General features: G+C 37.4%; 14 protein-coding genes and 2 long non-coding RNA genes across 18 annotated transcripts in view; 10 read left to right on the forward strand and 6 right to left on the reverse strand.

Moving 5' to 3' along the window:
• Positions 1–2,685: 2,685 nt before the first annotated feature.
• On the reverse strand, positions 2,686–69,647 carry LOC128855867 (ubiquitin carboxyl-terminal hydrolase 46). The gene is made up of 3 exons (XM_054091083.1): positions 68,359–69,647; positions 24,823–25,124; positions 2,686–6,484 (listed from the first exon to the last, which is right to left on the reverse strand). The coding sequence occupies exon 3, from the start codon at positions 6,195–6,197 to the stop codon at positions 4,956–4,958; it is 1,242 nt and encodes a 413-aa protein (XP_053947058.1). The 5' UTR covers positions 6,198–6,484; positions 24,823–25,124; positions 68,359–69,647; the 3' UTR covers positions 2,686–4,955.
• On the forward strand, positions 13,707–14,596 carry LOC128855871 (uncharacterized). 2 transcript variants are annotated; one of them, XM_054091087.1, is made up of 3 exons: positions 13,707–13,919; positions 13,981–14,075; positions 14,167–14,596. In XM_054091087.1, exons 1-3 carry the CDS (start codon positions 13,905–13,907, stop codon positions 14,420–14,422), a joined length of 366 nt encoding a protein of 121 aa, XP_053947062.1. In that variant the 5' UTR covers positions 13,707–13,904; the 3' UTR covers positions 14,423–14,596. The 2 variants fall into 2 exon arrangements, with proteins under 2 accessions (XP_053947062.1, XP_053947063.1); XM_054091088.1 differs by having other exon boundaries at positions 13,984–14,075.
• Positions 27,969–36,271, forward strand: LOC128855831 (uncharacterized). The gene is made up of 3 exons (XM_054091038.1): positions 27,969–30,126; positions 31,429–31,489; positions 34,023–36,271. Exons 1-3 carry the CDS (start codon positions 28,052–28,054, stop codon positions 36,156–36,158), a joined length of 4,272 nt encoding a protein of 1,423 aa, XP_053947013.1. The 5' UTR covers positions 27,969–28,051; the 3' UTR covers positions 36,159–36,271.
• On the forward strand, positions 55,812–66,826 carry LOC128855873 (uncharacterized). The gene is made up of 4 exons (XR_008453769.1): positions 55,812–56,364; positions 56,478–56,682; positions 56,747–57,640; positions 66,602–66,826. It is a non-coding gene; the product is annotated as an uncharacterized LOC128855873 (long non-coding RNA).
• A 10,258-nt stretch (positions 69,648–79,905) lies between the features above and the next one.
• Positions 79,906–81,155, forward strand: LOC128855874 (uncharacterized). Of its 2 annotated transcripts, none has more exons than XR_008453770.1 (3): positions 79,906–79,992; positions 80,073–80,335; positions 80,448–81,155. It is a non-coding gene; the product is annotated as an uncharacterized LOC128855874 (long non-coding RNA). The 2 variants fall into 2 exon arrangements; XR_008453771.1 differs by having other exon boundaries at positions 79,944–80,335; positions 80,448–80,728; positions 81,030–81,155.
• Positions 81,156–86,617: 5,462 nt separating this feature from the next.
• LOC128855865 (endoribonuclease Dcr-1) lies at positions 86,618–103,406 on the forward strand. The gene is made up of 14 exons (XM_054091077.1): positions 86,618–87,037; positions 94,463–95,132; positions 95,194–95,363; positions 95,434–97,148; positions 98,075–98,371; positions 98,432–98,671; positions 98,752–99,990; positions 100,062–100,194; positions 100,266–101,524; positions 101,700–101,813; positions 101,870–101,975; positions 102,037–102,674; positions 102,738–102,979; positions 103,044–103,406. The coding sequence occupies exons 1-14, from the start codon at positions 86,995–86,997 to the stop codon at positions 103,207–103,209; spliced, it is 7,032 nt and encodes a 2,343-aa protein (XP_053947052.1). The 5' UTR covers positions 86,618–86,994; the 3' UTR covers positions 103,210–103,406.
• On the forward strand, positions 90,492–91,956 carry LOC128855868 (O-glucosyltransferase rumi-like). Its single transcript, XM_054091084.1, has 2 exons — positions 90,492–90,742; positions 90,797–91,956. The coding sequence occupies exons 1-2, from the start codon at positions 90,598–90,600 to the stop codon at positions 91,888–91,890; spliced, it is 1,239 nt and encodes a 412-aa protein (XP_053947059.1). The 5' UTR covers positions 90,492–90,597; the 3' UTR covers positions 91,891–91,956.
• LOC128855869 (mitochondrial GTPase 1) lies at positions 92,084–93,190 on the forward strand. The gene has a single exon (XM_054091085.1). It carries the CDS (start codon positions 92,179–92,181, stop codon positions 93,109–93,111), a length of 933 nt encoding a protein of 310 aa, XP_053947060.1. The 5' UTR covers positions 92,084–92,178; the 3' UTR covers positions 93,112–93,190.
• LOC128855870 (chromobox protein homolog 3) lies at positions 93,161–94,131 on the reverse strand. The gene is made up of 2 exons (XM_054091086.1): positions 93,903–94,131; positions 93,161–93,845 (listed from the first exon to the last, which is right to left on the reverse strand). Exons 1-2 carry the CDS (start codon positions 94,010–94,012, stop codon positions 93,254–93,256), a joined length of 702 nt encoding a protein of 233 aa, XP_053947061.1. The 5' UTR covers positions 94,013–94,131; the 3' UTR covers positions 93,161–93,253.
• LOC128855872 (signal recognition particle 14 kDa protein) lies at positions 103,386–104,232 on the reverse strand. Its single transcript, XM_054091089.1, has 4 exons — positions 104,127–104,232; positions 103,983–104,055; positions 103,761–103,861; positions 103,386–103,691 (listed from the first exon to the last, which is right to left on the reverse strand). The coding sequence occupies exons 1-4, from the start codon at positions 104,148–104,150 to the stop codon at positions 103,560–103,562; spliced, it is 330 nt and encodes a 109-aa protein (XP_053947064.1). The 5' UTR covers positions 104,151–104,232; the 3' UTR covers positions 103,386–103,559.
• Positions 104,233–105,127: 895 nt separating this feature from the next.
• LOC128855876 (26S proteasome regulatory subunit 4) lies at positions 105,128–106,940 on the forward strand. The gene is made up of 3 exons (XM_054091090.1): positions 105,128–105,238; positions 105,315–106,286; positions 106,364–106,940. The coding sequence occupies exons 1-3, from the start codon at positions 105,236–105,238 to the stop codon at positions 106,706–106,708; spliced, it is 1,320 nt and encodes a 439-aa protein (XP_053947065.1). The 5' UTR covers positions 105,128–105,235; the 3' UTR covers positions 106,709–106,940.
• LOC128855880 (uncharacterized) lies at positions 106,708–107,292 on the reverse strand. The gene is made up of 2 exons (XM_054091095.1): positions 107,200–107,292; positions 106,708–107,096 (listed from the first exon to the last, which is right to left on the reverse strand). The coding sequence occupies exons 1-2, from the start codon at positions 107,290–107,292 to the stop codon at positions 106,749–106,751; spliced, it is 441 nt and encodes a 146-aa protein (XP_053947070.1). The 3' UTR covers positions 106,708–106,748.
• Positions 107,158–108,550, forward strand: LOC128855879 (probable DNA-directed RNA polymerase III subunit RPC6). The gene is made up of 4 exons (XM_054091094.1): positions 107,158–107,376; positions 107,440–107,888; positions 107,952–108,203; positions 108,266–108,550. The coding sequence occupies exons 2-4, from the start codon at positions 107,496–107,498 to the stop codon at positions 108,500–108,502; spliced, it is 882 nt and encodes a 293-aa protein (XP_053947069.1). The 5' UTR covers positions 107,158–107,376; positions 107,440–107,495; the 3' UTR covers positions 108,503–108,550.
• Positions 108,551–108,733: 183 nt separating this feature from the next.
• On the forward strand, positions 108,734–110,514 carry LOC128855878 (zinc finger protein-like 1 homolog). The gene is made up of 5 exons (XM_054091092.1): positions 108,734–109,090; positions 109,157–109,268; positions 109,345–109,538; positions 109,600–109,813; positions 109,877–110,514. The coding sequence occupies exons 1-5, from the start codon at positions 108,989–108,991 to the stop codon at positions 110,176–110,178; spliced, it is 924 nt and encodes a 307-aa protein (XP_053947067.1). The 5' UTR covers positions 108,734–108,988; the 3' UTR covers positions 110,179–110,514.
• A 56-nt stretch (positions 110,515–110,570) lies between these two features.
• On the reverse strand, positions 110,571–118,066 carry LOC128855877 (D-beta-hydroxybutyrate dehydrogenase, mitochondrial). Its single transcript, XM_054091091.1, has 4 exons — positions 117,565–118,066; positions 114,409–114,805; positions 113,931–114,292; positions 110,571–110,703 (listed from the first exon to the last, which is right to left on the reverse strand). Exons 1-4 carry the CDS (start codon positions 117,672–117,674, stop codon positions 110,571–110,573), a joined length of 1,002 nt encoding a protein of 333 aa, XP_053947066.1. The 5' UTR covers positions 117,675–118,066.
• An 11,719-nt stretch (positions 118,067–129,785) lies between these two features.
• Positions 129,786–143,052, reverse strand: part of LOC128855881 (transcription factor kayak) — a 14,744-nt gene continuing 1,477 nt past the window's right edge. Inside the window, exons 1-3 of the mRNA XM_054091096.1 lie at positions 139,504–143,052; positions 131,957–132,251; positions 129,786–131,885 (exon numbers count right to left, since the gene is read on the reverse strand). The exon at positions 139,504–143,052 is cut by the window's right edge and continues 1,477 nt beyond it. Of these exons, the coding sequence (XP_053947071.1) occupies positions 130,624–131,885; positions 131,957–132,251; positions 139,504–140,721 (2,775 nt within the window). The 5' untranslated portion in view covers positions 140,722–143,052 and the 3' untranslated portion in view covers positions 129,786–130,623. The remainder of the gene's footprint in view (positions 131,886–131,956; positions 132,252–139,503) is intronic.

The raw sequence follows: 143,052 nt of genomic DNA on the forward strand, positions 1-143,052 counted from the left end.
CAAATGCTCCGGCCCTGAAAGTATTCGATGCGGTACCAGCTGGTGGTAGCAGAGGAAGAGGAAAGCCTCCTCTGCGTTGGAAAGATCAGAGAATGAAACGACTGGCGCGCTTTGTTAAACTCGACTAAAATCGCGTCGCGTAAGCGGTTATCGCGCCAATTAAGAAGAGAGAAGAGATATCAACGATTCAGGACTGGGAAGCCAACATTTTAACAAAAAGGAAGTGGAAAATGATATCGATTTGATTTCTATAGGACTTAAAAATTGGTTTGAATAGGAAATTTTAGTACTCAATAAATATTTGGCTGCCTAAAAACCGTTTTTCTATTATTTTTATTTTACCATCGGAAGATAATAAAGGGGTTTCCAATAAATGGTGTTAGTTTGAATAGAATAAAGATGATTAATGATTTTTTTATGGCCAGAATTGGATTGTAACGTTTTTTTTTCACCCAAGACTGCGCTACGTGCCACACAAGCAACACAACCATTGATATTTTACGGGAAAAGTTTCCGCACCGTGTTATCTCTCGAAGAGGTGATCACAGTTGGCCACCGAGATCTTGTGATTTAACCACCGCCACCTTGTGACTTTTTTCTTTGGGACCACGTGAAAGAGAAGGTCTACGCCAACAGCCCCGGGTCGATTCAAGACCTCAAAGATGGGATTCGTGAGGCTATCGAGGACATAGGGCAGCCACTTTGCAATTCGGTTATGGAAAATTTCATGAAAAGGATATTGTCCTGTAAGTGTGGATGTGATGGTCATTTGCCTGATGTTATTTTCCACTATTAACAGCATACCTTCCTCTTTATAATGAAATAAACATCCGATCATTTGTATTAAAATATATCATTTTTCTTTGAATATCAAAATAACACCTCTTTTTGGAAAACCCTTTACATATGTATTTATTTTAAAATTTTTTTTATATTTTTTTTTTTAATTTTTTTTTTAATTTATTTTTAATTTTTTAATTTTTTTTTTTTTTTTAATTTTTTTATTTTTTTTTTAATTTTTTAATTTTTTTTATATATTTTTTTATATTTTTAATTTTTTTATTTTTTTGTAAAGCAGTCAAATATTTCAGATGTAGTAAACTAACTGTTTTCTGTTTAGCATATAAATGCAGTTTTTCCTCTTCTTCTTTTTTTTGTAAAAAAAACCCAAAAACACAATTCAAATTTATTTTATTCCACTTTTCCGCTCCCTGATAGTAGGTCAACTTATTGCATCAACTGCAAGCACTTAATAGATAAATTTTGTGACACCCAATGAAACCCAATAAAAGCGATAATTGATCTACGATCGCTTGCACAATTCCATAGTTACTGATTGTGATCTCAAAATACATACATAAATATGTATCACTTATGCATGCATCCAGTATAGGCATATGTATATGTGTATATGTACCAATTTACACAATTGCAATTGTAACAAATTCAACTTCAAAATAACTGTAACCTTATTTGTAGTGTAATTATCATATAAGAGCACGTAAACAAAAATATTGGAGAGCAACTATAAAAACAATTCAAGTAGTTCGATTTACCAACAAATGAATGTATGCATGCATGTACAGTTGTACTCGTATGCAGGTATGTTGGTGTTAATGTGCGCCTGAGTGTGCTTGTTTATCAAAGAGAAGGAAGAGCAAGCACTTAATTTCATACACGTAATGAGAAATTATTTAGCAATAAAAACAACAAGCATTGAACAAATTGCTTATCACTCAATTGAAGGTGCAATTGCACTTACAACAAAGAAGCAAAGAAATACTTGTAATGTAAGTGAAAAAAAAAACAATTTAAATTTAAAGATATAAGAAATTGAAGAAATAAAAAATTATCGCTAACGAGATTTACGTAATGTAATAGGTACAAATGACAAATGCAGCAACAACACATCGCAAATTTACCACAAGTGAATTATATATCAAGTAGACTGACTGTCTATCGATCACCTTGCATGACATTCGTTTATCCAATTGAAAGGAAAGAATTTCTGTTTATTTATTTTCAACGACATTTTATTGTTTTTAAGCTATGTATATACTAAGCATGTATGTATGTATGTATATAATTGCTATCAATAGTCATACGCAACTACATACTATAATAGGATTAAATTTAGGTATACATATTTATAGTGAAAATTTTTTTTGTAATTTTTTTCGTTTTTTTTTGCATCTAAAAAAAACATGATTGGCAATAATTTGTGTATATATAATATAACGTTATGCATAGACATTAGGGTGGGCCAATATGTATGGAACGATTTTTCGCGACTTCGTTCCTGGCCGTTACGCATTCTACATGAAATTCTAAGAAAAACACCACAGAATATAGCGCTAAAGTCAATTTCGAGCGCCTGAAAATTTTGAGAGAAACTAACTTGAATAATTGCGAAAAGTGAGAGGGAGTTGCAATGCAGATGGAAAGTACAAAAAATACACTTCCTATTGCAAATAAACACATAATAATTTATTGTAAATGCAAAAAAAAGATTAATGATTAGCAACATTTTTTTTTTTTAATTAATTAAATAAATAAATAAATACCATATTCAAAAATTATATGTAATTTGCTTGGTAGCGCCATTACGGGCTTCATTAAATAAAAAATAGATATCAAAAATAAATTCTGCGTATCAAAAAATTTCCAAATACAAGTTTGTATTAAAAAAAAAAAAAAAACATTTTCGATACAATGAACATTATTCTTCATATTAACTGCGTTCATTAAAGGCAGCTGCTTTAAAATTTGGGGATCTTGTGAATTTGACTTTAGTGGACTTAGCTCTGGCGGACTTTTTTTCTTAGCTCTCGCAGACTTTTTTTCTTACCTCTAGTGGCCTTTTTTTCTAAGAATTTCAAGTAGATTCCGAATCTGCTAAAAAATGGTGTTGGTAAATAAAAATCACCCACCCTAATGCGCATATTTGGGTAAGTGCATAGTAGTTTGGACTATGAAACAGTTATTTCATTTGAAGAAAAATAATTAATTTGCTAAAATAAGTGAACATAGTGAAACTGCAAATCAAACTAACTAAACGTAATTAATCGAAAACGATTACAATTAGCTCATAATTATACAATAATTGGTAACAGAAATATTTCAGCACGAGTGTAGCCTTATAAGCGCCTCCGACCCGCTATGTAGTAAATGCTAGCGTAAATTTTTCTAAATTAGGGAGTGAACCTTCCATAAAATACAATTTGTTTGGGATATTCCCAATAGGTCTCATAACCATATCGAACATTGTTGAGTGCAGCAGCGCAAGTGTCTAATAAAAAAAAAACATTCAATAATAGTGTTGCATACTTTTATGATGTGTGATGAAAAAAAAGGATTTCTACTGTAGTGGAACAGCTTAAAAATCGCCTAGTGGCTTGAATGCTGTTATTTCATATGCGAATAATGCATATTTCTTTCAGAGACTGTCTGCAAAGTTCGGAAAATGTACACTGGTTATTTTGAGGTGGATATTCTAGCGCTTGGAATTAAATTTGATTCGGCTGTAGTTAAAAAATTAATTTGAAATGATTTTTTTTTTAATTTCTGACACATCTGAAATTTGAGGGATATTATTTTAGCTTGGAATTTATTTAATTCCGCTAAAATTAAAAAAAAAAACATATTTTTCTATGCCTTCTATCTCTGACATATTTGACACATCTTAGCTGTTAAAATGAGAAAAAAATCGCTATATGAGCCATCCTTTAATTATCTGTAGACTTTTTACAAAACAACTTAATTCCGATTTAGCTGGTTTTGCTTTTGAATCAATTAATCTAAGTCTTTCATAAAAAAATTTAACACTTTTGATTAATTTTGGATTCTTAAACCACAGAAATGTTTAATTAATAAACTAAAAATCGCTTTGAGGCTTGACAATTAAAAAGTGTTAAGTCGACTTAAGTTGTTTTGCCAAAATCTCAGCTGTCAAAATTAAAAAAAAATCGCTATACGAACCACCTTGTGCATATCTGTAGACTTTTTAAAAAACAACTTAATTCCAGTTTAACTGGTTTTGCTTTTGAATGAATGAATCTGGATTTTTCATAGAAATATTTAACAGTTTTAATTATTTTTCTTACACTGGATTCTTACGAAACAGAAATGTTTAATTAATAAACCAAATATTGCTTTAAAGCGCTGCAATTTGAGGCTTCAGAGCTAAAAGTTTTAAGCCGACTTAAGTTGTTTTGCCAAAATTCCACAAATGCAGTTTGTTTTTAAACCAAAAAAGTCGGATTGGAACTGTAAACTTTTTATTTGAATATTCTCAACATTCACCTCCTAAAAGTATGCTACAATCTAGCCTGATTTCAAAAAATTTTATTGACAGCTTGACGGCTAAAAAGTGTTAAGTCCACTTAAGTTGTTTTGTCAAAATACCACAAATGCGGTTTGCTGATAAGCCAAAAAAGTCAGATTGTAACTGTAAACTTTTTATTTGAATATCAGTAACATTCACCCCTAAAAGTATGCAACAAAATAACCTGATTTCAACCAATCTTCTTGACAGCTAAAAAGTGTAAGTCGACTTAAGTTGTTTTATGAAAATTCCACAAATGCAGTTTGCTGATAAACCAAAAAAGTCAGATTGTAACTGTAAACTTTTTATTTGAATATCCTCAACATTCACCTCCTGAAAGTATGCCACAAAACAGCCCGATTTCAACAAATTTCCTGAATCTACTTATTCTGTAATTAAAAGTTAGGATGTTCGCCTCGCCTGCGAAAATTTCCTAGCCTGGTCTCACTTTACTTTACTAACTTGTTCGTACTTTCTTTTACTAACTGGTTCTTCCTTTCGTTAAACCATCTTTCCTCTACGGAAAATTTTCGCCAACAAACAATAATTTTTTTTTAATCTAAAAATTCATGAAATGTTCTTCTTCTTCTTCTTAACTTCTTCTTAACCTCCTCTTATTCCTATTCGCGCTCTATGAGGACGCGCAGTCTCGTGACTGGTAGAACAATATGTAACCCGTCTCTGAAGACTTTTGTATATCCGATGTTAGCCCATAGAAGTCCTCAATGGTTGATGCTTCAATTTTGTCCACCATATCGTCGTCGAACAACAGCCAAAGTCCATGACTCTTAACAATGCTAATATAGTGTCCACGATTCGGTCCCGATCCACAGTGTATTACCACGGCCATTAGATCGTACAGCCGATCTGGATTGACTGCATCGTCGGAGGTGTTGAATAGTCGCAGCTCAAGCGGGAATACGACGCGGTGCGACACTTTGATGTGCCGATTGAATTGTTCCATATACTTGAAACGTTTCAGATGCAGCGCCAATATCATTGGCAACTTCTTGACACGCATACGCTTCTGCGCCTCCTGATAGCTGCAACAGTTGTCGCATTTGAATTTGTTGTCGGAACAAAGTGTCTCGGTGTTGCTGAAGCAACGCAAGCAATGCGTTATGGAGGTGTTCTGATCGACATCGACTTGTAGATCAAAGAAATTCTCATCCTTGCTACTGACCGTTTCGCAATTCAGGCAACGCGTCTCGGACGTCAATATACCCTGAAAAATTTCATGCACCCAAGTGGGTTCGGTGTTGGCGGCATTCGCTTGGGTCGGTGTCGAAGCATTGTCGCTGATCCCAATGCCGACGCCCACACCATTCAGCGAACCCGACGAATTGGTGCAAGTGCCGTTGGACGTTGAATTCGAGGCAGTTGTCGATGTGCTAGTGGACGAAGAAGATTTGCTGGCAGTGGAGGTGCCGCCAACGCCGCCGGCGCTGCCACCATTTATATTGTTGCCATTCTTGGTGGCATGTCGTTCGGCCAAAATGATCTCATTGATATGGTTGATGAGGAAATTGAGGAACTCATGCGCATCCTGCTGCATATAATTGTCGAATTCTTCTTTCTCCTTGCGCAAACGTGCAATGAACTTCTTTGGCGCAATCGAACCGACCTTTTTCTTTTGCGTGGCGATATTGTAGAATAGATCGGCCAGACAAGAGAGCAACGTCTCTTTCGGTCGCTTGTTCTTCGCCTTGTATTCGAGCACTTTTTCTCGGAAGGGTTTGCAAAAGTAGAGCGCCTGCAGCACAGAGTTGCTGTAGCAGGTGTTGCCGAAGTTGACCAAACCAAAGTAATGTTCGTTGGGTGGAAACAAGTCCGAGCCGATCTCGCGCTCCAGCTGCGATACATTGGCACCCATTGCGTGGTGAGCTTGCGTGCGCGCTCGATCCGAAAGTGACAGCAATAGGCTCTAAATGGCTAATTGGGGACTCTCGTTTTTTCTTTCTTTCTTTCTTTCGTTCTTTCTCGCTTTGTTTTCAGTTAAAATGCACTAACACGTACGAAAGCACCATCACCATCACCACCACCAACAATATTAATTATCACATTTATGAGCGTTTCTGTGTGTGCGTGTGACTCTAGACTATTTGTTATATTTTGTTTGCATACATTTAGGCGCGCAGACTTACAATACAATTTGCTCGTCTGAAAATATACAAAATTTTGAAGAGGGGATACACGTCAGTATGCAATATTTTCGGTTTTTTTTTTGTAATTTTTTTTGTTTAATATAAAACACAAACAATATTCTAGCGCATAAACAACTAATTAGTTTAGTGAAAGAAATTCAAAAATAAAAATAACGAAAGCGATTAAGTAACGAACAAACGAACAAATAAACGCAAGGAAAATGCAAAAACAAACAAGAATGTAGTGGGAAATGTTATGAAATTAAAACAAAAAAAAATGATTATAAAACCCTTAAATGTAAGCAAATCAAGTCTGGTGTGCTGCAAAAATATCTAACGGTATGTAGATGTACGTAAAATATATTTGTCCCTCTCCTCTCTGTGAATATGGACTAAAACATAAACCTTTTAACGCAGCAGAAAAATAATTATAAATGAAAATACGTTATTATCCCCTCTCCAAAATGTTTACGCGTCTCTTTTTTCTTCACCAACATTTCAACAATTACACTTTGGCAAATACAATAAAAATTTATTTCAGTTTATTTATAGTAATTTTGTTATAGAAATATTTATATATTTGGAACAATTTATATGCATGTACGTATGTTTTCAAAAATAAGGAGAAGGAAGAATAAGTTTGAATAGTTTGTATGTTTTTAACAAAGAGTTGATGTATGTAAATGTGCCTGTCTGTATGTACACTTGAGCTCAGATAATTAAGACACTTTTTCTTTTTTTAAAAAATTCGCAATTTGTTGCATGCCAAATTTGTATCGCTCATATTTCATAAAAATACAATTTATGGCATCACAAAAACCTGGTAAGTCAAAGTTCCAAACTTTGTACAAAATTCACAAAAATTCAACAAATCTAATCAGCCTTCTTCAAGCTGAAAAAAATTTGGTACCCCAATGTTGTATCTCGAAACACCAAAATATGTCCTTCTGTACGGCTCAGACACTAACGCGATCTGCAATAATTGGCTTGTTTTTATTAACAAATGTCTGCGCATAGGTAGGTAGGTAGGCTGGGTGGCTGTCGCAACTGCACACTTAGACCTTTCGCAGGTCCATTGTGATACCACTGGAGCTTATCCTTACCCTATGGGTTACTTTCCAAACCATCCGGTAGCTTTAATAAACGAGCAAAGCTTCGTTAGTTTGAGATGCGCTATGTCCGCTACATCAGTTAAAAATGCCATATAAAGAGTGCGCAGCCGCCTCATAGCTAAGCTTTCACACTCACATAAAAGGTGTCTCACTGTTTCCTCTTCTTCTGTATTAAAACTGCTTCTACAGAAATCTAAGTACGGGAGTCCTAATCTTCTAGCGTGGCTGCCTATTAAACAATGATCAGTTAATACCCCTATAATTTTTCAATAGCTTCTCTGTTAAATCTTAGCAGGATCTTCGATCGACCGCTGTTCCATTTCGGACATGTCTGTCTGCTTAGTTCGCATGTTGAGCGGTTTTGCCAATTTGTACTTACCTTTTTGATGGTTTCCCTATCTATAAGTAGCTTACAAGTGGCTATAGGCATAGGTATCAGCGTTTTATCCGGTTGGAGATCCGAGTGTTATACCGGTTCGAGTAAGTTCATCTGCCTTGTACTTCCCAACTGTATTCCTGTGGCCTGGCACCCAAATAAGGTGTATTTTGTAACAATTAGATACGTCATTTAGAAGTTTAAAACATTCTATGACTGTTTTTGAAGAGTGTGTTTTAGATTCTTGCCGCTTGACTATCCGAGTATATGAAGACTTCATTTGTGGATAATACCCTGGTTTTTATTGACTTCTTTTATGGCAGTGGCTTCTGCCTGAAATACACTGCAATGATCTGGTAGGCGAAATGATAGGCTAACTCCGAGTTTATCGGAGTAAACCCCCCACCTACTCTGTTGTCTAGTTTTGAGCCATCTGTATAGATGTTTATATCATTTTTCTTAACAATATGCCCGCTATCCCATTCCTCTTAGGAAATAAATACTGTGACGAAGGATTTATTTAAGTTGATATCCTTGGTTTTACAGAAATCCGAAGACCGATTTTTCTTAATATGAGAGCTGCTTTAGCAGCTGTTTGCTTACCGAATTGCTCTATTGTCTGCGCATAATCTGCCGAGTTTTCTGGCCAAACACCAGTTCAAATAAAGGCCTCTACGTGGTCACAAACAAAAAACGATGCCCATCAACTCAGAAATCAAAAGGAGAAAATGGAGCTGGATTGGCCATACGCTTCACAAAGACAACACCGACATTGCGCAAGTGGCGTTCGAGTAGAATTCACAAGGGAAAAGAGTGTGTGGTCGACCAGAGATGATGTGGGAGCGAACGGTGCGTACTGAAAGCGAGCGTTTTGGTTACTGTAGTCAAATAAGGAGTTCTTCATATGACGGAAGACATTAGAAAAGGCTAGTCTCCGCCCTATGCCCTGACTCAGAGCGGAACATTTTTCAATTTGTACTCGTAAATGTAAATACTGTAAATGTATTACTCTGTATTGCTCCAAGGAGTAAATAATAATAAAAAAATGTCATCAAAATTTTCAACTTTTTAATCAGAAATTTTAGTAAATTTCCGGATGTGTAGCTTTATAGTTCATTCAATTTGTGTCCACTGAAGTGCGAGTTTGAAGCCGCTCAAAAAGCGCGTTAATTTTTAACAATTTTTTTAGAAGATATGTTGAGCATTTATGGGACTCTGGGGGCACTTCTTTTGAAACACGGATTAAATTTTTTTTTTTTATTTCTTGATAGCTTATGCCGTCAAAAATTTACAATAAATTGATTTAAACAAGGGTTGCTACACAAATTTTGAGATATGGCTCACTCAACAAACACATGGCACTTCTCAACAAACAAGAAATTTCAAAATTTGCGTAGTATGAAAAATGTCATCTTCAGATATTTTACTAAAAACCCAATTGATTTTTCTCTATCCGGCATTGAAAATTTGCACACTGGATGGTAAAAGGTTGTTGGCAACGAGGATGATTAGATAATTTACTAAAACGAATTTTTTGAATTTACTGTAAAAAACGGCATTATTTTCCGGTGCCCCCAATACTTTATTAGTATAGGCCAACGAGTTGGCATACCCAACAATCCTTTTTGGACATTTCAAGGATATTTTACGCTATACAGATTTCGTCATAAAGTCTAGTTCCGCTTGCGCTCAACACTGAGAACGGCAACATTGAATTCATTTTTAATTCAGAAAATTTATAAACCAGCGATTCAGCCACACCACAAACAGTGGCGTTTTCTGTATGCAAGGGACCATCATTGGCTCCGTAGCGGTTAAGCTCACTTCAAACACAACAATTTTTCATTTTCACACAGCCATTAAGGCAATAAAATGATTTCATGGCAAAACCTTCATTCTTTCCAAATGAAATTTTTATTTCCGCCATAGTTTATATATTCTTTATTGATTTACACACATACACATGTATGTGTGTGTGTGTGTGTGTGTATTTATTTATTTCACATGTGTGCATTGCCAATTGGCCCTGCCGAAATATGCAAAGTCACACACTGCAGCATGCATTTTTCCCTATGTACATATGTATGTATGTATGTATGTATGCATGCATGTATGTATGGATTTGAAGAGTGCAAAGCTCAAATAAAACATTATTTGTTATTAACTATGGCGCAAAAACGTTAGCACTTAATTTTGTGTTGCAATTAAACAATTATGTGTTGTGAATGAGTGTGTGTGCGTGTGCATGTACGTTTTTTTGTATTCACTGAAAAAAAAATTTCATAAATCCGCCATAGTCAAGTGGGTTTGTGCTTAACTAGCATTCGATAAATTCCGATTTCAGTACACACAGATATTCACATTTTTTCCGATAGTCAAGCTGCGATCAAGGCTCTGGCGACGCTATGGTGCAGATCCAAACTAGTCAACTCCTGTAAGGAGCAAATCAAATCTCTTAGGTGTGAAGGGAACATCTGATTTGGATTCCAGGACATAGAAACATTGAGAGAAATGAAATTGCTGATGTGCTTGCCAGGAAGGGGTCGCAGAAGTATCCCACCCGATCATCGGCATCCCCCTGTCCACCGTTGTTAAAGGAGGAATTGCATAACTATTTCTCAGAAAAGCGCAGAACAGATGGATCTTCATTTCTTCTTGTGCTATTTCCAAAACCCTTTGGCTGCAGTATAACTATTTCTCAGAAAAGCGCAGAACAGATGGATCTTCATTTCTTCTTGTGCTATTTCCAAAACCCTTTGGCTGCAGTAGGCAATACATGTACGACGCAGAAAGTTCTAAGAACTCCATGCCATTCCATTTCCAAACTCAGAGCTGTGTTTTCCGATTACTGGGCCAACGGCACACATGCGGAAAAGCTAGATTTACTATTTAACCCCATTGCAGAAGCTGTAGGGACCTTTCAGAGAAGGTGACTGTTGAATACTTTGCCTGTAAATGCCTGCTAAACCCAGCTAAACGGTTAAGGTCACTGGGCCCGTTGGAGGTCTCAAAATGGTATAAAAAGGGCCCTTTGGGTCTACTTGGAGAGTGCCAAGTTCGTGCTTCAATCATTTCACCTCCCTACCTATCCACACTAGTCAAGAAGCAGCAGAAAATGATAGAAAATGCGTTTTCTAGAAACGGTAGCTCCTCCATTTCTGGTAATATGGACGTTGAAGATGAGGTACACTTTGATAGGTCAATCGTTGAATACCATCATGTCGATAAAATCATGGAAATCGTGGAGTCGGATGAGCATGAAAGCTCATCCTTCCTCCTTTGGTATTCAGAAAGTGAAGATTAGACAGAAACCATTTGTCCAAGACTAGTTTCAAGAAGCTCGGTGTATGGCTGCCACACTCATTGACACATACGAATCTTTTGCTGAAATGTAACGAAGATAACCCATTTTTGGAACAAATAATAATGGCTATGAAAAATTAATCACATACGAGAACAAATTGCGCCCATACAAATGGCCGAGAAGGTTTTTCTATGTGTTTGGTGGCATCGGAAAGGACTCATCCGTTATGAACTACTCCCACCAGACCAAACATTCATAGCGGAGCTCTACTGTCAACAATTGACAAGATTGAAGCTGCGATCGAGCAAAAGCGGCTTGAACAATCGGCGAATAGATTGTCGAAATAAAACGCAAAAAATGCTCTAAATTTTTTACTTGACCTAGTCAGGCGCATTTAAGACACCCAAAACATGCATACTCGTTTAATGGCATACCCAAATACAGTATGCGAGAAAAATATCACCTCAACCAGATGAGACTAGTTGACTATATGAAATTTTTTTTAAGTACCATAATTTTTTGAAAAAATTTTTTTTATAATTAACTTTTTTTATTAAATTATTAATTAAAAAAATTAGAAAAATTGAGTAAAATTAGGAAAAAATTTCAAACTTTTTAACAGAATTAAGAAAAAAAAATGGCAATTTTATAACCAATTCAATCTTTTTAAGCAGTCTTTTTTTTAAGTGATTTTTTTGATTAAAGTTTTTTTAAGTATTTTTTTTAAGTCATTTTTCTCAAATTAATTTTTTTGAAGTAATTTCTTTTTTTTAAATTAATTTTTTTATAGTAATTTTTTTTTTTTTGAAGTTATTTTAATTAATTCATTTTTCTTTTAATTACAATATTATTGTTTTTTTTTCGAGTCATTATTTTTTTATAAAAGTATATAAAATCAAATTTCAAACTTCATGAAAAAATTAGAAAAATTGGGTAAATTTAAGAAAAAATGTCAAACTTTTTAATGAGAATTATGAAAAAATGGGAATTTTATAGCCAATTAAATTTTTTTAAGTAATTTTTTTAAAGTAAGTTTTTTTTAAGTAATATTTTTAAGAAAGAATTTCAATTTTTTTAATCAGAATTAATAAAAAAAATGGCAATTTTATAGCCAATTCAATTTTTTAAATTATTTTCTTTTTTACTTAATTTTTTTAACTAATTTTTTTAAGTATTTTTTTACGTAGTTTCTTTTTATTAATTTTTTTAAGTAATTGTTTTTTTAATTAATTTTTTTTATTTTTATTATTATTATTTTTTTTAAGTCATTATTTTTTTATAAAAGTATAGCTCAGTATATAACAAAAAACCATATAAAACCAGATTTTAATATTCATAAAAAAGTTGTTAAAAGTAAAAATTTCAAACTTTTTAATCAGAATTACGAAAAAAATGGCATATAGCCAATTCAGTTAAGTATTTTTAAAGTATATTTAAAAAATAACGTTCTTCAGTCAATTTTTTTAAATTAATTAGTAATTATTAGTAATTTTTTTTTTTAAATAATTTTTTTATATTTTTTTAAGGCATGTTTTTATAAAAGTATAACTCATTTTATAACAAAAACCACAAGGGGAAAATAGACAGCACTGTCAGCTGGAAAAATTATCAAAAATCAACGAGAACGAGAGAGAATGTAATGAACCATTAAAATGTGTACTCAATTTTTGTTTCTTAGTTCTAATTAAAAAGTTTGAAATATTGATGAAAATTTGTCGAATTTTTATGAATTTTATACAAAGTTTGAAACATGGATTAACACAGTATTCATTATCGAAAACACTATATACACTTATAAATAAACCCTACACAACCCTTATAAAAAAATTATTTAAATTAAAGAAATACATAGTCAAAACTCGTTAAAATATGGAGGTGTCATATTTTTTTCGCGAACTGTAGTTATATACAGCATATATGTATGTAAATGCACTACGAATAATATTAAAACAAGTTTTTTTGTTAATTTAATGAGCACAATTTTTATGCGAATCTTCGATCAGAATTCTGATAATCCATGGCCAAGTTTAGTGTACAGAACTCGTGCCTGCTGATTGCACTTTGCTTGAGCCATCCAACCTTCAGAACTCCATTCATTAATAATCAGCAGCGGCCACAGTCATCCGGATGCCAGTGCAACTCACAGAATGAGTGCATAATTATTTATATTTTCAGTTTTATGTTGGTTACTGCTCAGCCAGTTATTAAGAATTTTAATGTTTTTTTTTTCTTTCATTTTTTGCCAAACCTTTGTTAAATCATCTAAACATTCGGTTTTTTTGTTTCAGTTGATTTGCTAATATTTGCTAATGCAAATGAACAAAAGGAGAAGCAAACTTATATTTTCATGTCTTAACAAAATATTTGTGCAAATGTGCAATGCTAACAAATAACGCCACCAGATTGAATTGGGTTTATTTCTGGATCTTACTGGCCAGTATAGAAATAGAACTTGCAAGCGCAGCAGCCAGTCACTAGCGACGAAACGCGTAATTGAAAAACATGTTCCAGCGCGGATGAGTAGAATTAGTGAAGACGTTCTAGTGCCAAGAGTAAAAGTGAGCTTAGTCAAAGTAAAAACCAATACAAAAAAGAATCTATTTAAAAAAAGTGTATAAGAATTATAATTTTTGCTAAGAGAAAAATGTCATCAGTCGCTGTGAGTGCATGCAGAGAAAAAAAATTTTGTTTTTCATTTCTCAACTTCACTCTTATTTCAGAAGCACCTCGAACTACTACTCATTTCCTTAATTTTATGCGCCATTATTCAGTGTGTAACTGTCAACGCTGATACAAAAGTGCTCAACGTACTCAGGTGATTTCGGTTTGGTGTTAAAAAATAAATGAATTAAATTCTATTTGCTATAAATATAATTTAAAGAAAAAAATTACTTTATCACACGCAGCTTAAATCAACCAGGATACAATAGCCGCGATGAGGTCATCTCACTCGAAAATGCAGGCACCGTTAATGAGGAATTGGTCTTCAAAGGTAACCGCACCACTGAATTTGGTCCTGCCAACAAATTTGGGCTAATCTTTATGGAGACAACCGAGTACATCGCTGATAACAATGGTTACCGTGTGCATTACCGCATCGTCGCACTTCCGCTGGCACAGACAAGATTGAGCGCGGGTGTATTACAGTCAGCGGCCGGTTAGAATATTAAGTAATAGCACATTTCGATGTTTTAAAGAGAGAAGTATCCGGTTTTAGATAAATTAATTCTTTTTAAAATAAAATATTTTTTTTTAGTTCTTTATTAAAGTAATTTGACAACAAAGAAAAAACCAAAAACAACTTCAACAAGCGCAAATAAAATGTGAGGTACAGTGGTTTTGTTGTTGCATTGCGTTTCTTAATTAATTGACGGCAAGTATGCTCAAAGTTGTATTCGCGAATTTCTTAAGCCACTCAAAGTAAGGTGCTGAGAATTTCGCGGTTTTAGGATAACAGATTAACATATAACAAACCCTAAGAGATAACAGCAGAGTTAACAGTATTAAGAAGGATACCAGATAACAGCCCTTAAGAGAAAAAGAGAGAACAGCAGAGCTAAGGGGGCGTCCATAAATTACGTGAGGTGTTTTTTCAATTTTTTGAACCTCCCTCCCCCCCTGGTGAGATGTCGTGAGATTTTATTCAACCCCCTCCCCCATCCCCCTATCTCACGTGAGATTTTTCCAAATGTGGGTTTCTTATGTAAACGCGTTGGATTGTTATTGTAAAAAGAAAAAAAATTTGCTTCGTGCTTTTATTTACGACTAGTTAAGACTAGTAATCAATATGGCTGAGAGTTATAAGTGTAATAAAAATTTAACAATAGAAGACTTAAATCGTAACTACTGCGATTAAAAAAAGAATACATATATACTCTAATTCAGTCCATGGAGAATCATGCGCGGTTTCAAGAGAGACTATTGGGACCAACATGTCCACATGATTTTCAGTAAAATCATGTGCTCCTTCAACTTCGTTCTAATCTAGCCACTCTAAGCCGTTGACGCTTGCGCACAGTAACTCATTATCTCGTCTTGTGACAATCCGTGAGGGTCGCACTTTGCGGAACATACGCGCTTGTTTAGCTGGTGCAATGTGAGCTGCTCTCCTGTGCTCTGCAGCTCTTGTGATAGATGCGAAGTAAATGCCGCATGTACTGCAGTATATTTTCTCTAAATCATCACGTATACTTGGGCAATAGAGATCAATAGGCGTGCTGATGAAGGCATTCAGCGGTTGAATCGGTATGCGTATTAGAAATGGAGCAAATGATTTTCCGTCATGTTCTTTAAAGTCCGGAATTGTCAAACGTCAACCTGAGTGATAGGGCGTTCGGCTCATAGTGGCGCGAAAACAACCGACGGGCTACACTGTACCGCAAATTCAGATTAAATTGAGCTATTTGGTATAAAACAAATATGGTGGTTTGACAGTAGTAATGTATAACGTCGAAGTATGAATGAAATTATTTTCTTTCGAACGAATTAGTGAATGATCTTAATTATACTACGATTACGCTTGAGATTAAATCTTAAGCATGTACAATTTTTTTGTTTCAATCAGAAAAAAAATTGCGTGATATTTGCCGAGACCCCCCCTCTCTCCAACGTAAGATTAGATGAGATTTGACTCGACCCCCTCCCCCCCTTAAACATCTCACGTAATTTATGGACGCCCCCTTAACAGAATACACCTTTACATGATTGAACATTTTTAACTTGTTAATTTCGTTTAGAGGGTGGTACAAAAAGTGTGTAGGAAGAAAAACAAAAAGTTTTTTTTATAATTTTTTTATTTTTTATGTTTTTTGTATTTATTTATTATTATTTTTTTTTTTTTTGGTTTTCTTTATTATTATTTTTTTTTGTGTATTTATTTATTATTATAATTTTTTTTTTTTGTATTTATGTATTATTATTCTTTTGTTTTTTGTATTTCTTTATTTATATTTTGTTATTATTTATTTATTATTATTTATATTGTTTTTCTTTTTATTTTTTTATTTTTCTCTATTTTTTTTAATTTTTTTCTGTTTTTTTATTTATTTTTGTATTTATTTATTATTATTATTATTTTTGTTTTTTGTATTTATTTATTATTATTTTATTTTTATATTTATTTATTATTTATATTTTTGTTTTTTTTTTATATTCATTTATTATTATTATTTTTTTTTCTATTTATTTATTTACATTTTTTTATTAATTTTTTGTTTTGTAATAAGATATGGGGTGATAGAACAAGTATCATTCTAGAAAATTAAAACAAATTGTGTTGCCACCCACACATTTACACATAAAAACGCATCTTTAAAAAGAATGCACCAGAATTTTCTGACTGATCTGTCAAACATTTTTGTTGACAACCATTTGAAACAGACGCCTAAGAAGAATTGCGCAAAAATAGGCAACGAATGAAATCAGCATTTTTTATATAATATTTTTTGCCCCAAAAAGACTTCCCGCTGGCCAAATAAAACTTGAAAAATACATATATTCCCACTATTGATAATCGGGTGGCACCATCCCATCACTGGTTTGCTCAATTTCGGTGCAGTCGTGCAAAGAATCTTCTGTTTTGCTTCACAGGGGATTTCGATTTCCAATGTCCTTATTTTCATTTTGACGATTTTTAGTTTTGTATTTTTTGGTTTTAATTTTCGTTTCATTTGAAATTCAGGTATATCGCTTCGTTTCTAACAGAGATATCACTTATTATACATTTTTTATATGGTGCGAGGGCATGCTCATCCCCCCATTTTGCCCATTTTCAAAAATATATTATATAATATTAAAATATATAAATTTTTGTTCGAGTTATCGTACACATCGGAGCTCTGTATACTTGCGGTACAAAAGTGGGAGTCGAACGAAGTTTCGCGGACTTGAGCGAAAAAGCTGAAATTGCAAATATTACATTTGTGCAAGAATTTGCAAAAATTGATATCAGCAATGAAATTTTCGGACACAAAATTATTAAAAACTACATTTTTCGAAAGAAGTATTTAAGTAATATAATCCATAAATCATCAAAAATATGTCGGCCAGGAAGGTTATGCCGACGGCTTTTTCGGGTATACGCGCAGCGTCATTTACTTCGATTGCCTACAGATATTAAGTAGAACTGTTGGATGGATTCGAGGCCTACAAATTTGAAGCAAAACCGAACGGATTTGGGGAGGAAAAAAGTTTTTTTCTGGCACAAAAGCATGCAATGGCAAATTACAAATTCAGTATAAAATCCAAATTTAGCCTTTCTCGGATGTTAATTGTTTCATAATATGAAGAAGTTTGAGTGTGGTAGGAAATTTTAGTCGGATTAAGAAGTCCTCAGCTGCGTGGGACATCACAGAAGCGCTGAGTTACACTCATCTCTCCACCTTCAAAAAAAATTCAAAGTCTGCCGTCAATTAATCTGGCTGAGACAAATTTTGTAGTTAAATCCTTAGTCAGATTGGACAAGTCCAAGCACTCAGTCAGTAGACCATTGTACTAGGAAAGAAAAAAAGTCAATGGTAAAACGGATAAATTAGTTTGAGGTTACTCTTCCACAAATCTCTTGGATTCATTTATGAATTTTAAGAGATCCGGAAGAGGAAGAGTATGAACTTTGTCCATACTCTGTATATCACAGCCAAATATCCTAAGTCTGATTCTGGAAGTGTCGTCATTCTCAAGACAAGATAGGCAATTCGTTCTGTCTGCGACCCCATACGCTGACCACAGACGTTGTGCCCTGTGATTACACCCACCAGTACTTTCAGGTCCTTTCTGTTGAGTTTTAGGAGGAAGGTCGCTGTTTTCCTGTTTGGTTCTTTCACAAGGCACTTGGCTACTCTGCACGAGTTCAACTCAGACCAACAATTTCTGTGGGTAGACCTCATGAAGTCGTCAATCCATAGTTCAATCGATGAGAAATTGACACCTGGAAAGGGTTCAGGGCCTAGTGGCATACTTGCAGAGCCTTCATTTGCCAATTTATCAGCTAACTCCTTCCCTTTAATACCACAATGTACAGGCACCCAAATAAGACTAACTTTGTTGTGTTTTGCATTACTGTTCAGCTTTGTCTTGCATTAACCGACTACCTTCGAAGAGCAGCGTGGGTTAGCAAGGGCTTTGAGCGCAGCTTGACTGTCACTACAAATTCCAATACTGTTGCCCCGCCACTTTTTCTCAATTAGCCAGTACGCCACATTCTAGATGGCATAGACTTCTGTAAGGAAACCGTGGCCATATGTCCTCTGGGTGCCCCCCTACAAGGGAATAAACGAAAACGGAGCGGCAGATGAGATTCCCAAACAAAAGAACTAATGCGCCTCCAAAACACTTATACAATGAAATAAACGAGCGGAAAGACTGGTTACAGCAAGATGAAACGGTTTAGTCACCAACAAAACTACGAAGGTTATTTCAACGTTGTCCTGGACTGCCAAAAACTTGATTTATCTGGTGAGGGTACTGTCAATTAGGAAAGCTGCATGACATCTCAAAAGTAGAGCTGAAATTCGCGAAGACCATTGATATACTAAATTTTGCCTACTTCAAATCATAAAGAATCGAACTCCATCTGGTATCACCAGAGACCAGCCGGTTCATGTGTGATTTCAAACGAGCCAGATTAACCTAACATGAACTAAGAGGCACTCGACCCATTAAAGACCTCTGTAAATGCTATTTTTTTGTATTCCGACATTGTCAAAAAATTTGAGAAATATTAGACAAGGTGTATCGAGTAAATAAAATATTTGCTTACTGCTCATCCCCCCAACTGTATACACAAATTTGTATTACAAGAAAATGTTAAGCTAGAACAATTACGACTGCGACGCTTTTGTAACATTTAACCAGTTTTCGGACACAATTAATCTTAATATGAATGGAAATATAATCATTATTTCAGTTAATTTCAAACTTGCCCTTGAATGCTGTAATTTATACACGAGTACATACAAACCTACACAAATTGAGACTTAACGTTGTTCGCGTAACAAAGCAAAACATCAACAAAAATATGGTATGTAATTGCATGGCCAGCAACATGAAAAATTTCTTAGTTCACGAAGTTCGCAACAACAATGCGGCAGTAGTGCAACATCAGTGGAACAAAGCTCTATCGTTGATATGCACACACATACATGCATGCTTCTAAGAGAGCTGTTTATAAAATGAGAAGGAATATGTACAACTTCACATACATACACACGCATATTAAGTATAAGAGCTGTAATTAGCACATGCATGCACATATACAAATGTGTGTATATTTGCTTGAATATTCTTAATGACAGCTGAGCACGAAAGCGTCAGTCAACTAATGAAGAAATCGCAAGTAATTTTGATAAATACGAAAAACCGTATAGGTAAGGAGTTAATAGTGACAAGCACAGTAAACATAAGAAAATCTTAAAACATAGCTATATGAAAACTAGCTATAATGTTTAAGTACATATGTATTGGCGGTATTAAAAATTAGTGTGTGCCAAATAATGAAAAGAACGTAAAATACAGCAAACCTAAAAAACATGGCTGAAACGAAGCTTGGAGCTGTCATTTGCTTTCAAGCAAATGCTGTATGTGTTGGCGGTTTGTTATGCTATGCCATGTTTTGATATGTTACACTATTTAGTGTTATGTTATGCTATGCTGCGTTATGTTATGCCATGTTTTGATATGTTACACTATGCAGTGTTATGCTATGCTATGCTATGTGCTGATATGCTATGCCATGCTATGCTATGCCTTGTTATATTCTGCTATGCTGTGGTATGTGCTGATATGCTAGCATGTTTGGTATGTTGCGCTATGCAATGTTATGCCATGTTTTGATATGTTACACTATGCTGTGTTATGTTATGCTATGATATGTGTTGATATGCCATGCCATGCAATGCTATGCTAAGTTTTATTCTGCTATGATATGCTACGTATTGATATGCTATGCTAAGTTTTGTTGTTGTATAATATTCCAATCATATGCTATGCTATGCTATGCCATGCAATGCTATGCTAAGTTATGTCCTGCTATGTGCTGATATGCTATGCCATGTAATGCTATGCTAAGTTCTATTCTGTTATGCTATGCTATGTGCTGATACGCTAAGCTATGTTTTATGTTATGTTTTAAGTTATGTTCTGCTATGCTATCCTATGCTATATTTTGATAAGCTTTGCTCGGTTCAGCTATTTTATGCACTCTGCTATGCTGATAAACCCCAAACCAGTATCTCCTCTGCATAACGCCATCTCCTCTGTACACCCTTAAAGAATTGTACAAAATACAGGTGTATAAATTTGCTGCTGTTACAATTGTTTTTATATTTTTTTTTATATAAAAAGCGTAAAGAAGGTAATCGATAGCATACGTACCTACAACTGCGTTAGAATACTTTTTATATTAGCTTTTCAAAGGAACCCAGCGTATACGAGTACATAGAATGCATAGCAAATGTGGAATTTTTCGTAATTAAAAATGTTATTTTCAAAATAAAAAAATAAAAACAAAACACATTAATCAATAATCGCAATTAAGTGCGGATGTTTGTATTGTCGTTAGTGAAGCAGCAAAAGTGAGTGAAATCAGCTTTCGACGCACTTGTCGATGTGTTGAGGGAATACTCGTCGTATGTGTGTATGTGTATGGCGAAATCAATGAACTAAAGTTTAAAGGTAAACAAAATTCATCGTAGTGGGAGTAAGGGAATAACATAATGACAAGTAAGAAAATCCAATAAGGAGGGACTTATAACCCAATTCATTCAGAAAAACCTTCAAGTAGCTGAAATGGACTTAGGTCAGCTCGACTCAGTATAAAACAGTCAAAAAAACTTTGAATTAAAAATAATTTTATACAAAACTACTATTTAAATGACTGATTGATTTTCTGGGAGGTTCCCAAGTTACAGTCATCTTCTTTGTATCGGGTGGTTTTTTTAGCAGCATGACAGCTATCGATATCTATAGCTTTGATTTAACTATTGAGAATGACAAACTGTGTTGCCATTTCTGTTCAGTAAGGTTTGGCCAGTCATCAGGAATCGCTTAACATTCAGATTGTAATAAAAAAAAGCACCGGAACCACCATATTCTTCCCGGTTTACATCTTCGTCTTCGACGTCCTCCCGGCCTTCCTTGAACGATCATTTTCCCCCACCAGCCGATTCGGTTGATCGCTTGGCAGACGCTCCGCGCGGGAAGGCTCATTACTTTTCACTCAAACCCTGTATGTAGAATTAATCATCGGTAGATTTGATTGATATTCAGGAACAGAATCACACAATCAACCAGTAGTCCGGTGGTAATAACCCGATACGTAAACAGAGTACCTGGATATCGAGCAATGCAAGTAGTAGTTCGATACTCGCACGCAATTAGTTAATTACCGAGCTGCCAAATTTTTATTTATTTATTCAAATATAAAGCCTATGAACAACAAATTTTTACAGTCTACTAACACAAATTATATTAAGTTTCTATACAAGAATTCATAAGGTTAATGAAGACATCAGTAAACAAAGAACAATCAAGCTCGATAAGAGATGAGAACTGTTTAAACTGATTAAGAGCGCGAGCAATTGGCGAATTTCGGGCATAATTTGTTTGTTCGAAATTTACGAACTTTTGAACATTTTTCAATTTTATTTATCAGCATTTCCTTAGTTTTCCAACGACATTCGCACCGAGGCACTTTCATTAAAGCTGATGGAACTAGACCAACAACACTGTTCTGTACGTTTGAAGTACTGCTCAAATTACTCGAAAAAGTTCGATATACTCGCGCACACGCTCGAAATTTTTCTAATAATGAGCATCGCAGAGATGTGCGGACACGCATTGCTAATTTTCCCTGGCTGTTCGAAAATGTGTGAACAAAATCGAGAACTCTAGTATATTTTTATATGTAATGTAGTAGTGGTGACAGAATAGTGAAATAATGAGAAAACTATGTCCAGTCAAGACTCGTGACCTTCAGAAGTATACTCAGTGTCAACCCAAACAAAGGGAAGCTGATGCTGCTATTGTTGTAGATGTTTATCAATTCCTGCCAGGAACATCGAAGGCAATTGAGCCAAGATGACGAGCGTCGCAGCCGGTTCTACGTACCGGTGTGACTCGGGTTTTTCTCGCCCGTGGACTGTCGCTCCAGCAAACTAGCTCTACATAGTTCGCCAAAACTCACCCTTCGAAGCTGATGTTCTTTATTCAAATGCAAGAAGATCTTCATCAGAAACTAATCAGATTATATCGTTCGTTATGCTTCAGAAATAATTTTAGGTACACTTCTTTCTACTGCCATCTACCCCGCTGATTTCAAAATTGTACCATCTGAAGTACCAGATGTGTCTCTCTTTCATTTCATCTACAGAACTTAAGGAAAGACACTTCGACGAACAAAAGGCGCATACATCACTCAGCACTCTTGTCACGAAAATTTCCATTACAGAGAATGCAAGTCGATGTTGAACTTGAGAGCCGATTTAATAGCTATCTCACTCGACTGGGTTCCCGGTCATCATAACAGCATGTACGGTAATGAGAGAACTGCCGAATTAGTTGGTAATTTTCTTTCGTAATGCAATTACACTACGCTGTCCACTTGGAGTTCCTTAATTAAAGCGCACTGTAAATGAAAGTTAAAACGAACTTCTGAATCAAGTTGGGAAGAAAATTTGTTCCAACTACAATTCAAAAACCTTCTAAGAAGATTAAGAAGATATATTTTTAGACCAACAGCAACGAATAAAAGAGAGTGTGGCCCTTTGGAGGAAACGTGGCAATAATGGCCCCTCCCACAAAACTTGGCACCATGGCTGCAAATTTGAAGACAGTAAGGAATGGGTTCTTAAATACAGATACCTGCGAGTACCCAGCCTTGGTACATAATAAGTACTAGAAACTGGGCAGCTTCTCAAAGCAAAATCTAATGGAGTTTCTCAAGTAGCATAAGTAGTTCCAGATTAATGTAAGTATTTGCATTATCATGGGGAAATGATTTCAGAGGTGGAGCGAAGATCAGATCGTTAACCGGCTCTCAGCGAATTTGAAAGAAATCGACTGATTGGCTGACATAACAGTGGTCATGACGGCGGGAGAGGCCCACAGGAGAGGCACCTGGACGCAGGTACCTCTATGTCTGCAGACCAAAACGTGGCTCCACTCTGATGAAATACCTTTAGATACCGGAGTGGAATTTAGCCATGTTGGAGGGTTTTTATGCTATTAGTGGGAGCGTGCCCTACATACCACTAGTGCGACGGCGCTTTTGATGATGTTTCTGACATTTTGATTTAAATCTCCTTCAAAACAAAAAAAATACAGCGGCTTGTTAGATTAACAGCTATGGTGAAAAACGAAACTGAGCGAGTAACTTCAGGTGTGGCGTCACCGGAGATTCGGCAGCAGAATTCTACCCGCTCATTTCAGACGTATTCATTCACTGATTGGACGAAGTCGTTATTAAGACGGTAACAGAGTAACATGAGGGAAGGCTGCGTTGATTTTTCTTGAGTATACGCAATCTGAGTTTTTTCGTAAAAAAATCTATTGCGATGACCCTTATTTCATTAGCTGATTCCTTAAAACTCGTTGAGAGCCGGCGGAGAACGGTCTGATGTTGGCCACACCTCTGCATTCATCCTAGGTTATAACTACCCAATTGGGAGCATTTACAGGAATGAGTTCCTACGGACTGTTAATCGGTATATATTTAACCCTTTGAGATCCAACGGAAACTATTCTGTGAAGTTCTTTTCCACAAAAATTCTAGAAACTTACAAAAACTTTTTTTAAATTCTTCTGTATCGTCTTACAGAATGTGAATTATTAAAAATTTTGTTATTCTATTAAATAATTTTTTTTTATAAATTTTTTTTGTGAATTATTAAAGATTTTGTTATTCTATTAAATACATTTTTCCTTACTTCACAAATACACTCGAAAAAAGTTTGACTTTCATAATACGTCAGCTGTTAGGGTTTCTGAAAATTTAGCTTTTCCATGCTTTTTGCCCCTTTTAATCAACAACGCTTGGCGCACATTTGCTTCAAGGACAAATTGCAATGCATTTTATTTTCTCTTTTTAAACTTGCCAACATTTATGCCCGTACATCATGCAACCCAAGCGGAGAGTACTCGAAATGCAGTGGCGGCAGCAGCTAGAAAATGGGAATTGGCACAAAAAACAACTTTTAAACTTTTTGGCAAACAACTTTCGTGCTAATGCATTTACAGTCAGAAGTTGAATTGGGCGATCGAAAATCACAATCTCCAAATTATGAGGAAGCCAAATCTATAAAAGCCCATTAACTTTATTTTGTGTAAAAAAATAGGCGCAAAGTTTCATGGTAAATATCTTTCGATTTATTTATACTCGCAAATTTTTGGGAATGTTTTGGCATTTTTTTCGCAATACGAGTAATAATGCACTCACATCTCTACATATACACTGTACGCGCACATGTTTGTATGAGTGTGTGTGAAGTGAAAGTGATTAAAATGTTAAACGATGATAAATAAGTTGATTGCTTTTTTGTTTTATTTTATTTCTATTATTTTGTACCTACCGTGTTCAAGAGTTCCTTTCTTCCCTTCACCAACACTTCAATGTTGCGGTGATTTGCTGTGCGAAAGGTGTTTGTGGATCTGCGGGGATACGCGTCCGTATGCGCTGTTAGTAGGCCGTCATCAATACTATGAATCTCTATAATTACTTCACTTTAGTTTTGGTGTTGTTGTTATTGATGTTATCTCGCTCAGTTTCTCTTGAAGTAAATTTAATGCGCGCTGATGCATTAAATCGATATGAAAAACTTAGCTTATCCGTTAATGAGTTTGGATTTTATAGAAATTTAGTTTGAAGGATGACCTGAAAAAGGGGGGAAGAAAAGTGTTATTGAAGCAGAGCTTTTGAAATTCAATCATTTATGGTAAAATAAAGATCTACACATGACTGACCGCAATTCGGCGTATGGGAACTAAAATAAAAGGTTACTTAAAAATTAAATTTCTTTTTTTTGTTTTGAGTTAAGTGACTTTTTAGGCTGTCATCGTAAATGTTTGAATTACAATTATTTTATAAAAATAAATAAATATTTTTTTTTTTTAATTTTACTTATTCAGGGTGCATATGGCAGTTGCGGACAAGCCGGGCAGACACAGGGGGCTACAACTTAACAAGTGAAGAGACATGCAGTTATTGTCGCTTTATGTGCAAATCACATCGACTTAGAAATTTCTAATTTTCTTAAGTTGCTCCGATCATTCATAAGGTTTACCGTGAATTACAAGCATTAAACGTCGTTGCAGAACCTGTTGCAAAATACAAAAAACATGAGGAAGCGAGCGCGGATCGTTTTCATATGTTGTTGTTGTAGGTATCCATTACCGGTAGCCGTCGCTGTTGTTATTGCATTGAGTATGTCGGGGTCGTTTAACCTGCTACAATATCCAGAATGTAATTGAGCCAAAGTTACGCGAGTCTCGCGAGACATCTAACGCTTTTCATTGCCATGGGTGGTGATTAGACTCCTATCAGGGCGTTCGTATTGTCTGACCCAATAGTTGTAGTCGTGTTTGATCCTGGATCTCATCAGTATCGTCGAATAGATGTCTCCTGACTCGAATGAGAAGTAGCTCAGACTCTAGAAAGCTCCTGCAGTGTACTACCTACGGTAGCAACTTCGCAGGAATTGCTTGCTGAGCATCTTACTGCGCTCCTCAGCCTGGAGGCAGCCCATGGCAGTCCTGATATTAGTATTTTGATAGCTCTGAAACTATGTCAGATTTGGGGGCCTTGTTGCGGTTTTGTGCCTAAGCGGCAATGCGGTTGTTGGCACCAAGAAGGAGAGGAACTATCAAAGATTACCACCAAAATTATGAGACATCATCGACTTTCACCGGCAATTTGATCCCTTCGACCTGGTGGTAAAGATAGTCACCGTGGATTGAGTGGGGGAAAGTTGTAGATTCCTCACAGTGAAAAAGCAAGAAAGGCTGGCAAGATAATCGTCCACTTTGGAACACAAGGCATTGATGTCATTGCCGGACGAAAAATCGTCAGCATAGGAGGCCAGTGAAACTGCCTCTGGTGGTTGGGGGGAGCTTCGGACACCAGGCTGCAGCACTCCTTACTTTATACTCCTCTTTTTTTTAGCTTTGGTCTCGAAAGATTGCCGACTACACAAGTAGTTCCCGCAGACCACACCTCTTCAGTCCCAGTGAAAACGTCGACTTTTGGATATCACCCAGCAGACTGAATGGACCGAAACTCTTCGACAGGTTCAACGTTATTAGGACACTCCTCTCGCAGGGGCACTTTTGGTTAAGCCCTGAATGCTGTGGTGGTACTGTGCACTCGCCGGAATCTATGCCGCTGTGTAACTAGGATCACGTGTTTCGTAAAGAGCGGAGTAAAAGTGCTTCAAGTGCTTTCACTATCGGGGATAGGACTCCCCTTGATTGGCGGGTTTTCCAGGTTTTAATATTGAGACCACTCTCCCAGTTTTCCACTTGTCAGGAACTTTGAGAGCGGTCAAAGATAAATTGAAGACCCTTATGAGATATTCTACTCACAACGGACTGAAGTTTTTCAGCATCAGAAGCTTGGACGATGACAACATCCGCTGAAACGTTCTTGGAGTATTTGAGAGAAAAATTCTGCGGAAGATTTTTGTTCCTTTACACGTTGGCGACGGCGAATATCGCAGGCGATGGAACGGACTTTGGAACCTTTTACTTTTCTGATGGCTACCTGCATTTCAAAGAGAAAGCAAACCGTTGACTGGTTTAAAATTTTAACATTTTTGGTCATAGATTAGGTCAAGTTAGCCAGGTTTCTTGTCTAAGACAAGAAGGTCCATTATGATACCTGCATTTGATTTCCATCCCTTAACTAAGTAGCTTAAACCACTTAGATCTTTTTGAAAAGGTAACTACTCAATCCAGTGAGACATTTTGCAAATTTCTCAGGTCTTCAGAGAAATAATCGCCAAGATATTTGGCACAGCTTCTTTGAAGTGCAGGACATTCACAGAATAGGTATTGTACTGACTCAATTTGCATCTCCACAACTCCTGCAGAAGTCATTGGGAGGTGCACCCACTCTACTGGCTAGGGAGCCAATACTGCAGTGCTCCTTATAAAATCTGTGGGGAGGGTTGTAGTTGATTTGTTGAATCCAAGCAGACTATTTGTCCTTTTAAGATGCAGTTTCGGCCAGAGGGCTTTGGAGACCCTGCAGTTTCTGGTCATGCCATATTTACAATTTTGCTTACTTTCTTACAATGAAAACTCACTGGGCGCTTTTTTAAGTTCTATACCAATTTTGCAGCAGCTTTCTCCAATCAGCTCTTCGACACAAGATTTTTTTATATATAAAAAGTGGGAGCAATGATATATTAAAAAATTCTGGTGCTGAATTAATTTATTTGCATGTGAAAACTGTGCCTTACACTATTTATAATCAGTGATTCTCCTCGCCTTCCCACACTACTCACAATCCCACTAGAATGCCCCCTCACTTATGTCTGTATGTATGTATGCGCGCGTATATATTATATGAGCTTAGCGGTATTTCGAATAAATCTTACAGAATTAGCATACATTCGCTTGAGATAACCTCTAGCACTCAGGAGTATTAGAATCGCATAACACCCAGCATTCATTCAAACAATTCGAACTTATCAATTTTTCATATACGCAGCCGAGCCAAACAACTGCCGATGCCAGCCTCAACATTTAGTGCGCTCCGGGGCTTAGTACGTAAACTTACATCGTAAAACAAAGTGAGCAAATATGCTGAAAGCTGCACTATCGATCTGCACACTGTTGATGCTTTGGAGTGCGAACGCTGCAGAGGGTGAACGTAATAGGAAACGTAACGAGGTGTCCAGGTACATGAATTTGCACGCTCATCCATGTCTTGACTTCTACGAATTCGCCTGTGGCAGTTGGGAGCAGCCCTACATCGACACGAAATACATGCAGCCGGTCATGGAAAATCCGGAAATCTATTTGCGCACCAAAATCGATCACGACTTGCGTAATTTGCTGCAGGAGCAAACGAAATTAGAGGATGGCGTAAATGGGCGCAAATTGAAGGACTTTTACAAGTCCTGTATAACTGTCGAACGTAATAATTTAATACAACAGGAATACTTTAGTCAAATCATAGAAGCACATGGCGGCTTTCCGGCAGTACCGGGTTCCAAATGGCAAAGTCACAACTATAATTGGCCAGATATGGTAGGCACTTTACGCTTCCAATATGGAATGAATATATTGGTGGGTGTGAAAATCGATCTCAACTATTTGTATCCATACGAAGATAGCATATATTTGGTGGAGCCCGACACTTTCATACCGCCCGAGTTGTGCAGCGAGGAGGCCACCAATAGGACAACTTTACGCGCCGAAGAGTATGCGATAATCGAAAACGAAGTAGCCGAGAACCTCAACATGTGGCTGTCGCTCGATATGGAGAAATCGCAAAAGATAGCGACCGAACTGGTGGCGTTTGAGTATCAACTTTGTGCTGGTGTAAAACGCAAGCACGCAAATCAACCGACAATAGCTGTGTGGCAGAGTTACGACAGCGACATACGCAAGACACTCTACGATTTTACACATCACTTTGAAAATAAAATTGATTTCATTGCGGCCACTTTTGGCACACCGATCCATAAACCCGTTTACATGGCCGCCGAACCGTATTTCAGACAATTAATCAAACTCATTGCGGCCTCCAATAAATCAACTATCGCCAATTATATTATGTACCAGACATTGTTGGGACTGAGTTTGCCGCACAACGATCAGCCCAACATACGCGCATTGCACTGCGTTGAAAAGGCCAAACGCTACTTTCCGCAGGTGCTCGGCGAGATGTTCTATAGAAATCATGTGAATGTCGCCGCTAGAGATGATGTGCTCAACATGTTCGACAAGCTGAAAGAGTCCTTCCGCATGAGCTTGCAAAAGCCGTGGATCAAGGACTACACACGCCGCATAGCTGAGAGCAAGCTCGCGGAGATGCATCTGGCCTTCCCCGTCTATGGCAAAATGGAAATAAGTCATATAAACATAAATCGCAGTAGTTACTGGCAAAATTTGAATAGCCTCATGAAAGATAGACAACAGGCACAGTTTCAACGCATTTTTCCACCAAAGCGCACAAACCTCTACGATCAAGTGGAGTCGTACGAAACGCACATCTTCTACAGTCCACAACAGACACGCTTCGAAATGGGCTGGGGACTGCTGCAAGCGCCACTCTATCATACAGAATATCCGAATTCTATGCGTTACGCAGTGATCGGTCACAAACTGGCCAGTTTGTTAGCCAGCGCATTCGATGACATTTCCTGGTCTACGTCGACTAATGGTTTACTAAATTGGGATCACACAACTGAGTTCGAGTATAGAAATCGTAGTGAATGCTTTCGTCAGCAAGTCAGTAATTATCTTTACAACGATCCGTTGTCATTTTCAAATTCAACACTACTGCGCGAAATAGTGGCACAGAGTGCCGGTCTAAATGTGGCTTTCAATGCATACCTGAATTGGTTGGCCTTCCTGCAACCAACTGACGATTTCGAAGTGCTGTCGAAAGAAACGCTGCCCGAATTCAATTTTACCAACACGCAACTATTTTTCATTGCCTTTGCACAAATGCATTGTAACGCCGCTGGTTCAGGGACAAGGAAATCCGGTACAGCAGGACCAGCACGCACACTCAGCTCGCTTGAAAGGCACTCGATAGAGCGTTTTGCAGTTAACGGGCCGCTGAGAAATTTCATCGAGTTCGCTAGAGACTTTGGCTGTGCGATGGGAGTGGATATGAATCCGCCGGATAAATGCGTTATTTATTAGTTCTTAGAATTATTTTAGTTTTGAATTACTTTTAGAAAAATATATACATATATCTATGTAAAATAAATAATTCCCAATTAATAAAATTAAAAAAAAAAAAACAACAACCAAGAGCTACATGAAAACTATGGGGTTGGGCGAGGCACGTAAGAAAGCACCAATGTTGCAGCACTTATAAACGTTGGTAACCCTGTTGCAAATGCTAAGCTGATACCTTTTTAATGTAAGTAGCAGCAGGCTAATCTCCTACCCTGCCAGAAAGCAAAATAAATTAACGACACCTACGCAAGACTGAGTCTTGTCGAGGTCTATGCTCCCGAGTGGAGTGAACAAAGAAAAAAAACCTTTCTGATGTACGGCACTAATTTTACATAAATTGACAAAATATAAAATTTTCTCGAGATGTCTTTCGGTGCACCTATTTGGCTTTTCGAAAGAACAAGCATTCCCATTATTTATGGCACACCTTTTCGTTCATGTGACTGCCCCGGCAATTTTCACAATTTTACGGATAGCTTCAGGATCGAGCACGGCTCCGGCTCTGAAAGAGCCCTCCAACCACTTCAAGGGTAGTTGAGTCCTCTTAATCAAGGCTGAACTATGTCGGTAGACACAATATCCTGATGCTTAGATGGATCGCGGGACACGTGGTTCTCGCGGGTAACTCGACGCCTGACTCTTTAGCTAGGATGTGCCCTGAGGCCAACTTCTTTGGTCCGGAACTGCCACTCCCTTCTGCAACCATCAAAGCTACGGTTAACGAACGGGTTGCTTCAACCCACAAGCGAGCTTGGCAGGCTGAGAGAGTGTGCGATGGACAAAACTGATGTTACCTGTCATGTCCGACCGACTGTCACAGATCCTCCTGTCATTAAGCAGAAGGGGCTGAAGGCAGCTGGTTGGACTGAAGACGGTTCCACTTTCTATGCACGAAGCACATGGAAAAGGTAGGCATCTCAGACAGTGCACTCTGCCCAGCGTGTGGAAAGGAGGATGAGACGGCGGACCAGTTTGTGTACGTCTTTCCGACCTTCGTTCGAATCAGGCTTGAGGTCTTTGGCTCTTAGGTGTTAAGAAGCGACCGCCTTGGCTCCTTGGCACCACAACATCTACACAGATTTTTCAGAGGTCGGATAGATTTAAAGAAAGTTTAAAAAAAGAGAACCCGAGTGCAACACAATGGACTTAATGTTTCTGCTGCACATGCCGCCAGTTGTCCTTTCAAAAACCAAGATCGCCTCGGCTGACTTCGCAGTAGCTCCTCCTATTAACCCAGTTTTCCAAAACCTTGGTTGTTGTAGTTGTAGCAGCATAATGCACGGCAATGTTGCTAGAACGACAGTCTTTGGTCGTTCCGTCAATGTAGAGTCGACTGTCATGGGAACATCCAAGACCTTGATGAGTTTCTTGCTCTAACTCACGAATGATTTGCTTGATATTCGCCATAACGGCCTGAATCGTTAAAGGATTATTCGCAAAGAATCGGCTCCTCCCGGCAGCCTTGGAAGAAGTCTGGCATGGTCAAATCGTAGCGCCGAGATGGCCAATTGACATCACCGAAGCGACTGATAAATACTGACTTAATCGAAGCGGAATACGAGGTTTTAGAATGCCGAATTTCGCATGACTGAGCCTGACGGAGCCCATACGAACTGAAGCGGGCGTGAGGAAGGGCATTACCTCATCCCCGCTTCTTTTCCTGGTCGTCATTGATGAAATTCTAACCCCTATTGATAACATAGAAGGACCCCTTCCTTGTTATGGTACGTTATTTTAATAGAGCATCTTGAATAGTACTGGTTTCTCAGCGCTGATCGGCCGTGAACTTCTTCAATATTGGAGAGAACAGCATTGACAAAGTAAGCGAATTTCAATATCTCGGAAGCCAATTTGCGGCAGGTGGACGATGCAAAAGTGATGTTTTCACAAGGCTGCAGAAAGCAAGAAACGCATTTGCAAGTGTCCGACCAGTGTGGCTCTCCAAACAAATCAGCGGGCATTCCAAATTTCGAATCTTTAATTCAAATGTTAAGTCTGCCCTTCTCTACGTTTGTGAAACATGGTACCTATCAACAAAAGCCGTTAGAAAACTGCAAGTGTTTGTAAACCGCAGCCTTAGGTACATCCTGCGCATTTGGTGGTCAGACAATTGGACATCGAACGCCGAATTACACCGATGATGTTACACTGACGAACAAAAACCACTCGCGCAAGATATCAGAGAGCGCAAGTGAAGGTGGCTCGGCCGTACACTGCACAAGGGACGCATGGAGATCAGCAGGCAAGCACTAGACTGGAATCCCCAGGGTCAGCGCAACTAAGGCAGGCCTAGGGACGATGTTGACTGACGACTTACACTGACGAACAAAAGCCAATCGCGCAAGATATCAGAGGGCGCAAGTAAAGGTGTCTCGGTCATACACTACGCAAGCGAGGCACGGAGATCAGCAGGCAAGCACTAGACTGGAAACTCCAGAGTCAGCGCAACCGAGGCAGACCAAGGGACTCATGGCAAGTAAAAGCACAAGCAGGGAACAGATCGGAATGGAAAAATTTCGCTTTGACTCTAGGTTTCGCAACGGAGCTCGAGAAACTATGAAGACCAGAATACTCGATAAGGGCTAAATCTGTTACTATTTCCAATCATTTTGATGAATAATTTTTGATTGGAAATTTTTGTTTCATATTTTTGCATAATTCAGAGTTATTTTTTCATTTGTGCAAATGTAAACAAAAATATCGTGAATACTGTGACCTTTGCTTCCTGAAGCACGTACGCGATTAATTTAGACCTTGGGTGTATGTATAGGGGGATTGGTAAAGGGTGATCAATTTAGAGGTATCGGATTTTAAATTGATATAAAAAAATGAAAATTGATTGGGCAATTTTTAATATTTTTGTGTAGAACCGTTCATGATATTTATTTCTTAAAGATAATCCCGTTCAAATGCTGGCCCCCAACTGCGCCGTAATTCAGCCATCCGTCAACACACATTTTGAAAGTCTCGCTCGAGGACTTCGGTCGACATCACGTGAATAACTTTAGTAGTATTCGCTTCCAATGCCACAATCGAAGCTGGTTTATCCACAAATCATTTACACTTTGCATATCCCCACAAATAAAAGTCCAAAGGTGTGATATCACACGAACTTGGCGGGCAATTCACTGATCCGAAACGAGAGATAAATTGCTCACCGAAGCAACGACGCAGTAAATCTATTCTTTCAAGGGCTGTATGACAAGCAGCGCCGTCTTGTTGGGAACCAAATGTTGTGGAGATCATGGACTTCAATTTCCGGCACCCGGCATCCTGCATCAAAAAGTTGCTTTTCGTGGCGCGATAGACTTCGCCATTCACTGTTACATTGGCGCCTGCCTCGTCTTTGAAGAAATATGCGCCGCTGATTCCTCCAGCCTATAGGCCACACCAAACTATCTTTTTCGATGGATGTAATGGCTGTTCTTAAATAGCTACGGGCTGCCCTTCAGTCCACATACAGCAATTTTGCTTATAAGACTTAGCCGTTGAGCCGAAAATGAGCCTCATTGCTGAGCACCATAAATTGGCCTGCATGCGCGATGAACACTTTTCACAGCGCCTCGATTTTCGTAATAGAATTCGTACGATTTGTAAACGTTGTTGAGGCGTAAATCTTTCCATGATGAAATGCCAAAGAGTACTGAAAAAAGCTATGTATATAGTTTGGCTGTAGTCACGCGTGATCTGTCAAACGAACCCTATTGGAAAAGCACCTCCAATCTGATCACCCTTTGTAAGGCGTGCAAATGCTTATCGCCGAACGAGGTGATGCTTGCGTTAGAAGAAAACGATGTACAAAGCAAAATTCTAAAAGCAATATTTGATTTTCCAACCAATTCAGTACTGATTTTAGTTTCGCTACGTCAAAATGCCGAGATTTGTGCGGTTATCGCTACATTTGTGTGTCGCTCTAAGCAGCGCAATCGCTTTGAGTTGTTTCGCATTTCAAGTTGCGGCTCAACGTGACGCGAGCAACCGCGATATTGAAGGAAAAATCATACGCAATGCTAAGGCAACCGAGGTACTCAAATACATGAATCCCTTAGCCGATCCATGCAATAACTTTTACGAATTTGCATGCGGCAAATGGCCAGAACATCAGCCACAACTTGAAGAGGGCGACGCGCTAATCTCAGTCCAGACACAGCTGATTCAACGTGTACAAACAGATGTACAACGGCTGCTCGATGCAATCAATGCTAAGACCAACAGTAAACGCAATGTAGACATTCGCAAAATTAAAGAATTCTACATGTCCTGTTTGACAGTTGCTCGTTCGTCCGATATGCAGAAGAATTTCCTAATGAATTTTGTTAAAGAATACAACGGCATGCCACTGCTTTCGATCACCAACTGGAATATCAATTACGATTGGGTGCAAGTAATCGCGCGCTTACGCCTCAACTACGGTTTCGACTTTCTAATTGGAATGGAGGTTGAAAAAAAGGGCCGAGCTGTCATATCTTTGACTGAACCGAAAACGTCATTGATTCCGCGCAATTTGTGTAGCGCTGGTTCCGCTCTGGATGCGGACAAACGCGATGCAATCTCCGAACAATTGCAGACGGAGGTGTCGAAGAATTTACAAGCTTGGTTGGCGCTAAGAGCCGACGAAACGGATCGCGTAGCTGGCGATATTATACGTTTCGAGTTCGAGTTGTGCAGGTTTATGAGGGAAGAAGAATCGTTGCCACCGTCGAAAGATAGCAAGCCCGAGCGAATTGTCTACGAGGGGCGAGATTTGTCAGATCTGTCGAAACAATTTGGTAATATAATCAATTTCGGAAAGTATTTGGATATAAGTCTGAATACGAGCACTGCAAACGTGAAGATTGTTATGCAGTCGCCGAGATATTTTCAACATTTGGCGCGTGTTGCACGCAACAATCCCAAACCAACGCTGACCAATTACATAATGTATCGCGCCCTCTCCGCCATCAACTTTCCTCGCGATGAGGCCAAATACCCGCCTGCGCCGTATTGCACAGAGCTCATCATGCGCTACTTCCCTAAATTTATTGGTCAACTGTATTATTCGAGCACAAACATTTCATATCACCGTAGCGCAATTCGAGCCGATTTAGAGCAACTTTTTGGCACAATCAAGGAGGCATTGAGGGAGACTTTGAATGTAGATGGTTTGCCCGAGAATGCGCGTCGAATCTTTCAAAATAAACTTATGCTCTACGAAACGCTGTCTTTCCCCAAATATAAGAACGCCAATCTGCGTGATCTGCCATCGCTGGAACGTAGAAATTTCTGGCTCATGCAAGATATCGTCATGAAATACCGGGGCTACAAGGAGCAACAACGTTTTTATGGTGGCGATGCTGAGGTAGATGAAAATAGCGTCGAATACATGGATATACAAATGAAGCTAGAGGAGAATGGCATCGTTACCGGTTGGGGTATTTTACATCCACCTTTCTATGATTATTTCTATGCGAAATCTCTAAAGTATGCCATAATCGGTCAACGCATTGCACGTGAGCTGGTTGGCGCTATGATACCCGATGCGGAAGAAACTGAGATTACACGTGACGAATCGGTTATGGAAGCATTCAATAACATATCCGAGTGCTATCGCATGCAGTACAGCAACTTTTTATACAACATACCAAACGAATTCTACAATACCAGCAAATTGCGTGAACTAATGACGGATAGTGCGGGCTTAAATGTGGCCTTCAAAGCCTATCTCGCATGGCTGGAGTCGGTGGATCCGAGCAATCGCGAAATTTTAAGACGTGAAACTTTGCCCGGTGTGGACTTTACAAATACACAATTATTTTTCATCAGTTTTGCGCAATCCCGTTGCTATGCCAAATACATGAGTGAGCCGCCGCCGACGTTCTTGCCCTTGGGCACACACACCGAAGAACTCTTCGACGTAAATGGAGTGTTGGCAAATAATGTGGAGTTTGCGCGCGAATTTGGATGTACGCCAGGTGCGGAGATGAATCCTGATGAAAAATGTATGGTGTATTAAAGTGAAAATAAATAAAACGTATTGGTATTTGAAAATATTGAAAAATAATGAAAAAAATTGTGTTGCATTTATCATAGAAAAAAAATATATAAAAAATCTTAATTTAAAAACTTAACTTTCTAATTCCTATTCCTATTTAATAAAGCGTTTTTCAGTAAGATCGCTTCAACTTTTTTTTTGAATAAAACACAAACTGTTTGACTTTTTTAACTAATTTTTTTTTATTATCGAGTTTCAACATATACATTTAAGTATGAAATTCGATTTCTTTTGCATGACCACCGCGTGCACGTTTTACGAAGTCCAATCGTTGAACCCAATTTTCGACCACTCTTTTGCATAAATCGGCCGAAATTCCAGCAATTTCGCGTTCAATATTGGCTCTGAGCTCACAAATCGTCGCCGGCTTGTTACTGTTGACCAATGACCTCACATAACCTCAAAGAAAATAGTCTAGAGGCGTCAAATCACACGAGCGCGGCGGCCATTCGACCGGTCCATTTCTGGAAATAATGCGCTCATCGAACTTACTCTTCAACAAATCAATTGTAGCGTGTGCTGTGTGGCTTGTGGCCCCGTCCTGTTGAAACCACATGTCGTCTAAGTCCATACCATTCAATTGCGGCCAAAAATAATCGTTTATCATGTCGCGGTGTCGATTTCCATTCACAGTAACGTGGCGATAGTTCTCGTCAACGAAAAGATATGGGCCAATTACGCCGCCGGCATGTAAACCGCACCAAACAGTGATTTTTTCGGGATGCAACGGTGCCTCATGAATCACGTGTGGATTGCTTTCTGCCCAGTAACGCATATTTTGCTTGTTGACAAAGCCATTGAGCCAAAAGTGAGTTTCATCACTGACGATGATTTTGCGACTTTAAACTTTCTTAACAGAACACGCATTTTTATAATAAAATTCAATGATTTGCAATCGTTGCTCAAGTGTGTAGCGTTCCATGATGAAATGTATACTAATGAAGTTTACAAATGACAAGCGAAAAATAAAAAATATTGCGTCGTTCGCCCTCCCTATCGGAAAAAAGTTGAAGCGCACCTATTGAAAAACGCCTTATTTACTAATAATTCGTCATTTTATTGAAACTAATTTATTTGAGCAAATGGGATGCAACGTCGATTGGGTTACAATATAGATATTTAAATTATTTTAAAAAATGGCAACATCAATATGAAGACGTCTAAACTGACAGTTACCACTTTCGATTCAGCACTGCTCTGCTCGCTAGAGAATTCCGCTGCTAGTCAAGCGAAACATTTATATTTGACAGCAACAACAATCGCTAAGCGATTATCGAGCGACTTGGTTGATTGCCACTTAGATCACAAGCGACATGCTTAGGCCAGTGCTACCAAGTATAATATAGACATTTTTTTAGTATAAAATATTTTGCGGAGTTTCAGGCGAATTGCTTTGAAAAGCTAAGTAATAACATAGGATTGGAGTTGTGGTTAGGAGCAGGACGCTTGTCTTTTGACGGTCCTACGACGAAATCAAACCATTTGGCTTACAGGCGGAACACTTTGAAAAGCAATGGAATTACGTAACAGTTTGTCAAAACGCAATTAATACAGTGCTGCCAAATCATGATGAAAACAATTCAGAAAGTGTGGCCAAAATCAAACCGTTAACCGGCTCTCAGCGAATTTGAAGAAATCAGCTGTTATTACCGGGGTCATGACTGCGGTTTGTTTACGAAAAAACTGAGGTCAATTGGTGATATACGAAAAAAAATAAACACAGCCTTCGTTTATGTTACTTCGTTGCCGTCTGTACAACGACTAATTGGGCGAGTGTGTGAAATGAGCGGGTAGAATTATGCTGCCGAGTCCCCGGTCACATGGCAGCCAAAGTTACTCGCTCAATTTCGTTTTTTACCATAGCTAAAGACCAAACCTAGTAATCTACCATCCTTGCTGCCAATCATATGCAACATTGGAAGGATTTTTTTAGTTTTATTCACTACTTGTTAGGTAGTTGGTGAATCGCTGCAAGACGAGTGTCGTGAAGCTCGTCCAAAATCGGTTGTTGTGCCAGAAAAGTTCGATGCTATGAATGAACTAATATTGCATGACCGAGAAAAACGATGTATAGTAATCACTTTTTAGGCGCCTGAAGAAAGCGATTGATGCATTCGAAACGAATCCCTTGGCGTTACCTTCAATGGAAGAAAGTGTTTCGAAAATTGGTGCAAGCACGAACAAAATAGTCATCAATTAAAGAGTTGCTGGGATCTTTCATGTCAGGCCAGCTGCGGCCATAGCTGTCATCGGGTACTGTTGTTATTGTAGTAATACATTAGCGGTAATCGTTGTTGTTGCAATAAAAGTTCACCAAGCCCTACCAGTACGATGTAGTCACCGAGCGTCATCGTGTATTTCATCTAACGGTAGGCACAGGAAACATGCTGTTTCGACGGGTTTGGTGCAATGAGTGAGATTTGTTAGTTAGGTGAGTGGTTTTAAAGGGCCAAGGAAATCAGTGGTTAGTATCGTGCGGGGTGCCGGACATACATTGAGTATTTGGCGGAAAAAAAATACATCTCTGCTTCCTACATACTTAGGCCCACGATAGGTACGAGCGGACCTTTTTCCACTCATAGTCCCTCAAGAGATGAGTGGGCGGGAGTAACATTTGGCGGCAAGGCGTGGCAAACATGTTCACGGATGGCTCAAAGTTCGACAGAAGGGCTGGTGGGGGAGTATTCTGTGAGGAGCTCTCCCATCAAGCTCAAATTCAGGCTTCCGTGACACTGTAGTCTTTTCCCAGCGGAGGTAGCCGCTGGCTAGGAGCTGGCTAGACAGGGAACTTTGGAAACGGTTTCGCCGCAAAATGAGGGGATTAGGGTTCCTTGAAGAAGCTGTGGCCTGCTTCTGGAAAGATGGGCCTCGAATCAACTCAGCGAGCGCTGGGCTAGTAGGTCGCGATATCCTTCTGGCCACGGGTCGATCGGGGACGCTCGAGGAAGCTCCTAAGGCTAACAAAGCCCCAGATCTCGAGTTTGGTGGGTATCCTTACCGGACAGTGTCATTAGGGGAGTCTTGGGATTGCTTTAAGTCCGTTCTACAGAAGCTGTCTTGTGGACGAGGAGGAATAATCTCAACACTTTCTCCTCAGCTGCGTTGCTCTCATCTGGCAAAGATTTCGACATCTGGGCTCTCACTTTTTCGCTAAACCTGCGGGTATGGCGGGTTTAAATATTATACATCTGGTGAAGTTCATCAGTAGCTAGTAGCTAGATGCAGCTAATTACGAACGTAATTAACCTAACCTAACCTAGAAGGTTTTGGGTAGGCGAAATGTGTCGATCCCTCACATCTTTTCGCCCTCAAGACAAAGCCTAAGTAGAGAGACAGATCTGGTGTATATGGAAACGATGGAAAGGCAGTAGATTGTGGCCCATCAGTTAATCAGAGAGTCAATCTGAAAATGCTACCACAACAGCGAAGAAAGAACAGCCCTTGGGGGCATCCTTACTTGGCCCTATTGCTAATTAGTTCGTCACTGTTCTCACCAGCGGTTAGTAGCCTCTCAGAGAGCATGGAATATATCCATTTACCTACCCACCTACGCTTACAATAGTCGTTTAAAGCTCATCAATATTCCAACTCTTGCTAGTCTTAGAAAATTGTTTGGAATGAGATTTATGATTGAACTGCTCACACTGCCCATTCCTAGCCCCTTATTTTCCATTCTCAAATATCAAGTAACTTTAAGCTTCTATTTAAAACGATGTAAAATAAAGTACGAACTAAATGGAAAATGCGTGATTTTAATTCTCATTTCAGCGCCATTTTTTAGGGTTGTTTGAAAAGTTCGTGCACAGTCATAAAATTTGCACTACTGGCGCGCATCGAGGTTATGCTTAGTTAGTAGCATCTCTGGGAAGAACACACACCAAGCTTCAGCCAGATAGGTATATTTCTTCGTGTTTGGCATTCCTCTAAATCGAGGAAGTCGAGTGGTTTTCTTTTTCAATCACGACAACTTATCAGCTCACGTCACAGCAGTTGGGGTCGCAAAATTAATGGAAATAGGGTTCCAACTCATTTCACATCCCACCTAATTTCCCGACTTGGCTACCTCGGATCCCTCGGTTTATTATTTGTTCCACCATTTTAAGAAATGCCTGGCAGGAAACAGATTTCATTCAAGCGAGGAGGTGATTGCAGAAACGAATGGCTATTTTGCAGATTTGGACAAATTCTATTACTCGGAAGGGACCAACAAACTAGAAAAGCGTTGGATAAAGTGTATAAGCCTAAAAGAGAATATGCCGAAAATACAAAAAAAAGGTTTACCCCAAACAAGTAGTTTTTGTTTTTCCATGGACTTTCTAAAAGGCTTCCGTATATTGGCCGTTAAAAGAACGATGCTCTCTCCATAAATGATTGACGATGGTATTCCACTAACTTTTTATATGGCCGATGATTTTTTTCAATAGCTGAACAATTTTAAAGCTAATTGTTTAAAAAACTCTTGCCCTTCATGATCGCAAGTCATGCGGACTGCAATAATTCCGCGTGGGTTGGACGAAAAAAGTGCAGTCGTTTAATTTGTTATTATTATTATTTATGTTATTGAACGCATAATCAAACAACTTCGCCTATCTGTGAGCTGCTGCCACACCTCAGTATCTACTGCGCTCTGAGTAGTTTACGCACTCGATTATTAAACCTACCCAAGATGACCATCTCCGGCCATAAAATCACTGAAGTAAAGAAAAACCATTGGGGTTTTGTTATCTTTAAAGTTTATTGAACGGAAGTTCACGCAATTTAGAATAGTTAACGGTTATAAAGCATATAATTTTAACTGATCTCTATCAGCAAAACAACAAAAACAACAACAAAAAACAAACAGACGTAATTAAATACTATAAAAAAGAGTGAAACAGTAAATTTAAAAAAATATAATTAAAATAAAAAGTAAAAAAGAAAACAACGGGAGGAGTCTATGTATGGCAAATGAAAAACAAAACTTAAAAAAATTAAATCCGCATTTAATTGATCACTCACGCATAGCCGACAAGCTTAGTAGTCACAAGCAACTCACCTGCAAACAAACAAGAAAAAATGCTTTAGTAAGAAATTTGAGGCAAAAAAAGTGTAAGACAAGTTTAAACACTACTCAAGGTTAAATGCAAGACAAGGTTTATATATATTATATATATTATATATATTTTTTTATTTTATACTTATAATAAAATGTATGTAGAAAGTTCAACGCCACTGAACTGGCGCCCATTCTCAGCCAAAGAAACAACAAATACGTGGCATTTGTAGCACGCAACGGACATCAAAAAACATCTTATAGCCCACATTGCAGCACTCCAAAAGCAATTATGGCCCAAGTTCACAAATAATGTTTAAATAATGTTAAGCATTTATCAAATTTTTTAAGCCCGTGTAGGAATATATGTAAGTAAACGCTCAATGTCAATCATACGAGTGTTACGCGTTAGACACCCAAGAGAGGCAATTTTTTTTTTTTTTAATTTTTTATTGATATTGTTCAATTTATTTTTTTTATTTTTTTTTATTTAATTATTTTTATTTATATTTAAATTTTTTACATTTATTTTATTTTATTTATTTTTTTTTTTTTTTTTTGTTTTAATTTTTTTTAATTTATACTTAGGTTAGGTCGTCGGTTCGTATGACTTAGACCTTGCAGGTCCGTTGTGATACCACTGAACCTTGGGACACGGGACATTTGTGGCTCTTATGACATTTTGTGGCTCTTATGAAGCGCAGGATTGGTATAATCCCCGCGCCAGACGGTTCTGTAATATAATTGAAAAAATGTTTACCTAGACAACCTGCTCTGATTTTAGCTAAGGCTGGACCATTGCAAAGGAAGTGTTCAACTGCTTCTTCCTCTTCCTAATCTCTACAACTTTTGCAATGTTCATGGGAGAATACTCCTAGTCTCAAGGAATGCCTGCCAAATAGCCAATGACAGGTGACACAAGTCACGACCTTCGAAATATCATCTCTTGAGAGGCTAAGCAATTCTTTTGTCCTTTTCTTGTTTATTTGCGGCCATAGTAGCCTAGCTGTTACGCATGTATCTTCATCTTCCCATGGCCTATTGACCTCTTGGGTAATGTTGTTTTTTATTATTAGTTTACTCGTGGCCAAAGGTATTCCAATGGTACCTACTTTTGTCACTGAGCAGTTGTAGAACAGGACCTTTCCTAACTAGCTCATCGGCTTAACAGTTTCTCTCAATATCCCCGTGCCCCGGAACCCAAATAAGGCTGACCTTGAATACGACGCTAATATCATTTAGCGCTGCCCGGCATTCCTGTGCAACCTTCGATCTTAGTAAAGCCGCATTCATTGATTTGATGGCCGCCTGGATAATATATTTATAGTCGTTTTTGTTACCGCGTGCGTATTTAGATATGTAGTCACTTCTTTTACAGCTAGAACCTCTGCCTGATAAACGCTGCAGTAGTCTGGTAGTCGAACGCATAGTTCCCCAGTACTAATTCCTTGGAACCATCTATATAAAAATGTAATTTCCCCCTTCTCCATGGCCTTGGTTTCTGCCACTCTCTTCTTGACGGTATACTTGTCTTGAAGAGTTTGTCGAAGGTAAGTCTAGGAATAGAATAGTATATTTCTTGTTTCTGACTGTTGAGAGTGTGCAAAATAGAGACGTGGTCAAACCACCGTTCTTTCCATAGCGCCATACTTTTGACTCTAAGGGCCGAGGCGGCGGCCACGTTTATTAATATTTTTATATACAGATCTTTTTTTATTTTATTTATATTTGTTTTTTTTTTTAATTTTTGTTTAAATTTTTTTTTTTTTATTTATTAATTTTTTTTATTTTGGTTAATTTTTGAATTTTTTATTTATTTATTATTATTTTTATTTGGTGATATATTTTATTTTATTTATATTTTTTAATTTTATTTATATATTTTTTAAATTTTATTTTTTGCTTTTATTATTTTGTTATTATATTTATTCATTACTATAATATTTTTTTTTTGTTTTGTTGACTCCGACTTCACAGCTTGAGTTTGCACGCATCGTCGGAAGTATTCGCAGACATGGTAAAACATCAACCAAAAAAACAAAAGACAAAAAAAAAAAAAAGACAAAAAAAAAAACAAAACGCAAAAAAAATTCACCGCATGAAAAACGAGAAAATAACTAATTTGTAGTTAAAGCATAAATAGTAGAACTTAAATTTAAGTCGCTCAGGCGATTTAATTATAAAATGTAAACGTTTAGTCGCAGTGAAAGTAAAGGAATATAAAACGCACGCATCTCTACTGATTTACGAGTATGTTTGTATTTTTAAGGTATTAGAAAGGGAAATTCGTTTATGGTTGTTATCAGCCACTTTTTTATGGCATTCGTCTTTCGTTTCAGTTTTTTTTTTAATTTTAACTACTTTCCACAGCGCTTCTACCAACGGATATAATTAGCCATAAGGAAAGTGAAACTAAGGCTAATACAGTAAGAAAAGAAATAAATAAAAAGGCTTACTAAGTGCGTAAACACCAACCAAATACGATAAAAATGTGGGTAAGAGATTACAAATTAACACTTTGTGATCTGAAAAATTGTTCAATATTGTGAAATATTTCAGAATTTTATTACTGGACTACCTTTGTTTGAGGAGTTATCTCTAGTTTTAACTTTCATCAAATCGATTTTTTTGTTTCTGCATTTTCTTGAAGTACAATTTTCTGAAAAAGTATGACCAAAAATTTTCAAATTCAACATTTTTCAAATTGAAATATTGAATGAGATATATGAACTAAAGGATCGGCGCGTAACGGTACACACTTATGCACAAAATATGAGAAATTTGATATTTTTTTATTAATTATTTGTAGATTTTTTTTCTTGTTATTTTTTATTTTCATAAACTTTTTAATTGGGTTTTTAAAAATTTTTTTTTTGTGTTTTTTTTTATTTTCACAAATTTTTTACAGAAATTATTCGTATTTTTTTAATTTTCTTAATTTTTTTAAAGAGTTTTTTTTTTTGTTAATTTTATAAAGAATTTTTATTTTTTGTTTGTTTTTTAATCTTCTTTAATATTTTATAGAATTTTTTTTGTTTTGTAATTTTTATTAATTTTATAAAGAAAGTTTTTATTTTTTTTTTTGGTTTGTTGTTTTACTTTTAATGGATCTTTTTGTTTTTTACTAATTTTTTTTATTTTCATTTGTTATAGATTTTTTCTTATTTTCATTCACTTTTTATAGATTTTTTAGTTTCTTTCATTAAAGAATTTTTTTTTTAATTTTACTACCTTTATACGGACTTTTTTTTAATCTTCCTTAATTTTTTATATATTTTTTTCTTTTTTAAATTTCATTAATTTTATAAAGAAAGTTTATATTTTTTTTTTTTTTTGTTAAGTTTTTTTACTTTTCATGAATTTTTTTGTTTCTCTTTCATAAATTTTTTTGTTTTTTTTACAAATTTTTTTTATTTTCATTAATTTGTTATAGATTTTTTATTTTCTCTCATTAATTTTTCAAAGAAATTGTTTTAATTTTTTTTATTTTCTTAATTTTTTAAAGACATTTTTTTTGTTTTTTTTTTGTTTTTTTTTTTTGTTTTTTCAAACTTCCCTAATTTTTTATATATGTATATTTTTTTCTTTTTTAATTTTCATTAATTTTATAAAGCAAGTTTTTATTTTTTCCATTTTTTTAATTGTCATTAATGTTTTGTAGAACTTTTTGTTTTTGTTTTTGTTTTTAATTTGCATTAGTTTTTTATAGAAATATATGTATGTAACTCATTCTACCCCAAATATCATATAAACCAATGTTTAAAACTTTGTACAAAACTCATAAAAAATCTACTTCACTTATTAATCGGAATTTAAAAAATTTGTCCACTCAAATAACTGAACTGCCCATTAAATTTTAGAATGTAAATGAACAAAGCGCCAGCTTGAAGTGCTTTAAAATTGTCATTGCGTTTTGATACATCTTTTCCCTGGCGATGTTGCGCATTTTCTTCACAAGCCGCAAAAAATCCAACATCATTTTCGCCCGGCCAACAATGAAGACCTCAGAGCTCATTTTAGAGCTAACAAAGATGATGTAAATATTAGAAAATTTATTGAGAATGCATTCTTGTGAAACACCCTGTAGGTGTAATGCGTACATATGTACATATGCACATATTTTACATTTTATGATTATTTATGGATATAATGTCATAGGCTTACAAAAGTACGTGCTAAGCGAACAAAGAAGCAGCCGCAGCAGCAGCACTTACATACACAAATAAATTCTTTGCAAAGTTTTATGGCACAGCGTATTTCAGTTGCCACATAACCATTCTGTCCCCCGTATCAAAAAGAAGTCTTTATTTACTTTTATTTTCCTACACGGCGCGCAAGTGTCAACGAGGGGTGCGGCCCACCAGCTAGCAAACGATAATTTCTTCTTTGGCTCTGCCATTAATTTTGCTGCTGATCCTTTGCTTTGTACGCGTACACGCAGCGAAAAGGCATTCTTGACAAAAAGTGACACAAATGTAAATACACGCACGTACATATGTATGTACAAATATGCATACATACATACTAGGGATGTCAATCCCGCTGCGATTTGCAGCAACTGAGAAGCTGCGGGTTCCCGAAAAATTTGAAATATATTAAGAAAACACAAAATTTTAAGAAATAGTGGGAAAATTTATTAAATCGATGTACGCAAACTTCCTTAGATCCGCGAACAAAAAAAACGCAATAATCAGCAATAAATTATTTTTTGTAGATTTTTTTTTCTTGTTTTTTATTTATTTTCATTAATTAAAAAAAAAAAAATTTTTAATTTTCATACATTTTTGTATAAAATTTTTTTTGCTTTTTTTTTATTTTCATAAATTTTTTAAAGACTTGTTTTCTTGTTTTTTTATTTATTTCCATTGATTTTTTATAGAATATTTTTTATGTTTTTAAAGAAATTTAGAATTAAAAGAAAAGATTTTTTTTTTTTTGTTAAAATTTGAAGATAATAAATAATTTTGGTATTCTTTTAACATTCTAATTCTTTTAATATTCAAATAACTTATTTGTTATTTAGAACAAACAGTAAAAGTCTTGCCGACGCAAAGTATTTTGAGCGATGATTGCAAAGAATTAATAGCAAGAAATCGCGGCGGGCACGGATTTCTCGCCGTCAGTTATTTTTATGGCGGCAAAATAATTAGATTCATTTCCATTTTCTCCATTTTCTTTTCCATATAAAAAGTTGAAACATTTTTTAAATGTGAAGAAACGGATTATTATCGTCAAATGGCTTATGAATACCTTTAGACGGTTTAGCCGGCAAGTGTTGAGGCCGAAAGATGTTTTTGATCAGGAGGTTTTGTATGTAAAAAAAAAGTAAATAATTGGCGTGGATCTTGATGTGGTTCCATGAGTGGATGGGGCCTGGATCGGAGGTTTGCCATTGCCTACCAAAAAGCGATCGCTATTATCTCTGAATTCCGAATGGTAGTCACGCACCAACCATTTTTGTTAACTTTTATTTAATGATTTTATGCAGTACAAAAGGTCTAAAATTTGCGTTAAATACAAATCGATCCGCCCAAATACTCCTAAGTGTAAGTGTTTACAATGTATCTATACCAAATGTTACTGATTTATTAGCTTAAACTAAGCTTTCTTACGCACTTATCTTAAGCCATACGAGTCTTTCATCTTCGGCGACGCCCCCTTAAAATTGGCTGCTTAAAATTTTCTTTGAACATTTCAACCCTCTAATTATCTTTTTTAAGGACCTGGCATTATAACTGTTCTGAGAACGAGTGAAAAATACCAACTTATGTAGGAGTGTGAGGATTAGAATCTACTACATAAAAATATCTTTAAATTCTCCCATAGAAGCCTGAGGACAGAAATTTTATTTGAAATCGATTTATTCGTTTAATTTTTGATACTTTAGTAGTGCCAAATGAAAAAGCCGACCCCCAAGGCTAGTATTGCCTTCGGGAAAATTGGTCTGAGAGACATCGTATTTTTATAATTATAGGCATTTGTGCGTGCCAATTCGACATATTAAACTCCCCCAGCGAAAAACTTATGAAATGTTAGTCGAAAATTGAGGAACCGACGAGGAAGACATTGCCCATGGGGAGTTAGAGAACCTAATTGTAGATCACGACAGTCGCTTCTATGTTACCGGAATGGCCCGGACTTATATCCGGCAAAGAACTTGCCACTCCAGCATCATTTCCTGTTCATATAGGGGGAATGTGTATGATGCTATAACTACAACAACAACCTAATTGTAGAAATAAGGTCCTTTATGAAGTCCAAATGAATCGCCAATTGCCGAAACATCGTTTATTGCACCTCACAGATCGCGACTACCGAAAATTTCGCTACTTAAATTTAAAGAGGAATATTCCGAATTTAAAAATTTTATAAATCTATTTGAGAGAGCGGATAAAGAAATCACTTAGTGTCCTGTCTATTTCTTTCTCTTTTCAAAAACTCCATGTATTGCCACTGTTATTTGTAATGTTCCTAAATCATCCGATTTTTCAGTTTATCAAAAATTGTAAATTGTTTTATTTCAAGTTACTTCAGCCATTCAATTTTGGCTCATTAAAAAAGTTATATCCCAGGTTTTTTTTTTTTACAATTGTATTTATAGTTAACTATAAAATACAAAAAGCTTATAGCTATGGCTACTGTGGCCTTAAGCTAATCCCAAGTTTTATTACGAAATTTCGGGATTACATCAAAATTATCTCAGAATATAAATTGTCCACCAATGTTGGCATCCCTAATATATGTATATTTATGCACATATGTCAGGCATATAAAGCAAGAAAAATGTGGAGAAATATGTATGTATGTATGTATGACAAACGATTTTTTATGATTTCAACGTCATTACTTCTCCAACAAAGACTGCGTAAACATATCTACATACATACTTACAATTGGTTGCATACAAATACAAAAGGGTATTTCGAAAAGGACGCTCGAGTTTAAATGTAAATAAAACAAATTGGACCCACATCGTTCACGGTTTATAGGCTTAAGCATACCAAGGATTATAGATTACACGATTTGGCTATCCGAAGCGAAATTGTGACACTAACTTTGGCTGTTACGTCAGAGAGAGGCGAATGGAAAGAAAACAAAATGTGTAAAGTGAGATTAGTTGAATACAATTAGTCTTCCAATCAGTCGTTGTTCAGACGGTCACGAAGTAAAAAAGGGCTTTCACATCCCTTGGTAGGTCAGCAAATCAGCTGATTCATTCAAAACCGCTGAGAGGCTTTTAACGATCTGATGTTGATCACACCGGTCTGTATTCTATCCACCATGTAAATCTCAAGTCAAGGCATACGCCAAAAATTTCTCGTACAGAATGTTTATGTTTCATGCCATATAACGGCGTTCTGTTCTGAAGCCACATAACTTTTTTAGACCACAAGAAATTGCTTATCCTCGATCTGTAGGCGGCCGACCGTCGTAAGAAGTAGGACTCATCTTTGAGCAGTGCACTAGCGCAATTCCCCAAACCATTTTTCTTGTTCACACAGTGATTCATTCACTGCAAAATTTGCTTAATAATTTTTTAGTAAAATTTGAGACAACCCATAATTATTATTAATTACTATAATCGGCGGTTACACCCTTTTTGGGTATTTGGACGAGCTCCTTCTCCTGTTTGTGGCGTACGTCTTGATGTTGTTCCACAAGTGGGGGACTTACAGTTTTAAGCCGACTCCGAACGGCAGATATATTTTATGAGGAGTTTTTTCATAGCAGAAATACACTCGGAGGTTTGCCATGGCCTGCCGAGGGTGACCGCTATTAGAAAAAAACTTTTTCTTCATTTTGGTGTTTCACCGAGATTCGAATCTACGTGCTCCGAATAATAGTCCCGTACCAACCCATTCGGCTACGGCTTCGGCTAGTGTCGAACAGAATTTGTAAAGATGTTTACCTCTAGTTTTTGGATCAAATCAATTACTACAACAACAACAGTTTAGAACAACAGCAGTCTACAACAACAACTGTTTACAACAATAATATTTTACAACAACAACAAACACCGTTTGCAACAACAAGAACAAGAACAACGGTTTACTACTACTGCAACGTCAACATTTTACAACAACAACAACAACAACAACAACAACAACAACAGTTTACTGATTTTATAACAACAACAAAAACAGCAATAGTTGGCTACTACTTCTACAACAACAACAACCACAACCACAACAGTTTGCTACTACTTCTACAACAACAACCACAACAGTTTGCTGCTACTTCTACAACAACAACAGCAACAGTTTGCTACTACTTCTACAACAACAACAGCAACAGTTTGCTACTACTTCTACAACAACTACAACAACAGTTTGCTACTACTTCTACAACAACAACAACTTAATTCGGCAAATTGAAGTCGCAGGAAAAAGTTAAAGAACTTTCGGTTAACATTGAGGAATTTACTGCCTCGAGCTCTCCCATATATTCCCACGCACAGCAGCAGGACTTCAGCAGGTATTGTAGAATGCAGGCGCTAATTGCTTCTTTATCGAACCGGTTCACTCAATATAAATATAAATATAATTTAATAAGGGGACCGTTTCCCTCTTTTAATAAACTTTGAGGATTTCCACAAGGTGTTCGATGCTATAATATTGCGTAGGGATTTGCCATGCACCACTGAAAAATTTACAACAAAATCTTCATAACTGTTGCCTAATTAAAGAGGCAACTATTTTTCAACAACGTACCGTCCGTTTGATGAAACGTCGCTTTGATGAAACGTATAACAAAGCGCAGCGGTTAATATGGCTGGGTCACATTACAAGAATGGTACGAGGGCGCAGAAGAAAATCGTAGAAGCCAGAGCGTTCAACATTAGAGCAAGAGGAAGGCCGAGAACAAGATGGACCGACGAACTAGAGGAAGACATTAAGAAACTTAGGATAACGAACTGGAACAAAGTCGCAAGCGTTCGAGACGTATGGAGGTCCCACGTGCAGCAGGTCAAAGCTCACAAAGAGCTGTAGAGCCAAAAGATGATGCTTCAACAAATTTCGAGTGTTCCTTCTGAAAGACCCTTTACACATGAATGTGGCACCAAATGTACTTGAAAATGCATTCAACAGCGTCTTAAATCTTGAGCCGTAAAATATGCGAGTATGAGCAGGGGAGCTGTACCTTTTTCACATTTATATGCATTTTTTTCGTGCACTTGCCTCTATATGTATATACATATACACACATACATATATACGAGTACATATGCACTTAAAGCTCGACAGTTATTACAGATCTCGCGATATGTTTGAATAGTAGTGAAGCAGATAATGTTGACATACATTTTTATTTTGATAGCAGCATATCAAAAAACGAAAATAAAAATATATAAAAAAGCGAGAATGAGTAATCGAAAAAAGACATCGCTACACTCAGCTACAAAGGCAAGTTGGGCAAACATTTTCATTTATTTTTGTGAGCCGGTATTTTTAATGTCATATTTACATAAGAAAACTCTCGGCCACTTTGACACATTTTTGAATTTCTATAATTCACATCAACAAAAGTGATAGAAAATAATGGGATTTGTGTGCTCAATAAAGAGACACATAAATATTATCTACATACAGATATGTATATATATGCACATGTATATATTTGCAAACAAATTCAGTTAAACCATATATAGCATCCCAACAAACAAAAAATGGAGCTACTGTGGAATTTTGTAGCCTCGAATTGTAAACTAACATCTTCACTCTCCAATTGGTCTGAAAGCAAAGGGTGCTTTCTTTGCAAATATATTTTTTGTTATATGATATTTGCGTATTCGGAATATGATCTGCAACTACGATTTTTATAAATAGCTCGACTCGAGCGCCACCGGGCCGACCGAAACAAAGATTTATGGGCATACGCACAACTCACCAAAAACTACATCAAAATTGGTTCAGTGGAGTCGGTGCAATTTTATATGTACGAGTATATACGCTGTTGTCCCCTTCAAGGTTTTCCGCCAAGCGGCCAAAGATCTGTTTAAGTTTGCGGCCTCTCTCAACAGACACAAATTCTACACTAGAGTGGCTGGCCCAAACAAATCCTTCAATATTTTCTTTACATTTTAAATTTATGCCACTTCTAAATTTGCGTGAAATAAATATAATTTATCAAATATCGTAAATGTAAAAGAGGTGAGCAAGACATAGCTCAAAATTCACTACAAGAAGTGGATTTTCCCGCAGGGTGTATTAATAAGTGTGTGCATGTACAAGTATACCCATTCATTTATCTAAATACGCAAATATTAAAGACTCCTCATCCATTACCACTATTCTACATACGTATTTTTTATTTGTATACTTACTTTAACTGCTGCAAAAGCACCCATTTATTACAAAACAAAAAAAGCAAAAAAAAACAAATAAAATAAAACACTTTAGGTATACTTTTCTGCTCTTTTATCGATCTACCATAAACAAATTAGGTCATTCTCATTAAGAAATGGAAGATGGCGGTAAGTAAGTAGAAGCAGGGCTTTCAAAAAGTTATTTAACACGTATGATGAGACACTCACATTTGTCCATTCCAACGACGACTTTAGAAACTAAAAGATGAATATATTAAAGAAATTGTTCAATTTGTTACATTTTTTAGAATGGACTGATATATGATTACATATGTTTGTACTTATGTTTGTACTTATGTATGTATCCAGCAGTCAACAAAAAGTAATGGCGTAAAGTGAATAAAGAATAGAATCACGAAAATATTATGCATATCTACTAGGCTGTTTAATAAGTATAGCGGTTCGATAAGAGAAGGCATTGCTACTAGTCTACATTTTTTTATGTTGGTACACTCTTCATATGAACGTTAGTGAAGTTTCATTTCAATCTGTCAATTAATTATATATATGTATATATATGAAATGTGTATATTTAATACATATATGTAAGTGTTGCACTTATATATATATTTTTAAATGTGTATGACACCCATTTCTGCGAATTGCAATGCAATTACATTTGTGAATTACTCATACCGCCCGCCACTGTGATATTTGATATCTTACAATTGCTTTACTTTACCGATTGAAAACGAAACCCATTTTATAGCATGACGTTAGAGGAAATTTGCGCCTTGTATTAGTAGATATGCATACATATATAAGTACATAAGTATGTACATTTTTACCCTCATTCCAAGAAAAACGGAACTTCTTGACAAATAGAAGCAAGAAGAAGCATTTTTGTACTTTTTTTTTATTTATCAATGCAATTCGTTGACAAATATAAATTTTGGTCGGAAGAGTGTCTTAACGTCATTTTTTGTAATGAGAAAAGGTTCAATTTGGACAGACCAGATGGAAAGATGAAGTAGGCAGCTTTTGGCATCATTGACATCCACCTATTTACTTCATTTCAAATCGCATGAACTCCCAAATGTACACAGCGGTTATTGATAATGTTTTACTCGCATATGGAAAAAGGTTTTGGGGAGAAAATTGGATATATCAACAAAATAATGCTGCAATTTACGAGTTTCAACTGACTCTTTCTCGGTTTTTTCGAAGAGAAAAAAATCGACCGTTGGCCAGCATGTAGCCCGGACTTAAACGCCATTGAGAATGTTTGGGGAGTAGCAAATTTGAATGGGACAAAATTGAAGTTACGTTACTCCAACGTATTTCAACAATGCCCGATCGATAAAATGAAGTTATTTCTGTGACAGTGGGGGCAGCACACACTATTAAATATTTTTTTGTATTTTTTTTTTCTTTTATCAACTTTTACGAGTATTTATTATACTATTAATTAGATATATTGTTTGGTTATGTTTCATTTAGGAGACAACAAATGAATTTTCCTTTCTTTTTAATGTATTATATATTGGAATTAAAAAAAGTACGTATTTTGATTTCTTAAAAAAACTTTCATTATTTATTTCACTGAGGTACATAGTTTAAATGCGGTATGAACATCGTTCAAAAACTGAAAAAAATTCGAGACAAAAGGTACAAAAATTCGAGAAAAAAGGCTACAATATAAAGAAGAGCTGGTGGTAATTTCTGTGAACTTATCTTAAGGGGGCAGATACCTGTAGTAGGCCATATTTTCCCTGATTTTCATTACAATTATTTAAAATGAATTAACTTCAATATATTCAATATTTCAAAATTGTTTTGTTTATTAATGTCATAATTTCCATATGAATTAAAAAAATGGAAAAATAAATCGCGGAATAAAATGCTTTAAAAAAATGAATTTTCCTACTATTTTTGCTTCGAAAAATTATTTTTTCGAAAAATTTTCGAAAACTCGTAAATTCACATAGAAAGTAATATCATAAAAAAGACGTGTGATTACAGGGAGATCGGTCAATAACTTTTCGAGTTATCGTGAACGCGAATACGAAAAATATAGTTTTGAAAAAAACGCGTCTAAAGTTGGAATACAACGTAACTATACCTCTCCCAGCGCTCGAACGCAAAGAATAGAGTCGTCACGGTTGACGATCTATAACAAAGGGTGGTTAAATTTCAAGGGCCGATGTTGAATGTGAACCACACCTAAACGTCAAGCTTTTCGGCATTTCATTAGACATTTTTTTAATTTCAGACTAACTTAATTTGAACCAAGGAAAGGTACACAATCGAGCAACGCGTTAAAGTTATTCAGGCTTATTATGAAAACGGGCGTTCGAATTTCGAAGAAAATCATCTTAAGTGATGAGGCACATTTTCACCTCAGTGGATTCATCAATAAGCAGAATTGCCGCATTTGGGCGAATGATAATCCAAGAGTGATTGCCGAAAAACCAATGCACCCACAAAGAGTGACTGTTTGGGCCGTATTTTTTCCAAAATGAGGCCGGTCAGGCAGTTATTGTGAATAGTGTTCGCTATCATGAGATGATAACGAACTTTTTATGGCCCGAATTGGAAGATATGGATGTGGACGATATGTGGTTTCAACAGAACGGTGCCACTTATCACACAGCTAACGAAAAAATGGCTCTTTTGCGCGAAAAATTTGATGGCTGAATAATCTCACGTCGCGGCGATGTCAATTGGCCGCCAAGATCATGTGACTTGACAGAAAAGGTGTTTCGGGTTATTTGAAAGAAAAGGTGTACGTTGATAAGCCAACAACAATTTAAGAGCAAAATGATGAGATAATTCGGCACATTAACGGCATAGAACCCCAATTATGCCTCAGCGTCATCGAAAATTTGGACCATCGGATGGAGGTGTGATGCCATTGAGCCATACCAATATTATCATAATAAGAAATGACAATAATTTCCTAAAAAAATTGTATTTTATTCAAAATCAACACAGGCCCTTGAAACTTAACCACCCTTTTTAAGAAATACTTAAATTTACGTTCTAACAATTTTTTGACATATTCTTAAAGGATTATATTTACGTTTTATGAAAAAAAAAATGTTTTTTTTCGAAATTTTACAGGTATCTGTCCCCTTAAAAAAAGGTTTTAAAGCTCTACGAGCAAACAAGCAATATCAACTCTGAGCTCAACCTGTAGGTAGGCATGGCTTACAACTACGGCCGAAACCAAATTAGGTGGTCATACAAAAATTGTGATAGAACTGAAATAGTAATATTGCATGACCCCCGGATGTATGTAAATGTGCGCATGACAGACCATATTACTTGAATATTTTGACATGAGGAAACAGGCCGTGGGATGCTTGCCAAACTTGCTCACAATAACGGAAGGCATCAGCTGACACATACATACATCATTCACATGCCCATCTTAGATAATATATTGAAATACCTCAAGAAACCTCTTCCAACCATCGTAACAGCGTATTTAATATGATTATGTGAGCACAAAAGCACATAAAACATTAAGTTTTTAATACTTCATATTTCCGTCACAAATCAGCGCTCCTTTAAGCTGTCAAATATTGCACTTAAATTATTGGTTTCTTTTTTGAAAAAAAAAAATGCTCAACAAATCAAAGCTTACGCCATTATTACCAAGTAAGTCTATTTGTTGCATGCAAACTTGAAACATAAAAAGCTATTGCATCAGCGGCAGAGCCATAGGGAAAATAGGCAAGAAATATTTATACATTTTTATAATTATTTTCACACCATCTCCCATCGCACAGCAGCACATTTTCAGATGCAAGGAAAGGCGAAAAACGTCAAGTATGAATTAAATGGGCATTGGCCAAATGCAAACGAAAGTTGGCAACAAAAACAATTATGTCAAAAATAATAAAAGTCAAACATAAATCATAGGACGAAGACAAAACCAAACGAGCCACCAAAAAGACTTAAAAAGACGTACAAAATAACAAATCACATAAAACCATAAAGCGCGTTTATGGAAAAAATGCAGTTACCGCCCTGCTCAACGCACCACCTGCTACACAAAAACTGTCCAAGAGACATAGCATAAAATCACGATGCTCTTTTTAGTGCGCATTTCCATTTCGGCGCCATCAAATAAGCCAAAGTGGTAAGAGTTGCTTATGTGACGTTGCCTATAATTAGAAGTGGAATTGAAATTGGAATTAGGAATTGCGAAAGTGTGGACTCAAAGGCAAACGAAAACAAAAAAAAAAAAAAAAAAGAAATGACAATACAACATTCGCTGCTCGCTGTTGGCTGGCAAGTTGGCTGTTTGACTGCAAGCAAAACAAAGTAAAACTCGTTTGTTGCAAGCGAAACTGGAAGAATGCGGTTGCGTTGAAAAATCACAAGAAACAGGCGAAATAATAAAATACTCGAACTCACAATGCCGCCGTTGTTGAGCAGCGATCGAGTTGGGAAACTGAAAGCGATTATAATTACATAGAAGAGGGTCGCTCATCGCATAGGCGGCGGTGCGCGTTTCACTGTGTATCACATGGGAGTTACTACTGTCTGGCATTGACGTTAGCATTAAAAAGCTAGGTGGCTGTCTCGACAATTGGATAACTGGCGGCATACGCTTGAATCGTTAAGTAGTCAACTGAAGCGCTAGTGGCCCACTAGATAAAAGATCGCTCTACTCAAAGCAACAAAAGTCCAAAACAAGTTGTCGCAGTAACGCCTGTGTTGTCGTTGGTACCACGCCACATTTTGTAATTACTGCTATTGTGGTTTTGGGCTTCGGGTCTCTGTCCAGCAAGCACTTTGTCATTTTTGTGACAAAAAAGGTAAATGGCAAGCGCCAGATACATATGTTGCGAAACATTGTTTAGAAGTAAAATGTTGCTTATTCTAACGGACGAGTTCTTGTTCTTCTTCATTGTTCTTGTTTTTTGTCTAGTTACAGTTAAAGCACTTGCAGTACAATTACAACGCTAGCGCCAGATATGTTGCAGAACATTGTTTAGATACAAACTGTTGCTTATTCTAACGGACGAGTAATTCTTCTTCATTGGTGTTGTTATTTGTATAGTTACGGTTCAAGCACTTGCAGTACAATTACAATAAAGCATAAAATTAGAAATGCAGTTAAGACGGTAATAAAGGTAAGCGCCTTACTGCAAATTCCTTTATGTTTATTTTACTATTATGTTTATATTTATTTTTCAGCTTCACATTCGCGCTGTGAAAGTATCAAATAACAAAAAATGGCAAAGTGTTGCAGTTATGTTTGTAGTTTTTTTGTATATAAGTACCTACATATATATTTTTTTGTTTTTTTATTTCTTCTTCTTTGTGTTGGTTTGCATTATTGTTATTATACTTAATTTTAAGCTGCTCTATTCTTATTACTCTGTTTAACGTCATTACTCACCTTTGTTTGTTCGTTTGGTCGCTGTTGTGTCACTCACTCAACTCAAAAAGGTAAGCGCAGCAGCAGCGCTTGAATTGCAAATGGTGCGTCTGTCATTTTTCAGCTGCTTTTTCGCATTATTTGCTTTTTTCTCCCTAGTCGTGGGTGTCAGATTGCGCAAATCGGAGGGTATCTCCGCGCCTATTGGAGTGAGCCTACTCTCAAAAATATTTACTTGCAAGTTCTCTTTTATTTATTTATTTTCGAGCAATTCTTGAATGCTAAAGGTGGCGCACCTTTTATGGTTCGAACGCTAAGTTATTATTCAAAGTGGTTTTGCAATTGAATTATGCGAAGCTGTATTTCTTTATTTTCTTATTTAGCGAAGAATGCAATGAGAGTGCCTACATACATATATTTCAGTGTAGGTGGTGGCTGAGTATGGTTGTGAAAAGTTATTTAAATTTAAAAGAAACAAATTGCGCGTAGATGTTGGAGGAAGTAATAGCAGTAGGATATGGAAGAATTTTATGCACACAATTTTTGAATTTCTTTCAAAATAACAAAAAAAAAAAACAGAAAAACAGTGAAATCTATCAGAATATACTCATATTTAAGGGAAGAGGGATATTTTTCATGTCACAGCAACGCAGATAAGTGGAGCATTCCTTTCGAGTTGTGTACCAGTGCCTTGTTTGCAACACACAGCGGTTAGAATTCTATAAATTACTTTTTACTGTTTATGGAATTTGAGCTATGGATTTTTTTCACTTTGAGTGCGAAAACAATGTTATGACCGTGTAATGTTAATTGGCCGCGTTTTAAATCCACTGGACTACTTTTTATGCGACGCCTTTCAAGATAAAAATTACGCCAATCGTCCGGTACGATTCAGAAGTTGAAACATCGTATCGAAGTTGGTTTTTATAAAATAAGTAACGGAGTTCGCTAAAATATGCTAAAAAATTGGGCTTACTGAAAGGTTATTGTAAGGCTAGCCGTGAAGGTCACCCGACTAGAATTACAGTGAGGCATGCCGAAGAATCAGTTAGGCCCGAATTAGGCAGGCCTTACTGAGGCACGCCTCACTATTACCTTACCAGGCCCACGTTAGGCAAGGCAAAGGTTGGCATGCCAGAACAATACCAAATTTGGTTATGGTCACGAAAATCTGTGGCAGTGTCTCACTTAGGCATAAATTGTAATCCCTAACTGATTTATAGAAGGGCATCCGGAGTATTACCGAAGTTTGGTTTTTCTAACCTGCGCCTAATGAGGCAGATGTGTGGCGATACCTTTCGGGTCTTGGGCCTAGTTTGGCTGCCTTATGAGGCGCAAATGTGGAATGCGGTTTGCCTTCTTTGCGCCTAATCACCGCCTTACCAAAATTTCTAGTCGGGCAATTGAATAGAATTGTGTGCGTTATTTAAAGGCAAGATTTAAATAAATATAAAATAATTGGCGCATACACCATTTTTGTGTGCTCCGATGAAATTAGGCGGGGAATATCTAACTTCTCTCTCGAATGCATACGAATACTTCGATATTAGACTCATTTGGATTCCTAGTCGCAGCGGCATGGAGGGAAACTGTTGGGCTGATGAGGGGACTAAACAAGTGACCTGGGGACGGTTTCATCGCAAAATGGGAAGATTGAGGTTCCCTTGAGAATCTGTGGTCTGCTCCTGGAAAGAGGAGTCAACTCAAGGAGCGTTGGGCTAGTGCGCAAACGTGCAAGGTCGCGAGATTCTTCTAGCCACGGGTAGATCGGGGCGCTCAACGGGACTTCTAAGGGTGCGAGCAGAGTGAGCGCTGATGCCGAGCGGAGCCGAGCCGAGCTTATTGACGCTTATTTTCATGCGAGAAGAAAATTTGTATATAACACAGTGAATGCGAGAATCAGCGCTGAAATTCTGTTTATTCCATGTGTTTTGCTCTTATGTCATTTAATTTTGTTGTTCATTTGTGTTTATAAAATTGCTGTACACGGTAATGGATTCATCTGATGAAGAGTATTTTGCTTCTCCTAGTGTGATTAATGCAATTATTAACACAAAAGAGTTTGGAAAACATCCAATTACACTAAAAAGGAATGAATTTGGTGAATTTCATCATTTATATAATGATTTAAGAAAATATCCAGCTAAATTTCAACAATATACCCAAATGAAAATTGAAACATTTAATTACATTCTGGCCGGAAAAAATTTCACATATTATTTGATCGATATCCATTTATTTTTATTGTTAAACCATTAAAAAACACAACTGCACTCTAAAAAGTAAACATCAACAATGCAAAAAAGCGCGCAAAACGCTTTGAAACTGTTTTCTCGCACTCATCGGCTTTGCTCTCTGCTCTTGTCGGCGTTCACTATGTTATACACAAGCTTATTTGTATTGACTTGTATGTAATCAGTTTTATCGCACTGACAATCTTTATCGCACTGACAATCTCGGCTCGGCTTTCAGCGCTCACTCTGGTCGCACCCTAAGGCTAACAAAGCCGCAGCTCTCGCGTTTGGTGGGAGTATACTTGCCGGGCATTGTCCATTAGTTGTCCATGCGGTGAGGCTTTGGATTGCTTCAAATCCTTTATGCAGAAGCTGTTTGGAGGACGAGGTGGAATCATCTAATCCCTTCTTGTCAGTTGCACTGCTCTCGTCGCGCAAAGTTTAAACATCTGGGATCTCACTTTTTTTCACTACACCTGCAGATATCTTCATCTTCTTCTGCTTCTTAATTGGCACGATAACAGCTTACGCGATTTTGGCCGAGTTTAACAAAGCGCGCCAGTCGTTCTCGTGCTAACCGGCGCCAATTGAACACACCAAGTGAATCCAAGTCCTTTTCCAACTGATCTTTCCAACGCAGAGGAGGCCTTCCTCTTCCTCTACTACCACCAGCTGGTACCGCTTCGAATACTTTCAGAGCCGGAGCGTTTGTATCCATTCGGACGACATGACCCAAGCCAGCGTAGCCGCTTGATCTTTATTCGCTGCGCTATGTGTATGTCGTCGTAAGGCTCATACAGTTGATCGTTCCATCGTCTGTGATGTTCGCCGTTACCAACGTGCAAAGGTACAAAAATCTTACGCAGAATCTTTCTCTCAAACACTCTAAGCATCGCCTCATCGGATGTTGTCATCGTCCAAGCTTCTGCGCCATACGTTAGGACGGGCATGATGAGTCTTGTAGAGTGTTAGTTTTGCTCGTCGAGAGAGGACTTTACCACTCAATTGCCTACTTAGTCCAAAATAGCACTTGTTGCCAAGAGAGATTCTACGTTGGAGGATGGTTCCATATGTAGAAGTCCACGCAACTGGGGAAAGTTACTGATCGCCAGGTTCAAGCAGCTCACAACTCCCGAGATTAGCCCAAGTATCCTCTGGGTAGCTTCCGAACACCCGTTCGGGAGTGAGCTAACGTGAGAAGACGAAACATTCCAGGATAGCTGGTTGTGCGCTGGGCTTGGGACCCGCCACTTCTTCCTCCTGGTTCCTTCCCGTTTTCTTTTCCTCTCTCCTCCCCTGCATATTATCACAACGAACAAATTTTAAATATTTGTCCAAATGAGCCCCTCGCAAGGGCAGCCATTTATCCTAACACAACTAGAACCCATTGCAATGGTCCTTAAGCTCGTTTAGTGTACACGCAGCCCAAAGCGAGTTACCTCTTTCTCTGAGAGTTACCTCATTCTCTGTCTCTCCATAGCTAACAACCGAGGCCCACTTGTTAAACTATTTTTTAATGATAATTGCACATTCGCACCCGGTAGTTGCTCAAGCAACTCATGTGCAAAATATTGTTTTATGTAGTGTGAAAGCCTAAATAGAAGCGCGCTAAAATGGCAAGACGAATAGGCGGTAAGCGGGAAATTCCTGACGAACACAAGACCATGCGCGTAACCAAGATTTATTAGAAACAGTGAAAATGGCGTAACAATTGGTTGAAGTAAGAAAAATGAAGTGACATAAAAACCCGAGAAAAAAGGCAAAGCAAAGCGATTGCGTTAATTAAGTTGGTAATTAAGAAGTAGAGCAGAGTATATTTACTCGTATGCGGTCTGGTATGACGCAGAGTGAAGTCGTAAAACACACTCCTAAACACACATTTAAGTGTGAAATGCCCATATGTGTGGATTTTATGTGGGCTACTTGAATGAAAGTATCTTCATATATATATAAAAATACACGTAGCTCCTTATTATTATGTTACATATATGTAAGTATGTATGTATGTATGCATGCGCTTATGTGCAAAAATAGTGCTTATACCGCGTAGTTTATGAGTTCAAGTTTGCAACTGTTGGCGTTGATATTTCCAGTTGTTTTTATTTGATTGCAAAAATTATTTCCTAGTAGAAGTTTGAATGGGGCGGGGGCACAATAAAACCGCAGGCTGATAGACATGAACTGGCAGGCGGCAAACAGAAGAGGTGCCAGCTAGCCACCCCAGAATCGAAAGCATTATATAAATGTGCAGGCGTATGCATTTGCAACCCCCAAAGCACCTGTCACACATCGGCAAATTGAACTCCGAAGGCTATCCGCAGGGACAAATGACTGCAAAAGTGCAGAGGCAAGCGAAATTTGTATTTTACATAAACGCATACATATGTATGTACGTATTGTTGTAAATATGTATGTAGCTGTAAATATGTATGTAAGTACACACATGCGGATCAAAATGTGCTAGCGATAGTCAATTGACTAGCATCCAAAAGGCGTTGGAGACAGACACGAGCAATCTGCAGAAAACGCAAGAAGGCAAAGATACACATACATACATACATACATACATGCATGTACACAAATATATGTGTATTAAAGTTAATTTTCTTATACACATGCTATTTCCAAATACATATATATGTACGAGGGTGGTTCAATAAGTACCCATGCTTGATGACAGAGGGCGTTTCTGAGAGAAGTTGGTGTTAGCATCGTGCGCTGCCATCTATCAAACGCCGGCAAAACAAATTTCGGACTGATTGATAAGTTACAGGATCCAGCACTCGAAGTGTAACAGATTAAAAAGGCCATAAATTAAGTTTGGAAAATTACTTTTATTAAGGGGGTATTCTAGTCTAGAAATTTGAAAAAATCGAAATTTTTTTTTTTCAAAATTCGATAGTTTAAGTATTAAAAAATATCTCCCTAATAGGATTTTTCAAAATTCGAATTATTTTCAAAGTTACAACTATTTTAGTGACGCGACAGCCAGACTGGTTTGAGGGGACGGCGAACTTCAAACGTGTTTTTCTCGAAACTACTTCTTTCGATACGGTCGGCACGATATCTCAAGTTCTAATCAACCGATTTGCTTGAAGTTTATCATGAATATTCTTTAAATATATCTCTATCGCATGGCGCACGAAAAACTGGAAATTTCAATTTTTTAATATGTGTAAACAATTCGAGAAAGCTTAAAGATTAGGGAAAAATCGACTTAAATTTTTTAGTAGCCGCCTTTTTATGAAAAAAAAATGTTTCCCCTTTTTTTCTGCGTCATACGATAATGACATTCATATTAATTAAGAATTTGTCATCTTTTTTTTTTCAAATGACCACAAAGGTAGAAATCGTGACGACGAGGACACTGCCTTTTGTTTTCCCCTTCCACTTCAAGGACGCATAATTCCATGAAAATTTATTTATTTTTTTTTTTTGTTTAATTCATTTTGTGTGCTCTTCATATATAAATAAATAAATGATAAAAAAATGGATAGTAAAAATATCAATAGCTTTTTTTTATTCACCGTCAAAAAATGTTCGAAGCTCGGGCTTCTAGACTAGAACACCTCCTTTAATTCCAAGTGAAAAATGTGTAAAAATAACACAAAATTAAGAATCAGTTTACTTTTGCTCGATATGACCAACTTTTGCCTTGATTATGGCCTTGAGACGGTCCAGAAACGAATCGCAAGCTTCCCGAATGTGACTTGCAGGTATTTTGGCCCACTCACGGGCAATGGCTTTTTCCAAGCTTTTTCGAGACTGGTGAATCCTTAGTTCGGCCCTTCCTCTCCAAAATGGTCCAAAGAAAATCTATCCATCGGATTCGCGTCTGGTGAATTTGAGTGCCATTGTGTGGACGTTATGGAGTTCAGGACGTTGTTTTTTAGCCCTTCTTGGTTCACTCGAGCTTTGTAAGATGGAGCAGAGCCCTGTTGAAACGTCCAAAAACCGAGCAGCATCGTTCTGTAATTCCCTTCTTTTTTTTTTTGGATGTGAAAAAATGTGAGGAGATAAAAGCCAAGTTGGATGCTGTCTGTGGAGACGCTTCACCATCTATAAGCACAGTTAAATATTGGTTCAACGAATTTAAACGTGGGCGAACAACCGGTTTTGATGAGGAGCGACCAGGACGCCCGGCAGACATGGTTACCGAGGCAATCAATCAAAAAGTGCACGACATGATGCTCGCTGATCGACGAACGAAAGTGCGCGAAGTAACAGAGGTCATAGGTGTGTCGACCGGAACGGCAATCAATATTTTACATCATAAGTTGACGATGAAAAAATTCTCGGCCCGATGAGTGCCGCCATTGGTCGCAAGCAACAACAAGCAGATGCGGCTGTTCACATCGAAACAGTGTTTGGAGACATTTAAGCGAGATCCAAAGGAATTTTTGACACCCTCGAGTGGTCACCGTTGATGAAACCTGGATTCATGATGACTCAACAGAAACTCAGCACAACAATCAAAACAATAGATTTCTCCCGGTGAATCTGCTCCAAAGAAGGCGAAGGGATGGCGACGATGCTTAGCGATGCGAACGGCGTCATCCTCATGCATTTTTTAGAAAAAATAAGAAACATTCCCTGGACAATACTACAGTGAGTTCTTGCAAAAAATTGAAGGAGTTTCGGCAGCATTTGACGAAAAAGAAGGTGCTGTTTCACCACGATAACGCACTAGCACATTCATGCGGAGTTGTCGCCGCCAAACTGCACGAATTGCTGCCGCAAATATAATTGAAATTGAAACAAATGATGTCTTCATTTCTAACGCGGGTACTTATTGCACCCCTCTCGTAGGTAGATGCCAATTTGCAGCGCATGCAACATTTATGTGGGGTTCATGGCACTCTATATATGGCGGCAAGAACAGTGGGCTTTTTACTACTGCGCAGACCAACAGTCAATCAGCTAACCGTATTTGTTCATTCCAGCTGCAACGTTTCTGAAATTAGCAAATATGTGTATGTATATTATGTATACAAGTAATGCATGCGGTTAACTCAATTGTGTGCCACCTTTTTGGCTAGCGGCAGTTGCGGGGACACTACTCTTGGCCATTGGTGTACCATCTAGTGCTGCTGCTGCTGCTGCTGTTGAGCGTTGATTGCTTTGATTATGTGCCCCGCATTTTCAATTGCCTGTAAGTAATTAGTTTTATCGATTTCCTGCCAGAATGCAAAAAAAAACATAAATATTTCTGTATATGCAACTTTGTAATCAAGCACAAAGTGAACTGCATTTGCATAAGATGTGATACAGCAGCAGCAGACACCTACTCCGAATTCAGCAATCACAGCGCAATCCGTATTTAGTAAAAGCTTTAAAATACACAGCATTTTGCATTCAAGTTCATTTAGTAAAATATGCAAGTTACATAATTTGTGTGGCCTTTATCGACGCAGCGCCTTTTTAATCGGTTGATATGTCACTATCAATAACTAAATATTTGCACAAATGTCAAATGAATAATGAACAAGCGGCGGCCTCATATCGCAGCTGATTAAAACTAAGACAAAAATAAAATGAGTGCGCGATAAGAAATATGAATCAATGAATTTCTATGAACTCGTCATATATAAAACCGGTATTTCTTTGTGGGATACAGATGGTACTAATAGAATCGAAAAAGAGCAGCCAGTAATGAAAAAAATTCTTATATTATTTAGAAAAATTGTTTAATAGGTAATAGATCTGTTATTGGGCATACTAAGAGCAGCACAGGTAAACACAACAGTTCCCACGACAATCAGTTCTACATTACCGGAACGACCCGCATTTATATCCGGCCAAGGATTGTCGCTCCAGCAGCATGGCCCGTATATGTATGTGCAGCAACATCAGTTACTCATAGATCTCTACTTAGTCTTGCCATATGTAGAAGAAATTGAGTCAGCGCAACACTTCCTCTGTGAATGACCTGCACTTCAAAGAAGCCGTGCCAAATATCTTGGCGCTTATTTCTTTGAATACCTGGGAAATTTGCAAAATGTCTCACTGTAAGTACTAGGTACCTTTTTTAAAAGCTCGTAGTTAGGGTATGGAAATCAAATGCAGGTATCACAATGGGCGTTAGGGTCACCGAGTGTCTTGTCTTAGACAAGCAACCTGGCTAATCTAAATACAAGATGAAATCCAAACTAAACAAGACTGAGCTATAATAGAAACGACAGGAACTTTGTTCTGATAACTTCGAGTTTATTTATTCAAAATAGTCCCTTGTGGCCTCGACATACTGTTTTGCGTGATCTAAAAGCTTTTTGAAAGAGTGTTTCAGCTCATTGACCGCAATGTCCTTCAGGATGTCGGTACAAGCCTTTTGGATGGCCTCTACGGACGCAAAACGTTTTCCTTTCATGGCCAAATGCAATTTTCCGATTAGGTAGAAGTCACAGGAACTGATATGGCTTACGGTGAGTGATTGATGGTTAAAATGCGCTTTCTAGTCAAAAAATCAGTCACAAGAGTGGATCGATGAGATGGTGCATTATCAAGCAATAAGCGCTAGCTTCCTCCTTTGCGGTACTCAGGGCGAATTCGACGAATGCAATGCAACAAATGCTTCAAAACGCCAAGATAGAAATTTGCACTGACGGTTTGGCCCATTGGCACGAACTCCTTGTGAACAATTCCCTTGGAATCGTAAAAAGAAATTAGCATTGACTTGATTTTTGACTTCTCCAAACGCGATTTTTTGGGGCCTTCCATTCGGCACTTTGTCTCTTAGTTTCAGGTTCATGTTGGAAACATCACGTTTCATCTCCAGTTTAAATTTTGTAAAGGAAGTTCTCGTCTTTTCTAGGCTCTTTAATGAGGTCTTTGGAATGTTGAATTCTGAGCAATTTTTGGTTCTCAGTTAACTTGTGCGGAATGAAAAGTGCACAGACCTTTCGTAAGCCCAAATAATCAGTTAAAATGGGATAAATTGATGTTTTAGAGATATTCAACTCCGATTCCATGAATTTCAACTATGATTTCGGTTCATTTTTGATAAATTTACGAACAATTTCGATGTAGTTTTCGGTGATTACTTATTTTGGGCGGCCCATATGTTTATTGCCACTTATGGCATCACAACCATCTTTGAAACGTGTAAACCTCTCATGAACTCTGGCAAAAGATAGACAATCATCGCCATAAACTTTTTTCATCAATTCAAATGTTTCGGTAAACGTTTTACCGATATTAAAACCAAATTTGATATTAGCTCTTTGTTCGAAACTCATTTTTGTACCGATGACACCAACATACTGAAACTTTAGACGCAATAACTTCGCTTCCACTGAACCGAGCGTCACCAAGCTTTCACTGGAAGTCAGCTAGGGATGTAACTTCCAACGCACTAACTCATTAAAAAGATGGCGACATCAAAAACATTTTTATGACGCCAGTCTTATTTATTTTGGACTTGACCTTGTATATTTTCAGAAACTGTACTATTTAAGAAATATGGGTGTAGACATATGTATACTAACATATATTGGAAATCCTGTAGAGACGGATCGTGTAGGGATCATGCCCAGCACTCATGCATAAGCGAGAATAACATCTGGGTAAACATCTGTTACCAGAGAAACAAATAAATCTCAAAAACATAGTAAAAAATACTATAATTTGTGGAGGAAGTTGAGCTTGGGGGGCACAATAGATAATAGAGTGAGTGTAAGGACTGCGCAAAAGTGGTTTTCAAAATTCCGAAGTGGTAAGTGCGACGTGGAGGATGCCCCGCGCGCTGGCTGTCCAGAAGTCTTTAACTCCGACGCCTTGCTCGAACTCGTGGAAGCTGAGCCAAAATTGACAATCGATATGATAGCTCAGAGGTTAAATTCATCGCATGGAACAGTTCACAGGCACCTGGTTCAGTTGGGAACGATTTCAAAGCTGGGAAAATGGGTTCCGCATAGACTTTCCGTCGCCAACCTTCAGCAGAGAGTGAATGTGTGTTCTCAGCTGCTGCAATGGCTTGAAAATGAAAATTTTTTGAACCGTATCGTTACTGGTGATGAAAAATGGGTGCTTTACAATAATCCTATTCGCAAACGCCAGTTAAGATGGTTAGATAAAGAAGAAACACCAGAACCGACCCCTAGAGATTGCCTACACCCCATGAAGATTCTTCTGTCTATTTGGTGGGATATGACCGGTATTGTTTATTATGAACTTCTGGAACCAAACCAGGCGATAACTGCTGATTATTACTCCCATCAGCTATCAAACCTGAATGAGGCATTTAACAAAAATTGACCGTCTTTAATGAATAGGCGAAGGTTTTGTTTCACCACGACAACGCAAGACCTCTTACCGCAAGGCAAACATTAGGCAAGCTGAACGAGCTCGGATGGGAGCTAATGCCGCATCCACCATACTCTCCGGATATTGCAACTTGTGAGTATCATATTTTCCGTGGACTTCAATCCGATATGAGTAACAAGAACTTCTCCTCAAAAGAAGTTATAAAAAGGAATATCGAAGCGTATTTTGGCTCCAAGGACAACAAATTTAAATTAAAAATTTGCCTAAACGTTGGTAAGACATTGTAAATAATGAAGGAAAACATATTATTGATTAATAAACACTTTAAACATCTTTTTTATTAATTTTAAAACCACCTTTAAAAGACACACGAACTTATAAACTGACCTGATAATTAAAAAGAGAAGTGAGATATCCTCCATATCACCGCAAGTTGAAGCTGCCGCCGTGCTTGATGAAAATGGACCCTGCCTCGCGCGCTATGCGGGGAGGAGAGTGGCGTTGGAAAAATAATAATAATAAATTAAAAATATATATAAATTATACCCAAGCATAAATTTAGATATCCAAAATGTTGGTTATAAAAAATCTGCCCTAACAGATTGGGTATAAAGCATACATATATTCGCATTTATAGGCAAGTAGATGTAAGCAAATCTCCGAAAACAGCGTCCAGCTGATGGCCACGGCATACATATGAACACATGAGAGCAGAAATGTCAGACATACACAACAACAGTGGCTACGAAAACGGGAAAAGAAAAAAACAAAAGCAGTGGTGAAACCAACCGCGGTCAAAATCGATTTTTCCAAGGCAATACAGGAAGTTATAGACCGTTGTCGCTATTTTGACGAATATTCCAGTGTCAAATTCAATTATTTATATTTCTTCTTCACCATACTTTACATAATAATAAGGAAATAAAAGTTACCTTTACTTGCGATGAAAGTGACCAAATTATGGCGATACATCAAAAATCTGCGCTGTAGCAATCAGAACAATATGCACTTCAACGCACATACACACGTAGTATATACGTATTATCCTTGAATACAGGCAGTTGTTGTGGCATACTATATTTTCACTTGCAATTTTTTCACTTGTAAAAAATTGTGTGAGATATTCCTTTTACTTGCAACTATACGATTACAGCGTTGCACTTTGCCAGTTACATATAATGTAAAATTTGAGCAGTAAAATATTAAAAGCACATTTATGTTTTTTATTTTCGTTTTGCTTTTGAACAAAATTTTGCAGCCAACTTACGCGCAGCTTTGCTGCAACTATTTAGATCTATGTAGAAGATGTAGACAACTTTGGCGAATATATTACAACCAAACAACCGAACTTGACACGAAAAAGTCTCAGCACAAAAAGGGTGTTCTTCCACAACAACAACAATACCGAAGGTAGTGTAGTATTTCTGCTTTCTTACGTTTTTCGCACTATGCTGCCTTGCAGTGATACACCAACCGAATTGAAAAAAAAAAAATTAAAAGGTATGGGGAGGAAAATCGCTTAAAATTGCAGTTACACTAAAGAATTCGCAGACAAATACTTGTATGTATGTAAATTGAGCACACAAACTACCCACAAAACGACGACACTTTGCTTTATGGCTTTGCTTTACACTATGGTGAATTTCTTCTTACAACAAATTGCACTCACACACCCTCCACCAACAAAGAAGGCGTTGTTGTAGTAGGAGACGTACAAATGAAGAAGACTGAAAAATTTTATATTTTTAAAACTAACTGCACAAATTGAAAAATTATTATCATTTTTTGTAAATACTTTGTACTTTATTCTAATAATAATCACTTTTTCCGAGACACAAACACAAATCGCTTTACTACACTAAAATCGTCGCTAACCGTTTCATTGAGGAATCGAAAAAGCGCTACCGCGTAGATACAGAAATGGAACGCGATTAAGAGCAAAATTGTTGGCCACCACCACCAATACCCACTAAACGAACGTAGCCAGCCGTACGTACTATTGATATGGGTAAATCTATGCTCACACAACACACATACTCCGTGCGCCACAGCCACAGTGCGAGTGAACTCGTATCGCTGCCAGTACCGAGGTTTCAACACAATTCTATGGTATATTTATTTTAGTTTTTTCGTGTGGATAATTTGGCTCTTCACCTCCAGTGGAATAATGTCATTGAGGTACTCTACCCAAGTATGCTGCCGGCCCACTGGAGCTGACCAATATAATTATTGGCTCACAAGTAGAGAATACAGCATGAACATTAAATCACTCACTCACTCTCTGTCGCGATTGTGTGCTTATGTTCAGTACTTGAAACTGGAGCAGGGAGGTTTTTATGAGTGTGGTGAAGTTAACTATCTACCTAGAGAATATAAACATAAAAGTATACATGGTGAGTATTTTATTAATTACTGGCAGAGGAACCCTATTTTAATGGCATCAAATGGAAACCAGTCTGAAATCAGTAGGCCAGAACAATTTTACATTTATACTTGACAAAGGAGCAAATGTACTTTTTAGCCATTTTTGTTTCTTATTTTTGGTCTTATTTGCTAAGTTCTTTTATTCTGTACAATTGTGTCAAAAAAAATAGAGGAACGTCATAAGCTTACTTTTTTTTTAATAAATACTTAATATTTGTGTTTGTGATAATAAAAGATTTTATAATAAGAGGTGTTATTTTGATATTCACAGAAAAATGCTATTTTTTAATATAAATGATCGGATGTTTATTTCATTATAAAGAGGAAGGTATGTCGTTAATAGTGGAAAATAACATCAGGCAAATGACCACCACGACCACGCTTACAGTACAATATCCTTTTCATGAAATTTTTTATAACCGAATTGCAAAGTGGCTGCCCTATGTCCTCGATAGCCTCACGCATCCCATCTTTGAGGCCTTGAATCGATCCTGGGCTGTTGGCGTAGACCTTCCCTTTCACGTGGCCCCAAAGAAAAAAGTCACAAGGTGTTAAATCACAAGATCTCGGTGGCCAATTGTGATCACCTCTTCGAGAGATAACACGGGCCGGAAACTTTTCCCGTGAAAGAGATCAATGGTTTCGTTGCTTGTGTGGCACGTAGCGCCGTTTTGTCCAGATCAATACCATCCAATTCCGGCCATAAAAAATCATTAATAATCTCTCGATAGCGCAATCCATTCACCTGTAACACCTGTTATTGGAAAACCCTTTACAATTGCAATGAAGTAAGCCGAAAAATACTGAAAATACCAGAAGTAAAATTTTGGAATTAGGGGAAGTAATAGAAAAATTAAATAGAATTTGGCAATTTCGTCTTGCAATATTTCTTAAAAATTATAAGAGGAGCAGGCATATGAAGAAAAACCCTTGCTTAAGAGGAGATACAAATAGAAGCTTGAGATATACGAAATTGAATAGTTTCCAAACTACCGAAGACTTTAGATAAAGTTTTTAGAAGACGGCAGCACCAAAATTTTAACGAAACCGGGACTCGTCGGGGACTTCAGGTGTTTGTTTAATCACTCGACATTTTGTTAAAAGGTTGATAAAAACACGTCAATAGCTTCTCTGTTGGGCAAAATAAACCAATATTCAACTAAAACTGAGTGTAGAAAATTTATTATATTAGTCGAATAGAAATTTAAATTTTTAATTTCTGGTGCTATATATATATATAAGGAGACGACCCGTTGAAAGTCATATCTACTAATTTTTACTGTTTGACAAGGGGACTGTGGGATGGTTCGGAGGTGATTTCTATATTATAGTATTGGACAGGAAACACCAGATGATAAGACTGTAATAGCCATTACGAACCGATGGCTGCTAGAGGCCAGTTTCCAAATTGTGGTATCTTACTAGTTGCGATACGTGCGAACTGAGTACAGTCAAACCTCGATATAACGAAGTTGAAGCGGCTGGACAAATGCGTCGTTATACATAACTATATGTATGTATATATAATTGGCGCGTACACCCTTTCTGGTTGTTTGGCCGAGCTCCTCCTCCTATTTGTGACGTGTGTCTTGAAGGTGTTCCACAAATGAAGGGACCTTACAATTTCAAGCCGACTGCGAACGACAGATATTTTTGTGAGGAGTTTCTTCATGGCAGAAATACACTCGGAGGTTTGCCATTGCCTGCCGAGGGGGGCCGCTATTAGAAAAAAAACTAGGGTCTGTCAGACTCACGCACGGTAGAAGTGAAACTTCTAAGTTGGGTGTTCCATGCATGGGAGCCCCGGTTTAGATCTCTTCCCCCTCTCTCGTGTTAAATTCAGGTTTTCATATTTTTTTTTCTATATCACTCCACATAAATTTGTACTATTTATTTTTGTCCTTATTAGCTTCAAATTTGACACTTGGGTGTAGTGTTGCACTCGACGCTGACATTTCTTTGCACTTCCAATGGTATTTTTTGCCTACTTTTGGCGCGTTAATCAATTTGCTTTGATCACCGAAACGGTTGAAATGTCATTTTACAACCTTCTATTTCAACTATCGTCACTCGTTTGGCAAACGCACTCATTGTATCGCTTCGTCTCCTCCATACCTACCATCTATTTACTTCACAGCAGTTTCTTATTGCTTTCCCGCTTACACACATTCAATCGGCGCTTTATCTGATACTCACACACAGCACTCATTTGCACGGGCTATGGCTATCTATAATACCCGTTGTCGTTTGTCGATTGTCGGTTGCCTGCATGTCGCCAGTCTACTTCAATGCTTCTTGTGTGCTATATACATTTCGAATAGGCGAGAGTGGGAAGGAGCAGCTGCTCCTTGGCCCCGCCCATTTGACGGATTTCGGTAACGCTCCGAACTTACCGTTTCACTCGCCTATTTTCAATCTGCCTTGGGGCCCCCGACGCGCCTAAAGAAGTTTCACTTCAAAAACTTTTTCTTCCTTTTGGTGTTTCACCGAGATTCGAACCTCCGTTTCGAACCTCTGAACTCTGAATGGTAGTCACGCACCACCTTATTCGGCAACGGCGGCGGCCTATTATGCGTTATATCTATAGCGCCATTATATTTATGGAATATCAAAACCTCGATACAACGAGAAGTACAACATTTCTGGGAAAAATTCATTATAGATATACTTTTTTTAGTTATTATTTACAGATCGAACAACAAAGAAAAATATACACTATTTTTTTATTTTTTTATTTTTTTTTCCATTTTATTTTTTATTTAATCGATACACCATCAAATGTTTTTAATTGGTGGAACAATTTTCAATTATTTTGTTTACGCGCGGTTTGGATAATACAGACAATCGTATTTCCTACAAATATCAAATCCACAAAGAAATAATGCAGTGTACAATGTTTCTCACCAAAAAATGTTTAAAACTGTTTGATTGCAGTTTTGTCGCGTAGGCAAATTGACTTGCGCCTCACTGAAAAACTCATTTTGACAACAATCAAAAGCAAATTGACAATGTGTAGTCAACTGTAGTGCGTCGTTATATAGAGGCCTTGCTGACGGGACTCTAACCGTCAACATATTCAGAATTCGCTATATATAGGCTTTTCAGTCGACGCTTTGTTCGAAAAAGGCAATATATTCCGAAGGTTTCCATGCTCAAAATTACTTCTTCATATCTAAGAACCATTTTCAGAACAACGACGCTTTTTCAGAGGATTTAGCAAAAATGCTATTATTTGGAGTTTCTCGTTTTATCAAGGTTCGCTATATCGAAGTTTCGCTGTATTTTAGAAATTGGATTAATCAGAGCCAAAATTATTTGTCTGTATAAATTGAATTGATAACACACCCGACCACAAACTGGCTCATACAAAATCGTTCACAAGGCTATCAATTTTGGTAATAACCGTTAGTTGTGTAGAAAAATAAATACTAACTATCAAAAAATGTATGTTTTTATTTCCAATTTCATCAGTTACACGATTCAAAATATAAAGCTGACTTCGTCCGCAAACCATTACTTTGATTATTATAATTAAACAAAATAATAAATATGGATTGCCACGTATATGTACATATTTGAAGGCTCGAATTACAATGAAATCTCCAAATGCAGTTTTTTTTTCTTAGCTTTCGCCTATTCTTCCTCTTCCCTTCCTCTATTTTGTTTCCGTACTAACGTCACGGTTTGGGATGACCAAATCTTGTATTCTATCGTTCTTGCGTCAGTTATTTGTATGCAACAAAAACATTCACTAATTGGTATGCCATCAGCTAAGAGCCAATTGAATTACCTACTGGTTAAAACTCGTATCGTTAAAACTTGTGAGCGCGTACTCTCACTCGCTCTCTCTCTCTCTCTTGGAAATGAAAACTTCAAATAGGGCTGCTAACCGCCCAACTTAAGAATAAAAGCCAAACTTTTTGTATTTATTATTTTATTATGGAAGTAAGAAATACCAGGTAACCTCTACGCCATATGCTTATTCAATATACAAGGTATGGGTAATTTAAATAATGAGCAGGCATTCAAATCGAAGTGCTTTTGGAAATTAAAAATAAGCTTGTCGCAATTTGATAATTTACAACGTCACAAAACTCACGACTTTTAACACAGCCTATTTTGAGTTTCTGTTAAGAATGCACAATCATGCACGACTGCACGTCAATAAATGGCAGTATCAGTCACCAGCCAGTCACACGCCGCACTGGAAATGTATGCCAAGATAAAGTGTAATAAAACACGAAACCAAAAGCCAGGCACACACACTCAGCCGATTTCGTGGATAAAACGCAACATGATCAAATAATAGAAATGCACTCCGTCTTTGATTGTAATTAATCTCCCTCTCTATCTCTCTCTCTCTGTGTGTTATGCACTCGCACGCTCTTCCTCTCTGTCTCTGGAAAGAGTCTTAGCAATGCAATAAACATATGGAAATATAAAAGATTGGCTTTTCTTTACATCCACACATATTTACAATTTTATAGGCAATTTACTTCCAAGAAATTATTATTTTAATACACTGATAATTTTTAGATAAATGGAAATAAGGTGAAATCGCAAACAAGCTAATGAAGCTTAAACAATTTATCGATAATATTGCAATCATGAAAAATAATGCATGCAACAAATAATGCATTCAACGCAATGTATTATGGCGACATAACTGCAAGCCACAAAGCCAGAAAAACTTCATTAGCCACGGCCTTGTTTAGTCAAATGTTAACATAAATGGATCCTGAGTGAAGAAGCATGTTGAAGCATTTAAGTATTCCAACGGTGTGACACAAAGGGATTTTTCATTCACACAGCAGGCGGCGACATTACCGGAACGACCCGGATTTATATCCGGCACGGACTGTCCCTCCAGCAGCATTGCTGCTACAGAAACAACATTCCTTATAGTTGTAATGAAAACAAAAACAGCTAGCGGGCGTTTGGCATGAAAAAGGTAAGCCACAGGCGTAATTTACCAAAAGAAAATTAAATTCTAAATATTGCCAACACCCAAAGCAACAAAGACACGACGTGGCGTTTGGCAAGTGGTTTAGGCAGATTGAGAGCAATAATTCCCCTGCGTTCAAAATTTTAAATAACAGAGGCCGACAAAATTTAACCAACATTCAGACCCAGAAACCAGACTATATATTTCCGAAGGTTTATGATGCGCTGAATCCAAATCTGGCCTCAGAATTGCTCTATCAGCTCTGGTTTTCGAGATATCCTAACCTAAAAGTGCAAAAAACACCATTTTTGCCCATATTTGAGGTTATGTGGCCTTGCAGATGTTTTCTTTCACCAAAATTAAAGGATGGCATCTTTAAATACAATCCTTCTTTTTTCAAATGGCGTTTTGTTTGCTCAAATATCATTTTTTTTCGCAGAGATATCGCATTTTGAAATTTTCATGTTTCGAAATTTTCCTACACCTGAAAATCGATTAAGATAACATAGACATGATATATTCGATTACTAATTTTCTTGAATTGAGTCTTATTTTTCTTAAAATTTTGTCTCACACCATAAGTGTGCTGACTCACCACATCCCTACACTATCTAACCTTTGGGTACCGAGTCACACACAGCCCTAACCCCTAGAAACCACCCCTATCATACCGCGAGCAGGCTAACCCACATAACCGCAAGCAGGCTTTCCCACAAACTCCAAATTTACATACTATTAATCCATATATTTCAGGCCCTCAAACCCAAGAAAATTAGTAAGCGACTATATCATGTCTATGTTATCTTAATCGATTTTCAGGTGTAGGAAAATTTCGAAACATGAAAATTTCAAAATGCGATATCTCTGCGAAAAAAAATGATAATATATTTGAGCAAACAAAACGCCATTTGAAAAAAGAAGGATTGTATTTAAAGATGCCATCCTTTAATTTTGGTGAAAGAAAACATCTGCAAGGCTACATAACCTCAAATATGGGCAAAAATGGGGTTTTTTTGCACTTTTAGGTTAGGATATCTCGAAAACCAGAGCTGATAGAGCAATTCTGAGGCCAGATTTGGATTCAGCGCATCATAAACCTTCGGAAATATATAGTCTGGTTTCTGGGTCTGAATGTTGGTTAAATTTTGTCGGCCTAGTTCCATTAAACACGAAAGATACGATTATCGTAAAAACTCAAACTAATAAATTAATTTTAGTTATCAATCCGAATTTTGCATGGACAGAGAAGCAGATATTAGTTTAAATTATTTCGGATACTTTTCCTTGTAGACTAGTGTAATTAGTGATCGTATCGCTGGAAGAGCTAATTGCGATACACCGGGCATATTGAAAACAAAATATTTGTATGTACATATTTAAAAAATCCAAGACTCAATTACATAGCCAACTTTTACTTAAGCAATATCATAGTTTCAGACCTGTAAACTCAGTGGATTTGTCAAAGGTGACATTTGAGTACTAAGTATACACTATGAACCTTTGCAGAGCAAACAAAGAGTCTGCGGATATTCATTTGGTTTCATTATTTCAACAATACCTTATCCAGCACTTTGGATATACTTACATAACAATGAAAGTGTTGGGTATTAGCTGAGTAAATTTACAATATACAATATACAAATTTAACACCTCTAAATGGTATGGTATGTCAGATTGGCACTACTAATTGAGTTACAATGTAATCGAGTTTAACAAACAATCGGCATAAGACCTATTGTGGACCAAATTTTGACCAAATTCTCTCTCGTTCCCTTTTATGTGGCCATTTCACATGCGAATGAAATGCAATTTAGACATGGTGAAAACATTTTTAGAAGTGTGTTACGTAGCAGACCGTTATTCGACTCTGAGCGAATTTGTCAGAATCGGCTGGCGCCACTTGGGTCCCGAAGCGATTTGTTTACGAAAAAAATTAGATTGTGTTAGTGAAAGACGAAAAAAATCAACCAATGACAACACTTTTTTGCCAATTGAACAACGACTGATTGAACGAGTGTGTGAATATGTGAGTGGGCGAGTGTGAGAATATTTGTGTGAAATTATCGTGCAGATTTCGGCTGGCAATAAAGTTGTGTTAGTGATATACAAAAACAAATCAACACAATCTCAACTCATATTGCTTCGTTGCTATCTGCACAACGACTGATTGGACGAGTGTGTAAATATATGTGAAATGATCGTACATAATTCGGGTACCGAATGCACAAATGACGTGGCAGCCAAAGTTCCCCTCACAATTTTCTTGTTCACCATAACTACAAGTAAATAGCAAACCTGGTAATCTATCATCCTTGTCTCAAACATACTTTCATAAAATAATTTTCATTGTAAAGTTTGTTGTAAGAGCATAAACTACATAAGCTCGAGAAGTTCACAGAAGGAGTGACAGCATTTGGATCAATATTAATATCAACGACCGGGCTGAACATGCATTGCTGCCAATTCTACTTCCGTGGAATGGATCAACTATTTTTCCACCATTTTTCACTGATACCATAGATATTAAACTTAGGGAGTCTGGGTCTTGTGGTCTTAAATTAATACATTACATGGTTTTTTGGTGCCCGACGATTCCTGTAATTTTACAATTATGATCAGCCGCTTACAGCCTTCAAAACGTGCTTAAGCCAAGCTTCTCTAACTTGCACCTTGACGTTGTCCCCAAAAATAAATACATAGAATATAAGAATCATACATTTTGAAAGTGGTGTGAGTATATTTTTTCCTCAATCAAGATATTAAGTATAGGGTTACTATATATTAAGATAGGGTTAGTATTTTATATGATTAAAACAAAAATAGAAAAATTGTAAGTTCGCCAATATTCCGAAATACTTATATTATATAGAGGTAATTTAATTTCATCTTTGTTTTAAGAGAAGATACATAATTAATTTTGCGGCTCAAAAAAGCGTACGGATATTTTCTGAACTGTCTTCTAATATTATATATTATATATATATGTATATAAGGGGTTTTTCAATAAGGGCGGGTATATGTTGAAATGGAATGTCGTGGCGTGGCACGTAGCGCCGTCCTGCTGGAACCACATGTCGTCTAGGACCTAGGTCCATATGGTTCAATATGGGCCATAAGAAATTGGAAGGGCCACCACGTCTACCGAAAAATGGGCGCAATGCGCGCAACGTTTGCGTTAATGAACACTTATTTTGATAATAAAGTTTTATCATTTGAACGTGCTGTTCAATTGTGTAACTTGCCATGATGATTTGGCATAAACAACTGAATAATAAACAAAAGATTTGACAGATGTCACCAAAACAAAAAGGCAGCCACAGGGCGCCAAAATCGACCCGCGTTAATTGAAAAATCCTTTATAACTGGCGCGTTCACCCTTTTTGGGTGTTTGGCCGAGCTCCTCCTCCTATTTGTGGTGTGCGTCTTGATGTTGTTCCACAAATGGAGGGACCTACAGTTTCTAGCCGACTCCGAACGGCAGATATTTTTTATGAATGGCTTTTTCATGGCAGAAATACACTCGGAGGTTTGCCATTGCCTGCCGAGGGGCCGCCGCTATTAGAAAAATATTTTTCTTAATATTGGTTTTCGAACCGACGTTCTCTCTGTGAATTCCGAATGGTAGTCACGCACCAACCCCTTCGACTACGGCGGCCTCCAACATTACAACTCACTTTATCATGCCCATTGCTGAACTGCTACAACAACAACATTCAACAACTGATATATACAAGGTGAAGTCCAAAATTAACAAGACTGGCGTCATAAAAATGTTTTTGATGGCGCCAACTTTTTAATGAGTTAGTGCGTTGGAAGTTACATCCCTAGCTGACTTCCACTGAAAGCTTGGTGACATTCGGTTCAGTGGGAGCGAAGTTATTGCATCTAAAGTGTCAGTATGTTTGTGTCATCGGTAGAAAAATGAGTTTCGAACATAGGCTAATATTAAATTTTGTTTTCAAATCAGTAAAACCTTTGAATGGATAAAAAAGAGTATGGCGATGATTGTCTATTTCGTGCCAGAGTTCATGAGTGATTTACACGTTTCAGTGATGGTTGTGAGGACATAAATGAAAATGAACATACGGACCGCCCAAAATCAGTAATCACCGAAAGCTCCATTGAAATTGTTGGTAAATTTATTAAAAATGAATCGAAATCATCACTGAAATTCATGGAATCGGAGTTGGATATCTCCAAAACATCGATTTATCACATTTTAACTGATCATTTGGGCTAACGGAAGGTCTGTGCATGTTTCATTCCGCACAAGTTAACTGAGTACAAAAAATTGCTCAGAATTCAACATTCGAAAGACCTCATTAAAGAGGCGAGAACTTCCTTTACAACATTGCAACTGGTAATGAAACGTAGTGTTTCCAACATGAACCTGAAACTATGCGTCAAAGTGCCGAATGGAAGGCCCCAAACGAGCCACCACCTCTGGTTTGGAGAAGTCAAAATTCAAGTCGATGCTCATTTGTTTTTATGATTCCAAGGGAATCGTCCACAAGGAGGTCGTGCCAACGGGCCAAACCGTCAATGCAAGTTTCTATCTTGGAATTTTAAAGCGATGCACTCTTGTGACTGATTTTTTGACTAGAAATCGCATTGTAACCATCAATAGCTCACGGTATTTGCCTGGTGGCCATCCAAGAGGCTTTTACCAACATCCTGAAGGACATTCCGGTCAATTACCTGAAAGATTCTTTCGAAAAGCTTTAAAATCGCGCAAAACAGTGTATCGTGGCCAGAGGGGACTATTTTGAATAAATAAACTCGAAGTTATCAGATCAAAGCTCCTGTTGTATCTATTTTAACTCAACTTATTTTGGACTTCACCTTGTACAAATGAGTATTAAAAGGTTAGTTGATGTGCCTCTTTAAAACTTTTAGTTCGGTTGAAAGTGAAGTGCATATGTATGTACATATGTATATGAATTGAAATTAAACTAAATAGAGAAATATGAATATAGAACAGCTGATTGAAGAAAACAACTTTCTCGTTAGCAAATTTATTTTTGTCAAACAGTTCGGAAAATTAAATAATTTATCGGAAAAGATTTCTTTTTTTTTTTAATCAGCATTCTCAAATCAAATGGTTCATTTTAGTTAATTCATGGAAAAAGATTTTTAGTATATAATACATATGTTTGTATATTCTTATGTATGCAGGGATATAAGAAAGAATCAAAAGGTATCAAATAAAAAATTGTAACATTTGCAATCAAGTCACGCACTAACAAAAGTCAGTTTAATCAACGCAAACGCATAAAGGAATACGGAGAAAAGGTACGAAGAAACTCATTTCCTACAACTGAACTGCAGACTCAGTATTGCATATCTAATGGCAAAACATAAATGGAAATTACACCTTTGAAGTGAATGCAAACTTGAAAGTTATGGGCATTCTCACCACGAATGGGTGTACCTGTTTAGAAACTTTTCATTAAAAATTACGCACAAGCTGTGGATGCACTATTTGCTCATTTTAGTTTCTAAACTTTTTGCAACATGCATATACATAAATTATTTTAGATGTGAGTGTATTGTTTTCCATACGAATTCGCTTTCAACCCTTAGAAAATTCACCATAGCACAATGGATATAGAATTTAATATTTAACTCTCACACAAAATTCCAAATATGCAGGGTGGAGCATGCGCCTTACCGCCTTAAAATCCATAAAAAAATTGGATAAGGAAAAAGAAATGGACAAAGTATGTAAGAATGTTTGTAAAAGCCGAACACGTTGAAAAAAAGAGGCCAAGTAGGGTGATTTTGGTTGGTGGCACCAAGCGGCACGGATGAAACATGCGTGGGATCATCAAAATGAGTACTACTATGCCGATTATTGCCAAAGCGGAAGGAAAATAGGCGGAATGCATTAACAGCCGCATGAACAATGTACAACAAGCCGGAAAGTAATTAGGGTAGCAAAGTTTATTGAATTTCAAGTTGAGTCATGAAATGTTAAGCAGTGAACACATTTGCAATTACAACAATAACATCTTCAGGGAATACTCGCATGTGTAGTAGAAATATTTTATAATCTAATATCTAATTGAAATACACATACTGGTGATTGTTGTTGTTGTAGCAGCTGGCTAAACAAGCACAAAATGGTCAGACTGCTTGGCTCTAACATCACTGCCAACATCGATGCCTCCGGCCTCCTTCGCTTTTCTGACCCATTCAAGACTTTAGTATATTTCGTTTCATATTTTATTTTAGCTGCATGGTGATATTTTATTTATAGACAACACTCAAATATATCTAAAGAATACATAGCGTCAAAACAAATGAGAAAAAGTCGCTGAACTAATAAAAATGAAAATACTACACCCGGCCATCGGCAGCTGCTCTGACCAATTCGAGTGATTTGTGAAATCAGCACATCTTTGTTGCTTGTTTATTTGTTAGTGCAACAAATTACACAAATTGCTAAGCAAACAGAATGAATTCCTAGTATTTCCTAGCATTCAAATTTATGTTGATTGCAATAAAATTTTGGATGGTATTTGTACATCTGAGGAAAGCATTTTAAAGAGATTTAATTTGTAACAAATAGATAAAATGGCTTTGCATGTATGTACCTATGTGTGCATATATTAGCGGGGACTAATGTTGACAGATTTGTTGCTGTTTTAAAAATGTTAATTTATAATTAGGTGAAGAGATAATTTTTATATAAAAAAGACGATTTTTAAGAAAACAGCCATAAAACTCTCCGACATGAAACGACTGGAAGCATTGAAATGTGGATTATCCGGAGATTGCTCAAGATACCACCGACCGACCTCGTTTCTAATGAAGAAGTGCTGCGAAGAGCTCACGGCGACAGACAACTAATCAAGTGTCTAATCAAACGACGAAAAACTTCATATTTGGGGCATATTCTACGAAACCCAAAATATGAACTGTTGCAACTCATATTGCAGAGCAAGATTGAAGGAAGAAGAGATATCGGGCGTAAGCAATATTCTTGGTTGTCCCTTCCCACAGTCCCCAGGCCGCGCCACCACTCTCATTCGTCACTAATAATCGAATATTTGCTTAAATTTAATCTAAAAAATCTTAGTTTTTCCTATTTCCCACTATTTATAGCACACTCTAGACTTCATAATCCGCATAAGCTGTTCAACTATGACCCAAATACAAAGTTCAAAAACGGTTTGAGATAGAAAATTAATAAAAATAATTTGGCTTGATATTTTTCTGATTGGTTGTTTTGATTTTATTCAACGAGGCATAGCAACGGATGCCGGGTATTGTAATATTATTTTCTATGAAATTATTGTTCGTAATTCTTTTATATACATATACTAAATCCCTCAAAACTACTCCTACGCCAGCGGGGTCGCGGGTTAAAGCTAGTTCTCAAATATAGTTCAAAATTTAAATTTAAAACAAAAATTTATTACTTTTAAATTGTATAATCGCTTACATTCGATTACGAATAGCAAATAAAGAAGTTTTTTTTTCATACCGGTAGATAATCAATTTTGTGTTCCTTTTAAACATTTCATAAAGTCATGATTGGTTAGGCTGCCGAAGGCTGACCATAAACCACCAGGCAAGCCAAGTGCCGAAGATTCTGAAATAAGTATTTAAAAGAAGTCTTATTTTTGAGCTTTTTTGGAGTGTTTCTTGTCAACTTCAAAAAAATACCGTTTTCTGACGGTTTTTCGAGTGTTGAGCGTTAAGATTCATTTATGGGAACATTTTAGAGCGAATTTTTAGCATTCATCTATACGAATTAAAAAAAATCGCAGCGTCTTGCTAAGTGAACTTTATATGAATTTCACATGATTTTTTGTATTGTAGAACATATCTACATAGAAAGATTTTATTTCATTTTTTGGTAGTACAAATTTTTGTTTTCCTATCATGAAAATTTCCAATGATTTTTCCTTAAGCAAGTTTCTTCATATATTTTTCCATAGAAAAGGTTTTAATTTATTTTTGATTTCATGCATTTATTCATAAATATAAAATAAATAATATTTATGTTATTACTTTTTAATTATAATTCTTTATATGTTAACAAAAATAAATAAATAAGTAGAGATGGAAAAGGAAAAGTAGATATTTTAACTACAAAATGGTTTAAGAAAAGTAAACTAAAGCAAAAAATACCTCGAAATGCTCAAATAACCCTAAAAAACACCAGTGAGCCAACAAAACCGAATCAAAAGAATCTTGAAATATGGCTCAAAGAGTTCCGATATTCCCAGAAACCTTATCAAAAAACGCTCATTAGACTCCTCGCCCGCGTTGAACGGAAAATCGTTCATTTAGGGAGAAAAAAAAACTTCGACGTAAACGGATGTACCAGGTGAAGTCCAAAATAAACAAGACTGGCGTCATAAAAATGTTTTTGATGGCGCCATCTTTTTAATGAGTTAGTGCGTTGGAAGTTACATCCCTAGCTGACTTCCACTGAAAGCTTGGTGACATTCGGTTTAGTGGAAGCGAAGTTATTGCGTATAAAGTGTCAGTATGTTTGTGTCATCGGTACAAATATGAGTTCCGAACAAAGAACTAATATCAAATTTTGTTTTAAAATCGGTAAAACGTTTACCGAAACATTTGAATTGATGAAAAAAGTTTATGGCGATGATTGTCTATTTCGTGCCAGAGTTCATGAGAGGTTTACACGTTTCAGAGATGTTTGTAAGGGCATAAATGACAATGAACATACGGGCCGCCCAAAATCAGTAATCACCAGAAACTCCATCGAAATTGTTCGTAACTTTATGAAAAATGAACCGAAATCAACGTTGAAATTCATGGAATCGTAGTAAAATATCTGCAAGACAACGATTTATCGCATTTTAACTGATCATTTGGGCTTATGAAAGGTCTGTGCCCCTTTTCATTTCATTTAAGTTAACTGAGGACCAAAAACTGCTCAGAGTTCAACATTCAAAAGGCCTCGTTAAAGAGGCGAGAAAAGACGAGAACCTCCTTTACAACAATGTAACTGGTGCTGAAACGTGGTGTTTCCAACATGAACCTGAAACTAAGCGTCAAAGAGCCGAATGGAAGGCCCCAGACGAGCCACCACCCAAAAAATCGCGTTTGTAGAAGTCAAAAATCAAGCCGATGTTCATTTGTTTTTACGGTTTCAAAGGAATTGTCCACAAGGAGTTTGTGCCAACGGGCCAAACCGTCAATGCAATTTTCTATCTTGACGTTTTGAAGCGTTTGTTGCATTGCATTCGTCGAATTGGCCCGGAATGCCGCAAAGAAGGAAGCTGACGTTTATTATATGATAATGCACCATCTCATCGATCCACTCTTGTGACTGATTTCTTTGACTAGAAATCGCATTTTAACCATCAATCACTCACCGTATTCGCCTGATATGGCTCTCTGTGACTTCTACCTCATCGGAAAATTGCATTTGGCCGTAAAAGCAACACGTTTTGCGTCCATAGAGGCCATTCAAAAGGCTTGTACCGACATGCTGAAGGGCATTCCGATCAATGAACTGAAACACTCTTTCAAAAAGCTTTTAGATCGCGCAAAACAGTGTATCGAGGTCAGAGGGAACATCCTGGACTCACAATCAGTGGTGTTATATTTTTACGGCTGTACATCTTTTAGAATATATGTATGTATAATATATATACACACATACAGTGCTGGTGAAAATAAGAGCACCAAGCACATGTTTTTGTCGAAAAACAAGCATTTGCGCGAAAATTATCATTGGGAAACACGTTTTTGTTAGAAAAGGTGACTTTTTAAAAGACAAAACAGATAAAATATCTATTTAATTTTCAAATATTGGCCGCGGAAAGCACTGCAGTGAAGAAAAAAGGACAATTATTAAAAAAATGTAGGAGGGCAAAACCTTCGCCGAAATAAGTCTGTAACTGGACTGCTCAAACAAAATGATTAGTAATGCCAAGAAATTTGTCCAAAAAGTAGAGTTTCATGGACGAAAACCTATTATGCCGCTATTACTCTTCAAGCGATTAGTTAGACAGAGCAAGAAGGAGCCATTCAAGCTAGCAACGGAGCTTAAAAAGGGCCTAAATATTGGTGTATCTGTTGAAATCATTCGCACTTGACTGAGAGACAATAATTTGAACGCTTGTAGTCCGAGAAAAGTTACGCATTTAACCATTAAACACGCAGGTAAAGGCATGGAATTTGTAGGCAACACTCCAATTGGCCAGTGGAAAAGTGGAGAAACATATTGTGGACAGATAAGAGCAAAATCGTGTTGTATGGAGGGACTGGTTTTGATAGTTACGTTAGGAGACCACCAAATGAAGAATTTAGACCGATGTACACGAAAAAAACCATTAAACACGGGGGTTCCAGCATTATGATATGGACGTGCTTTTCCTATTATGGAGTAGGTCCGATTGATTGGATTAGAACGATCATGGATCAGGACGTCGACGTCGATATCCTGCAAAATGTAATGCTACCATATGCAAAGGATGAAATGCCATTAAAATGGGTCTTCCAGCAGGACAATGATGGTTTGGGGACAACAACATCAACGTCATGGAATGGGCCCCACAGTCTTCTGATCTCAACCCAATTCAGAATTTGTGGACTGATGTTAAAAAGGCAGTTCACACTTACAATCTCACTAGTAATGTGACCCTTTGGATGGTTGTTAAGGAAAGTTCGGAGAGAATTCCGATTACTAGATGCCAGGATTTAGTGGATTCTGTGCCAAGGCGCTGTGCGGCCGTAATTGCCAATAAAGGATACTCAACAAAGTGTTAACATACTAGTTAAATAGCATAGTTATGGATTAAAAGAACTTTTGTTTTACATTTTTAAGTTCATTTTTTGTTTTCGCCATTGTGATTGAAATAGTGTCATATTTGTTACCGCCTTTTTTTGACTGAAATAACTTATTAAGTGAATATATTTTGAAATATGCAAGAAATATGAGGTCTCTTCTTATTAAAAATATGTGGATAGATTAATTAATTAAGTAAAATTATTTTATGTTAAAAAAATTGAATTATTTTCAAACTTTTTAAAGTGTGAATTTCCCAACATCCTATGGCGCTATTATTTTCACCGCAGCTGTACATATGTACATATACATACATACATATGTATTATGGAATTTTTGTATAATGCAGAGAAACACTACTCTTTAATTATAGAAAAAGTTTACTAGCGTCTACCAGTTTTTATGCATTACAATCATCATAATATAATTATAATAATTTAGGTAACAAACTGAAGAGCAACTCTAGACTTATACCATATAATATAATTAGAGGGCATAAGCACGTTCATATAGAAGACTGCCGCCCCATATGGAAAAGAAATTAATTATCATTGTACGCTTCACAGACATGATCAGCGATCCATCCATTTGAGTGATGGGTGAAGTAGTTGCCTATTGAAGGAGTGGGTAAAAATATCAATCAAAATAAGTATTTGACACGATTCAATAATCAGCTGCAAAAATTAATAATATTTACCTAACACTACACTAACATACATATGTACATATATACATATATACAATGCATACAAAGATTTAATATGCAAACAAAGGTAGACACTGATATGCGTTCCCAGCAAGTGTTGTAAATTAAAATTGAACAACCTACTACCGAGGAAAATCAATGGTCTGTAACGACAAAATAACACTACTATATCAACAAAAACAACAACAAAGTCAAAAACTTTTGCGAATGCAAACTGGTTTGCAAGTTTGACTCATTCACAAGACGCTGCTCAGACAAACAACATTTTTAAGCCAGCAGAGTTTTGAAAAAGCGAACTTACCAAATGAATATGCAAAAAACGAACGTATTTGTATATAATCAAACTACACTCACATATAGCACACATACAAATGTATATGTGCGAAAAGCACAAACGCATGCGCTATTTATATTTTGGAAACTCAGGCAATATGTGATAATTTAACGGTTTTTTTTTTTTTGCTTAGTTCTTGTCCGTTATATGTAGATAGATTTTGCAGTGTTGTTAATTTGTTATTCGTTTTGCTAGTACACCGAGAATGGGCAAATAAGAAACAAATCGGAGGAATTACAAGTATAGTGCAATAGTAGTTAAATCGATCACACAGCGCGACATTCAGTGTGTGAAGTCATCAAACTTAAACAAAATTCGTAAATTTCAGTGCAAGCGCTAAATGGCCAGTTATTTTATTTAGTAGAAACCAATTGAATCAGCAATAATGGAAACAACAAAGCGTACAAACCGCCCTCTTCACCGGCAAAGTGAGCAACAAAGGTGTTCAGTCAACGTTCATATGTATAAAACTGGTCGACGATTGTTTGCAAAAAGTTAATGATTGGCAAATAAACGTACATATAAATAAATAAAATGTATAAAGAGAAATGGCGCTCCGGTGTAGTAAAGCAAAGTGAAATTCTTTGCAGTCGAACTCACTTCAATTGGCGTAACAAAAGCTGGTGCATGCATATACAAAATACACACCGTTTATTTCCGCGCATATATGTATTTAAGTACGTCTGATAAGATTAACAACGTGCGAAATAGGTTTTTGAATTTGAAATGACATTGAGGGTATACATTTTAAATGACATAATTTAAATTTGGCTTGAAAAAATTAAAGCTCCAATATGATATCACCTACAGAGAGGTGGCAACGTTGCAAATAATTGTTAAAAATCAATTTGTTTCTCTTCAAACTGTTCCAACTTCCCACGATGAAATACGTGCCTGCCATTTGCAGTACGCGTTATTGAGGTTTAGTAAGCGGGAATATGATTAATAAATATGTATATGAGACATATGTACCTGCATACCTTATTCAGTTTGGAATGCGAAACGATTTCTCAACAAACGTAAGTTGCCGTCGTCGACTCAATGAAGGTCGGTCAGGTTTTTCGCCCTTAGCAGGATGCTTACAAGCGCGACCAATGTACAAAAAGTAATTCCAGCTTTGCAGTTGTTGCAGCTATTGTGGGTGAGCCCCAGTCATAAGAGGTATTTGTTATTATTTTATTTTACTGTTATACCGTTAATCCTAAGGTTTTCTCTTGTCACACACTGTTGAATAATTTACTATTTAATTAGCAGTTATGTATTTCTGCATTCGTTTCTTTTTACGTTTATCTTTCACTGCTTTTTATCTTTTCGTTGATTGGTTCTGTCACGTAAATTATGCACAATGGCTTACTTTACTTTTACTCTTGTCTTATTGATTTCGGGCAAATTTCCAATTAATATTTCACTATTTTCAAGATGTGAACAATTCTTTTTGAAAATTGTGGAAAATATTTTCCTGAATTTCGATTTTTATCTTGAACACGGACTTATTTTGACGGCATCGTCAATTTTTTCGTTTATGATTACTCGATTTCGTTTCGGAAGTAGCGAAAAACAAATTTGGTGACGACAGTCAAGAAGAAAGTACAGGGTTGCTCCAAAAGTACTTCGTAATAGTGTTGAGTTTTACTGTTTTGAAAATAATATTACTTCAGAAGTAATTTATTTATTATTGGCCATTTTATAGATATAATTGATGAAAAATTTGTTTGTATTTTAATAGGCAGCTGTTAAATTATGTGATTCTTCCAGAAAGCAATTATCGCTTCCGAACTATTTTGTTGCCACATCCTCGTTACCAACTTGTTTAACGGTTATTTACACCATGACTATATCCAGTCTGTGCGGTTTAAGAACCTTATTATGTTGTTGACGTCGAAGCCAGACAATTGTTCGAGACTCTCGAACAGCGGTTGGCTCAGGGTTAACATTATATCCTTCCATAGGGCAGGACATTCACAGAGGAAATGGAAGATTGTTTCGTTTTTCTCCGGTTGTTTACAATTTAATTAATTATTAATATTTTTATAATTTTTTCTAAAAAAAGTTTTGATTGGGATTTTAGACTAGATTAGATTAGGTTTGAGGGAGGTTGGACAAGTACAAGCACTCAGGCAGGAGACCATTGTACTACACCCGGATACACCCAATACACCCGATACATCCCGATTAACCAAGGGAACTAAAACGTGACTCGAATGCATAAATTATATACACCGGTGACATACATTACGTCACCTCCTATATGATCTGAAATTTCAAAACCACTTTTCTGCAGAACCACAAAAGGTAAGATAATGAAATTTGATATAGTTATGCAAATTTTCAATACTTCTCCTGAGGTGAAAGTTATATGTATTGAAAAAGGGGGCGTGTCAGTAAGCGTGTAAACTGAAATTTCCAAACCGCTTTTCTTCGGAACCCCAAAAGCTAATAAATGAAATTTGTTGCAGTTACGCAAATTGTCCATATATTTTTTTTGTTAAAAGTGGGCAATTACTTAATTAACCATACCACACTAATATATTGTCAATACTGAATAATTTAAAAAGGTTAACTATCAAAAAATAACTGTTATAGTTAAATTTCAATTTTAAAAGTAAAAACTGAGCTCTCCCGAAACATTTGAGTAATAATTGCATAGCAGCTGAGTCAAAGCACCACCTATTGCAGACGAAGAGCTTCAGCTATCTCGGGAGACCCGAGTAACTTTGTCCCGGTATGTATTATGTTGAACTCCTACTTTTCCAGAACCGACCGCGGCATACCCAATATATGTCTAGTAGTGAGGGAACACTGCACGACTCTAACCACCTATTCGTATGTCCCATCAAACCTACTCGCCAAAACAACCCTCTCCCTCAGGTCCCAACCTGTCGAAACAGCATGTTTCCCGGACCTACCGTTAGATGAGTTAGATGAAGACGTTCGGTGAGTACAACGCACTGGCAGGATTCAGTAAACTGCTACAACAGCGTCCCTCTGCGTTTCGCATGTCAGTAGAACTCGTTGACCGTTTGTGTTGTATTGGATAGGGAACTGACTTTCAGGATGACAAAATCACAAAAAATAAAGTATTTGTTTCGAGTAGACGCCGCTTGTGGTACTCAATTCACCTTGGTTATACCTCATAAAACTCAATATTCAATACTAACAATTCTCTCTTCGGATATAAGGAAAGTTTCTTTCGTGCTCTACACGTTCATACAGAGCAAATTTCGTTTCTTCAATTTAACGAATTCTCTTGCATACCTTGAAAATGTAATCTTTAGCAGCGCCTTTGAGTTGCTCAATCTAGTTGCCACTTGATAACACATGACGAATATAATTCGTCTAAAGGCTTAACTTCAAAACGACGCGATCCCGAGTATTAATTTACATATTTTTTATTTTAGCGGTATTGAAATAAGGGCAATTCATTTAGAAGCAGGTAATTATGGGTGAATTATCTAATTTACGGCCCGGGTGACAAAAATTACTTAAAAATGATTTTTAGGGAGAGAATTAAACTGGTATTACTGTTTTGTATCCTGTAGAATTGGCAGTTCACGAAGTTTTTATTTACTTATTTAGTCATTTACAAATTTGTCGCGTCGATTGCTGCACATATCGATTATTTTTGAGGAAGTCTAAGTCGACCCGTAAACTAAATAACTACTCGGCATGGTTTTCTAAATAAATTTGAAACATTTTCAAAAAAAAATTTCGTGAGTTTATCCATAAGGTATAGCCAAACTGACCTTAAAATTACCAAAAGCTGTGAAATCGACAATTACGGGAAGCAGTACTACCAATTTGGAGTTTTCTACCTCTAAAAAACTACCTTATTTTCAATAGCGGTGTTTATGGAGTTCCTGGGTGTTCCATGAACACTGCCAATAACGAATAACGAAAAACGAACAAGACTCGAGTCAATTAGCATGGGATTGTTTTGTTTGCCGGCACATAAATTCGTAAAGTAAACAAAGGATTCATATTGTAAAGTATGAAATTGTTACTTTTGCTATTGTGTTTAATATCAGCAAATCAGCACGCACTTTCTACAAATGGGAATAGTCAGTCCGATGATGTATGTATTGCGGAAAATAAAGAAAATTGCTCCTCTTTGAAATCTGAATCAAGCAGAAACGGTAAGCATTTTGTTACGTTTAAATTTAATACTCATCAATTCACATTCCTCGTAGACAACAGCATTATTGCTAAAAACATAGGAAAGTCACTTGAATCGTATGTTGACTGTGCGGATGAAAATGAGGATTGCCAATGTTATAACAATGTTATCGTAAATGACCTCAAACCCTACCAGAATAAAGGTGTCACACAGGAAATGTTGAAGAATTCTGCAAAATATGGGACGAGGTATAAAATACTTAATCATCTTCTCTACCGTGACAGTGAATGTATGTTTCCCGCGCGCTGCAGTGGTATTGAACATTTTATTCTAAATCTGCTGGCCGAATTACCAGATATGGATATGATAATAAACACGCGTGATTGGCCACAAGTACTTTCGGGGCTTGGTGGCAGAATAGGTCCATTATTCTCTTTTTCCAAAACAAATGATTATTTAGATATAATGTATCCGGCTTGGACTTTCTGGGCCGGTGGACCCGCCATTTCCTTACATCCAACCGGCATTGGACGCTGGGATTTATTACGTGAAGGTATAACGGAAGCAAGCGCCAAAACAGATTGGTCTAAAAAACTTCCTCTTGGTTTTTTTCGAGGCTCTCGTACATCGGACGAACGTGACGCACTAGTGCTTTTGTCAAGGCGTAGACCGGATTTGGTGGATGCCCAGTACACTAGAAACCAAGCTTGGAAATCTCCAAAAGATACCCTTAACGCTGAACCAGCAAAAGAAGTTTTATTTGAAGAGCACTGCCGGTTCAAATACCTGTTCAATTTTAGAGGCGTGGCAGCTAGTTTTCGATTCAAGCACTTATTTTTATGCAACTCATTGGTGTTTCATGTGGGCGATGAATGGAATGAGTTCTTTTACTTTGCTTTGAAGCCATGGGTTCACTATGTACCACTAAAAAGTTATCCAACCGAGCAAGAAATAGAAAAGATTTTAGAGTATTTTCGTGATCACGATGAGCTAGCTCAGGAGATTGCTGAACGCGGAAAACAATTTATTTGGAAGCATCTCCGTATGCAAGATGTCGAATGTTACTGGAAGAAGCTGTTATTAGAGTATCAAAAGTTGCTCAAATTCAAAGTTGTAGCCGACCCTAATCTCATCCTGATTAACCCTAAACAGCGGCAAGAATTATGAAGTGTTATTTGAATCTCAAAAGTATTATCAATATTCAATAAAGCTATAAGACAAAAGTGTGAAAGATATGTAGACTTTTCAATAAATTTCGAAATTTTGTTTATGTTTACATTTCTAACTCAGGGGTGTAAATATACATTTTGAGGTTAAATTCGCAGTCATAAATAAATGTCAAAATCAGATGTGCTCAATATTTTGTTGATTGCATCAAGATTTTTAGTATATTAGCATAAAACCCATAAAAAAATTAGATTACCGTGTTAATTTTCAAATAAAATTATTAGTCAAATGTCATTTCGGGAGGCGTATAATTTAGTCAGCAAACAGGCTGTTCGCTGGTTCCCCGGACACATGGGAAGAGGACTAAAACAAATGGAGCAGAAACTGAGATCTGTGGATTGTATTGTTGAAGTGCATGATGTTCGAATTCCCTTTTCTGGTCGAAATCCGGAATTTAAACACACAATTTCTGGTGGTGCAAAGCCGCACATTCTTGTTTTAAATAAAAAAGATCTCACTGAAACACGCGAACAGCGCAAAATCGCCAAAGAGCTGCAAGAACGTGAAGGCATTGAGCATGTTGTGTTTACCAATTGTAAGGACCAACAGTGCCTAGGTGTCAAACGAGTAGTACCTTTAGCGCATAAACTTATTTCTACATCAGACCGCTATAATCGGACAGGAGTACAGGATGCGAGTATTATGATAATTGGCGTGCCGAATGTTGGCAAAAGCTCATTGTTGAATGTGCTACGTAACAAGAACCTGCGAAAGAAAAGTGCGACGCAAGTGGGGAATACTGCTGGGGTTACGCGCTCAGTACTGGAACGCATTAAAATTAGTGAATTTCCTTTAATTTATATGATTGACACACCGGGAATTCTGGAGCCCAGAATAGCTGACGATGAAATGGGTATGAAACTGGCATTACTCGGCTGCTTGCCAGATCATTTAGTGGGTGAAGAACTAATTGCTGATTACATGTTATACTGGATGAATAAACATCGTCGGTTCGAGTATGTGAAAGAAGTTGGATTGGAAAATCCCACAGATAGCATTGCCGAGGTTCTAATGACGTATGCTAAGGGCTTAGGTGCAGAAAGAAAACTCAGGACATTCGACGGTCAAATTGTAAATGTACCGAATACTTTGGTGGCTGCACAACGGCTTATAAAAAATTTTCGAAGTGGACAATTCGGTGGTGTCAATCTGGACAGATAATGTATTTTGGTTTTAAATTTTAAATAAGAAAAGAACATATGCAACTGTGTATATAAAAAGTGTTTGATTTTTAATCTAAGTTTATTATCATTTCTAAATTTTTTTTTTTAAATAATGGGGTATATAAAAGGAATAAGCTTTATTACATTGCTGAACTATCTAATATCGGTACATCAATGGCTATGTTGCCAACTCCTGGTACAGGAATAGAATACGACACTGCAGCACTATCAACATTGCCAGTATCGTCATTAGCAATTTGCTGCATAACATCACCAGCTCCAGCACTAGTTCCATCATCACCACCAACTGAAGCGCTAGTAGTAATTTGATCAGCGTTCACGCCCGTTACTTGCATCTCATTCATATTCATTACGCGTAGTTCGTCCGGCACACCAAGCAAGCGCTCGTTTATGACACGCTGGAAGGGTGATCGTCTCTCAAAAAAGTCAATTACGAATTCGGGGTTCTTTTGACGCACTTCCTCGCCTGCTACCAAATCGAGCTCATCGCAAAATTGCCATTTGATTAAGTATGATACGTCACCGGTTTCATCAGTTGCCCCAACAATTTGCTCCATAGCAAGTCCACGTTCATAACCACGCGGCTTTTGAATTTCTTCAACTTTAGGTTTCTTTTCTCCACGTTTCTTTGATTTTGCTCGCGATTCCTCAAATTTTTGTATCAAAGCCGGACAATCGCAGTTCTCTTCGGGCTCCCAAGTATTTTCGCCACTAAAATAAATTTCTTTACTCTAATTGTGTACTTGTGTACATCCCTTATCACTTTACCTGGGATATCCGCGCCATTTAATAAAATATTCAACTTTTCCTTCTGGTGTTATCCGCTTGTCCACAATCTTCTCAACAACAAACCCAGTTTCTTTAACTGTGCGCACCATTATTTTTAATAAAATAAATGAATTTTGCTTTACTGAATACAATTAAAAAATATTTGGCGTCTATTCACAAAAAAACTTTAATTGCACAGATTTTGCCGCAGAGTTGCATCGTGGAGTTCCAAGGTATTTTCTCATGTTTGAGGAATTCTGTATGCAGATTTTTACTTGACAAATTCTTTGAAAAAATAAAAATATTTATGCGATATAGAGTAAAGTTATTGTAATAAATTTATATTTATTTACGAATATTTTGACATGTGCGCGACCGGTTCTATAAAACTGTATATTATATAATCTGCCAACTCAAAACTCTTACAATGCACACATTTTGCTCGCCGATGTGGTAGGCACTCCGTCAGCTGATCATTGTCAATTTATTGCCGGTTATACAAATTTAGTGATTTCCCAACTTGTGCTCTGGTTTGACTTTCTCGATTTTAACTAATTTAGTGTTTTTAAATTCAAATTGTGTTGTGTTTTATGCCACCAAAATGTCGTTCCACTGGTGTGATAACATTCACACCACAATTTTTACCCCTCGTGATTATCAAATCGAATTGCTATCTGCCGCGTTCGAGCGTAATGTAATGATATGCCTCGGTCACAAATCATCCAAGGAGTTTATTGCCTTAAAGCTCCTACAGGAGCTGGCACGACCAGCACGAATTGCGGAAAAGATTAATTTATACCTGACTTGTGAACAAAACGCTCCATCTATAACAACCATGATAGAGCACTTGACTGACTTGAAAGTGTACAAAGAGGAGAGAACGGGGGCGACGGATAAGCAGGAAATTCATATACCAAAAGACTTTCAACTTTACGTACTTCATCCACGTACTTGTCTGGCAGCCTTGAGATGTGGAAACCTAAGTATGACGAATGTGCATTTGTTAATACTGGAAGACTGTCATGAAGCGGAGGTGTATAGAGACTTGCGTCAAATCTTTCAATACCATTTCAATGTTTCCGGCAAAGACATGCCGAAAGTGTTGGGCTTAGCTGGACCACTTCACAGCGCTGAATGCTCGCTAGAAGAGCTCAGTGCAATGCTGAATACTTTGGAGGATAGTGTGCACTGCAAAGCAGAGACTGCCAGTGATATCGTAACAGTATTAAGGTATGTAGATATTGCAAAATAAAATCTTGACATGATTGCTATATGATAATCATTCATTTAGGTATTGCGCCAAACCTAGTGAGTATATAGTGCAATGCACGCCATATCCGCGAGATGAGCTGACCGCTGTACTAGAGGAGGTAATTTGCACGAGAAAAGCGTTTTTAATAGATCACCGTTACGACCCTTTCGAAATATACTGTACAGAAGAATATATGGAGGAATTAAAGGGTAAAACATAGTTTTAACATCTTGAATATTCTTGTAATAAATATGTATAAAAATTGCTCAATCAATGCAGATATTCCCGATCCGAAAGAAGAACCCATGGAATTTTTGGAAATCATGCTCTTTGTGCTCTACGAAATGGGCCCGTGGTGTGCAGATCGTGTTGCTGTCAACATGTTTCACCGCATAGAGAAACAGAAAATAAAAACGCCACATGAACGCCATTACATTTTGCTTTGCGTTGTGAATACAGCGCTTCTAGAATTTCATGCTATTTGCGAACAAACATTCAAAAAATTTAATAATCATAAAGAATTAGTGGAACGCTATTCGAGCCCTAAAGTTTTTCGTTTGCTGGAAATTTTACGCTTATTCAAGCCGGAAGAATTATTGACCAAAAACGAAACTATTCAGAAAATGAGTCAGGATTTGGATCAGATGGATTTTCAAAAACTCAGCCGAAGTATCGAATATAGTTGCCAGAATGTGGAAAATGTGACTACAAAACTACAACTCGAATCACGCTCGATTATGGATAATTTAGATCCAATTGTAAAATCGCCCACAACTGATGTGGCAAAACAGCAGACATTGCAAGCGAACACAACGCACAAAACGGAAAGTTCCGCCAGTACAAACCGACGCCATGGTGTCGGTGGTTCACATGGCCGTTTCAAACGGCGACCTTTTAGCCGCCGACAAATGCGTGACAACGGTGATGCCTTGGATACGCTCTGCGCTATTATTTTCTGCAACTCCAATTACACGGCACGTGTGCTTTTTGATTTACTGAGCGAAATGAGCCGCCACGATCCGGAACTGAAATTCCTTAAATGTCAGTTCACAACTGACCGTGTCGCTGATCCTATAACCGAACCCAAGGAAGCTGAGGTCGAGCATAGGCGTCAGGAAGAGGTATTGAAACGGTTTCGTATGCACGACTGCAATGTCTTAATTGGCACCTCAGTGCTAGAGGAGGGCATTGATTTGCCAAAGTGTAATTTAGTAGTGCGCTGGGATGCACCTACAACATATCGTAGCTATGTGCAATGTAAAGGGCGTGCGCGAGCAGCACCTGCTTACCATGTGATACTAGTATCGCCAGCTTATAATGCAATTCTTTGTGAAAACGAACAGTTAAGTGACCAGAGCCATAGGTATTTATGTAAATTAGAGGTTGGCCAGGACGACGTTATCGATACGGATTCATGTAGCGATGATGAGGAGGAATGCAATGACAAGAGTAACAAATTTACAATCGGTTCTTCAAAGGGAATCGTAAAAATATTAAATCCCGAAGTGATTACCAGTAAGCCACCAACAAAATGCGAGATTACGCTCAAGGAAATCAAGGACGAATTGCCGGCCATTAAAGGCATAGAAAATGAAGATACTAATACCATTGATTTAGTAGAAATTGAAAGCGAGTTGGCTCCTATTACGGAACGGCAAAATGAAACATCTTCAATAAAGGAAGTTAAAACGAAGTCAGTGGCCAACGAGTCGCTACATGATTGTTTCGATGTGCTCGATCTTAGCGACATGATTTCAGACATGAGCAGTAATAACTCTTCTAGAATTTTATTGGAAGAAACAGCAACAACACCGGCTTCAGCATCAGTTACACCAAAGCAAAAAAAGGAGAAGCGTCGGTTTCGCTGTATCTGTGAAAATGAAAACTGTGCACAACACGGTTCGGAAACCGGCCTCGATGCTACTATCAACCAAATAGAACTCACAACTAATAAAATAGTGGAGCAATTGGCAGAGTATCGGGAAATAGAGAAGGTAATTTATTATATAGCTGTCTAGCGGCCGCCGTGGCCGATTGGCTTGGTGCGTGGGTACCATTCGGAATTCAGAGAGGAACTTAGGTTCGAATCTCGGTGAAACACCAAAATTTTATTGATTTATTTATTATTTATTTATTTATTTATTATTATTAAAGTCAAAACATACAACCATAGGTTATTTTTACAATGATTGACCTTAAGAATAGTTTACATAAAAGGATTAACAGTAAAATCAAAATAAAAATTAAACTTACAGATAGTAGTAAAGAAGTATAAGTTGGAGAAAGTATTAAAAGGAAAGTAAGGTAAAAATAGTAGTGGTAGGAGTAGGGATTAATAGGAAGAGATTTAAATAATGTGGATCCATTTGAGTACATTCAGCAATTTTCGGCAAGATAGCGAAGCAATTTATTTTTGAAGCACGAACTTTCTTTTATACGTTTAATTTTGTAAGGTAAGGTATTCCAAAGACGGACCAAACAACTGTATTTCATCAGGTCTAAGTTTAACGAACGGCAGGACTTTGAAGGCATAAGTCGATCTTTGAGGTATCTGGGTTTCTGAGTGTTTATGATCTTGTGGAGTAAAACTAAACATTTAAACCTAAGCAAGTCGTAAAAGGATACGGAAGCAATTTTTTTTTTTTTTTAAGAAAAAGTTTTTTCTAACAGCGGTCGCCCCTCAGCAGGCAATGGTAAACTTTCGAGTGTATTTCGGCCATGAAAAAGCTCCTCGTTAAAAAAATATCTGCCGTTCGGAGTCGGCTTGAAACTGTAGGTCCCTCCATTTGTGGAACAACATCAAGACGCGCGCCACAAATAGGAGGAGGAGCTCGGCCAAACACCCAAAAAGGGTGTACGCGCTAATTATTTATATATATATATATATAAGCTTTTGATTGAACTACATTTTCGATTTCAGATGCTCCTACAAAAATGCGCTAATACTGAGCCATCGGAAGCAGAACACCAACTGGCGGACTATTTCAACAAATGCGTGAAGCGTTACAAACCCTGTGAACATCTGCTGACAGGTGCTTCTGTGGATCTCACTTCATCCATCGCGTTAGTCAACAAATACTGCTCCAAGTTGCCAAGCGACACATTTACAAAACTCACTGCGCTCTGGCGTTGCACAAAAACCATTCGATGTGGTGTCGAAATGTACCAATACACAATACGTCTTCCGATAAATTCGCCATTAAAATATGATATAGTTGTAAGTTCGCATGCTGCGTATGCTGTAAAACAGTTAATAAGTTATTTGTCATTGTGTTAGGGGCTTCCAATGTCTTCGAATATATTGGCGCGTAGAATGGCCGCTTTGCAAGCATGCATAGAGCTGCATAAAACTGGCGAGCTGGACGACAACCTGCTGCCAATAGGAAAAGAGGGATTCCGTGCTATGGAACCCGATTGGGAGAACTTTGACTTGGAGGAAGAAGATGACAAGATCGTACTTGAAAACTCTGAGCCGCGTCCAGGCACTACAAAACGCAGACAGTATTACTATAAGCGAGTGAGTTGTCTTCGAGCATTAATAAAAATCCTTAAAAACTTAACTTACGTCATGTCGAATAACTTAATTTCTTGCTTTAGATTGCCTCGGAGTTTAGTGATTGCCGCCCGACAGCCGGTGTTCCTTGCTATCTGTATTTAATCGACTTGACTCTCCAGTGCCCTATTCCAGAGGAGCAAAATACACGTGGCCGTAAAATATACCCGCCTGAAGACGCGCAACAAGGTTTTGGTATACTTACCTTAAAGCGTATACCAAAAGTCAGTTCATTTCCTATATTTACACGTTCCGGCGAGGTAAAAGTATCCATTGTGCTCGCTAAAGAGCGGGTGGTGCTCACCGAAACACAAATACGCTGCATCAATACATTCCTCAATTATACATTCACAAACGTATTGCGTCTGCAGAAGTTCCTTATGCTCTTTGATCCTGACTCCACGGAAAATTGTGTATTCATAGTGCCGACAGTGAAGCGAGATGGCGGCAAGGTGATCGACTGGGACTTCCTTGAGTTAATTGAACGAAATGCAAGTATGATGCCAACTCCAGTGCCAGAAGACATGCGCAAATCCATAGATTTTGATGCTAACAAGTTCAAGGATGCCGTCGTTATGCCTTGGTATCGCAATCAAGATCAGCCGCAATACTTTTACGTGGCCGAGATTTGTCCGCAGTTATCACCGCAAAGTTGTTTTCCTGGCGAAAACTACCGCACATTTAAGCATTACTATTTCCTTAAATACGGCTTAACCATACAGAATGTGAAACAGCCACTGTTGGATGTGGATCACACAAGTGCGCGTTTGAATTTTCTAACGCCGCGTTATGTAAATCGAAAAGGAGTTGCCTTGCCAACCAGCTCGGAAGAAACGAAACGTGCCAAACGTGAGAACCTCGAACAAAAGCAAATTCTTGTGCCTGAACTGTGCACCGTACATCCATTTCCGGCCTCACTGTGGCGCACTGCTGTTTGCTTGCCCTGCATTCTGTACCGCATAAACGGATTGCTGTTAGCTGATGACATACGCAAGAAGGTGTCGTTGGATATAGGGTTGGGACAGCAAGAAATTCCCGACGACTTTGAGTGGCCAATGCTGGACTTTGGCTGGAGTTTGTCGGAGGTGCTAAAGCGATCAAAAGAAAATAATGCGTCGTCGGACAAGAAAACGGAAGAACAAAAGGAAAAGGAGGCAAATAACAAACAAAGTAACGGTTTTGCGAAAGATATTGGCGTCAATGGTGAATTTTGCGCAGAAGATAATCAAACTAAAGCAAAGAGCGCAAACGAAATTATTATAGAAGGCGAAAAGAAGTTGAAGGTATTTATGGAAGAAATGCTGGATACGTAACTTATAAGAGCGCATAACTGTTTTTCAATCGAACTTTGCAGGATAGTAATTTTATAGAAATAGGCACCTGGTCCAACGACATGGCGAATGATATCAATTTTAATAAGTACTCGGACTCATTAGACGACGATGAGGAGGAATGTTTGAAATATTTTCCATCGAATGTCAGTTTTTGTAAGTTTTAGTGTTTGCTTATTTTTATAAAATCGCAGTTCACAATTAATAATTATTCTTTTACAACACAGGCGACCAGCAGATGCGTTATGGCTCGCCCACGTTCTGGGATGTTAAGGAATCCCAACTAAATAAAAAACCGGACGATTGCGCGCAAAGCAAAAACACCATCGATACGAACAATTTTCGCAAAAATTCATTTGCCTATTACGACTCCGACGACTCATTCGCATCCAGTTACGATGGTAATGAGCCAACCAACTATAGTGAGGATGAAGATGATGAGTGTGGTCCTTTGCGTATAGCCTTCACCTCTAGAAATGAGGCTGAAACCATCGAAACCGATCAGGAGATCGAAAAGCGCAATAAAAAACTGTCCATCATTCAAGCGACCAATGCAAATGAGCGCAATTATCAGAAAACCAAAAACCTGCTTGTGGGCTATAACTTTGAGGACTTAAAACCGAATATAGAAGCAGAATTGTGCGACTCCATTGCCAAGTTCACTGCATCTACACGCCTACTGAAAGCGAACATTGAACAGTCCGGTATGCTTGTGAAATACAACCAGCCAGTGATGTTGGCACGTAAAGAGCGGACCACAAACGAGTCGGCTGCACAGAGCGAGGCGGCAACTACTGAAGCGTTTTTGAAACTTTTGCCCTATGCTGATAAAGATGTGCTAATGTCTATTTTGAGCAAGCAGGCAAATGTGCTGACCATTGCAGATATTGCGCGTTTAAATGCTGACTATTTGAAATCGCATCCATTGGAGCTATTCGAAATTCAAGGTTGTGGTGATATTTTTGATAATTTCAATGATAAGGGCATGTTGAAGTTGGAGGGATGGGGCGAAGGATATAAGAAGTTGATTAAGTTGAATTTTGAGAGAAAAGCAGGTGCAACAGGCTGCGTTAGCTTAATAGATGTGAAACAGGAGAGTAAAAACGTGCAAGGCAATACGTTTAGCTTCGACCGCCAACCGGATTTGGCTGGCCACCCAGGACCTAGCCCAAGCATCATTCTGCAAGGTTTAACAATGTCGAATGCCAATGATGGCATCAATTTAGAACGTCTGGAGACGATTGGCGACTCATTTCTGAAATATGCGATTACCACATATTTGTATATAACATACGAAAACGTGCACGAAGGCAAGCTAAGTCATTTGAGATCGAAACAAGTGGCCAACTTGAATCTATATCGACTAGGGCGCCGGAAAAAGCTGGGCGAATATATGATAGCGACGAAATTCGAACCACACGACAATTGGTTGCCGCCCTGCTACTATGTGCCCAAAGAGCTCGAGAAGGAACTGATCGAGGCAAAGGTGGGTTGCGGCATAGTTGCGTTCCCACGACAGTTGGTTCTACGTAACCGGAACGAGCCGGATTTGTATCCGGCCAAGGACTGTCACTTCTGCCGCATTCTCCGTATATGTATGCGGAATGTTTATGCTGCTGCTACAACAACAACAAATAATAATTATTATGTTCTTTAACCAGATACCGCCACATCACTGGAAGCTGGTTGATTTGGCTAACATTAAAAAGTTGAACAGCGCCGAGATATGCGCATTGGTGCGTGAAAAGGCGGACAAATTGGGACTCTTCGGTGATGTAAGTGTTGTTGGTTTTTCGCGGTCTGTCGTGTATATAAGTATGCTTTTCCCCAGGAATACAATTGCAGCGAGGATGCTAGCGCTGTCGATGAAATCGCTGAAGGCAATGACTTTTCCTGCTTTATTCCTTACAATCTTGTGACTCAACACAGCATTCCAGGTAAAGTAATAGGTTAAAATTTGATGAAGTGAAATAAACTAAAAAAAAAAAATGTTGGCAGATAAATCGGTTGCCGATTGTGTTGAAGCGTTAATCGGCGCATATCTCATCGAATGCGGTCCGCGTGGCGCTCTGTTGTTTATGGCGTGGCTTGGCATACGTGTGCTGCCGTTCGTGCGCAAACCATATAATCCACAAGAGCCCCGTATACCGGGCAGCTCTAATCCGGATGTGAATGGTGAAATAACTGTATATGGCGAGTGGACAGCGCCAAAAAGTCCACTGCTCCACTATTCGCCGAACGCCCCACAGGAGCTGGAGTCTATGTTGGAGGGTTTCGATGAGTTTGAAAATACATTGGGTTATAAATTTCGTGATCGTTCCTATCTACTGCAAGCCATGACCCATGCCAGCTACTCGCCAAATCGTTTGACAGATTGCTACCAACGCTTAGAGTTTCTGGGTGATGCTGTGTTGGATTATCTAATTACTCGTCACCTTTACGAAGATCCCAGGCAGCACTCGCCGGGTGCATTGACCGACTTGCGCTCGGCGTTAGTAAATAATACTATATTTGCGTCACTGGCTGTGCGACATGGTTTCCACAAATATTTTCGACATCTATCGCCGGGTTTAAATGAAGTCATCGATCGTTTTGTACGCATACAGAACGAAAATGGTCATAGCATAAGCGAAGAAGTGAGTAATGTGGATTTTAGGTGCTTGTTAAAAGTCTTAAGTTGTTTCTTTATCATGCCGCAGTATTATCTACTCTCGGAGGAAGAGTGCGACGATGCTGAAGATGTTGAAGTGCCAAAAGCGTTGGGTGATGTGTTCGAGTCAATAGCAGGCGCCATCTTCCTGGACTCCAATATGTCTTTGGACGTTGTATGGCAGGTGTATAGTAATATGATGAAGCCAGAGATAGAACAATTTAGCAACTCAGTGCCAAAATCCCCTATTAGAGAATTGCTGGAACTGGAACCGGAGACCGCCAAATTTGGGTAAATACTAAGTGTAACAGAAGAATGTTTGTGCATATATGCAATTATATGTATTCTCTTCTAGAAAACCGGAGAAACTGGCTGATGGGCGTCGGGTGCGCGTCACCGTTGATGTCTTCTGCAAAGGCACATTCCGTGGTATTGGCCGTAACTATCGTATAGCGAAATGCACGGCAGCTAAATGCGCATTACGTCAATTAAAGAAGCAAGGTTTGATAAAGAAGGACTAAGCCGTATTGTGATTTCGGCACCTATTAAATATATCTACTTATTACCTATTTAAGGCAATATTTTAATTTGTAAGCAGATTTTGTAATGAGAAATTTTTCAAAATTTTAATTAAGAAGAATACGTGTATGTGCATGCGACTAACGTTACTGTGCAAATATAGGTTTTTCAATATGCATTTTTACACAATTTAAAAGAACTATGTTTATTGTTTATATTGTCCTTCACTTGCAGTGGGGTATAGCGGACATTGACAAATATTGTCCTGTTTTACTTTGACTTGCAATTTATAGGCAAACAAGAAGGTTCTTTAAAAGCTAAATTATGTCCTAAACAGATGAGTTGACTGCGTTTATCCCTTTGCCGCCTTCGCTTTGCTCTTCACTTTTTTGACACGCTTTAGACCATCCATGTTGCTCTTCATGAATTGCGCGTACATGCTCATCATTTTGGGTACATCTTCCTGACGCACAATTGTGGATATCTGTAATTCCCAATTCGATAGTGTGGGTTAAATACGAAGAAAATTTAAAATAACACTTCAAATCTCTACCTTCTTTGATTTCATTTGTGCACGCATAAGGCACAAGTACGTTTCTGGTTCGGGTAGCGCTGGTCGCCCTTCGCGCGGCTTTGGTCGCTCGTGGCCATTGTCTGTGGAGTGAAGTGAAAGATTAGCTTCTAACTTAAGGCTATCAAATAAATATATATAAATATATATAAATAATAATAATAATAATAATAATAAAGGTAGCTTGAAAGCTTGGAAACTTACAGCGTTTAAACGTCACCGTAAATGAAGAATCCTTCTTCGCAGAATTTGCGAACTTTTCTAATCGAATTATAAACTGTAAGAGAAGCAATACCGGCTAGTCATTTTCTATCTAGGTTTTTATAAAAATTATGTTTTGATATTCACCGAAGAATTATCCAGCAGAACCATCTTTGTATGCGTAGGCAGAAAAAAAGATTTCCCTTTTGACAAGTGTCTGCTAGTGTTGGCAGAGTCCTAAATGTTTTAGTCGATTTTCTCGATTGTTCAAAAATCCCGATAGTTCGATATTTGCTGTCGTAGATGGTTTGCCCGTCGAGAATTATACATCGACATGACAAGCGACCAAAATTTTCCCCCGACAGTCGGTTCTACATTAACGGAACGATTTACTATATTGGTCGGACTGTCACTCAGCAGCACTGCCCGTACATATATGGGTAATGTACTTACCGCTGCAACAACAACAAAAACCATAACCTCTCGTACCCGCACTGGCTCGCGATTTTTAAAACGCGTCGATGATTCACTGAGGCATTACTTTAAAACGAGTTGTCAGTAGCGTTTAATATTAAAAAACAATTGGCTAAAATATTTGGAACTATCATGGGGCATGTGGCTGATTTCTTCGTACATGCATCATATTTTTATGATGCAGAAGTGGAATCATTGCAATGGAATAATAATTAAACTGATAAACGATATTTTTGGTACATTTTCCTTCATCCGTATACCTCTTAATTAATATGAATAATATTTATAATATAAAAGACAGTCGTCTTAAAACAATCGGAAAAACATCTCGATGACGCCATGAACCGATTGTTGGCACGATTGTTAGCTTTCGCAATAATTGCAATTCTCTCGATTGTTGAATCATCTCGGAATCGCCCAGCACTAATGCCTTCTAATGTCATTTCGTGATGCGTTCGTATTTAAGGCAATATATATTAGATTAACTAAATTTAAAGAAACATCATTTTGTCAAGTCTTATTATAAATTTAAAACAAATAACTCTATTTCCCATGGAGTTTTTTGCTTTTTAGTTTTGGAGTTCATTACCATCGAAAATGAATTTACAATGACATAGTTTTATTACCTGGTCATTGGTACAGTACGAGTAAAAATAGAGCGGTCAATAACAGCTAACTTCAAGTAATCACAAAGTGACTTGTGAAAATTGTTTGTCAGTTTGGGGTTCAGTCTGCAATTTTAGAATTATTTGGTATATTTGTGGCAGTAATATATAAATAAAATGGTAAAGTTGGACGTTTTATAATCTTAATGAAACATAGTATATAATTTGTAAACAATCTTTATCATATCTCCACCAGGGACAAAACCAATCTGCTCAAGGCGGCTCCGGCGATAAGAAAGATGACAAAGACAAGAAAAAGAAGTATGAACCTCCGATTCCTACCCGTGTGGGGAAAAAGAAGCGTCGGGCGAAGGGTCCAGATGCTGCTATGAAACTGCCGCTAGTTACACCGCACACTCGCTGCCGTCTAAAACTTTTGAAGTTGGAGCGTATCAAGGATTACCTTATGATGGAGGATGAATTCATACGTAATCAAGAACGTCTAAAACCACAAGATGAAAAGAATGAAGAAGAGCGTTCAAAAGTTGATGATTTACGTGGCACCCCAATGTCTGTGGGTAACCTTGAAGAGATCATCGATGACAATCATGCTATAGTTTCCACATCCGTTGGTTCGGAACATTATGTTAGCATTTTGTCCTTTGTTGACAAGGATCAATTGGAACCTGGTTGTTCTGTGTTACTGAACCATAAGGTGCATGCTGTAGTCGGTGTACTTAGCGATGACACAGATCCCATGGTCACGGTGATGAAGCTCGAAAAGGCGCCCCAAGAGACATACGCTGATATAGGTGGCTTAGACACACAAATTCAGGAAATCAAAGAATCCGTCGAATTGCCACTAACACATCCAGAATATTATGAAGAAATGGGTATTAAACCACCAAAGGGTGTAATTCTGTATGGCCCCCCAGGCACTGGAAAAACCTTGCTTGCAAAGGCGGTGGCAAATCAGACTTCAGCAACTTTTCTGCGTGTCGTCGGATCAGAACTGATTCAAAAATATCTCGGAGATGGACCAAAATTAGTGCGTGAGCTTTTCCGCGTAGCTGAAGAGCACGCACCCTCGATCGTCTTCATTGACGAAATTGATGCGGTGGGCACAAAACGCTACGATTCCAACTCTGGTGGTGAACGAGAAATTCAGCGAACTATGTTGGAATTGCTTAACCAGCTTGATGGTTTTGATTCTCGGGGAGACGTTAAGGTGAGTAAATGAGTAAACTTTTTATTAAGTTTGCATCAAAGTGTGGAAAAATGATCTTAACTGTTTAAATTTTCTAGGTTATTATGGCAACAAATCGTATTGAAACATTGGATCCTGCTCTCATTCGTCCTGGTCGTATTGACCGTAAAATAGAGTTTCCACTTCCTGACGAGAAAACGAAACGTCGCATTTTTACGATTCACACATCTCGCATGACCTTGGCAGAAGATGTGAACCTCAATGAGCTTATAATGGCTAAGGATGATCTATCCGGTGCGGATATCAAGGCTATTTGCACAGAGGCCGGTTTAATGGCTCTACGTGAACGACGCATGAAAGTGACGAACGAAGACTTCAAAAAATCAAAAGAAAGTGTTTTGTATCGCAAAAAAGAAGGATCAGTCGAAGGATTATATTTATAAAAATCGCTTATTTTTATTATAAGAAATCGTAAAATAATTTCTACTCTACATTTTGCGACGCTAATAAATTAGTTGTTAGTGGCAGTGTTTGCTCGCACTGCCCCAAACATGTATCCACATAACAGTTTTGATGATTGCTAATTGTACTTAGGGGTTCTTTGTTTTGTTCAGAAAACCGGTACTGACTGCTGTCTGTCCCAATGTTTAAATATAACAATTTTTCTTTATTTAACTCTTCATTTTGATTATTTAAAGTATTTAAGTTATCGAAAAATGCACGGTACTTTTCGAGCTCAAAGCCTGCTCGCAGGCCATCAGCATACCCCTGGTCAAAAGCTGTTTGAAAACTTTGTTCATGCCCGTCCGATACCCCATCCAGGTAGCCAATCTTAAAAAATATTTTATTAATTAAGAATTTTTATACAGGTGGCAGCGCTATTAAGCCGCATTGTCATTTTGTATTTTTCCTGTGTGTTTCGTATCGTTCTTACCTTAGTGGATTTACTGCGGATTTTCTGGAAATTGGCCTCGGTTACTTTTTTAAAATCCTCATCATCTGAAGAAGTGTGCCCGCTAAATGACATTTCTAAATTTAGTTATTTACAAAAAGTGATTTTGTTTGAGAAGTGACAAATATTCGAAAGACGTCTGGCGTGTACGGAGTTGTTGTAAATTTTGCTATTTTGTTTACATGACATTTCGTCGCTGTTACGTTGTTGCTACAATTATAGGGTAGGAGTCAATATTGTGGAGTTGAAATTTTCGAATAGTTGTTAGACACTGAAACATGGCTTCGAACGATATCTCACATGAAATATTGGCGATAATTCAGAGCGTCCCAGCAGGTGCGACAAATGATGATTTAGTCAAGGGTCTATCAGATGTCCCCGCACAAGCGCGGCTAGAGGGTTTAAATAAGTTGTTGCAACAGGGCACAATTGAATTGCTAAAGAAGGGCGACAAACTCATATATCGCGCCAAGGATCCAAAGAAGAGTGCACTGCCTAAAGATGCCGATAACGAAGAGAAAATCATATATGGTATTATTGAGGAAGGTGGCAATAAAGGCATCTGGATACGCGATATACGCATGCAGTCCAATTTAAATATGACACAATTGAATAAAATTTTGAAAAATCTCGAGACCAAGAAGCTGATCAAAGCGGTGAAATCAGTTAATGTAAGGCAAACTTTATGGAAATGTTTACTTTTCGCTTACGTTTAACCACTTTCTCAATTTCAGGCTAGTAAAAAGAAAGTTTATATGCTGTACAATTTAGAGCCGGATCGTTCAGTAACTGGAGGTGCCTGGTATCAAGATCAAGACTTTGAGGCCGAATTCGTGGATGTGCTTAATCAGCAATGCTTAAGGTTCTTACAGATAACACGCGAGAATGCCGAAAAGAAGCGTGATGGTCCATTGGCAGTGAAGCGTCTATCCTGTTGTACGGTCAAGGAGGTGCATAAATTCATATCTGACTTGGGTATTAGTAAGGTATGCGATGAAATAAATTAATTCAATTTTCTTGCTTAGCAAGAGGTCACATTTAATTTCAGGTACACTTGGACGAAGATGATCTGGAAACAATATTAAAGACCGTCGTGTATGATGGTAACGCAGAACGTGTTATGATGTCCGACGGCTCTTTCGTTTATCGTGCGATTAACGCGCCATTAGCTGCTCCTGGTCTTGTACAAATGCCTTGCGGCATATGTCCTGTCATAAAAAATTGCTCGAAATGCGGTGATGTCACACCAAATAAATGTGTATATATGACAGAATGGTTGGATTGAAGTAATATGATAAATTTCACTATGAAATAAAATGAACATGAAAATTTATTAAGAAGCAAATTTTTAATGAAATAACAAACTTCTTTATAATCGGATTTCTCAAAATTTTTACTCTTGAAAAGTTGATTAACGGCTAAAGACCTACTGCTCTGTCAGGGAGCGGGTAGCTGCTGTCACTTCTTAAATAAAATTACTTGCCATGCAATTCTAAAAACTCGCGCTCACCCTATTGTTTGCTGCTGTACGTGGCCACAGCTGTCGCTGCTGTCAAAATAGTTGGACAAAGCAGATTAAAAAATACGAAACACGAAAATTAAGGCAAATTTGTTTGCAGATAGATAAAGCACAATTATTCTGAATATACATAGGATATATGTTGGTGAACCCGGTGCGATTGCTTTTTGGCATATACAACATTTTATATCAAGTATAGTAGTTTCCCGTTCACCAGACGAATTAATAAAATAGGATTTGTTTCACGGAACGATGGGTCTTTGCAAATGCCCTAAACGGCAAGTGACGAATCAGTTCTGTTTTGAACACCGTGTCAACGTATGTGAAAATTGTATGGTTCAAAATCACCCAAAGGTAATATAAAGACGTTTTTTATTATTTATAAACCAGATTGTTTCAGTTGTTATTTTGTTATTGCAGTGCATCGTTCAATCATATCTGCAATGGCTACGTGACAGCGACTATGTGTCCAATTGCACACTATGTTCTACAACACTGGAACAGGGTGAATGTGTGCGCTTGGTTTGTTACCGTAAGTGTCAAGCAAATGAAAACTTAAAATACAACTTTGTAGTATTTATTTTGTATTCCCATTCAATTTTTTGTAGATGTGTTTCATTGGGACTGTTTGAATGCACGCCAGTCGTCACTGCCGGCCAACACGACGCCACGTGGTCATCAGTGTCCCATTTGCGAGACAGAGATATTTCCAAATTCCAATTTGGTTTCGCCAGTAGCGGATGCATTGAAAACCTATTTGTCACAAGCGAACTGGGGTCGTAATGGTTTAGGACTTTCTCTGGTAAAGATATGAATGTTTGACACCCGCAATGTGATAGTTTTAACTTAATTTATATCTCTAGTTGCCTAATGATCAGTCAGTAACAAATGCAAAGGTGAAAGCTGCAGCTGCGCAAACAGCTGCTGTAAGCAACATGACAAAAGTGCATCATTCCAGCGGCGTAGAGCGCTCAAAGGCGAATGGGGTGTTCTCGACTCAAACTATGCGTCACGATAGCCCACATTCCGTACTGCTAATGGACGCTTTCAGTCCACCGTCAGAAAGTGATGTGCATGGTAAGCATACATTACTTTAATTGCCTGTTGACTAGTACCTACCGATTTTCTCCCCCTTTATAGCTAGCAGTAGACGACCTCTACTGCCACGCCAATCGCCAATTGGGGGCACTGATCGCGATGAAAATAAATACAAACGTCGTACACCTTCCGAAATTTTTTCACGTTGGTCTCGCCGATTCTATGCGCCATCTTCGCGCCCACCTTGGAGACGCACTTGGTTCCTAGTGTTAAGCGGCGTGCTCGTTTTTTTGGTACTCATCTATTTAATGTCGATCTTTGGACGTGGTGATGGCAGCAACTCACTCGAAGACAGTTGGAATGATCCCAACCCTAACCCAAATCAAAACATGCACTACGAATAAATCGAAGTAGTGGAAATTGCAATGAGGGGCGAATATGATTCGTTCATGTAATTTCTAAAAATGTTGAGATATGGAAAACTGATAATTGCATGGTAAAACATTATAAATATTTACGCGTTTACAATTTTTATTTTACAACAATATTATATTTAATGTTTACTGTTAAATTTGTGCAATTGGTATGACTAAAACTGTGCGTATTTCATTGGCATTGGGCGCTGATGCGTTAAATGGCGTTAAGCAAAAACCAAGTAAATTAAAATGGAAATAATTCTAAAATTTCTTAGAACCTATAAAATATTATTTAAAATGTACTGTAACCGTGAAAAAGCAAATAATATTTAAAATACATGTAAACATTTATTAAATATCATAAAGTAAGAATTATGTAACTATTTTTTTTGGTGCTGCAGTAACGATGATGACATAACTTGCTGATACGTTGGCATAGCGCAGAATGGTACAGTCAGCAGATCGATTATCGGCGTGGGGCAAATTCGGAACAGGAAACGGTACAGTTTATAACTGCAATGGAAAAAATTAATTATAAATATATATAGTGTCAGGTTGACCTGGCTGACTGGCTGAAAGCCATCACATAGACGTATTGATCTTAGTGGTTTAAAAAATGCTAAAAGTGAGAAAAAAAGAAGGAGGTTCAGATGTCGATAATATTCAGTCACGAACCACGACAGTTGGTTCTACGTTACCGGAAAGACCCGGATTTACACTACACTAACAGGGCAAAGTTACTACTACAACAACAACAACAACCCGGATTTACAATCGGCCAAGGACTGTCATTCTAACAGCATTTGTCGTACACGTATGAGGAATTTCTATGCTGCTATAACAAAAACAACAACAACAAAAACGATGATATTCTAATAACTCATTACATTAGCCCAAAATAATGCATTTCCGCTACCCGACCATGACGAGGGGAGAATAGCGATAACGCGGCTAAAGAACAACAAAGCCGCGGGAGTTGACAGACTGCTGGCTGAGCTATTCAAACATGGCGGCTGGTAAGGTGCATGCTTCAGCTTCTAGACAAAATATGGTCGGATAAAAACATGCCCGCCGATTGGAATTTAAGTGTGCTCGGGCCAATCCATAAGAAGGGGATCTTGCAATCTATGCCAATTATCGCGGGATTAGTCTTCTAATTAGTCTCACATGTAACGTTCTAGCGAGCGTATAGTGAAAGGCTGAAGCCCACCATCAACTAACTGCTTGGACCTTATCAGTGTCGTTCCCACAACAGTCGGTGCTACGTAGTCGGAATGAGTCGGATTTATATCCGGTCAAGGACTGTCGCCCCGTATATGTCTGGGGAATGTTAATGTTTCTACAACAACGAAAACCTTATCAGTGTTGGTTTAGACCTGGAAAGTACACCATCGTCCAGATATTCACAACACGCCAAGTCTTGGAAAAGGCCCATGAAAGGAGCATCGACACACATAATATTTTTGTCGATTTTAAAACTGCATTCGACAGTACGAAAAGGAGTTGTCTTATGCCGCGATGTCTGAATTTGACATCCCCGCAAAACTAATACGACTATGCAAGATGACGTTGCTCAAGACCAGCAGCGCCGTCAGAATTGGGGAGGACCTATCCGCCCCGTTTGATACCAAACGAGGTTTCAGGCAGGGTGACTCGCTGTCGTGTGAGTTCTTTAACCTGATGTTGGAAATGATCGCAGGAGCCACAGAACTTAATCGCTCAGGCTCAATTTTTTATTAGAGCGAGCAATTGTTGGCGTGTGACGATGATATTGACATCATCGACCTTAACAATCGCGCTGTTAATTCTAGAAAGAACGATTTTGCGGGTGATTTTTGGATCTTTCACCTTTGGCGACGGCAAGTATCGTAGGCGATGGAACATGAACTTTATGACGACATAGACATAGCGCAGCGAATAAAGATCAAGCGGCTAAGCTGGCTGAGTCATGTCGTCCGAATGAATACAAACGCTCCTATTCTGAAAGTATTTGATGCGGTACCAGCTAGTGGTAGCAGAGGAAGAGGTAGGCATCCTCTGCGTTGGAAAGATCAGGTGGAGAAGGACTTGGCTTCACTTGGTGTGTCCAATTGGCGCCGGTTAGCACGAGAAAGAAACGACTGGCGCGCTTTTTTAAATTCGGCAAACATCCCGTAAGCGGTTATCGCGCCAATTAAGAGGAAGAAGAATATTTTTTGGAAGCAATAAAAAAAATCCGATACCCTTAAACCGATCATCTTTTATATATCGGTGATCTTAAAATTTATTTCGAAGTTATATGTTTCTATGACTATGGTTAAGTCGGATGAAAGGGAACAATAAATTCATACATACCTATATTGAGTTTAGCTAAGATTTGAAAACACAAACTCATAACCCTTTCTAAAGATAAATTGAGAATGCTCACGGCCATTCTCACAGACCACTGCAGACAGTGAAGTCGTCTGTACATGATAGGGATTTGGTGTACGGACTCTTGCTGTTTCTGCGACCAATCTGAAGATACTCCAATGCAAATTCTCCTGGAATGCAGCGCTATAGCGCAGAGAAGGCTCAGACATCTTGGCCAACTGCAGCCAGAAGAAAGGCCTATACGCTCTATCCAACCCAGCTCCATCCCGAGTTTAATAAAGGAACGAAGAGGTAATATGATGGAGTAGAGGGCACAAAAGACCATGAGGACGAAGTGCAAATCTCATAATGAATCTAATCTAATCTAAAATGTGAAATTTTAGGAAAGCGTTAATACTAACGGGTTTTCCAATAAGAGGTGTTGTCCCCGCCGTCTTGTTGAAAATAAACGTTGTCCAGATCAATACCATCCAATTCCGGCCATAAAAAATGGTTAATCATCTCTCGATAGCACAATCCGTTCACCGTAAGTGTTGTTCCAGCTTCATTTTCGAAAAAGTAAGGTCCAATGACTCCGCCGGACCATAAACCGCACTAAACAGTCACACGTTTAGGATAGAGAGTCTTTTCAACAATAACTCTTGGATTTTCTGAGCCCTAAATCCGACAATTTTGTTTGTTGACGAAGCCACCGAGGTTGAACTGGGCCTCATCACTCAAGATGACTTTTCGATGAAATTCTGGAACATTTGCATGAATTTAAACGACCCAATCAGCAAACACACGACGTTGTTGATGATCGGCTTGAGTGCTTGTGTTAACTGGACTTTATAAGCCTTAAGAATGTCTAATTCCAAAGAACGACGAGGAGTGGACAAACCTGGGCTTTCTTCAACATTTCCGGCTACAACAGCAATATTTTCGACTGTTTTTGAGCGACGTGCACGGTTTATAGTCTTCACATCAGTAACTTGCCCCAGTAGCTCGAATTTTTTCACCAATTTCTGTATTGCGGTCCGACACGATGACCCTAAAATGTTCGAGCTTTAGGAACCGTCCATCCGTCTGCCAAATTTTCACCATTTTTATAGTGAATTTTAATAATTTCAGTGCGTTGTTTAAGCGTGTATCATTCCATTTATATTAATGTCGTAGTTTCTACTTGTCAAACATAAAAAAAATGACAGCTTCGAAAGTGACATCTACCGAAAAAGCGGACTATTCAAAATAACACCTGTTATTGGAAAACCCTTTACCTAATTTTGCTGATTTCATATATAATAGAAGTATTGCTGTAAATCATCATCATAAATACGTGGCAATTTTATGCGACCTTTTAAATTTCTTCGATCGAATCTTTCGCATTTTGAATACCAAAAAGTACTTACCGCCACGGCTCGTGTATATACATATCTCTTGGCACGTGATGCGTTAGTGCATCATTGAATTTTTTCAACAAAGAGTCGTCATGAAACTGATTTGGTGCTTTGAACCCCGAAATGACTGTCAAATAGTTGTTGAATTGCTTGAAGTAGGCGCCGTAGAATTCTCGTTGCTCCGCGTCAAAAGCGTCTAGCATCTCCTTCGCATGATCCTGCTGCCTTGCCGATATATTGCTTAACTGTACAAATGAACCAGGCACAAAATTTATCACCTCGACGCCATATTGGCGCATTTCCATACGCAAAGAATCGTTCCAAAATCGCAAAGCGGCCTTCGAAGCGGCATATGGACCCAAGGCCGGAAGAGCCTAATAACGAGAATTCATTTCATGAAAAATGAAACATGAAAAAAGCAAGAAAATCAACGAAATCGCCGGTGTCGATTTGTGAAGAAATTTAAAACTATGCAAATATGCGAACTCACCTGCAACCCACAATGGCTAGTAATGTTAATGATGCGTCCGCGATGCTGTCGCACCAACGGCAACATCACCTTGGTGAGACGCATTGTGCCCAACACATTTACGTTGATTTGCATTTCGAATTGCGCCGCAGTTTGCCATTCGAACTCGCCGAAACACATAACGCCGGCATTGTTGACCAAAGCAGTGAATTGGTATTCGTTGTTGGTGCGCAACAAATCGGTAACGCACTGGAAGGCGCGTGTAATCGTCTCCTGCTTGAGCAAGTCCACTTCCATGGTGATCATGCGCTTGGAATCGTTGAGGTTTTGTAAAAGGTGCGCGCCATCGGAGTTGACATTGTGGCAGGCCGATATAACAGTCATATTCAAGGAATGACAATACAACGCCAGTGAGTGTCTGTTTTTATGTGGCAATGAATATTTTGTTGGATTCGCAGGTATTTAAAAAGAAAAAATACGAAATAGAGCTAAGACAATGGAGTGAAAGTGCGAGCAAAATAGGGCTCATAGAAAAGCACGCTTTTACTTGTATAAATACATACATATGTACATGCTAGTATGTATAGCGCTTGAGTTGAATGCTCTGTGATATTCAAAATGAAATTTTCTTCAAATTTTTTATTGGTATGGCAATAAGTTTCCGTCGTCGTGCAGGAGGTGTCGCTACGATACAATTTCTGTGTTCGCTCTAGTAATATACTGGTGATTTAATGGTGTATATGCGGGGTTTCGATCGCAGTAGTCGACGTTCGTTTGAAGCGTAAATACTCTTTCTAATCTGACGTCGAAAATGTCTACGCTCGTCGCGATAAAAACAGCATTTGCGGGAAGCCAAGTTTCATTATTACCTTTTAAAGAAAAGTGCAGCTGAAACGTCTCGTGTCAATATTTACGGTAATCACGCTCCGTCAAATGCAACTTGTAAAGAGTGGTTTCGACGCTTCCAAGGTGGGTGGTAAAGATCACGAAGCGCCACCAAAAAAATTCGAAGATACTCAACTACAAGACTTATGGGATGAAGACTCATGTCGAACCCTTGATGATATGTCTAAAGAGTTGGATGTTGACAGATCAATCGTCGGTAAACGTTTACACGAGATGGTTCAGAAAGTCGGCAACTGCGTACCACCCACGCTACTCTTCGAAGTTAGTCGGTGAATGTAACAGAAAACTGAACAGTGTTGCAAAGCACAACAAAGTTAGTCTTATTTGGGTGCCTGGACATTGTGGTATTACAGGGAACGAGTTAGCTGATAAATTGGCTGATGAAGGCTCTGCAAGTATAGTATACTACTAGGCCCTGAACCCTTTCTAGGTGTCAATTCCGCATCGATTCAACTATGGATTGACGACTTCATGAGGTGTATCCAGAGAGGACGTTGGTCTGGGTTGAACTCGTGCAGATTAGCCAAGTGCTTTGTGAAAGAACCAAACAAGAAAATAGCGACCTTTCTCCTAAAACTCAGCAGAAAGGACCTGAGAGTGCTGATGGGTGTAATCACAGACCACAACCTCTGTGGTGAGTATATGGTTACCATGGGGGTCGCCGACAGCCCGATATGCCTATCATGTCTTGAGAATGACGACACTGCAGATCATTTTCTCTGTAGCTATCCTGTGTTTTCTAAAATCAGACTTAGGCTGTCTGTCTTACCACCCACTTTTTATGTTTCCTATCTCTATTCTTTCTACTGAAAACTATCCCGGTAGTACAATTGTCTCCTGACTTGTAGCTTGAACTTTTCCAGTCCCCCACGAATCTAATCTAATCTATCCATTGAAGGAGAGAGATATCAAGAGACGTTTGGTGACGTGTGAGATGCTTCTTGAACGGCAGAAAAGAAAAGATTTTCTGCATCGCATCGTCACTGGCGATGAAAAATTGATCTATTATGCTAACCCTAAGCATCGAAAATGTTGGGGCCTGTCAGGTGAACCAGGTCCATCAACAGCGAAAAAAAAATTCATGGTTCAAAGCTTATGTTGTGCAGCTGGTGGGATCAGAAGGGTGTCATCTATTACGAACTCCTTAAATCATCTGAAACCATCACTGGCGAGCGTTACCGACTTCAGCTAATGCGTTTGAAACGAGCTCTCAAAGAAAAGGCCGAAAGGCCGGAATGGGCCGGTAGACATGACAAACTGATTTTGCTGCATGACAACGCCAGGCTAGCAACGTGTGGTCGGTCCAGAAATATTGAGAGGGACTGAATTGGGAAATCTTGCCCCACCCGCCGTATTTCCCAGACATTGCACTTACGGATTACCATCTGTTCCGATCAATGCAGTCAGCTTTTATTGGAGAGCGGTTCACTTCTTACGAGAGCATCGCAAACTGGCTCAATGAATGGATCAAGTAAATAGAACTTGAATTTTTCGTTAGAGCAATCCGTATGCTGCTTGAAAGATGGAGTAAAGTTGTAGCTTCCCAAGCCACGTACTTCACATAATTAAGGGTTTTCCAATAACAGGTGTTATCTATCGCTATCGAGAGATGATTAACGATTCTTTATGGCCGGAATTGGATGGTATTGATTTGGACAACGTTTATTTTCAACAAGACGGCGCTGCGTGCCACATAAGCAATGAAACCATTGATCTTTTACAGGAAAAGTTTCCGGACCGTGTTACCTCTTGAAGAGGTGATCACAATTGGCCACCGAGATCTTGTGATTGAGAAGGTCTACACCAACAGCCCAGGGTCGATTCAAGACCTCAAAGATGGAATTCGTGAGACTATCGAGGACATAGGGCAGCCACAAGGATATTGTCCTGTAAGCGTGGTCGTGGTGGTCATTTGCCTGATGTTATTTTCCACTATTAACGGTATACATACCTTCCTCTTTATAATGAAATAAACATCCGATCATTTATATTAAAAAATGCAATTTTCTTTGAATATCAAAATAATGACTCTTATTAGATAACCCTATATCATTTATTATTTTATTGTTTAAATAATTCGTAACTTTGGCTAAGAAAGGATGGAAACTTATTCCCATAGCCAATAAAATAAAATTTTGCAAATTTAACGTACGTTTTTCCTTCACAAAAGTAAAGTTGAAGCGGTTTTCTTTTCGTTATAGTTTCCACCTCTTAAAAATAGGTAAATACATGTGCATGGATGTGTCTGTTTGTCTTAATTTCAACACTCACCCTAATCCAGAATCGCAGCCAGTAATAAATACAACATTTCTCGGTGTCATTTTAATTTTCCCGGCTCCATAGCCGATTGTCTTTAAAAGTGCATACCAAAGTGATGTCATCGTGGCTTAAATGTATTTTAATATTAAGTTCATTCACTGTTGTGCTCTATTAAATATTTTACTTTATTTTTGATAATTTAATAACTAAAATAATAATTAATTTTATTCAATAAGTAAGAGTGTGAATTTATTTTATGAAAACTCATAAATCACCGTCAAACGTTATTCACCAAATTGGTAAGTGTTTTGCGCACAGATCCGCAAAGTTTTTAATAAACTCGAAATTCTTTCTGGCGCTACTTCCGAAACCGTCACAATGTTGCGATGTTTCGCGCTCATCGAATCGCACTAATTCACAAAGGAAAACGAAATTTTAATAAATGAAGAATGTTTCGAAAAAAAACGCGTTCAAGTAAATAAAAAAAGTGCTTTTGTAGGTATACAGTGATGTGCAGTAAAATGAAGTCACTCTTCACCAAAGCCATTCTTTACACAATTTCAATTTAAAAAAAATTATACAAATTACATTTCTTCAAGCTGTTCTATTTTACTATGATAATTTAGGCCAACACCATAAACTCCTTTTATTTAACTAGCTCAAAATTTACCGTTATTTGCGTTAACCATCCCAGAAGCGTCTAGGTATTGGTGCGCCTTTATCCAATCGTGGGCAGTATTATTTTATTCGACTTAAATTAATTTTGTATAACTGTAATTTTTATAATCCTTGTTTTCGCTTAACTTTACTTATATTGTTATTATGTATTTTAAGAATTAAAAATGAAATGATACCGGTATATACCAATGAAATGAGACTTTCGTCTATTAGTCCATTTATGTCGCTAGGAGTATTTTTAAACTTTCCCAAATATATTGTTTTTTTCGTCTGTCATCTGTCAACAATATTCAGTTCATTGTTTATTACGTTTCATACAACAATGCATTTTTGTCGCTCTTAAAAATGTCGAATTTCGTGCCTTCAAACTACGATTTGCGGACATCGTAAAACCACTTGTGAAATGCTGCTCTCCCGGTTCAAAAGAAAGTCTTTTTTGCATCGAATCGTTACGGGTGATGAAAAATGGGAGTATTTCTCCAATCCCAAGCGTAAACGATCGTATGGTCCGCCCGGCCACAAGCCAAAAACAACGGCCAAACCTAATCGTTTCGGCCGCAAGATAATGTTGTGTGTTTTCTGGGATCAGCGTGGTATGATTTGGTACGAGCTATTAAAACCAGGTGAGACAGTGGACAGTGCACGCTACCAACGACAATTGGCCGATTTGAACAGCGCTATACACCGAAAACGCCCAGAATATGCCGATCGGCGTCACAAAGTAATTTTTTTTGATGACAATGCACCGCCACATCGAACAAGACCGACTCGGGAATTGGTGGAGTCGTACGATTGGGAACCGCTGGTGCATGCGCTTTACTCAACAGACTTGGCGCCTTCCGATTATCATTTGTTTGCATCGATGGGCCACGCACTTTCCGAGCAGCTCTTTAATTCCCACGAAGAAGCCAAAAAATGGATCGATGATTGGTTAGCGTCCAAAGACGGCCAATTGTTTTGGCGCTGCATCCACAAATTGCCTGATTTCTAATTGCCTCATTTCATAGGTATATACCTGTACATAAAGGTTGATCAATTTAGAGATATTCCAGCCGAAAGCCTCCGATGCTAGCGCTGAACTACTTTTAGTTTGTATAATAATTTTATTGTTATGTAAACCTTTATAAAATAAAAAAAAAAAAAAAAATTTAGAGATATCAGATTTTAAATTGAAATAAAAGAACGAAAATTAAAATTGATTGGTCAATTTTTATAATTTTTCTGTGAACCATTCATGGCATTTATTTTTTAAAGATAATTCTTTTCAAATAAATGCTGGCCGCAACTACGCCGTAATTTGGTCATCCGTAAACAACAATTTTGAATGACTCACTGGAGGACTTCGGTCGGTAGTTCCCCTCGGCCCTGCAGTCCTCCTCGATATCACAAAGCCCAGGCAAAGCTTCGTTTTCATGGTGTACACTATCGTTGTAATTCATAAAAACCGTGAGCGTCGCTTTCTTTTTTAATGAAAAACGTGTTTGTTTTTTTGTCTTGGTTTATTCGGAGCTGTCTGCTCACTCGCCTGATGTTCAGGATTGCGTCTCGTCTCCAGTAATGCTGCGTTTGATGAATGTTGCGTCGCCTGATGAATTTTCAGCCTTGGAAATCATGTCTTTGGCGAAATCAATGCAGTCCCTTTTTTGCATGAAATGCAGGTGCTTTGGGGAAAACTTTGTAGCGACATGGTGCAAATCCAAATTATTAACTACTAACTTGAATGGATCCAGAAGCCATATTCAAGTCCTCTGCCAGTTTTCTGATGGAGAATTTGCGGTTATTGAATAACTTTGTTTCACTGGATTGATGTTTTCATCGGTTTTCAATGTCGACGGCCTGCCCCTAAGCTCGTCGTCCTCGATAAGCTGACGATCTCTTCTGTGGCGTTCATGCCTCACGTAAACGGCTGATTTTTTTTTAAGCATCATTAAAAAACAAGAAATAATTGCCGCGAAAACTTCTGCGTCGTGAAGTTGTTTAAAGTATCATTACCTAACAAAAAAAAAAAAACACAAAAACTGAACTCAAATCAGTTGACTTAGAGTGTCAATTGGCGGTTGCTCTGGGAACTTTTTGATTAATGTGGTATCATCAGTGGTGGAGCATCGTAGTGCCACTTTAAAATTGCCTCTGTAGTTTAGTGCAGAATTCGCTTTGGTAAATAGTAGTTATTTTTAGTATTTTCTCACTATTTTCTGGTCATACATTGGACATTTATGACATTTTCCACAATTTTCTTTGAGCAACTAATTGTTTCAGCGATTTTTTCTTCAGCTGTTGCCGCTTTTGGTTTTATTAATGTGTTCTAAAGGGGTTTTCACTTAGCGCGGGTCGATTTTGGCAGCCATTTTGTTTTGATGACATCTGTCAAATCTTTTGTTTATTATTCAGTTGTTTATGCCAAATCATCATCACTTTATTATCAAAATGAGTGTTCATTAACGCAAACGTTGCGCGCATTGCGCCCATTTTTCGGTAGACGTGGTGGTCCTTCCAATTTCTTATGGCCCATATTGAACCATATGGACCTAGACGACATGTGGTTCCAGCAGGACGGCGCTACGTGCCACACAGCAAACGCCATTTTATTCCATTTCAACATCTACCCGCCCTTATTGAAAAACCCTTTAGTTGAATTATTCTGTAATTCAGTGCTTAATTCTTTCCCTTTTCAAACCGAAATGTCATTCGTGCTTATCGTCTGGATGTTGTCTTACAAACGGCTTTATGTCGCCTCGAATCGACGAAACTTTATTTATCTTTCTTCAGAATAGCTCTCATGACAGAAATACAGTCGGAGGTTTGCCATTTGCTTGCCGAGAGGTGCGACAGTTGTTTTTTCTATCTCTTGATGCTTTTAATCAGGCAGCAATCGAATTGCAGTTACGTGCCAATCCACACTGCTAAGGCTGCCGCCATACAATGAAAGTAAAAATATTAAACATATATTTTATTGCACAGCAGTGTATGTATTTTTTGTGTGTGTGGCGCATCTATTGCAGATGTATTTCGTATTCAGGTATGCATAACTACATTTGTACTGCTCGACAACTTTTAAAACTTCGCTACTTAAAATCGCTTTTATTTAAAATTTTTATTTTTACTAGCAATGAGAAAATAGAAAATATACTTAAATATCTCAACTTTGTCTCATTTTATTTGTAATTTGTTCATATTATACAAAAATATATGCGAATGCAAAGCAGTTTTGGCTTCTTTTAAAATTTTCGAATTTTGAGTTGTGTCATCTTAAAGGCTACTGTGAGATGCATAGGCAGAAAGGTAAGCGCATAAATTTAAGAGCCGCATATCGAAAAAAACTCGTACTTCACTGCCTTTTCGTTCCTGCAATTCATGAGAAATCAGAATATCAGCGACATTCGTTTGGTACTCCAATTTGGATCCTCGTTTAGAATTTTGGCTGTGGTTACGGTTTCATGTATGAGTGTGAATGTGTGTGCGTGTGTATGCAGTAATTTGCTGAAGGAGGCGAAATATAAGCGATTTGTGATCGGTTTAACCCTTGAATGCGCATTGCTACTTATATGCAGTGAACTACAATAAAAACGCGCTCTTATAACCAAATTGCTTAGTCTTCTTTTATTTAGTCTGATAATATTCTAAATTTAAAACACTAGGGACATATTTTTTAACAATGTTAGGTTTGGTGTTTTAGAAAGAAAAACTAGTCTGATGATAATGACGTTGAAGAACACAACATGCAGAATCCATACCCAAGGTGAAACATGCGAAGCGTTTACAGTTAAAACGGGAGTGAAACAAGAATGTGTGTTAGCCGCTGGATTTTTATTCGCTGCGCTATGTCTATGTCGTAAAGTTCATACAGCTCATCGTTCCATCGCCTGCGATATTCGCCGTTGCCAAGGTCCAAAGCCAAAAGTAGATGGAACAGTAGAGGAAAAATACAAGTGGAGTGTAAGAACCACTGACGAGATGAATTCGGGTGTTTTTTAGCTGCATGAGAACTGTCGATATCGATAACTAAGGTTTGACAGCTGAGAATGGCAAACACTGTCGACATTTCTAGGCAACGGCAAGCTCCTCATAAAAATATCTGCCGTTCGCAGTCGGCTTAAAACTGTAGGTTCCTCCATTTGTGGAACAACATCAAGACGCACGGCACAAATAGGAGGAGGAGCTCGGCTAAACACGTAACAGATGTGTACAAGGCAATTATTTTTTTATTACCATTTTAAGTTCTCTAGCTCCTAAAAAATACTCAATTATCAAGGAGAGTGTGTAGTGAGATTTAAAAAGCCCCAAAGATTCAGATGGGCAGGAAACGATACGCGTATTGAACCGGATAGAGTGCAAAAGAGATTACTATAGACGAAGGCGACAATCATAGGAAGCCAAAGAAGACCCAGACTATGGTGGAAAGGCGAGGTAGCAGGGAATATTCCAACTATGGGAATTATAAACTGGCAGGCCAAAACTAGCGAGGAGTTTTAGCGCCAAATGATGATGAAGTGAAATGATATCAACAATAAAAAAATAACAATTAGCAAGTGATAACCTCATTTGCGGATAAAATTATATTTCTGCAGGTAAATTTGTGAAAAAAAATATTATTCTTTGATTGAAAAATATTTCTAATTTATTAGCCCGGTTCCACCAATCAATGCTAAAATTTATCAATTTATTGTTAAAATTTAAAGTTGGGTAATTCCAACATGAGACGTTGCCTGTCCATTGTGACATCGAGTGGAACTGCACGGCCAATGAAGTAGTGAGGCTTGGCACCGAGTTGATTTATAATAGCACAGGCACATATATTATACATATCCTTACAGCCTTGTAAGGTACTTATTTTTGAGAAGAAAATTGTAAGAACAGCGAATGAAAGATGATACAATGGACCTGCAGAATCGCCCGAAAATTGGCGCTAATCTTAATGCTAAGCCCACAGAATCTTTTCTAAGCCACAATAAGCCTATGCTTAGCACACTGATTTCCGCTATAATGAGGCACTGTCTAATAGGCAGAGACGCTTAGAGAATGGGCGTGCAAAAACATAACTTCTGCAGAAGCTATTTAAATGAGGAAGAGGAAGAGACGATCTCGTACCTTTCGTGCCATTGCCCTGCTCTGTCTGGAGATTCACCGCAATAGGTAGACAAGTTTTTTAATGAGTTGGAAGGTCTTGGAAATCAGGAAGCTTCTAAAATTTTTGGAAAGTTCAAACTGGTTTTAGGTTTATTTTTCATTGTTGTCCTTACCATTTTTCACCTAAATAAGACTTTAAAAACTAAAAAAAATGTTTTTTTTTATTTTTAGTGTACTAAATAGGGTCCTAAATAACAAATATATAAAAAAACCAAAATCGCGCATTTAAGGGTTAACAGGTTTATGTGAATTCGTGTGTGGAATCTTGTATTCATACATACATACGTATTTACATACATTGCTTGAATGAATAAAATATTTGTATTTGTAAGCGATATTCAATTGCTTTGAAACTTCAATAAAAAGTAACAAACAAGTTTTGTAAAAAACATATATATATATTTTGCTCGGTATTTCTTTGGTCATGCAGAATTAATATGTACGAGGGTGCATTTTATGCTTCGAGATTGAGCAGTTATAGTCCTATTACGTCAAATTTGACACCTGTTTCTTAAATTTTGGCGTTTATCAGTGTAAAAGTACCTGTAAAATATTATATATACAGTGTTTTCTCTCTTAAGCACCCTACGGGCACCTACGGGCTAAAAAATTTGTCTGACTATGAAAAAAATTTTAAAAAAGTTAATAATATGTAGTCCACTTAAAAGAAAATAATTTGAAAAAATGCTTAAGAATTTGTGGTATGTACTGAAAAAAGTGTCCGCTTAAGAGATGTGTCCGTTCCGAGAAAGTACACGGTACTTATACTTAGTCTTGCCATAAATTCTGTGACAAATTTTCCAATGCATGAAGGCGAGAATAAATTTGCAGAAAAAAGTTCCGTTATTTTTGCATTTATTCGTATGCATTGTCTGCTCAGAAATTATACTCACTTTCGTGGCAAATTTCGCTTGTCAACAATGGAGTGGGGAGGTAAGGAAAATCGCAATGCGGTGATTGCATTTCATAAATGTGGTAAAAGTGCAAGTGAGATTTACGAGTTTTTGAGCAATCTTAAACGTCTGCAGTGACAGACAGAAAAAGATGTGCTCGTCCTCGCGTAGTTCGAACCAGTGTAGCCATTAAAGCCGTTCGAGAAAGAATTCGCAGAAATCCACTTAGAAAGCAGAAAATCATGTCCACGGAAATGAATGTATCGAATAGATCCATGTCAAGACTAATCCGAGATGATCTCTACAAGAAAGCCTTCCGTCGCTCAACTGGTCATAGTTTGACAACGAGTTTGAAGAAAAGCAGACTCGACAGATGCAAGCAGCTTCTTCGGTGGCACGCGGACAATGGCCAAGAAACTACAATATTATTTTCAGAGATGAAAAAATGTTCACTGTAAAGAAGTTTTTAATAAGCAAAACTACGAAATCTATGCTAAAATTTCTAAAGACGCAAAAAATTTTGTTCCAAGGGCCCAGCGTGGCCACTATCCAAAATCCAATGTGGTTTGGTGAGGAGTGTCTTGTAAAGGCGTTACATCTCTTCATTTCTGCGAAAAAGGGGTTAAGATCGGGCCAAAAGTGTACCAGGAGTATGCCTTAGAAGGCGTAGTGAAGTAGTTGAGCAGTACTCTCTTCAAAGGAAAGCGTTGGATCTTCCAGCAAGATTCCGCTCCAGCCCATAAAGCAAAAACGACCCAGCAGTGGCTAAAAGACAATATTCCTGGGGTCATAGATGCAGAAGGTCGTCTGGGAGCCCATTTGAATCCATTGGACTACAGTTTGTGGTCAGAATTGGAGGAGCAGAATTGGCCTGTCGAAGACCACACAGAAATTTGAAGAGTCTCAAAGAATCTTTGGCCAATACCTATGGAAACCGTGCGTGATGCAATGGGTGAATGGCCTAATCTTTTGAAGGCTTGTGTAAAAGCAAATGGTGACCATTACGGAAGAAAACTAAATTTTTTTGTAATAGGTATTTACAAGGTAAAATAAACTAATTTCATTAAAAAAAGTATTATAATTTCAAATATCTATAATGGACTTCACTAGTAACAGAACCTGGACCAAGCCTCAAATCATCCACCGAAGACTTCAGATTGACTTCCAATAGTGATTTGTATTTATAACGATCCATATTACCTTTAATAAATACTAATTCTAACTTCAGATGCAGCAACAGCTCTCCAAACCATTACATTGGCGCCACCATGCTTCACTGTTGATACCAAATTCTTCGGACTCAGTGCAGTATTTTTTTTCTTCCACAGTTTTGCTCTTCCATCGCTACTGAATATATTAAACTTGGACTCATCTGTAAACAAAACTTTTTGCCAAAAATCCCCTTTTCCCTGTGTGCTTTGACGAGCTCCAGGCGAAGTTTACGGGTTTTTTCAGAAATAAGAGGCTTTTTTCGTGGTGTTCTACTATGAAAGCCGTTTTTGTTCAGGACTCTTTGAATTGTTCTTGGATGAATACACTTGTTGTATGAGCTTGGCCGATTTCGGAGCAGAAACTTTTGGATTTTTGTCTACTTCTTTTAGAATCCAGTTGACGTCTCTGCGAGATAGTTTGCTCGGGCGGCCACTGGATGGCTTATTTTCAATGGAACCACTATTTTTAAAGTTTTTTACAATGGTCTGGACTGTTGCACGACTTAAGTTGAAGATTTTTGAAATTTCGCCATATGATTTTTTTTCTTTCCTGTGCTGAATAACTAAATTTCTAACGTCAACTGATATTTCTTTTCGAGGAGCCATTGTAGATGCTTAAGTATTCAAATTGCAACTAAAATCAATATTAGCAAAGCAACAAACATAAGAAAAGGAAAGAAATAGACGAACGGTGTTTTACCGTTATCACAACATACAAGGATATCAGAGTATAAGCTAGGAAACCGGTTCTGTATGTACACTTTTGTCAACGCTGTGTTTGCCTTTTTTTAGCATAACTGTGTTGTTTTATGTTAAAAAATGGATTTGTTTTAGTTAAGTCTTAGAAAACTTCCTACATAGTCCCATTCTTCATAGGGATGATATACTACCCAAACCAGCACTCTTCAGGAACTTCCAAGTTATAATTAATGAACGTACAGACTGGAGAACTAATTCTATCACTTTCAAAGCTGGCTCTCAGCTGTGGTTTACTGATGGGTCCAAATTGGAAAATGGTGGAACAGGGGCAGGAATCAATAGGCCTAAATTCAAAAAATCGCTTCCGATGGGACTCTACCCAACAATATTCTGCCTGAGAAATACATGCCATTGAAATATGTGTGAGAGAATGACTTTGCAGGAAAATGAGAGGTACTCACATCTACATACTTTCAGATAGCCAAGCGGCTCTAAAAGCCCTTCTATCAACAACTATCACCTCTAAATTGGTAAATGATTGCCTAACCCTTCTCAACACGTTAGCAAACCTCAACATAGTAACACTAGGCTGGACTCCGGGACATGAAGGACATGAGGGAAATGAAATGGCTGATGACCTTGCAAAACAAGGAGCAAATATGCAACTTACTGGTCTTGAGCCTTTCTGTGGACTCACAAAAAGCCACATTAAGAAAGGAAGAAAGGAAATTTGCTGCACACTGGCTAAACTGTGCCGGTCAGCGTCAAGCCAAACTATTTCTAAGTCCCAACAAAGGAATACCTGACAGCTACTCTCACTAAGCAGAGTAGATCTGCGTCTTTTAACCGGATATCTTACAGGTAACTGCAGCCTGAGGTATCATCTAAATAGTATTGGTCTACCTGAGACCAATGTCTACCGCTTTTGCGAAATGGACATGGAAAGCTCAGAACATGTGCTTTGTGAATGCCCTGCGTTGGGCAGACAAAGACTTCATCTCCTTGGTGGTATCGTAGTACCTCTATGCAATTTTTGGGACAACAAACCTAAAATTCTGCTAAAATTTTTCAAAAGCCCAAAACTCTAGGGTTACAAAAATAGGCCTTTCACAATGGATCAGCTCTGGTCGCAGTGCGTAATGGCCTTCTAATAATAATAAGTCGATTAGAAAAAAATTTCAAATGAAATTGCAGAAACACATTTTTAAGCAAAATGTTTGTACTTTGTAAACAACGAAAGAGAGGGGTGCATTAAGACTTCTGTCGTCCACTGTATGTACAGGGTTGCCCATATTCGACGGAACCGACGGATTTCGATGACTCTTTGGGCCAATTCCAATCGACGAGGCTTGTCGCAGGCAACAATCTTTGCGTCAATTGAATCTTATACGGGAATAAATGCAAATCAATGCGGATAATTCGTTGTGGTCCTCGTAAAGTGGTCCGAGCAATGTCCAACTGCTGAGAACGGCGATTTTGCGATGTCCTTGGCGACGCCTTGGTCGATTTTGATTTGGCCTCTTTGGATTAGAAAGAGCATCACCAGTTGAAAACATTTCGTACAAACGTTTAATGGTGTTCTTAGAAGGCGCACTTTTCACATTATTTAATTTTTTATACGCACGTTGAGTTTTCACAATTGACTTCTTTTGTAGAATGTAAATTTCAACAATTTGGGAGCGCTCGCGTGGCATGTACTGTTCTATGGTAAAAATCTGCTTGGACTGACACTTCCAACGCGGTATGTCATTAAGCGATCTGACGTCTTTGTCAAAAGATACAGGGTTGCCAGATGGGTCTGTCGAATATTGACAACCTTGAATATAATTGGCGCTTGCACGCTTTTTGGGTGTTTGGCTGTGTGGAGGGACCTATAGAGTCAAACCGCCTCTGAAAGACAGATGGTTTTCTATAGGAAGCTTTTTTATGGCAAAAATATACTCGGCGGCTTGCCATTGCCTGCCGAGGGGCGACCGTTATCGGAAAAAACGTTTTCTATTATTTAGTGTTTCGCGCCATTAGCTTCGAATCTGTGCATTTTCTATTGCAATGACGCATCAACCTGCTTGGCTACGGCGGTCGCTCATACAAACATACTTACCTTAAAAGCATGGCAATAATTTCCTCTTTCTCCAAAATGAAATAGAAAGCGATTTTCAGTTTTCAGTTTTTTGTTTTATTTATTTAGTTTTTTCTTAGTTTTCTTTGAATTTGGTGTTTGTCTTAAAGGGTAATTATTGCAAAAGTTTGCGCTCAGCTCATTAAATATTTTTATTATTATATATTTATATGTACATATAGTACTGAAATACATACATTTCCAAATAAATATATACGAGTACCATGCACATGTGTAAGTAGGTACATATGTATATGTATACACACACACATGTATATATTTTGTTTTCCATTTGGTTAATATACTACATACATTACCGTTTCTGAATTTCATTGGCATTCCTGCATTCATAGGATTGCATTTCACGATTCCAAGGAATTTCATAGCGCCAAGGGGAGGCGTAGTGAGCGAAAAACCTATTTTATGTTGTTTATTTAGTTTTTATTGGTTTTCTTTTCTTTTCATTTTTAAAGTTTTTACATTTTCAACTATTTGACTTTTATTCGCTGTTACAAAAATACGAAGATTGCTTTTGGGTTATTTTTTGTTTTCGTTTTTTAATACAAAAAAAAAAAAAAATTACAATTAATACAAAAGCAACTCAACTAAAAGTTAGACACTTTTGCACAATTTTACGCACATACATACCTACGTATACTTGCATATACATACATACATATGCACGTGTTTGTTGACGCTTTGTATGTATGTAAGTGTTTTTCACCTTCTTGAGAGAATGAAATAATTTTTATTTTTTTATTGCTTAAGCATACAGTTTACTAAAAGTTAAGCGCTTTTAAGCAAAACTCTAGCAAACGAAAAATACGTACAATGCAATGACTACACATTTTTGTGTTTTAATTTATATTTACGTTGACGCACATATATTTGCATACCAATAATTAATTTTTGACTTCCTATCATCTAATTGCTAATATTTCTTAAATTTTCTGGGTGCCAAAGCGCATATACATACGTACATATATGTATATCAATACAATATAAAAAAATGTCACATTTTTTAGTTCTTTGTTGCTATAAAGGCCATTTCCAATTGTTCTGTTTATACTGTTTGTCTCAAAAAGGTTTGCACATGCGGTTTTTCTGCCAATTTTATTGTATTTTTTGCTTGTTAATATTACAGTGAATTTGATTAAGTTAAATCAATGCATTAAATTTTATAAATTGCATTCAACATACATACATAATAGTTGTTTTTGTTTTCAAATATGTATATATGTATATAATTTTTTTTGTTTATTTTTTCTGTTTTTTTTTATTAAAAATATCACAACGCCTTCTTAATGTCGTTAAACACAATTCCTTTAGTTAAACTTTATACAAAAAAAAAAAACAAAAACACAAGGATTGAAGTCAAAAATGTTAACAAATTTGTTTAGTATGAATTAAATCAAAAATACAGCGTCGATTAGTCTACGCTTTGCTATTAAAACATATTTACGCTCTATGCTCTTCTTTTCAAATGGGCAAAAAAGTCATAAAATATAAAGCTAAATATTATATTGGATAAAGCAAAATTGAAAATTTTAAATAATTGGAATTTTTAAAATATAAACATAAACATAAAAATAGAAATAGGAAGTAGTCATAAAACGTACAACAACAATTTTTTTGTGTTTGCTAGTAATAATAGACGTACAATGCATAATAATTCATAAACTAACGCTTTGCTACCTCCTCGATTTCCATCTTCGTTTCCTCTCCTTTCCTCTACTATGTTCGCTCTGTTTTAACTAAGTTTGAAGATAATTTTTAGAAAAATATTTTTTTTTTTTAATTTTATGTGAACAAAGTACAAAAGAAAACTTAACACTTTATATGTATGTTAGTGTTAATGCCTTGCCTATAACTGCTTAAAATTATTCGTTTACGCACAAAATGATTCTACAAAATTGTCGATTTTTTAAATGAAGAAAAAATCGCTTTAAAACATTCGCATCGTTAAATCTGTTTCGAAACATATACAAGTACATATTTTTACATATACATATAGATTATTACATATTTGCAACTGATTCCCATTTTTATTGCGTTATAGGTTGCGTATACGCACCGTCCGCCCGCATGCACGGCACGTTTCAATACATTTTAAAGCATATATCTTAGTGTTTGTTGTTGGTTCTGGCTACCTGGCATCAAGTGTGTAAAACTTCTCAAGCTTCACTAACACAACGCCACAATACCACAAATACTCTTGGAAAAAATTTCAATCTTCGACCGGCGCATTTTCTCCTCCTCCACATCATCTCCACCACTCCATGTCTCCTCCACCAACCAACGCTTCATCCGCCAGCCTGCGCAGTGTTCTCCGTTCTTTTTATTGTTATAAGCTGACTAATTTCGATGGCTCACTGGTAGGCGTTTGCAATTCCAATGGATGCTTGTTTTGCGATGAACAAGTCGGTACTAGGGGGCCTGAGACGGGTGTTAGTCCAGTGCCACCATCCATTAGCGAGTCGAAATTGAACATGCCAGTCGATGGCGTTTGTATGGCTACACCATTAATGTCTGTTGGCGGACGTTCGGTGTTCAGAGCAAGATTTTGTGCCTGGCTGCGTAGGTTTGTTGGCAACGAGTTGGGGCGCTGCTTGCTACCACTCAAAAGTTGTCTGTGCGGCGCAGCCAATGTGCCTGTAATGGCACTGCTGGTCGCAATAGTATTATTATTGTTGTTGTTGTTGTTGGCAATACTTGTGCCGGCGACGAAATTGGCAAAACTTACCGGTGCCGCCGTCACAATTGGTGTATTTAAGGATGCAGAGGCCGCAGCCAAAGAAGCAGAGAGTGTGGCCACATTCGGCAATGGTGGCTGTATCATCGGATTGTTGTCGGAGAGCAGCATGCGCTTGGGCGATGGTGGCCCGTCATGGTCCAGTGATGAGCCCGAGTCGAGCGTACTATCTAGAGGTTCATTCTTGATGCGCGGTACGATGTCCAAAATGATAGGCTTGAGATCGATGGGTGAGCCACTGCGTCCCACAGACGACAACGTTGTATCAACTCCAATAATATTGCTATTGCTGTCGTTGCTGTTGCTGTTCGCCGGCGCAATCAGGCCATCGTAGGTGTGCACACTCAATAGATCTTGACGTATCTTCTGGCAGGTCGGTCGATGCGCTTCCAAAATGAAGGCCAATCGATTTTTGGTTACTTTAAGGCCTTCAACTTCCTTCTGTAATGTTTCGCGTATACCCACCAAGCGATCCACCTCTAATTCCAGCTCATTGGTTTGGTCGACACGACGCTTGCGGCAACGCGCCGCAGCTAATTTGTTACGTTCACGACGTATACGACGTTTCTCCTCCTCTTCGGGTGACATGTTGGTCGCTTTGGCAGGTCGACGGCCGCCTTGGTTGCGACGTGTCGGTGCAGGCGTAACTGTGGCACTGTTTGAGGTATGAACGTTGCTGCTATTGGGCGAAGTTGTGAGCAACAGATGGCCGGCATGTTTGCCAGCTTCCGCTGCGATGGCGCTGTGTAATAAGGTGAAATCATTTTTGGACGATGTGTTTGAGGTAGCGAGTGAAGCGTTGCTAATACCGTTGAGGCCGTTCGGGAATGAGGTACTATCAGTGGCGGCGCTTGCTGCAAAATAGAGACAAAAATCGGGTTTAATTTTATGTGAGGCCAGATATTTAGAGCGTCTATGCACTTACAAGTATCTGTTGTCGCCAGCGAATTTTCCTCATTCAATTGTGAATTGGTCCAGGATGCCTGTGAGTCGTCCGTGTCGACATCGTTGTAGCTTTGTAGGCCACCGATGAATACCGGGCTTGTGGAACTTTGTAAAGAACTGACGGGCGGCGGTATGAAACCGGCCTGACAGGGCGGATTCGAATGATCAGTTGTCAGCTGTATGAATGTCTCCTCGATGCTGCGTAGTGTGGTGGGTGTCAACGTGGACGTGGTCAACGTAGGTACACCACTCTGTATGCCATCCATTGAAACGAGCTGCAAAAGGAATTTAAACAAATTATTAGTTACTGGAATTACTACTAATGAAGAAAATCGATGAGTAAATAAGAAAGTTGTGAATGATCAAATAAAAGACCCGGCAAAGCTATAGAGAGGACACTACTGGCGAGATGACACTACTCGAGTTTATATTTAGTAAGTAGCATCTCTTGGAAGAACACAAACCAAGTTTCAGATAGATATATACAGTATATTTCTTCGAGTTTGGCATTCGTCTGAATCGAGGAAGTCGAGTGATTTCCCTTTTGCATCATGACAACGCAGCAGCGCACGTCACAGCAGTTGTGGTCGCAAAATTAATGAAAATAGGGGTCCAAGTCTTTTCATGTCCCACTATTCTCCAGACTTGGCTACCTCGGATCCCTCGGGTTGCTATTTGTTCCACCATTTTAAGAAATGCTTGGCGGGAAAAAGATTTTATTCAAACGAAGGGGTGACTGCAGAAAGGAATGGCTAAATTTCAGACTTGGATTACTCGGAAGAGATCAGCAAGCTGGACGTAGTGGATAAGCCTAGAACGAGACTATCTCGAAAAATGATCGAACTACCCTCGTATGCATGTAAAAAAGCATATGTTTATATACACAAAACGTATGCTCGAATTTTTTTAAATGGAAGATAAAGCCAGCACAGCCACTAAATAAAAATTGTGAAAAATCAACGGTATTTAGTAGTCACTAGAAACTTGCACTTTGTTGTACTAAAAAAATATAATTTTATTTTGCTCTAAAAAAATTCTAAAAATTAGATGTGCTCTAAAAGACTGAGTCTTACAGGTAAAACCAAATAAAACAATAAAAAAAATTAAAAAAGATTCTCGTCTTAAAGAAACAACCAAATTAAAAAAATAATAATAATAATAAAAAAAAAAATTTAATTCATAAAATAAAAGAAATATTCAAAAAACAAAAAAAAATTTTAATTAAAAAAATTTGAAAACAAAATTTACAAAAATTTTAAAAAGTCCAAAATTTTGATGAATTTTTGAAGAATTTTCCGTAAAAAAAAAATTTAAAAGACTCGAGTCTTAAAGATTTAACCAAATTAAAAAAAAAAGAAAAAAATAATAATAAAATAAAATTTTAATTAATAAAATCAAGAAAACACAAAAATCAAAAAAAAAATAAGAGAATAAAAATTAAAAAAAATTTGATTTAGTTAAAAAAATTAAAAATTTTTGTTTTTAATTTCAAAAGTTTGAAAGTTTTGATGAATTTTCCGCAAAATTTGAAATATTGCATTATATAGTTTTTGTTGTAGTATGAACTATATTTTTATAAACAAATAGTGGCGCGTTTATAATTTTGCAACGGGCTGTATATGGGAAGAAATCGTGGTTGTTTATGTATGAGAGAAAAATAATAAAATATAGCTCGATTTTCGGAACCAGCGACGAGTTTTTGTTGTAGTATGAACTTTCCTTTTATTTATTTTTATTTAGGGATTTATGTATGAGAGAAAAATTATAAAAATTAGCTCAATTTCCGGAAGTAGCGACTGATTCTGTATAAAACAAAAAAAAAAATAATAATAATAATACAAAATTTTAATTTGTAAACCAGTGTAACTAAATTTTACACATACATATGTATTTGGTTGACATATGTATATACATAAGTAATGCATACAAGGCAAATTTAAAAAGACTCGAGTCTGAAAGATACTACCAAATTAAAAAAATATATATAAAAATTAGCACGATTTTCGGAACCAGCGAGCCATTCTGCATACAACAAAAAAAAAATTAATAAAAATAAAAAAATTTTTAATTTGTAAAACAGTGTAATTAAATTTTGAAAGGCAAATCCGTTATCATTAAATCGAAATCCGCCATTTTTTTGCTTCATTTAAATCCGATTTCATTTAAGATTTAGAATATCGGATATACAAATTAAACAACATTTAAAATTATAATTTTTCCGGCATGTTTTTTTTAAATAGTAGATGCCAATTTGACCCTCACGCACGCATAAAAACGTCGTGCTCACAATTTAAATGCTTAACAAATTGGCTGTTTATCAATTCCTAATGTGTTTCAGAGAATTGAAAGTCATTAAAGAACAACAAAATGCTGTATTTGTAAATATTATGTGGAAATATCCTTTCAGCAGTGTGCGAGTGTGTGTGTGAATGTATGCGGCTATTTTGGCATGCCTAGCTTATGATCACTTTTTCCCGCCGCACACTTTCCCACCCTCTCGCATTTGCTCTAATCTCTTTTTTCTATTGTTTTCTTGCAATTTATTTATGTTTCATTTTCACAGAATTCTCACCGCTTTTCCGAAGTGTTTGATTTAGTTTTCTATACACGAGTTCTATTTTCTCTGTGTTTTTTCTCAATTCTACTTAAACCAAATTTTTCTGCACATTTACTTGTGTTCACATTGTTTTTATTTATTTTGTTTTTTTTCGTCTGTTTTTACTTTATCTGCGGGTTGGTATTTTTAAAGATGAACTCGCAAAATTAGTGCTACCAACTTTTCTTGCTTCACGGGCGATTATATTGAAGCAATTTGGTTAGGGGGATGGCGTGGAGAGGTTTGTAGAAAAGCGCACATTTGATTGTTGTTTATTCCGCTTGCGCTTTCTTACTACATTCGTAAATTTAATTAAAGTTAATTAAGCATAAAGAGCAAACGTTTTACCAATTAATACCATAAATGTGTGCGTATGTGTGCATTTGTGCGGAAATGCATTTTTTTTAATCTGGAGTATATTTCGGTATTTCACAGAAGAGTTGAATGCGAATTGAACGCTGAAGGTGGCGGCTTCCCGAAACATTTACTGAATTTTTCGCGATTTTGACAAGTCTAAAAACAGGATCCTTTCCAATACAAACAAAAGTAAAAAATGTTCGACTAAAGTTAGACAATTTTTGGGCGAAGTCGAATCGCACTTTTGTGGCCGAAAAAGAAGCCGCATTTCGTTTGATCCAAGGCGAATTCACACAAGGAAAATTCGCTATAGCAGCTAATTTGTAGTTTCTCTTGCGATTTGCTGGTTGGTATATCAAAGTCAGTTACTTCTTTGTTTTAAACTTAGTTGTTTGTTGACATTCTCATTGAAATTTTGTCATTCAAATGACCAAATTGCAAAAACAAAATACATGTAAATGTTATTGTTGCTCTAGGGAACTCAACTTCCATGAACTCACCTTGCCTTGATATGTATTTTTAACGCCTCTTAACGAAAGCGTAAAAATTCTAGTTAAAATCATTACTTTTCACTTATTTAAAGCAGTCCCTTACATATCGATCAACTGAACAGAATGTTCGAAAGGGATCGGCAGGGCAGAGGTGCGAATTATTTCGGATAAAGCAAGATATTTAGTTTCCAAACTACCATCCCAGTGTTCAGATCCAAAAGTGAGATTAACCTCTTGCCGTGCTATTTAGCGCGACGAAACTCGGGCCCAAGAGCCACAGGAATTATGAGACTCGTGACTAACTCTGAGTGGACAGATAGAAACTAACATTCAATCACGACCCAGGCTCGTGATGTTTATGTTTGATCCGACTATCTGTACCCGACTTCGGCTCATGATATTTATAGTGCGGGAGCCAGGGGTCATTTTGACTTCATCATTTCATGCCGACTGATTTTAATACTGAAGGCAGACGCCATCCAATGGATGACGAAACCAACCGTCATCTGGTCCAGTAGCGGTGGGAACGTTCGCCAGCCGAAGCAAGAATGTATAATTGTGTTCAGCTGACGTATTTCCCCCCCTCTACGGCGCAGCTGACTATTTTTTTTATTCCACTAAATGTCAACAATACATGAAAAAAACTTCAGCCGGTATAAAATGAGAAAATATAAATTTTTTTTCGACACGTTTCGTACCCTCCCACAATCACACCCACCGCGGGTGCGCCAGCTGACGTTTACTTTCGTTATTCATGAAAGCTAAATCACAAGTATAAAAACGCAGTCCAAAATCGACCCCTGGCTCCCAGACTATTACGTTTGGCCCGACGATCTATTCACGAGCCTGGCTCGTCATATTCATGTTTCGGCCAACATTTTCATCACGAGTCAGACTCGTTAAAGCACGGCAACGGGTTAATTGAAAATCATTCTGTTTGCTATGTCGAACTGCAACTTAATGCAAGGTGGCACAAAATTAGGCACCCTATCGGAAGGTTTATAACTTTTGCAAATGGCGTCGTACGTCAAACATATTTGACACTTATGAACTAGATAACGGGAGTGCACAGACAGACAAGCAATTGAGCGCGTGAGAGTCAAAATAAAGATTGCTATCGCTCAAAATTATTATTTTTTTATTTATTTAATTTAAATATATAAATGAAATAAAATAAAAAAATCGTTATTTTTTTTACTAAAAAAGTTATTCAAAAACAAAATTGGATGATTAATTTTGCGCCACCTTGTATCTCTGGAGTACTGAGGGCACAATTGTAACCATTTCTAGAGGGCACTTGTTTTTTACTAGGAACTTTTTATATGACGATAAAGTTGAGTTTGGAAACTAATTTAAGCTGTAATTATTCAACTTAAGTGTCAATGCTTCATTTTAAATTAAACATGAAAGTGACAAATACTGAAATTTATTGAGGAGGTTGGGCTCCCAGAAACTCTCTTTCCATAGAGGGGCACAAGACGCCTATCAGGTCACAGTGATAAACCCCTCTTTATAATAATTACAACAATAACCTTAAAATAACTGCAAATTGAGATTATTTGTAGATTACAGTTTCCAATTAAATGCCACTCGTAGTTATAAAAATTACTTTGCATTTTACACGATTGACCTCGATGTGCATTCACTTGGTTATTCCAATGCCATAATTCGATTTCAATTGAATTACTATTACTAGTGACAACATTTGGGTAATACTGCAGGGGCAAGAGATATATTTGAAGGGACAAATTCAAGGCAATTAAAGGGCATGACAATTGAACGAAATGTTGACCTAAATACTACATATAATATTAATTAAGTTATGCAAATATAAATGCAGCGGAAATGCGCGAAATCGACAGTGCAAATACATACATACCTACATATATACTTGTACATGTGTTTGTGCCTATGTTTGAAACAAGTGAATGCAACAGCAGAAGCATTCAAAGGAAAATAAGAAAAATAAAATAAATAAAAAAATAACTTGAAATGAAATCATCAGCACTGCATTCTGCATGTGACAAATTGAACGTACGCCAAGAAGCGAGAGCGCGACTGACCGAGGCGTGCACGATCACACGATAAAAAAATAATACAATAAATATGAGCTACGATAACAATTCAGTAAAATACCTGTGCTCGGACGATTTAGAATTAAAATAAATGATGCTATAAAATAGCAATATCGAGTAGGTGCATATGTATGTATGAAAGTGTATATGCAAGCAGATATATAGTGAATACATTAATGAGACATTATGAGAAAAAGAAATATTTGACACATGCACATTGGGGTGGCTCACCAAAAGAAGTAGCGGTTGCTAAATGTGAATTATAGAATTTATTATATTTTTGAAGAATTCTGCCAAAATGAGATTAAGATTTACGCTAGATGGATCAGTTTGAAAATACCTCAAAGAAATTGATTTTTTAGAAGAAAAAAAAATCGTTTTGAAAAAACGTTTTTTTAATAATATAAAAAAATTAGTTTTAAATGTTCTTTTATCATTTGAGTGGATTTTTTGGGAAAAAAACAATTTTATACAATAGAAAAATTAGTTTTAAATGTTTTTAAGTCCCTGCAACATTTTAGTTGATTTTCTGGAACATTTTTTTTTATATTATAAAAATAGTTTTAAATGTTCTTAAGTCCTTTTTCATTTGAGGTGATTTTCTGAAAAAAAAAATAAGTTTCAAATGTTTTTAAGTCGTTTTATCATTTGAAGTGATTTTCTGGAAAAATTTTTGGTTATAAAAAAAATTAATTAAAAAAAAAGTTTTGCACAGAAAATCACTTATGTGTTTATTTGAGGTGATTTTCTGGAAATTTTAATTTTTTTTTTTTAAATTAGTTTTAAATGTTCTTAAGTCCTTTTATCATTTGAGGTGATTTTCTGAGAAAAAAAATTGGTTTTAAATGTTTTAACTTCTTTTATCATTTGAAGTGATTTTCTTAAAAAATTTTTTGTTTATAAAGAAGTATAGTTAAAAAAAAAAACGTTTTGCACAGAAAATCACTTATGTATTTTATTTGAGGTGATTTTCTGTATTTTTTTTTTTAATTAGTTTTAAATGTTCTTAAGTCTTTTTATCATTTGAGGTGATTTTCTGAGAAAAAAATTAGTTTTATATGTTTTTAAGTCCTTTTATCATTTAAGGTGGTTTTCTGGAAAATTTTTTCACAGAAAATAATTTCAAATGATAAAGGACTTAAGCTTAAAAGGTATGCAGAAAAATGTTAAAAAAGTTTATCAACAAAATCAAAATAATTTGACTTTTGGAGGTCTTGAGAGCACCAGCGTACCTAAATCTAAAAATTTCCCAGAAATATTTTGGCGGAAGTTTTAAAATATTAATTGTTTCATAAATCTGAAGCAGAATAAGTACAGTAAACAGTAAATTGATTTCTTTTTATAAAATTTTGATTTTTTTTTTTTAATTTTAGATAAAAAAATAAGTTAAGACTTCCGCCAAAATAGTTAAGAAGCTTATTAAGATTTACGCGAGCTTGATTAGTTTGAAAATACCTTAAAATATTGATTAAAAAAAATTTGTTTTTATAAAGAATTAGTTAAGTTTAAAAAAAATTAGTTGTAAATTTTTTTTCCATGTATGTATGCATTTGTAATTCAAAAAATTTAAAAATAAAAAAATTAGTTGTAAAAAATTTTTTTTTCCAGAAAATCACGTCAAATAATAGAAGTAATTTGACCTTTGAAGGTGCTTTCAAATCGGTCCAGCTCACGAAAATCTTAAAATCGAGCCGAAATATTTTGGCGTAAGTCCTAAAATATAGTGGGTTTCATAAACCCGATGCAGAAACAGCACCGATAATTTTTTGGTATGGAAAGTGCTGCACCCTAATGTGCATAAGTATAAATTTATAAAACCATACGCCTGCAAATAAACGTTTCTAAATGTGTTTGTGTGTGCATATAAATTGATACATTCAATATATGTATGTCTGTTTCATTATTTTTCTGGCGCGCCATTTTCTTTCTATGCTTGCATGCGCCTGTATGTGCGCATTTCTCGCCTGACAGCTTGCCTACCCACATACACACATAAATATCTATCTACCTGCTGCATAAAAAGCTCATTAGCCAGAAAATTTGCAATTTCGCAAGCATCCATCGAGAATCGACAATCGGCTGCCTCGTCAACTGTGCTGGCAAGGCCATCGCCGCTGCTGCTGTAGTCGCCGCCACCATTGCTGACCGCCGTGGTTGCGGGCACAGGCAAGGCATTATTACAGTTGCTAGTAGTAACTGAGGTTGGTATTTGCAGTTGTTGTTGGTGTTGTTGCTGTTGCAGTAATTTTTGTTGTTGCTTCTCCAACAGTACTCGCTGTAGTTGTTGCAAGTGCAATTGTTGTTGATTACTTAGCGCATTGATGTGATTATTATTATTATTATTGCTGGCATATTGACGTTGTTGTGGTTGCTGTTGTTGTTGTTGCTGATGCAACTGAAATTGATGCTGCTGTTGTTGCAGCCGTTGCATGTGTTGCTGATGAGGCAATTGCAGCTGCTGCGGTCGCTGTTGTTGTTGCTGGTGATTTTGTTGAAATTGAATTTGCCGATTACTGGGATTTTGATTATTTACAAATGACAAATGCGTTTGTTGTTGTTGTTGTTGTTGTTGTTGTAATTGTTGCAGCCGATTATCAGTATTTGTTGCATTTCTTGGATTATTGCCATTGTTGCAATTATGCATGTGACTGTTGTTGTTGTTGTTGCTAATATTATTTTGATTATAAGACAAATAGTCGCTAGCTTGCGTGTATGGCTGCGATGACGCCGTTGGAAAAAAATTGCCATTCGCGGCAGAGGCAGCGCCAGCGCCAGCTGTATTCTGCTGTTGTTGCTGCTGTAAGGCTGCAAAATTCTCTGCAAACGTGGCGTTGGCCAACTGTTGCTGGTGCTGTTGCTGTAATTGCAACTGTTTGTGATGTTCCAGCTCTGCTGTTTGCCGTTGTTGTTGCAGCAGTTGCGCTTGCTGCGTTGGCTGTTGTTGTGCTTGCTGCTGCTGCTGCTGTTGCTGTTGTTGCTGGTAGCCAGCGTGTGTGGGTAGTTGCTGTTGTGGCGACATTGTTGGCGTTGGCAGCTGCTGTGGAGGCGGTAAAATTATTTCTTGTTGCTGCTCGAAGCGGGAAGTGTACGTGCCCTGCTGCTGCTGCTGCTGCTGATGTAATGGATGCGCTGAGTGTTTGTGTGTCTTTAGTGCGGATTGCTGCTGCTGTTGTGCGTTGGTGGTGTGCTGGTACGCCGGGTACGGTTGGTAATTATACTTTCTCATAAAGATATTTTAGCTTGCGTCGTTTTGCAGAGGAGAATTATTGAGGATTTTATACAACGAAAAAAAAAAAAACAACAAAAATATATATATGTGTATATCATGCAATAGTTACACTTTATAGCTATATTTTTGGCTTAATTTATTTTGTCTTTGTTATTTTTGCGTATTAAATACGCAGTTCGGATTAATTCTTTTTGGATTAGATTTTTTATTTTATGTATATTTAAACAAATTTTTTTTTATTATTTTACAATAATTTTTTTAAATAAATATTTGTTAAGGTTTTTTCAATTTACACTAAAAGCAGGTGCAATTTTGCTGTCTTGCCTTGCTTTACTTTATTACTTTAAATATTTGGGGTTTTATGGCGTTCCAACTCAGTTGATTTATGGGCGGATTTGTTAGTTATGCGCGCAGTTCAACGTTAAAAAGTGCACTTAACAGGTCTTTAACTCACTTAAATATAATGAACAGTAACAGTATACAATGTGTATGTATGTATTTGTGTAATTGTAAAATGTCTTAAATCGTATATTTGATGCATAAATATATAAATAGTAGATAATATCCGCTAATGACTAGTTTTAAGTCTTTGTTACACTTCTTGCAAAGTATGCAGAAAATGACAATAAAAGAACACTACGATTTTTCACGTTTAGTTGTTTTAAAAGCTCACTGGCTTTTCAGCAGTTCTGTAACGCGCTAAAATTCAGTTTAAAAACCGTAAAGTTTAATTTTTATAAAACGTTTATCGTTTAATTTTTGTTGTTGCAATTTGTCAACTATTTGGTGCTTGTACTTAAACTGAGTATTTTTGTAGTTTGTATTTTATCGTTTTTTTTTAATTTGTTTTTGTTTTTATTTTATTTTTTTGTTTCGCAATTCGTTATATATTTTATTATATGTGATAACACTTAAAAATGTGTTTCGTATATTCGCTTGGCGCTTCTCATAAAATTTAATTAGCTATTTTTTCACGCTTATAAATATTTCAACAATGCAATTCGAATTTCTTTCAACAGCACACAACAAAAAAACAGATAAATTTATATATGTACATACATGTGCGTATGTAAATACTAATTCAAAGAATTACTAAAATATTTTTGTTTAACAGCTTATTTATTGTTTATTTAGTATTTATTTACAATAGTTATTGCGCACTGGCAAAATATTGGCGGTTTGTATAACGGTACTTTTCGGCACTTTACGTTTCTCCAAACACGCAATTAAAAATCATTCAAAAAATTGTTTTTTTGTTTTTTGTGCTTTTTGTTTTAACTTCTGGCACAACTACGCTGAAAAAAATTGTTTTTCTCCTTGTTTGTTTGTTGTTCGGTTTCCTCCTTTACTTTTGTTGGTTCGTTATTCGTGTTGTACAGTTTGTTCGTTATTCGTTGTTTCGTTTCGCATACGTTTGGTGTTAATCGTTGGTTTGGTGTTGTCGTTTATTTTGTGATGACGTTGTTCCTACTTTCTTCTTCCGTTTTATTTTTTACTTCTTCCTTCCTCCTTCTTCCTTTTTCTTGATTTTAGATTTATTTTCCGTTTGTAATGCCGGGGGTTACGTTAACTCTAACGTCGTTCGCCGTCAAACCACCAAACGTAGCTCTGGAGGTTTAATTTGGTTAAAAATAAGTTTCTTGAGTCCACGCTGTTCGTTGACTCGTCGAAAGTCGTCGTTGTGAATATGCGGCCTTGTTGCCGTTTTTCTTGTTGTCGCCTCTCTGATTTCAGTGTACGTTTGAATTGTGTTGTAGGAAATCGTCGGCGAAAACATAATAAATTAACAACAAGTCAATATCTCAGTATAACTCGGTTTGTTTGTTTTTGAAACCAATATTTCGTTCTACGTCAAATCGTTTAGCTGTGCGCAGCCATAATATGAGCCACCCAGTTTTATTTTAATTTCAACAACTGCCTTTGCTGCATATGGCGCGCACTAAAATATTGTTAAATAAATATCTATGATTGTTTATTGGTGTAATTATTTTATTTTACACGAAATGTGAATTTAATGTGGCGTCGCGCAAATCGCGTTGGACTCGAACTACTACGTTTGAGGTGCTAAGATGAAACTACAAAAATTTTTTGCAGTGTATTTGCTGCGTTCTGTCAATTATATAACTGTGTTTTGACGCTGCTTTTTAAGTTCGTTTCAAATTCGTGTTTTGATTATTTACAAATTCGTATACTGGTTACCGAAATATTGTATTTTTTATAAATATTTTTTTTTTATATTTTTCGTTATTCGTTTTGTATTGGTTGTATTTCGTTAAGTTCAATTTTGAAATGATTATGAATGATCGTTTGGCGCTTTGCGTTTTTTCT

Source organism: Anastrepha ludens, chromosome 2 (genome assembly GCF_028408465.1).
Source record: "Anastrepha ludens isolate Willacy chromosome 2, idAnaLude1.1, whole genome shotgun sequence".
Lineage (NCBI taxonomy): Eukaryota > Metazoa > Arthropoda > Insecta > Diptera > Tephritidae > Anastrepha > Anastrepha ludens.

Excerpts from the sequence above, each read along its gene's own strand:
- LOC128855865 (XM_054091077.1), top strand. The coding sequence starts at position 86,995 with ATGGAAACAACAAAGCGTACAAACCGCCCTCTTCACCGGCAAA. Across the intron at positions 97,149-98,074 it reads AGTATCGGGAAATAGAGAAG|ATGCTCCTACAAAAATGCGC; the intron begins GTAATTTATTAT and ends TTTCGATTTCAG. Across the intron at positions 102,980-103,043 it reads CCGGAGACCGCCAAATTTGG|AAAACCGGAGAAACTGGCTG; the intron begins GTAAATACTAAG and ends ATTCTCTTCTAG.
- LOC128855876 (XM_054091090.1), top strand. Across the intron at positions 106,287-106,363 it reads ATTCTCGGGGAGACGTTAAG|GTTATTATGGCAACAAATCG; the intron begins GTGAGTAAATGA and ends TAAATTTTCTAG.
- LOC128855868 (XM_054091084.1), top strand. The coding sequence starts at position 90,598 with ATGAAATTGTTACTTTTGCTATTGTGTTTAATATCAGCAAATCAGCAC. Across the intron at positions 90,743-90,796 it reads ATCTGAATCAAGCAGAAACG|ACAACAGCATTATTGCTAAA; the intron begins GTAAGCATTTTG and ends CATTCCTCGTAG.
- LOC128855870 (XM_054091086.1), bottom strand. The coding sequence starts at position 94,012 with ATGGTGCGCACAGTTAAAGAAACTGGGTTTGTTGTTGAGAAGATTGTG. Across the intron at positions 93,846-93,902 it reads AAATGGCGCGGATATCCCAG|TGGCGAAAATACTTGGGAGC; the intron begins GTAAAGTGATAA and ends AATTTATTTTAG.
- LOC128855880 (XM_054091095.1), bottom strand. The coding sequence starts at position 107,292 with ATGTCATTTAGCGGGCACACTTCTTCAGATGATGAGGATTTTAAAAAA. Across the intron at positions 107,097-107,199 it reads TCCGCAGTAAATCCACTAAG|ATTGGCTACCTGGATGGGGT; the intron begins GTAAGAACGATA and ends ATATTTTTTAAG.
- LOC128855878 (XM_054091092.1), top strand. The coding sequence starts at position 108,989 with ATGGGTCTTTGCAAATGCCCTAAACGGCAAGTGACGAATCAGTTCTGT. Across the intron at positions 109,091-109,156 it reads TGGTTCAAAATCACCCAAAG|TGCATCGTTCAATCATATCT; the intron begins GTAATATAAAGA and ends TTGTTATTGCAG. Across the intron at positions 109,539-109,599 it reads ATGGTTTAGGACTTTCTCTG|TTGCCTAATGATCAGTCAGT; the intron begins GTAAAGATATGA and ends TTATATCTCTAG.
- LOC128855869 (XM_054091085.1), top strand. The coding sequence starts at position 92,179 with ATGTCATTTCGGGAGGCGTATAATTTAGTCAGCAAACAGGCTGTTCGC.
- LOC128855867 (XM_054091083.1), bottom strand. The coding sequence starts at position 6,197 with ATGGGTGCCAATGTATCGCAGCTGGAGCGCGAGATCGGCTCGGACTTG.
- LOC128855831 (XM_054091038.1), top strand. The coding sequence starts at position 28,052 with ATGCTGAAAGCTGCACTATCGATCTGCACACTGTTGATGCTTTGGAGT. Across the intron at positions 30,127-31,428 it reads GATAAATGCGTTATTTATTA|TTGTAGCAGCATAATGCACG; the intron begins GTTCTTAGAATT and ends TGGTTGTTGTAG. Across the intron at positions 31,490-34,022 it reads TCTTTGGTCGTTCCGTCAAT|TTTCGCTACGTCAAAATGCC; the intron begins GTAGAGTCGACT and ends TACTGATTTTAG.
- LOC128855872 (XM_054091089.1), bottom strand. The coding sequence starts at position 104,150 with ATGGTTCTGCTGGATAATTCTTCG. Across the intron at positions 103,862-103,982 it reads TACGGTGACGTTTAAACGCT|ACAATGGCCACGAGCGACCA; the intron begins GTAAGTTTCCAA and ends TTCACTCCACAG. Across the intron at positions 103,692-103,760 it reads CACAAATGAAATCAAAGAAG|ATATCCACAATTGTGCGTCA; the intron begins GTAGAGATTTGA and ends TGGGAATTACAG.
- LOC128855877 (XM_054091091.1), bottom strand. The coding sequence starts at position 117,674 with ATGACATCACTTTGGTATGCACTTTTAAAGACAATCGGCTATGGAGCC. Across the intron at positions 114,806-117,564 it reads GGCTGCGATTCTGGATTAGG|ACACTCACTGGCGTTGTATT; the intron begins GTGAGTGTTGAA and ends ACATAAAAACAG. Across the intron at positions 110,704-113,930 it reads TATATACACGAGCCGTGGCG|TTATAAACTGTACCGTTTCC; the intron begins GTAAGTACTTTT and ends TTTCCATTGCAG.
- LOC128855879 (XM_054091094.1), top strand. The coding sequence starts at position 107,496 with ATGGCTTCGAACGATATCTCACATGAAATATTGGCGATAATTCAGAGC. Across the intron at positions 107,889-107,951 it reads AAGCGGTGAAATCAGTTAAT|GCTAGTAAAAAGAAAGTTTA; the intron begins GTAAGGCAAACT and ends TCTCAATTTCAG. Across the intron at positions 108,204-108,265 it reads CTGACTTGGGTATTAGTAAG|GTACACTTGGACGAAGATGA; the intron begins GTATGCGATGAA and ends ATTTAATTTCAG.
- LOC128855871 (XM_054091087.1), top strand. Across the intron at positions 14,076-14,166 it reads AAAGTGCTCAACGTACTCAG|CTTAAATCAACCAGGATACA; the intron begins GTGATTTCGGTT and ends TATCACACGCAG.